The sequence below is a fragment of the Engystomops pustulosus genome, chromosome 2 (genome assembly GCF_040894005.1).
Source record: "Engystomops pustulosus chromosome 2, aEngPut4.maternal, whole genome shotgun sequence".
In the NCBI taxonomy this organism is placed as follows: domain Eukaryota; kingdom Metazoa; phylum Chordata; class Amphibia; order Anura; family Leptodactylidae; genus Engystomops; species Engystomops pustulosus.
The window spans coordinates 179,758,248-179,881,807 of NC_092412.1; the positions used below are offsets into that span (position 1 = coordinate 179,758,248).

Here is a 123,560-nt window from a genome sequence, read left to right on the forward strand (position 1 = left end):
TATAGCCTTTAACAGTGCTAATAGCCTCTGGGTGTTGTTGGCCATTTCTAAGCTGCGCTTCTGTTCTGATTTTGACAACAGCAATGATAATGGACCAACTGCATCTGACATTTTAAATTGTATATTGACTAGAATGGAATCCAGACTATTGACTATTGTGGTCCTGAAAGTAAGACTTGCAAAATCTCGGAGGATTATGCAATGGCCCAGCCCTGTTTGAATAATTTACCCTACTCTGGTCATTTGTATTTCGCTGTATTTACACCTCTCAGAAGACGCAAGTGACCTAGTGACTGTTTCTGTCTCCCAATCTGCTGGGAGTTCTCCCTCTGGAAACATATTTGGTAAAGTGAACACTTCATGGAACTTGAAGTTTGAATTTTTTATGGAGTGTGTTTTAACACCTCTGTCATTCCAATGAGACATGACACAGCTGCAAGTTGCCCTGTCTGACTTGAAGGGGTAAGAAACAAACACTTTTTTTTTGCCCCTTTTGGGTTTAACCACTTCTTCCGCTGATGTTGTAAATCTCTCTCAGCCTCTTTTTTTGTCGCTTGCAGCGAAAGAATCACCAAAACTGAGGCTGCCAGGGAGCAAGCGTCCTCCTCCATAGCCACAGCGGCTACAGAGGGCCATAGAGGTCACTTTCAGTGCGCTGATGGGCTTCACAGGAGGCAGCCACTGGCACCCATTAGATGGTGCTGGGTGGCTGCCTCCCGAAGAACAAAATCTGACACCACTAGAATGAAATGTGTAATACACAAAAAAATGATGGTGGGATAGCACTAGGATTTGTATAATTTTCAACTCAGTGTGCAACTTTCCTAAGGCGCAGATATTAGACTCTGGTTCCGCTTCTGGTAGGTTCATTTCATTTGGTAACATAAGGTCCTACAACAAACCTCCCAACTTTTGGGCTAAAGAAAGTGGACTCCACTTTTCCCTAAACCACAGCCACTACCCACCCCACCCACAAGCATAGTATAACATCCCCAAAAAGATAGCAAAGAAAACATTAGCTTGCCACGCAAAAATTTACACATCATACAGCTGCGTGCACCAAAACATAAGTGTTTTCAGCAGATAAACTTGTGGACAAACTGCACATTTGTTTGTGCAGGGATTAAACTAGATATGTTTCTGCATCAGTGTATCTACAGCAAATGACAAATGATAGGTTTCCTTCAGAAAACACTGTAAACATAGTATAGTATAAAAGCACCCTCTGCTGTTAGCTTTGTAGATTGCAATACCAGCAACTAAACAGCAGTATGTCCTCCTTCAACTTCTCTGTTGTTGAAGGACATACAGTGAAGGAAATAATTATCTGATCCCTTGTAAGTTTGCCCACTGACAAACACATGAACAGTCCATAATTTTTATCCCTTAACACCACTCTCCTTTTTAATTTTTGTGTTTCCATTTTTTGCCCCACCCCCCTTAAAAATCCATAACTTTTTTTATTTTTCCCTGTACAGAGCTGTATAAGAGCTTATTTTCTATGCAACCTAGTGACGGTGTTTAATATTCCATGCCGTGTACTGGAGAGCTGGAAAAAAATGCCAAATGTGGTGAAATTGGCAAAAAAACATATCTGCATCATTTTCTTGTGGGCTCTATCTTTAAGACTTTCACTGGGAGCTCCAAAAGACACCTCAGATATATTCTTTGGTTTGGTACGATCACAGTGATACCAAATTTATATAGGTTTTATTATGTTTTAATAGATTTTAAAAAATTAAACGCTTTTGTATAAAAAGATTTTAAAGTTTTCATTGCTTCCATTTTGGGAGTGTAGGACCTTTTTATCACTTTTTATTCATAATTTTACGTGATTAATTTTTTTTTTTTAGTTCTTAATTTGATTTCTTACAGTTTTTTTTAAACCCCTAGGTATAACACAATGCAACTATATAGCAGTGTATGGGGATTTTGCACTACATCTGTATTGGTCTGTTACTTACAGACCGTTAAAGACACACTCCCAGCTCTCTTAGCAATCAATTGTCGTGCTGATCGGAATCAAGATGCACTAGGCATCTATGCAGAGGGCCCGGCCGTCAGCAATCTCCATAGAGATGACTGGAGTAGAAGGGACATGCGTGCCCGTCTGTTCCACTTATTTCAGGGAGCAACGAAGGGTCTGATGGAGGTTTTCGTGATCTGTGGGTCTCATCACTAAAACCCCCACTGATCAGCAAGTTAGGCCCCACCCTGTGGATAGGGTCTAACTTGATTGCTGGGAAAACCCCTTTAAAGTAAAATCTTATAAAGCTTTACCAAAATATGTTAGAAATATGTACAGTGTCAATCCAACACAATTTTCCTGGTTCGGATAGAGGGTGCATGTACTTTTGTAAAGTTTTTTTTGCAGCTCCTTCTGCATTCTTCCTTCAGCCAACAGGGTGGAGGGTGCTCACTGCATACTGTCATATCTCTAGAGATATCCACTTTTAAAGTTAGTCAAGAATTGAGATCTGAAGTTGGAAAAAACAATTTAACTTTAACAATGTATACGGCTAAGTTTCGTTTCACCTAGAATCCTGATGTTATATTGTATCTTCTCTTTCATATGACAACAGATTTGTGTATCTGGACGACACGGTCCAGGATATATGACGGTTTAAAGTTTGAATCTTTTTTGGGGAACTATGATAGTGTTAAACTGTCTTTAAAGGGGTTTTCCCACCAAACAAGATAGGACCTTACTTGCTGATCGGTGGGGGTCTCAGTGATTAGACTCTAACAGATCAAGAGAAGGGGGCGCTGAAGTACCACCATCAGACCCCTTGTCACTCCCCGAGATGAGCGGGGCAGATGGCCAATCAGCGAGTAAATTCCTATCCTGTGGGCCTAAATTGTTTGGTGGGGAAACCCCTTTACGGTCTCCTGCCCCACTGGGGGACTAGACTGGGGTTGTGCCTAAATTTATACTATTTAGAACTACTATTTAGTCATGGTTGAGTCATAAATTTGCCACAAATTGACAAAAGCAAGATAACTGAGGTAAGTGTGATGATACATCCCCCATTGTAGTTATATGTTAATGACACAACACATATTTGATTAAATAGTGAGACTTTATTTATATAAGGGCAGAACCAACACACAAAGCAAAGTCACTGTCTTCTGTACTTATCAAAATGTATTCAAGGTAGAAGTCATTGTCAAGCAGTTATCAGTTAAAGCAGCACCTCAGAAAAAAAAATATCAGCATAGTATTATGTACTGTATATAATGTACAGTATTTTGTCCAAATGAAAACTGTAAACCAAACACTATGGTGCAAACAATGTAAAGTAGCAATGTACATCATAATGTGATCAAATGTAGCTGAAACCTCATAAAGTTCATTCACAGATTACATAGAGCATGTACATACATGTAATACAAGCAGATGAAAGACGTTTTCTCCTTGGATATTTAAGGCTATGCCATACAGACAGATTTATAGATGACATTCACTATATAATATAGGGATCGTGCGCCATCTGAAGGCATACATTTCAGGCATTTAGCAGGAACAATAAGCAGAGATGTTTCTTAGTTGATGAATTTTATTGGGGGAGAAAAGCACAGATAACCGATTTATTTTCATGACTACACAAAAAGGAAGAAGAATATAACTACAATTTCTTTATTCTACTCCAGCTTCTCTGTGGTGAGGTAAAGGATACCTGAACAATAGGATGTGTTGTTGTAATTCTATGCATTACTATTGACCATAATGTTGGGGAACAGGGGGAGGGGGCTATATCATGCCAAAAGTAAGGGAATTTTATTTAGGCTCCATTTACCCTTCCGTATTGGGAGCTGTGATCAATGTCGAGGTGTGGTGGGCACGGGAAAGATAGAGCAGCTTCTGTGGAAGCTTTAGGATTATTTTAGGTTAGGACTCACAGTCTCCCCCTCCCAGTTAGGACTCACAGTCTCCCCCCAAAAAACAGCACAACACCACACTTGTCCACATGCCGTATCTAGTATTGAACCATGCCTCTTTCCAATACAAGAAAGAACCAGGGTAGGGGATTTAAAGCAGTTTTCAAATTCCATAAAAACAATTGTGATGTAGAGATACCATTGCAGGAGTCTTGGTGACAGATCTTGGTGGTAGGAGAAAGTTAGTGTTATAAAATGATAGTATAGAAAGAACCAAAAAACTGGTAAAATATTGCTCCTTTGATATTTTAATTCATTGTCAGCTGTTTGCAAAATGTTTATAAGACTAGGAATCCCCTACTTGTCAATGCAATGATAAAAATAGGGAAAACAGCAATAGGAACAATAGGTTGCAACTGCCCTATTATTAGCCACGAGGGAACACAAGAATACAATAATACAAGATGTTACATATTGTAACTTAAATTTCAACATTTTAAATATTTTCTTACTACCCCAGTAGCCCTACACACTTCTCCTATGAAGCTGGAGCAGAACATCTCCGCTTTACCGTATATAAGGAGTACTGCCTACGGGCCAGGAGCAAGGTATACAGAGAAGAAAACACCCGATTTAATCTCAGTAAGAAACCACCAAAGGTATTGTTGACGCTTTAGTGTCCAAAAGTCACCCCATAGGTTCCCTTTTTAAAAGGGAGAAGATAAAAAAATAATTAACCCTGTATGGATTCTGCATGTCAAATGTGCACTTTACATCAGAAGTGTCTGAGGTAAAACTGTTCTAGTCGCCTATGGAAACCAATCACAGCTCAGCTTTAATTTTATAAACAGCTGTCCTCTGATGAAAGCTGACCTCTGATTGGCTCCCATGGGTAAGTAGAACACGTCTGATATTGGGGCAGATTTATGTCTGAAAAGTGTTCTAGCTTTCAAAAACCGTTTGCTTAGCTGCTGTGATGGTGTAGAATGGAATTAAGGGCCCTTGAGGGGTGGTACAGCCTCATCATTCAAAAAACATGGTTCAAGCCTATAGACTACAGACTATGACATGTCAGAAGAATATTTTTGGTTAGCTTTTAACATCAATTGATCAAATGGTCAATTTGGAAAAATGCTTTTGAGATGTATGTAACCAAAGGCAACGCAACCGATAAGGCTCACACACACACTGGCAACGCTACATTGAAAACTTGGCTTTTGGTTTGAGAAAACACAATTATATTCAAGTCAATAGGAGTTTTGATCCAAGTATATGCAAGCTATATCCAAACCATTGGACCAATCTACTTTTCTTTACTAAAGCATCAATGGATTGGTTATAGAAGAATAGGTTTAAAAAAAAAAAATCACAGCCACATGATAGAAGACTAAAGCAAATCAGCTCCATTTCATAACATCAGTGTTATATATACAGTGATACAATGTATTACACATATTTCAATAAATACAGCTTAAAACATAAAGCTTAAGTAAAATAATATAAAGACTTACAGCATTCTAAGTCAGGGTAACACACAAAGAAACATGCCTCCGCTCAAGTTTCTATTCTGCTGCCAACTTTGCCCATCCTTTTTTTTATTAAATGGAATGGACAACAGAAAATCCAGACCTGACTGATATGTTTGTTCTACATAGATTACCTTCCAGCACCTGGCAATGAGAGTTTTGTAGCTTATATCATGACTGTGTAGCAACTCACTGACTTTTATGGCCCCTTATAAATGGACAGTACCAGCATAGCCTGGTAAACTGCAAGCCCCGGGGAACCACCAAGCCAACATGTTCTGTATAATTTCCTAACAAGCAGTGGGAAGTGGGTCCATAAACATTACATCTAAACTGATATTTCATACTTGAACCAAAACCTAGCCAGTCTGATTTTACAATACATAACATAGCTTGTAATGTATTATGGAATATAATACTGAGGCGGGTTGAGAACTGTTCAAGCTGCCTTTGTTCCTTTGACACAAGTTGCAGATAAAGGTGTCTGGCAGCAGGTTACTCCCGTCTGTATGTGCTCACTAGGCCTCACAAAGTGTATATGCCTACGAGGGAATCACAGGGTGTAACTGAATCAACAGCTTCTGAAGGTATAAGGAAACTTTTCCGGAAGGAAATCCAAACAGGATAACAAATGATGGTTCATATAGTCCAAGATGAAGGATTTTAAAGGGAACTTTAACACCACAAAACTAATAGCACCATCAGGTAGAGCATGATAAATCCTTTCCAGAATCCATTCCCTAATTCCGAAACTCTGTCATTAATCTAAAACTATACATATGCAAATGAGCTGAAAAGAGACACTTTTTGCCTCAAGTGAGGCACTCAGAGACAGGAGGGGCAGTATTATTTCAGAAGTCTCCATCTTGGGCTCAATAGTAGCTAGTACCATGCTTTTGGTTCCATCTCATCTTTTACCTGCCCAATGTAAATATACAACATAGGTTAAGGCTAAATGGAGAAGGCTCATAAGGTTGTTCCCTCTCCATACAGGCCAGGTCTTTGCTCTATTATACAGGGGTTATATCAGGGGTTGCTGATTGCTTGCGGACAGATAAAATCGTAAACATGTCCGGTATCACCGAGTCCAAAAAATCTTGAACTATTAAAATATAAAAACAGTTATACCCAGCTATGAATCCAAATCTCATCACTTTTTCGCCATTTTACATAAATTTTTTTTATAAAAAGTGATCATAAAGTGGTACAGTCACTAAAGGTATGAAAAAGTTATTAGCGTCAGAGTAGGGCAAAAAAACCCACTTTTTTAAAATGTATTAAAACATAAGAAAAGTTATAAAATATTTGATAGCCCTATGATCGTACCAACCCAAAGTATACATAAGAGGTTTAATTTGGAGAGCACAATGAAAGCCGTAAAAAAAAAAGGGTACACAATGGAAATGGTGCTTTTTTTCTATAGTTTCAAATTACATTTGAACATTTTTTTCAGCTTCCCAATACAAGGCATTGATTGTGAAAGATGGGAAGTGAAATTAAAAATGCAAAATACGAAAATACCTGGTCCCTAGGCAGTTGTGTGTTGTTTGTACTATAGAGCTGTAGGTAAAGCCAGTTATTTAGGAATTGTATCAATTCTGCAACACATTTTTTCTGGTTTTATAGCAAAAACAACAGCAAACTAACAAGATACTCAGAAAGTGCCACCAGTGTGATACAAGAAAAAAAAAAGTGACTCTTTTCAGCTTATCTGCATATGACTTTAGAGTCCAGAGTTTAGAGACTTCTCTTTATAAAAGTGGAAATGCTCAAAGGATATTTCATACCCTACCTAAGTTTAGTAATGACAAGTTCCATCTAAGTTCACATTTACTGAACAGCCATTATTAGTGTGAGTGGGCATTCTAAGAGAAATATTAGTCAGCTTTTTCAACAGAAAAAAAGTATTCAAGTAACTTGATGACTTTTGTATGACACATTTAGCAAATGTCTACAATAAAACACAGTTAATACGCAAAACGGTGGTCCGTTTTTTCTTGTCCAGCAAAATAAAGTTATTATTAAGTATAGAATCCATATGAGTAAGGCAGTAAACTATGAATGGATACTTACCTCCTGGTAGGGACTGCTCAGCCAATCATTGGCGGAAACGAGTGTCGATTGCAGTGAATCCCGGAAACATCGGTAATAGATTCTTCATTCATCTGCAGTACTCCTCTACTTGCCCTACACATTATAGATTGTCATAGTTTCACGTGTTGACAGTTATTTTTCCTGTAAATTTTATTTTCTTAATTTGGCAGATACAAAGTTAAGTAATTAGATGCATAAAAGACTTCAGAATAGTTCAGTACTGTTCCCAAGTCGGCACTTCTTTCCAGCTAAATACTGTAATAATATTTGCAATATGTGTTCACAGTTTTCACAAATGTAAGTGGTGATATAAAAATTCATCTAGTGCAAATATTAAGATGTGTACAGCAGCTGCTTAGACCAAGCAAATGCACGTAGTAAAATAACAAGCAGTGCCCAGCATGGAATAGTAAAGAAAGTTTCCAGGTCCAGAACTATTTGGTGTATTCTAATGCTTAAGCACTTGCATGCAGCTGCCTTTTGCCAAGTGCTACATCAAGGTTGTACATTTTGTGAATCAAGTAATGGATGCTACGTACATAAAAGATGATTATAATTTAACATGCAATAAGGCAAAATAATAAATATGTAACATCTGCTCTTCTTGCAAATAGTAACTTCTAGGTAAAAAAGAAAAAGCTCAGGACTAGGACATGAAATACTAACCCTGGTCAGACCAATATGCCAGACTAGGGAATGCATTGGTAGGAGCCGACGATCACATCAGCATGATAAGGTAATCTGTGAAGACTGAATAGTTTTACTGCTTTCTGGCCCAAGAACAAAGGACAAATCTTATTCACAATTTTGCTTTACTGTAACCTGGGTTCAGACAGGTGAGGTAGCTTCCACCAATTCTACCAGAGGGGGATGTTACACCTCCCCAAAGTTGGTATGGCCCGTTTCCTTGGCATGATCCCTCGCTGCCGACTGTCCCGTTAAACCTTTTTGGCAAACCATACAGCGTAGGGCAAATCTGTTAACATCCGTGAACTGCCTCTTTCGCCTGGCATCATCTGCAAGCTCTAAAGCCTGCACCAATGCATCATCATCAGAGGTGGAGAAAATGGTCATGGGTGGCATGTCAGAATCCGGAAACTGACGCTGCAAGGGATCATAGTGAATACCATCATAGATCAACAATACTCTTCTACTGTATCCAGCATCTTCCCCAAAGCGGTCAATTCTCACCGTCTGAGTATCCACCACGCAAATTTCGCATTGATAGAATTTGGAAAGTATGGATACTTCTATGGCACCTCCCCAGGTGTCCTCTCTGCGAATCCAAGCACAATACTCATCATTGCTTTTACCCAGCACTGCTTCACTGTAATTTGTTGGATCACTGGCCACAATCTCCCCAATTAAACTGCGCATTTCTGGTGCACAGGCTGGGTCGTACACGCCGCCTTCCACCACATAGTAAACACTGGTGAAGAGACAAGAATTGTCAGCTGGCACTACCCTTCGGACAATCTGCGGACGCTTTGATATGGTTCGATCGTTGAAGCTGTGTATTGAGGCAGGTGTAGGTTTATTTTTATCCTCCTCCACAATAAGAGTGTCACCTATTGAAAAGACAGAAATCATGAAAAACAGAAGAAAAATACCTGCAACTTCAATCAGCACAGTTGTGGGTTCATTTCCATTGCTTAATTTTCATGCTGTGTGTGAATGAATAAAACACTGCTTATTTTCCGATAATAACATATCCCAAGGTGCCCCTTGCACCTTCAACAGCTATTGGTCTAGCACCGCAAACACATGGACTCCCAAGAGGCCCGTTTTATCAATGGGAAGAGAGCAGACACTTTGCTCAGTGGTTTCTCATAAAGGCTTTTCCTTTATGTGACTAAACCTGCCTAACATATAGATCAGATACATATAGATCAGATACATATAGATCAGATACATATAGATCAGATACATATAGATCAGATACATATAGATCTGATACATATAGATCTGATACATATAGATCTGATACATATAGATCTGATACTCCACAGCAGATGGGGCTCTTGGACTGGTCCTCTGGAGCTGCCAGCAGCTATTCAATGGACCTGCTGACTCACCTGCTGAGTAACAACTTTTTCTCATGGTGGGGGAACACAGAAAAACTCTTTGAGAATTAAAAAAATAAATAAATTATCAATGAAACCTTTGAAGCTGAACATTAAATAAATATAGCTAATATCAGAAAATACAGGGCTCATCCAACATGGAAAGCCCCACTCTTGTGGTAGCGCCAGAGTACAGAGTTATCACCCAGCGCCCACTGATGTCTATGAGCGACCATTACTCTGGGGTAGCCCCATCACTATGCCCGTACAATCATGGCTGGACATCCAGGTGACCTATGCCAGTTATACATAGATTGAGCACTGTGTAATCTCGCCTATAGAGCGATCACATAACACATTTCCACTATCAGCTCTGCTTACCGGATTTGATGGGCAGATCTCGCAGGGTGGCGCTGCCATCACTGAGGTCCAGGCTGGCCGGAGGATATCCCACCATAACTCTCTGAGTGGGCCCCGAGATCCCGGTCACCCCCGCTATCCTCTCCTGTAGCTCCTGGACACTGGAGACATCACTTAGACCCTGCAGCAGGTGCGTGCCCTCCCGTGTCTTACAGCGGAGCCGCATCATTACCGCACCTAGCAGCGTACCAGTAACACAGGATAACAACACAACAATGGTGGTGAGGCCGGCCGGGCCCGCTGACTCATGGAGTCTCGCGAGATTTCACTATGGCGCCGGAGAGCGGATCCTGGCAGTTTCTCGTGCTCTCTCATACGGCTGCACTCAGTGTGGGGGATGTGGGACCTAACCGGCGCCATGAGCGAGCGGTAACTGCAGTCTGTAACACTCCTCAGGAGGGTGCTGCCAGCTGTACACGCAGATACAGATACACTAGACCCAAGTCCAGACGTCCGCTGGCAGAAGTTCTTTTAGTTACTGGTTTACACCATTTATGCTTGGTTCACATCATTTTTATTGCATCCGCATGAGGTATACGTTTTCTGCAATGTGTATGTTTGAAGCTGGATTCAAACAACCGGTGCCCGCCGTACCGTAGCACGGCAGGCACACCGCAGCGCGCAGGGGGAGGGGGAGAGCGCTGCTCACCCCCACCCCTCTTCATAGGGATATATGGCTCACGGCGCCGTATGCCCTGAAAAAATACAACATGTCCTATTTTTTCACGGGGCACGGAGCAGTACGGTGCCGCACGTGTGCGGCTCCCGTAGGGCGCCGCGCGCCCATTGCCGTCTATGGGGGACGTATATCGGCTGTATATACATCCCCCTTGCGGTAGTGTGAATGCAGCCTTAAGATTGACAAAAACGGACGTATTCTTTATCATGTGTCTACTTTTTTTTTTTTAGGCATCTGTTTTTACACTTAAAAACTTATTTTTTTTTCCACTCCCGCTGCACATTCCCCAACATCATGGAGATCGCAGCGTCTCAGAAGCAGAGCCTGTGAGATGCTTACAGAAGGCCGGATGTATGTGGCAGGCGAGCATCTGCACAAACAGCTACTTAATCACCCGGCGATCGCCCCTCACCCACTGAGCATGAGGGTGCCAATCGTATTCACAGCAGACCTGGTGTTCACTAAGGGCTGCCTTCCGACATGCTGCTTTCGTTGCGTTTTAAAACCCATCCAAAACAAAAGTGGGAGGGGGGGGTCTGCCTGAAACACATGCGCTTCCAATGTAATGCATGCGTTTCATTGCAAACACATATGTGTTTTGGCCAAACCCCCTCCCACTTTCATTTTGGATGCTTATAAAAATGCGACGAAAACAGCACGTGGGAAGGCGCCCTGAAGGACCCCAGAGCTGCCTTACATCAGTATGGCAATGTATTAATTTGAACAAGTGATCAGATGGTCACATTTTTAAAGGAAATCTACCACCAGGATGAAGGATTGTGATCCAAGCACACTGACATACTGGTGTGTGCCTCCTCTGGCAGGATCTGCTCTTTTATGTTTTTATGTCCTGGTTTCTACAAAAATCCTGAAAATACAAAGTTAGGGGCCAAAGCAGGGGCTTTTTGGAAAAAGATTTTCACATAAACGACCCAATGTAAATTATTTCTATAAAACATCTGTGGTGGTAAAAAGCTCAATATAAACCTTGATACAGTGGTGTGGTTTCTAAAATCATTTGTAGGGGGGTTTACTGTTCCCGTAGCTCACTGTATGATGAGCATAACATTTAGAAATCACACATTTTTTTACATTTTCACCAAATTTCCATTTTTTTATATTGATAAGTTTCAAAAGATTTCAACTAAAATATAGCATTAATGTGAAGTACAACAAAGAAAAAACAGTGTTAAAATAAACTCAGCAATATAGAGCGTTCTAAAGTTATAACTGCATATCGTGACACAGGCAGATTTGGAAAATCCTAAAGTTGAAAATGAGCTGTGTCCTTAACGGGTTAAGATCCAAATATGGGCATGCAAACGGATGTCACAAATTGATAAGTATGCTGTAACACTTTATATGTCATCTATAACATCACTTTGTCCCACAAGGGGACATGAGATTGTTTGATGTTATATAACGCCCTGCACTGCTTATGAAGGGCAATGCATTATATCTCAGGAGGGCAATAGATCCATTATAGAAATGGATACAGAAGCACAGGACAACAAACAAACACTCTTTGGGCATCCGTCATGTCAGACTTGAATGGATATGCCATAGCACATATTTAGTTACAGCAGTATGCAAAACCAAGACTTGGTTGCTAGAGTAGTTAAAGGGGCTGGCCACTTTTCAATAAATCTGTTCAATTAGACAAGTCTCTGCATGTATATGTGCAACACCCCTGCCAATACATGGGCAAGGGAGTAGTTGCAAACAGCGCCCTCTCCAGGTTAGGAACTGACAGAGGGAGTCACAAACCCTCCAGGAAGGTTCCAGAACCTGAGCACTAGGTATTAGCAGCTGTAGATACTGCCTGAACAGGCAATGGTTAATGGTATGTGGTTCTAACCAATTGTATTCCACCATGTACACTGGAGTGTGATTGGAGAGTTAGCCACCACCTGACCAGGATAACAAAACCCCTGGGCAGGGAGGGGCTAGGTCTCTTCGGGTCTAGCTCTGTTGAAATCCAGAAACTGCTGAGAGCACATGCTCTTACCACAGGCCTTTTAGGCCCTAGCTCTCACTAGAGAGCACACCCTGTCACACAGACAGAGAAAGGAGAGAAACAGTGTCAGTCCGCCATCAGGACTGATACTCAGCTAAAACTGTAGCTACCACAACTGGACACAGGTCCATCCCAGCCTGCATTTGCTACCAGGCTGGTGAACCAATTCCTGAGGACCACTCTCCATGACCACTCCTGTGATCCGGAATCTGTTCCGAGACCGTTCTGGCCTGTTGTCTGCAGTTTTTCTAATAAAGAACCGTGAGTTACTTTGCACAACGTTGCCTCCGTCTGTTCTCTGGATAAAGCTGTACCACCATGGGCTTCCCCATCCATCACCCAGGGACATACCTTACAGACACTTAGGGGTTGCCCCAGGGAGAAATCAATACATCAGCCTCTCCCTCCATATTTCTTGCACACACCACCTGCTGGAGACCTGTCAGGCTGTAGGACAGCCCTCTGGACCCCATACCAAGAACTGTGACCACATCTAGGCCACAACTGCCAGCCACAGGCCCTGGTGGGGAATGTTGCTAGTGGCGTCACGAACAGTATATCTACTTCTGTGCCTTATACTGGTACTATAGATCGTCCTTCTCCCCCTGCGCATATTGCGCAAATCCTGCCTCTGTGGCGCAGGAGAAAATTCAGTCCGCCACAGCTCCTGGTAGGAAGGACTTAAGCCCTGCCCTCTGACGCGAAAGTTTCCCGCTCCACCTCAACGCTGGAAGAGAACCGCTTAGTGAAGACGCAGCCACCATCATAGCGAGACCAAGGACTTTACCCCTCAATGAGGAACCAGAGTTCCTCAAGGCCTTTGAGACTTTGATCAACGTGGCACTGCATCCCATGCAGAGGCCATTTGCTGCTCACCGGCTGCATGGAGGTATGACTCGGGCCTTCTTTGTGGACACTTAGCTCTGGCCTGGGACGGAGCGTGGCTCTCTACCCGCACCGAATTCCTAAGCTGCCGGACTTCTCTGTGCCAGGTCCAGAATGGTGGACCTTCCTCAGCAGACATCTTCTCCGGCTGGGACTCTGGTTCCACCCCTGCAGAGGACCCTCTCCACTATTAGTGTACTGGTTCCGTATGCTCCGGAGGGTTTTCGTTTTTGCTTGGGGAATCTGCCGCAGCCAGTCCAAGCTGCAGGGAAACCGTTATTCCCCTGGGCTCCTTCCACCCAGGAGGCTTTCTTAAAGGAGCCACTAGCCATCACTGACCAGCCTGCTGAGTACTCAGGACCACCTGCTAAGAGGCCCAGGAACTTCCTGCTATCTAGAGGTTGCCACCGCTGGTTCATAAGCGCCCCCAACAGCTGCAGGTTAGTCTGGGAATTACACTCTTCCAACTATCAGCCATGGAGAAAAATCTAAAGCTCCTGCAGTCATCATCATGCTCTCAACCCCCCCCCCCCCCCCAGCTACTGAAGGCTGGTCAGAGAACTGCCTGCCTACATTCTTCTCCGAGATGCCTACGGCTGCAGATGACCTTTCCACTGTTCCAGCTTCTGGGTGTCCCATGCCAGAACCCACCAGTGTTCCTGAGGTTCCTGTACATAATTCCTCCTCACAGTTAGCCATCTTTTTTGCCACCTTTCCTAATTCTATATATGCTGAAGAACCACGAGGAGTTGTCCCGTTCTCACCAAGTTTTTCATACCTCTGTACACTCCCCAACAGTCAAAAAAATGCAAAAAAAGAAAAAATATAGAGGTTGTAGAGGAGGACAAAACAAAAGAAAGAACCAAAAAGAGCAAAAACACAATGTAAATCCGCCCTCAAAAAACAATCAAGACACTAAGAATAAAACCTCTACTATAAAAATATTTAATTTATCAAAAAAAGAGCTATCAAAAAATGAAATTACATTATTATCCAAGGGTCTTAACTTTTGCCCAGAAAAAGCTACAGATGACTTTGAACTATTCCTAGATTTAAATAATTTTGTACGGAACCTATCAAGAAAATGATTTTTTTCCATTAAAAATTCCAATACTACAATTAACACCACTGCATCAGATTCTTTTCTACACCAACCAGTGAAGAAGAAATCTACATTCAACCCAGTTCAGTATCGGGGTCATCACGTAGAAACGTTCTATTCCTTAGTTGCAGAACAATTCAGGCATATAAAAACCCAACAAGTTCCCAAGAGTAACCTTACAAAGGCTGAAAAAACAGCCCTTAAGAAATTACAAGAGGATGCTGATATAACTATCCGAGCAGCTGACAAAGGGGGGGAGATTGTCATTCAGGATACCACAAAATACACTGAAGAAGCAGAAAATATTCTCACTGATGAAAAATACTATAGTGTATTACGTAAAGATCCTACTATTATATGGAAAAATTAATATAATAGTATGATTAATGAAGCATATGGTCAAAATGTCTTAAATAAATCAGAAAAAAACTTTTTATTAATGGATCAGCCTAATCTAGCGCTTTTCTACCACTTGCCGAAAGTGCATAAAAATGAAAAAAAAAACCCGGGTCGTCCGATTATATCGGGAATAGGCTGCCTCACGAGCCAATTGTCACATTATATTGATCTGTTCCTGCAACCCCTTGTGAAAAAATTACCCTCCTACCTAAGGGACTCAGGACACCTCATAAAGGACCTGGAAACAATCTGTTGGGAAATGGACTACACATTTGTCTCTATAGACGTTACATCTTTGTACTCTAATATATCCCATACTTTGGGGATTAGAGCTGCTGAATACTATCTAAATCAAGAAACAGAAATACAACCCGAACAAATAAAATTCATATTGCAGGGATTAGAGTTCATACTAACCCACAATTATTTCTCCTTCCAAGACAAAATATACCACCAGACGTTGGGAACAGCCATGGGGACTCGAGTGGCCCCAAGTTACGCCAACCTGTTCATGGGCCACTTCGAGTCCTCTATGGTGTACAAGTCGCAATTCTGGAAGACTAATATAGTCTATTACCGGCGATATATTGATGACATATTTATGATCATTAAAGGGACAATCCAAGATTCAGAAACATTTGTCAAAACATTAAACTGCAACAATTGGGGTATTGGCTTCACGGCAAATATTGATAAAGATAAAATGGTCTTTTTGGACCTAGAAATTACCCATACGTCCAATACCATCATTACTAAAAATCATTTTAAAAAAGTCGACAGCAATGGGTATTTGGATTATAGAAGTGCACACTATGGCAAATGGCTAAAGAACGTACCGTTCAGCCAATTTGCAAGAATCCGAAAAAACTGTTCCCTGAACGAAGATTACCATACGCAGGCAAAAGTTATTTCAAAAAAATTCTTGGAAAAAAACTTTCCAAAAGAACTGATACAGATGGCATATGAGCGGAATAAAGGAAAAAAGAAACCAACCTCTTTTAAAAAAACTGAAGACAGAAATAAATTCATATACAATTTTACCACCACTTTCGACAAAGGACATCATGCTATCAAAAAAATTCTCCAAGAAAACTGGCATATCTTATTACAAGATCCAATCCTTAAGAAAGAACTTCCCCTACAACCTAGGATCACATATAGGAGATCTAGATCCATTAAAAATATAATAGCACCAAGTAAATTAAAGAACAGACCGAAGGACTTAAACCAGTCCCTTCCTAAAAAAACATTAGGCTCCTTCAAATGTAACAAGACAAAGTGCCTTTGTTGCAATATAATGGAAAATGACAAAAAAAACTTTAAATCTTCCAGTACTGGAGAAACATTCCCCTGCAAGCATCACATCACTTGCGATTCATCATATGTGGTGTACCTAATTACCTGTAGTTGTGGACTACAATATGTAGGACGCACTATACAGTCACTACGGATGCGCATGAACGGACATAGGATAGGTTTCCTACAACAAAGCCTCTCTAAACACCTAACTGTATCGCATAATAGGAATTTTCATCAGATCAAGCTTATAGGGATCGAACAAATTCCAGTTAATGTTAATAACAGACATGAAAGATTAAATAAAAGAGAATCTTTTTGGATTTACAAGCTGAAATGCCTTCAACCTGATGGTCTCAATGAAATCATAGAACATGTATAAAAACAAAAGAAAAATTATAATTACTCATTTTACTATTGAATTAACTACATATATTCTGTTTTTCAATCAGAATGCACTCATCTACCACCTCTGTTAGTGACAACCAATTTTGTATGTGCATGTGTGTGTGTATACATGTGTATGTGTATATATTTATATGTGTGTGTGTGTGTATGTGTTCCTTCCCACACCTGCACATAATGGGTTAACAACACAGACAGTGAGCTACTTGTGGACACTCACCAGTCTCCTCCTGGATTGCTTCATATCTCATAATGCGATCTCCTTCACTATCTCCCTCTGCTGAACTCCTACTACTCCTGCTGACTCCTCTGGGTCACCTAGCAACTCACTCCACACTCTGACACAATGGGGGTCATTTACTAAGGGCCCGATTCGCGTTTTCCCGACGTGTTACCCGAATATTTCCGATTTGCGCCGCTTGTACATGAATTGCCCCGGGTTTTTGGCGCACGCGATCGGATTGTGGCGCATCGGGGCCGGCATGCGCGCGACAGAAATCGGGGGGGCGTGGCCGAACGAAAACCCGACGTATTCGGAAAAACCGCCGCATTTAAAAACCGAAAATGTGTCGCTTGGGGAGCGCTCACCTTCACCTTCTATGGGATGGTGCATTCCGGGGCGTTAAGATTATTTTCGGCGCTGCAGCGCCACCTGGTGGACGGCGGAGGAACTACCATCTTAAATCCCAGCCGGACCCGAATCCTGTGCAGAGAACGCGCCGCTGGATCGCGAATGGGCCGGGTAAGTAAATGTGCCCCAATGTGTCAATATGTTGCCTAGTAACTATCAACAAATTCCTCTGCACAAGGTCTCCGCTGAAAAGAAAAATCCCCGTTCTCTATCCTCCCGTAAAGACTCATAAATCATTGAATTTCAGGTTGTCAATACCCTGAGTATTTATATACATATATACATACATTACACTGCTCTTTCCCCTTTTTTTTCTCTTTCTTTTTTTGCTCACAATGTATCTTTATTAATACTCTTGACACGTCATATCCGATCCACGTCATAAATGTCGTAGAGTTTTTTATGTATAAAAATGTGCAATACACCCACAGAATTGTATGTAATTATCCACCTGACGAAGGCTCCAGCCCGGGGCCGAAACGCGTAGTGTTTTACCTTTTATTAAAACTGATTTTATGGATACACCATCCCAGTCTATTATCTGAGTGTGACAGCGCCTCCAGAACGGGACAACTCCTCGTGGTTCTTCAGCACACAGCCTAGTCCGTCAACTCTGGTTTGCCCGGACCTGAGTCCCGTCGGCAGCAGTCCCTCCATCTATTTTACGCTCTATCTTTCACTGAACCAGGTGAGAGACATTCTATTATATATATATTTCCTTATCAAACACTACACTTGAATCCTTTGCGCTTTCTGTCTCCCCCTCCTATTGGCCACGTTGATGCATACCTGTGGATCTCCACATTAACGCATCCAACACCAGCCCACTAATTCTATATATTTCATGTTTTCAAAAATTTTTATTCTATCTAGTCTCTTATGCCATTCTGCCATGGATGGTCTTTTAGGGGATATCCAAGTATGAATCTTTATATAGCGAGCCACCTGTAGTGCCATTCCCAACCATCTAACCTGATGTGAGGTACCAGCGATATCACACATATTTTCCAGCACAAAGACATCTGGTGTCTTAGGAACTATCAGTCCTGATACACGGCTTACCTCTATATGTATAGCCTCCCAGAATTCCAGTACCACAATACAGTTCCACATCATGTGGAGGAAATCTGCATTTTGTTCCTGGCACTTCGGGCATTTTACGTTCTTTGTTCTCTTAAACCGATTGATCATAGCCGGGGCGTAGTACAATCTATATATTATTTTGAACTGAATCAGACTGATTGCTTCTGAGCATACAATGTTCATATTTTGGAAGATGTTCGTCCAATGTTTATCCGATAGCACTCCAATATCTCTTTCCCATTTTCTTTTACTTATATGTGTGTCTGGTTCCCTTATATTGTTTATAATAAAATTATATATTTTAGATAATTTTTCCCCCCTCTAACTTTCCCCAAAAATTCTATTATATTGTGATTCCTTATCCTTAAACTCTGCTTATCCCTCAACTTCCTTATTCTATGTGCTAATTGAACATAATAAAAATAGTTTGTATTATCAATATTATATAATTCTTTCACTGTGTCAAAGGGAATTAATCTACCATCTACAAACATCTGTGAAATATATTGGATTCCTTTATGCTCCCAAAAAGTCCTCCCGTGAAAATTCTCTAATTCCTTTAATCTTACGTTCTGCCATAATGGTGAAAATTTTGTGCTATTATTTATTTCATATTTTTTTTAATGCATTCCCAAGTTTTTTGAAAACAACTACATATTGGTAAACTTCTAAGTGTAGATTGATTCAAACGGCCTGATTCTAATAAAACTATTCCAATCCTAGTGTCTATTCCCGCTACTCGTGCTATTTCCCCAATAACCAATTCATCAGCTCCACCCACCAAATATTGTAATATTGCCGATATAAAATACAAAAAAAAATTAGGCAGAGACCATCCGCCCCTTACCCTTTGGTTTGTAAAATACTTCAAGTTTAATTCTTATCCTCTTCCTTCCCCTTATAAGATCATTCATTAACCTCTCAATGATTTTGAAAAATTTACTCTTTGTCCAAATAGGAGTAACTAATAATATACAGCAACTGGGGAAGAATAATCATCTTTATCTCCAAAGGACTCTGTCCCTCATCTGAAGAGGAGACCCTTTGCTGCTGCACTTTTTCCCACATCAAAGGCTTCACCTAGAACACTGACTCTCACTAATAGAGCCTTCTGAGAGACTTTAGCCGGATACTAAAAGGAAAAATTTGCCATCCTTATGTTTTGCTATATATGCCTTTTTCTGTCAGGAAATGGACATTGTTATCTTGCTACCATAAGTAGCTATTTTATGCAACGTTATGTAACGTTCAAGTAATTTACCCATTGGGCTGTTAAAGCCAATGTGACTTTCATGTGTTGCACAACTACAGTAGTAATACTATTAGTAGGTTTGAATTTATCCCTTTATCAGTCTTTGCAGGAATGTAGCCATGGCTGCATCTGTAATAGTATGGCCTCTGTAAACTGCGGGTCCTTAGGTGACCGATGGTGTTCACATTGTAGCACCTAGACGCCATATACCAGGGTAAGTACAATGTATCCAACTAAAGAGAAAGAGAGCTATAAAGTCATCAATAACATTTCATAACATACTTTATTATAATGTCAGTATACACATATAAATAGTACATACCATATACTGGAAGGAAAACAAGTGGCCCCAGATGGAAAAATAGGACAACCAAGGAGTACATAAGCCACTCTCAGGGGAGCACAACAAGCAGACAATGTAAAGTATTATAAGATCACAAATTCTAGTCAGTATTAGTTTAGTAGTGCTGACGGGGGTGAAAAGACCTGATATACACTGTGTTTGGAGTAGAGACCGATCCCCTGATGACACTGGTGTTCCAGCGAAACATGTCAGGGGGGCTCGTGTTTGGTTTTTAGAGAATAATAGTTGTGGCTCTTAATGAGTAGGGTCGCTGCAGAGATCCACTATTCCAGACAATACGATTGAGTAGCTACTCATCCTGTGATACATGCATACGAAAAATAGCAGCCCAACATGTGAAATTTGAGTGTGATTATTTAATGATTTAATAAAAGTTAAGTTTTAGGCCTGACCAATAAGGCTTTTTTTCTGTCTTAGGACAGTTTTGAAAATAATGTATATGATGTTACCTTGGTAGTCCTAAAGGGATATCACTGGAGGAAATTGTTGTTAATCTGTGTTTCTCATACAGAATGAATGCAGGCACAGTACTTATATATACGTTATGATAAGATCTTATTTACGGCATCCTTTTTGGTTTCTGGGTGATACTGAGACGTATGTGGAGTGAATGCAGGTGCAGTACTTATATATACATTATGATAAGATCTTATTTACGGCATCCTTTTTGGTTGCTGGGTGATACTGAGACGTATGTGGAGTCCCCTAGGCCTAAATGAAGGCTTCACCTTTACACCCTTTATCTAATGCAACTCTATATAACTTTTGAAAAATCTCTCTAAGATATAGCTGTAAAATAACCTAAGAATATATATATCTCTTGATATAAGACACTCTTAACGGAATCGTCCCCTTCCACCTTCTAAAATCATATCTTAGGTCTCTAAAAAAAGAGACACAAAGATACTATGTCCAGCAATCGACTATCAAGTAGCCCATACGAGTAGTCAGTAAGTGGCCAGCAATCGATTAATAATTAACCCACATAGGTGGTTCCTAAAAATTTGTTCCTCTTAAATGCGGGCACCTATGTACATCTAAATATCCTGAGACAGCGACCCACTTACCTTCAATTACCCGAAGTCATTTCTAAGTTCACGCGCTTGCGCCAAAGAAGCGCAGTGAACTTTAAGGGTCACTATTACCCCGACACGCAGATTCTCCAATCAGAAGTGAGGAATCGCAGGTTGGGTGTTCCCACCCACCTGCCCCCTCCTCACTCGATGACGTACTTCATACTGATAGGTTGAACACTCCTCTCCTCCTACTCGGTGACGTATCGCCTACTGATAGGTGAATAGGACGCACACCCCTGATGACGTCACATCAAGAAGTGATAAGAATGGGACGAGCCGCTAGAGCTCATTATTTCAGCCCCGATACCCCCTGAGGACGCCATGTCAATGGCGAAACATGTCGGGGGGGCTGCCTGAGCCTATTTTTAATTGATGGCGATCTATGTGGAGACTCCTTTAGGACTGAGGGTCGCACTGCAGAGACCATTAGCCCAGTAATACATGCCAACGACTATCAATGTATGAATGTGCTGTGTGGATGGTGTGATTTAGCTTAAAATCAAGTATGCTATTGTTTGTGGTGTGAAAATATACTAGTCCCCAGAGGTGAATAGGTATATCCTATAGAGATAATTTGGTACACACCACCACAGTAAGGTATACAGCCGCTATCAGCAATCACTTTACAATTGACTATCCCGATAGTACATCGGTACAGTAGCACCCGTTAGCGAGTCATACTGCTCCACCAGCCTATCGTACTAGCATACAATAGTAATTGAGAATTTCCCCCACATTCGCCATATTCTTTTAAAGGGAACCTACCACCACAAATCTACCTATAACGGTAGATTGGGTGGTAGGTGGATCAATGGGACGTGAGGAGAGCCCTTTTAAGGGCTAATCCTCACGTCCCTGCACTTTTTTAATAACTTTAATTTGGTATTTATTCAAATTTACTTATGTGGCTACCGGGGCGTGGAGTAGCCGCATATGAGATTACACGAGGCGGCTACTCCACGCCCCGGTAGCCATTTTACCCCTCCTACTCACCCATCTTCGGCGCGCAGCTCCGTGTAGCTGCGCGCCCTCGTCCGGCGATCCTGCCGTCTGCGCATGCGCAGAAGAGCAGGCCCGCACCTGTTTCGGAGTTGTGACCGCGCAGGCGCGGGCCTGCTCTTCTGCGCATGCGCAGACGGCAGGATCTCCTGACGAGGGCGCGCAGCTACGCGGAGCTGCGCGCCGAAGATGGGTGAGTAGGAGGGGTAAAATGGCTACCGGGGCGTGGAGTAGCCGCCTCCTGTAATCTCATATGCGGCTACTCCACGCCCCGGTAGCCGCATAAGTAAATTTGAATAAATACCAAATTAAAGTTATTAAAAAAGTGCAGGGACGTGAGGATTAGCCCTTAAAAGGGCTCTCCTCACGTCCCATTGATCCACCTACCACCCAATCTACCTTTATAGGTAGATTTGTGGTGGTAGGTGCCCTTTAATGCGTCTCTCTATGTCAAGGCTCATATATATATGTTTATATTGTGATCCCCTTTTTTAAGGAATATTGAAGTAAAAGTTAAATTTTAACTGGTCACAAGGACCTCTTGTGTTGCTCCCTAAGCAACAATTGTAAATATATGAATTAAATCTACAGGTCCGACCATTAAGTGGTCCTAGGACTATCGAAAACTATAATTTTGGAGTGAATGCAGGCGCAGTTCTCGCATATATGATATGATACGATTTTACTTTCAGCATTCTTTTTTGTTTGCCGGGTGTTATAGACGCATGCCTGGAGTTTGACCTATTGAACTTACCTGGTATGATGTCACTTCCGGTACTACAATGAACACGTATAGTTTGAGCGTGCTTGCAAGCTATTGGGGGTAGGTAAACCACAGGGGAAATTAGTATGCAAGAGGGTAGAAACCTCTGATGCGACAAAAGGTGATCATGCATACCACATGCACAGGCTCTCCTTTACCTGGCGATGCATTGTCTTATGTGTATTGGCTTGGTGGGCTATATTGAATATTTAATACAGTTTACATGAGTAAATAATGACTTGCCCTCTTGTCCAAAATGTAGCATGTAGAGTGTTTTTTGTACATTTCCTGTGATGGATATGCTTTATTGTGTGACCTGAATTGTGACAATCTAATTCAATGTATTAACACACCATTGAACTTATGTATTTACTTGTTAATATACGTGCAACATCCCCCACCGGGGCCTAGCCTTTTCTTGGGGCCTGGAGTCAGCCGGGGCCCGCAGTACCTGAGTGGCTGGCGGTTGCGGCCTAGGCACGCTAGTGTCACGGTGCTTGGTATGGGGAACCAGAGGGCTGGCAGGTCTCCAGCAGGTTGGTGTTGGAAAGAAATGATGAGGAAGAGGCTGCGATAGCGGTTCTCCCTTGGGGCAACCCTTTGGGGTCTGGAGTATGAGTCCCAGTGTAGTGGATAGGGTGCCCGTGATGATGACAGCCGTAGTAGCAGGGACCAGACGGAGGCAGACGTTGAACAAAAATAACTTACAGTTCTTTATTGGAACCGACAGGAACAGTAGCAACGTGCCTTAACAGAATGGTGGAATGCTGGAGATGTAGTTGGAGGGAGCCACAGGATGGATCATCAGCCTGGATGCAAAGGGCAGGCTGGGAGATAGCTGTGTCCTAGTAGGATGCTTCAGCTTGTCCTGGGTTGCTTCAGATATCACCCTTGAAGGTAGGATGATATCTCTTTCCTCTCTCTGACTAACTCACTGCACTCAGGCAGGGAGCTTGGCTCACCTGCTCTGGTCTGGTGTGCTGGCTGCACAGACTCCTCTGAGTCTCTAATCTGATCTGTTCAGACTCCTTGGTCTGACTGACTTCTTCTTCTGACTTCTAGAAGTTTCTTGACCAGAGGTTTTGTTACTCCCACTGGTCAGGTGGTGGCTACTCCTCCAATTACATCTCAGCTCACAGAAACACGTGTGTAACACGTGTGATTGGTTGCTGGAATTACATCACAGAAAATACTTATCAGGCAGGATCTACCACTTGTCACAGTCTATGGGGAAATAGTCCCTTAGGACTAAGTAGTGGACTCCCTGGACCACCGCGGGAGATAACAACCTTAGCCGCACCCGGGAGCGGAGTCTAAGTGAACTCCTGGTCTTCACCAGAGCCCGCCGCAAAGCGGGATGGACTTGCTGCGGCGGGGAGTCACCAGGTCGCTCCACGGGTGCGACTAGGCCCACGGTGGCAGCCAAGGTAGGGACACGAGGACCACGGGAAGGCAGGCAGGACCACGGGAAGGCAGGCAGGCAGGACCACGGGAAGGCAGGCAGGCAGGACCACGGCAAGGCAGGCAGGCAGGACCACGGCAAGGCAGGCAGGCAGGACCACGGCAAGGCAGGCAGGCAGGACCACGGCAAGGCAGGCAGGCAGGACCACGGCAAGGCAGGCAGGCAGGACCACGGCAAGGCAGGCAGGCAGGACCACGGCAAGGCAGGCAGGCAGGACCACGGGAAGGCAGGCAGGCAGGACCACGGGAAGGCAGGCAGGCAGGCAGGACCTCTGAAGGACGGCTGGCAGGACCTCTGAAGGACGGCTGGCAGGACCTCTGAAGGACGGCTGGCAGGACCTCTGAAGGACGGCTGGCAGGACCTCTGAAGGACGGCTGGCAGGACCTCTGAAGGACGGCTGGCAGGACCTCTGAAGGACGGCTGGCAGGACCTCTGAAGGACGGCTGGCAGGACCTCTGAAGGACGGCTGGCAGGACCTCTGAAGGACGGCTGGCAGGACCGCCACAGGATTGCAGGACCGCCACAGGATTGCAGGACCGCCACAGGATTGCAGGACCGCCACAGGATTGCAGGACCGCCACAGGATTGCAGGACCGCCACAGGATTGCAGGACCGCCACAGGATTGCAGGACCGCCACAGGATTGCAGGACCGCCACAGGATTGCAGGACCGCCACAGGATTGCAGGACCGCCACAGGATTGCAGGACCGCCACAGGATTGCAGGACCGCCACAGGATTGCAGGACCGCCACAGGATTGCAGGACCGCCACAGGAATCTAGGACCGCCACAGGAATCTAGGACCGCCACAGGATTGCAGGACCGCCACAGGATTGCAGGACCGCCACAGGAATAACACAGGAAACCAGGAACACGGAAACAACACGGAACACGGAAATCACAGAGGCGTCTGGAAACGCTCGGGAACACAGAGGGCTTTCTCTTCAGTAATAGGACATGAAGATCCGGCAGGGGATGCTGGGAGTCGCCAGGCTATATAGCCGAGCCAGGAATGCAAGAGCCAATAAGGAGGACGCTGGCCCTTTAAGGCTGGGAGAAGTCTGGGCGCGCCCCCTCTAGTGGCAGGAGCACGCAACTGCATGGAAACAGCATGCGGCCTACACGCTGGGAGCAAGAGTGCAGGCCGGAGCCTGGAGGGGTAAGTGAGAGCTGGGGGAGCGGGGACCGCAGCAGCAGGCACGGGTACACCCTCAATCCGTACCGAGGATCGCGGGTGTAACCGTGACAGTACCCCCCCCCTTAGGGCCCCTCTTCTCTTCTTCTTCAGCCCGCTGTTCTTCTTTCTTCGCCTCCTCCAATTCTTCTTGGTGATGAGACACCTTAGGAGGAGAGAAGGCACCGGGAAGACTTGGGAAGCAGGCTGGGTCGGCTCTAAGCACACCGGAGCAGCCTCAGGGGAGGCCAGAGCAGCCGTGGCAAGCTGCGGAGTCTCTGCGGCAGCCGTGGCAAGCTGCGGAGACTGGGGCGCCACTGGAGCAGCCGTGGCAAGCTGCGGAGTCTGGGGCACCACTGGAGCAGCCGTGGCAAGCTGCGGAGTCTGGGGCACCACTGGAGCAGCCGTGGCAAGCTGCGGAGTCTGGGGCACCACTGGAGCAGCCGTGGCAAGCTGCGGAGTCTGGGGCACCACTGGAGCAGCCGTGGCAAGCTGCGGAGTCTGGGGCACCACTGGAGCAGCCGTGGCAAGCTGCGGAGTCTGGGGCACCACTGGAGCAGCCGTGGCAAGCTGCGGAGTCTGGGGCACCACTGGAGCAGCCGTGGCAAGCTGCGGAGTCTGGGGCACCACTGGAGCAGCTGCAGGAAGCTGCGGAGCCATGGGAGCAGCTGCGGGGAGCTGCGGAGGCTGGAGAGTCTCTTGAGCAGCTGCGGGGAGCTGCGGAGGCTGGAGAGTCTCTTGAGCAGCTGCGGGGAGCTGCGGAGGCTGGAGAGTCTCTTGAGCAGCTGCGGGGAGCTGCGGAGGCTGGAGAGTCTCTTGAGCAGCTGCGGGGAGCTGCGGAGGCTGGAGAGTCTCTTGAGCAGCTGCGGGGAGCTGCGGAGGCTGGAGAGTCTCTGGAGCAGCTGCGGGGAACTGCGGAGGCTGGAGAGTCTCTGGAGCAGCTGCGGGGAGCTGCGGAGGCTGGAGAGTCTCTGGAGCAGCTGCGGGGAGCTGCGGAGGCTGGAGAGTCTCTGGAGCAGCTGCGGGGAGCTGCGGAGCCACTGGAGCAGCTGCGGGGAGCTGCGGAGCCACTGGAGCAGCTGCGGGGAGCTGCGGAGCCACTGGAGCAGCTGCGGGGAGCTGCGGAGCCACTGGAGCAGCTGCGGGGAGCTGCGGAGCCACTGGAGCAGCTGCGGGGAGCTGCGGAGCCACTGGAGCAGCTGCGGGGAGCTGCGGAGCCACTGGAGCAGCTGCGGGGAGCTGCGGAGCCACTGGAGCAGCTGCGGGGAGCTGCGGAGCCACTGGAGCAGCTGCGGGGAGCTGCGGAGCCACTGGAGCAGCTGCGGGGAGCTGCGGAGCCACTGGAGCAGCTGCGGGGAGCTGCGGAGCCACGGGAGCAGCTGCGGGGAGCTGCGGAGCCACGGGAGCAGCTGCGGGGAGCTGCGGAGCCACGGGAGCAGCTGCGGGGAGCTGCGGAGCCACGGGAGCAGCTGCGGGGAGCTGCGGAGCCACGGGAGCAGCTGCGGGGAGCTGCGGAGCCACGGGAGCAGCTGCGGGGAGCTGCGGAGCCACGGGAGCAGCTGCGGGGAGCTGCGGAGCCACGGGAGCAGCCCTGGGAAGCTGCGGAGCCACGGGAGCAGCTCTGGGAAGCTGCGGAGCCACGGGTGCAGCTCTGGGAAGCTGCGGAGCCACGGGAGCAGCTCTGGGAAGCTGCGGAGCCACTGGAGACCCTGGAACCATGCAGGACAGATGAGGTGATCGAACTTGAGGTGGTTCAAATCTGGACTTGATTTTTGCCAGGAACTTGGTATGGGTAACCATGTCTGGGTCACCACTATCCCATAGAGGAGTAGCCCAGTTCAGCGCCTCACCAGTGAGCAAAGAAAAAACACATGCCAACTTAGTGCGTTCGGGGGTGGACTGGGAGGACGTCAGCTTGATGTACAACGAGCACTGGACGACAAAACTCCTGCAAAAATTGGGGTTGCCATCAAATTTGTTTGGCATCAAAATATCTGATCCAGAGTTTGCTACTGAAAAACATGGCTGGGGGACAGAAACAACAGGAGGAGTCACAGGAGCCTGCTGCTGGGAGGCAATAATCCGCAGGGTGGCAGCAAGTTTATCCAAGAGTTCTTTTTGCGCAGCAATCTCTTGGGCCTGCTGGGCAATCGTGCTGGGAAAGTCACCCAGAAGCTGGTACGGATCCTTGACACTGTTCATGGCTTTGGCAGAGATCATGACCTTGGCGGAGTCCATGGCCGGATCTTACTGTCACAGTCTATGGGGAAATAGTCCCTTAGGACTAAGTAGTGGACTCCCTGGACCACCGCGGGAGATAACAACCTTAGCCGCACCCGGGAGCGGAGTCTAAGTGAACTCCTGGTCTTCACCAGAGCCCGCCGCAAAGCGGGATGGACTTGCTGCGGCGGGGAGTCACCAGGTCGCTCCACGGGTGCGACTAGGCCCACGGTGGCAGCCAAGGTAGGGACACGAGGACCACGGGAAGGCAGGCAGGACCACGGGAAGGCAGGCAGGCAGGACCACGGGAAGGCAGGCAGGCAGGACCACGGCAAGGCAGGCAGGCAGGACCACGGCAAGGCAGGCAGGCAGGACCACGGCAAGGCAGGCAGGCAGGACCACGGCAAGGCAGGCAGGCAGGACCACGGCAAGGCAGGCAGGCAGGACCACGGCAAGGCAGGCAGGCAGGACCACGGCAAGGCAGGCAGGCAGGACCACGGGAAGGCAGGCAGGCAGGACCACGGGAAGGCAGGCAGGCAGGCAGGACCTCTGAAGGACGGCTGGCAGGACCTCTGAAGGACGGCTGGCAGGACCTCTGAAGGACGGCTGGCAGGACCTCTGAAGGACGGCTGGCAGGACCTCTGAAGGACGGCTGGCAGGACCTCTGAAGGACGGCTGGCAGGACCTCTGAAGGACGGCTGGCAGGACCTCTGAAGGACGGCTGGCAGGACCTCTGAAGGACGGCTGGCAGGACCTCTGAAGGACGGCTGGCAGGACCGCCACAGGATTGCAGGACCGCCACAGGATTGCAGGACCGCCACAGGATTGCAGGACCGCCACAGGATTGCAGGACCGCCACAGGATTGCAGGACCGCCACAGGATTGCAGGACCGCCACAGGATTGCAGGACCGCCACAGGATTGCAGGACCGCCACAGGATTGCAGGACCGCCACAGGATTGCAGGACCGCCACAGGATTGCAGGACCGCCACAGGATTGCAGGACCGCCACAGGATTGCAGGACCGCCACAGGATTGCAGGACCGCCACAGGAATCTAGGACCGCCACAGGAATCTAGGACCGCCACAGGATTGCAGGACCGCCACAGGATTGCAGGACCGCCACAGGAATAACACAGGAAACCAGGAACACGGAAACAACACGGAACACGGAAATCACAGAGGCGTCTGGAAACGCTCGGGAACACAGAGGGCTTTCTCTTCAGTAATAGGACATGAAGATCCGGCAGGGGATGCTGGGAGTCGCCAGGCTATATAGCCGAGCCAGGAATGCAAGAGCCAATAAGGAGGACGCTGGCCCTTTAAGGCTGGGAGAAGTCTGGGCGCGCCCCCTCTAGTGGCAGGAGCACGCAACTGCATGGAAACAGCATGCGGCCTACACGCTGGGAGCAAGAGTGCAGGCCGGAGCCTGGAGGGGTAAGTGAGAGCTGGGGGAGCGGGGACCGCAGCAGCAGGCACGGGTACACCCTCAATCCGTACCGAGGATCGCGGGTGTAACCGTGACACCACTGCAGTGCTCATCTGTGTTATGTAGTTGTTATGTAGTGACATGCTGTGGGGCTGATCAGACCCTTCACAGGCTGCAAGCTACATGATGGGACGTATTCGCAACCACCACTCTGCCTTGCATCGGCAAGGATGTTGCATATGTTTATGGGGAGAACTTACCATCTTGCTGTGCATGTTTGGTTATATATGGACACATTGACCTGGATTGTTGCCCATGTTTTCTTTTTTAGTATAAGTACCTTTTTAATTGTTTGTTGTCTGAATTCATTGATTAAATAAAATATTGAGTTTGAAGCCATTACACACAGCTCTTTGTTCTATGGTCTAACTAATCCAGAACATGGCTGCCATATTGGATCAAGTTTTCCAATGGAGATCAAAATTAGACAACACACAATTTTTTAAATGTTTTTGTGCAGCCATATATGAATATATCCAAACATTAAAAATTGCAGAATTTTAAGGTTATTTCATAAATTGTATATAGTCTAAAGCACAGAGTAAAAATGTAAATTAGATAATTGTGAAAGAACACTAATCAAAATTAGCGAGCACAGATTCCTGTGAGTTATTGGTGTATCTGGCTCCTGGTGCTAATTTCCTTAAAGGGAACCTACCACCACGAATCTACCTATAAAGGTAGATCGGGTGGTAGGTGGATGTAAGGGACGTGAGGATAGCTCTTTTTAGAGCTAATCCTCATGTCCCCGCTAACTTTTGGTACACTTTATTGACCTCGTAGCGCGCGCCCTCGTCCGTCATGATGGCGTTCTGCCATCATGACGGCTTGTCGAACGAGGGCGCGCAGCTACGAGGAGCTGCGCGCCACACACAACAGGGTAGGAGGAGTAATGTGGCTACTGGGGCGTGGAGTAGCCGCGCTGTGTAGCCTCGTGCCGGCTACTCCACGCCCCAGTAGCCACATAACGAAATTTACATATTAGGTCAATAAAGTGTACCAAAAGTTAGCGGGGACGTGAGGATTAGCTCTAAAAAGAGCTATCCTCAGGTCCCTTACATCCACCTACCACCCAATCTACCTTTATAGGTAGATTCGTGGTGGTAGGTTCTCTTTAATGAGCACCGTATTAACTTTCTATGGCAGTCATTAAGGGTACTAACTCTGATGTGACATTGGTTCCTGCTTGTGCTGGCCCTGAGCAGTGGTATCACAACCCAGCCTCGGCAAGAACACCCAGCTCCAATCCCTTACATACATAAGCAGTGCAGTGCATTATAGAAGAGATCAAACTATCTCATTTAACAGTCCCCTTGTGGGACAAAGTGAAATTAAAAAAAAAAAAAAGTAAAAAAAAAATGAAATTAAAACAAATTAAAAAAAAACCAAACAGACAAAAAACATGTGTTCCTTAACCCCATTAGGGACGCAGGGTTTTTTTGCTCATTTCTCGCTTTCCACCTTCAAAAATCCATAACTTTTTAATTTTTACGTGTACAGACCTGTGTGAGGGCTTATTTTGTGCGTAACAAATTTTACTTTCCCGTAATGTTATTTATTTTAACATGCCGTGTACTGCGAAGCTGAAAAAAAATTCCAAATGTAAAAAAATTGAAAAAAACGGCACGTGCGTCACGTTGTGGGCTCAGTTTTTACGACTTTCACTCTGCCCTCCAAATAACACCTCAGCTTTATTCTTTGGTTCGGTGCGATCACGGTGATACCAAATTTATATAGGTTTTATTGTGTTTTAATACATTTTCAAAAATTCAACGAATGTGTACAAAAAAGAAAAAACATTTTTTTGCCATCTTCTGAAGCTAATAACTTTTTCATACTTTGGCGCACGGAGCTGTGTGAGGTGTCATTTTTTGCAAAATGAGCCAACATTTTCATTGCTACCATTTTGAAGTCTGTGCGACATTTTGATAATTTTTTATTCCATTTTTATTGTGATGTAAAAAGGTATAAAAGTCGCATTTCGGACATTTGGGCGCCATTTCCCGTCTTGGAGGTCACCGCCGGCCGTAACCGTTTTTATATTTTGATATATCGGGCATTTTGGGACGCGGTGATACCTAATGTGTCTCTGATTTTTACGGTTTATTATGTTTTATATCAGTTCTAGCGAAAGGGGGGTGATTTGAATTTTTCATATTTTATTAATTTTTTTTATTTTTTAAACTTTTTTTTTCACTATATCTTAGACCATCTAGGGTACATTAACCCTAGATAGTCAGATCGTTCCTACCATATACTGCAATACTTCTGTATTGCAATATATGGCATTTTTGCAGCTTATTCATTACAATGAGCCACTGGCTCATTGTAACGAATCTGCAGAAGCCATTAAGCCTCGAGTCAAAGAAGACCCGAGGCTACCATGGCAACCGATCGCCGCCCCCCGATGACGTTCGGGGGCGCGACGATCATAATAAAGATGGCGTCGCCTGCGCGCCGCCGTCTTTTAAATGCCGCCGGTGACTTTGCCGGCGGCAAAGGACGGGTTGATAGCCGCGATCGGTGCAAGCACCAACCGCGGTTATTAGTGGTGGGGGTTTGCTGCAATATGCAACAACCCCCACCTCTGTGTGAAGAGGACTCAGCCCGTGAGTCCTCTTCATACATTCCCTATACCTCTGTGCCGTAGAGCTACGGCGCAGAGCGTAAAGGGGTTAAAGGGAACCTGTCACGAGGGACCTCATTTTCACTAAAGACAGGTTGCAAAAGCCCATCACATCTGCGGTGCAAATCTGCCTTTTGCATTTGCATTGCAATATATTTGTGTGTTATAACTCACTCTTGCATCCTGTCAAAATCCTGGGGTAGTCACAGGGGCCGGGCTTTGGTTTGGATGCATTTCAAAAAACAACATGTGACTTGTCTGAGCTACAGGTTGCCTCCACCTTAGTGAATTTGTCCTCATATTACTAGAATTCTCTCTCACATACAACTATTTTCTCTTCAATTACAGGTTGTTCTACCAGCTCAGGGGTATGGCTATGAGGAGCTCATGCTCCCCCAGTTATGCCAACTTGTTCCTGGGCTGCTGGGAGCATAACTGTGTGTGGTGAGAACAATGGACCAAAATGGATAGATCTGGCAAGTCTATGAGCCAGACATATTGATGACATCTTTATTGTCTGGGAAGGGAACATGGAGAATTTTAAAGAACTCATTAGTGACCTCAATCAGAATAGTTTGTGTTTACACTTTACATATGAGATTATGAAACTAGTCTCCCTTTCCTAGACGTTACACACTTCCATTAATAGGAAACCAACTGCCACCAACTCTCTCCTGCGCTTAGACTCCCAACACCCTCCTGAACTTAAAAGAGGTATTCCTTTTGGGCAGTACCTGCGAATGTGCAGAAACTGCTCCATGTAAGGAATACCAACATGCTATCACATTGGATCGTTCATCTCTGCCTATCCATAAGAACAAATTCCCTAAGAAGGCGCAAATTCATCTGACTTGCACTTTTGATGGAGGGTCTAATAAGATTAGAGACACCATTTTGAAGCACTGGCAAATTCTAAACATGGACCCTGCCATACTTATCCAAAACTAGCATCATATATAGATGAGGGCACAATATCCATGACCCGGTAGTACATAGTCATTACACCAAGCCCTCCCCTGCTACATCATGTATAAATAGAGAGATTCGTGGTTGTTTCCACTGTAGTGGATGCGTGGCATGTAAAATACATGTGCTAAGTCCTTAAGAAGCAGTGTGACAGGGAGAACATACATTATTCAGAGATTTATTAAATGTCTCCCTAAGGCTATATTCACACACACACACATATGAGGGATAAATATATGGCTGATGTATATATATGGCGTATATATATGTTCCGCATACATGGCAATGGGCACACGGCGTCTAATGGGAGCGGTACGCTGCCACCATATACGGAGAGGGACGGGGGTGAGCAGCGCCACTACGGTACAGCAGGCAACGTTTGTGTGAATATAACTTAAAGGTGTTATATACTTGACCTCCTATAACTGTGTTAAGGAATATGTTGGTAAAACATTCAGGGAATTTCAGCGTCATATAGGCGACCATCTAGGTCAGTGATGGTGAACCTTTTAGAGACCAAGTGTCCAAACTACAACCAAAATCCAGTCTTTTACCATGAAGTGCCAACATGGCATTTTAAGCAGTAACTTATGGCTACCTGTTCTTCCACATCTTTCAATCGTATCAACCCCCTGAGGCCACCAATACAGTTGAAAGAAGGAGGGAAAATTCAGACTCTCCTTGTTTCTTCTCTCCAGGGTCTCTCTGTAGAGGAAGAATGGTGTGTCCAGCAGGATTACCTCCAAAGCCTATGCATTTCTGTCATCACCTTCTCACTTTCCCCGCAGTTCCGAACATCCAATTAAGCATCACTTTAAAATAGCGCTGAGAGCAGAATCTCTTAAGTTGCCTGGGAATGCAGGAAGATTTGGTGGATTTGGTCCTATTTGGTGAACTCTGTCCTGAGGTGATGGTCTGAGTGCCCACAGTTATGGCTCTGAGTGCCACCTCTGGCACCCGTGCCATAGGTTCGCCACCACTGATCTAGGTGATATAAAACATAAGCTTGACAAACCACTAGACAGACATATCCATGATCAACACAACAGAGATGCCAGGGGTCTCAAGTGTCCACCCTCCAAAGAGATGGGGATTGGGACTGTTTTCTACTCCAAAAAGAGGCCCAGTAGATCCATCTTTAAAAAATAGTTGCCCACTGGGTCTCAATGAACAAATCAGTTTTGTATGTTTCATGTGAAGTCCTCTTCACCGGAGAGGTCCAGGGTTAACCCCCTAGTGTGTGGCCCAAAGTCAAACCAGTTAGCACAGTGGGTTCATAACTCTCTGCTTGTCACAGCTACCAAGTCTTGGTGTCAAGATCATAACCTTCTTATTCAATTTCAAGGGACGAATAAGGTGAAAAGGCTTTTAAGGAAACTATAGCTAGATGGCCTAAGAGAGCAATCTCAGAATGTTACATCCTTCAACATAAACTGGTAACCTCTAATACTAGAGTGCATTTAAACCGAGCCCTGCCTACCTCCAGGGCAGAAAAAAGAGAAGTAGTGCTTGACCAGATCTGCAGAGTTGCTATGTGCTCATCTGCATCTACATTTTCAAAACATAAATTGGACATTTCTAGATCAAAAGACATATGACTTGGGAGAAAAGTCCATCATGCTGTCATCCCTCCCAAATACTCATTGATAAATCTTCAAGTGGGCCGCCATGGAAGATGCAGTTAAAATTGAGAATTAGTATCTACCAGTCATTTAGTTTCCATTAGTCCTCCATGACAGCCTACATATTCCTTCTCTCTTATTATCGTTTTGTGATTATTTGGTGTGGGATTCTAAAACATGCTAAATAAAAAACATCTTTTTCCAGTATGGTTATTTGGTAGTCACTTTAACAGTTAATGTCTCTGGTACCCTGGCACCTAGAAACACAATCCTAGATTCATATGAAAGAGCAGATTCTAGGAGCCAAGAATCCAATGTTATAGCCCTTTGAGGTGTGCCCCACGTCCAGCTTCTTAGCTAGCAGGCAAAACATAGATATAGTAAATATTGACTTTATCTATAGCTAGATTTTGGATATGGATAACATGAACTAATGTTCATGTTATGAACCCCCTCCAACCCTCTCCTGCACACTTGCTTTCTGATATTCTGTCATATATTGAGTTTTTCCAATACGTCCCCCATGACGGCCCTCTTGGAGGATGCCCCTTGACCTCTGTAGGGACAGGAAGCAGAGAGGTTAAAAGCCTCCCATCCGCATCCTCCCGCCAGTGTCTTCCTGTCCCTACAGGGGATAAGTCAGAGAGGCTCTCCCTCTCCTCCAAAGTGGGGGGGGGACGTTTTTTCTGTTACCTGGGGTTACGCCGGTCTATTGCAGGCTGTAGTTCCCCTCCGGATGAGGTCCACGGCTGGGCCTCCCTCCCTGGTCCCTTGTGATCCGGAAGTTCGGTCCTCTCCAGCGGCTGTCGACGGCTTATGCGAGGACGCGCGACACATTTTGGGCGCTCCGTTCCCAGGAGTCCCTTGCGCCAATGACGACTTCCGGCTGCGACCGGAAGTGATGTCAGTGCATCCCGGAGCGCCGGAATAGGCGCACAACAGCCACCTGCTAGGGGGATGGGCTCCCCGATAAGGTACTTAAACTAGCACTATCATGGGGGCCAGTTGCGGTGTCTCGTACTGGTGCATGTACCGTTTCAGTGGCTTTGCCGTCCCAGACATTCCTGATATGACTGATGAGGCAGACTTGGGCATACTCCACCCTCCTGGTCATGTAAGTGGTGCTGTATAGCATGTTCTAGTAAGTAGTTACTATATACTTTAGAACCCCAAGTTATTCATTCCTCACCTTCTCCCTTAGGATAAAGATCAAGGGACTAAGGGGAAAGGAAAAGAGGACAGACCGGAAAGGTCTGAGAAGGCTAGCAAGCCTATGAAAAGCAGAAGTACTGCTAAAAAATGCAACATGTGTTTTCATACCATGCCTGAGGCATACTCAAAGCCCATCTCCAGAACTTGTATTTAAGAGTTCATGCGAGAAGAGAAAACTTCTTTTATGGATGAGTTAAAATCCTTTATTGAGGAAAAAGTAGTTGCTTCAGTAGCTTCGGCAGCACAGAAGGAACCCCCTCCTAAAAAAACGAGATTAGCGGACATCTCCTCCTCTGAGGAAGAGAACTATGATTCAGAAGTCCCATCCTGTTCTCAAGTCGATACGGAGGATCTTGATTCCCAGGATATAAGTCAAAAAGCTGATCCGCGTCACCTCTTCCAATTAGAAGAGTTAGATAACTTACTAAAGGCTATACGCGAAACTCTAAATATTGAAGAGGATGTTCCTTGCATGTCCCGAGAGGACGAGTTGATTGGAGGGCTGAAGGCGAAAAAACAATGCGTCTTTCCGGTTAATGATACCCTTTTAGGTTTAATTACAGAAGAATGGAAGGACCCAGAGAAGAAGATAACAACTTCCAAAGGGTTTAGGCGACGTCTCGCCTTTGATCAAGAGGTCTCAAGAGTCTGGGACTCTGTTCCAAAGATGGACGTACAAGTAACGAAGGTAGTCAAAAAAACAGACCTACCATTTGAAGACTCTGCACAACTTAAGGATCCGAAGGCCGCAAGGCAGATGCTCTTCTTAAGAGAGCTTGGAAAACATCCATGATCAGTCTAAAGTCCAACCTGTCGGCCACCTCAGTCGCCAGAACCCTCCTTTTCTGGATGAACCAACTAGAATCGCATATCAGAGAAGGCACTCCTAGAGCTTCTCTGTTGGAAAGTATTCCACTCCTGAAATCTGCTACTGCCTTCTTGGCTGATGCCGCAGCAGAAGGGGTCCGTTTTGCAGCTAAAGAAGGGGCCTTAGCAAATGCTACGAGAAGAGCCTTGTGGCTAAAACAATGGGGCGGTGATCAGGAGATTTCGTCTTCGGGCCAGAACTGGACGCCATTTTAGAAAGAGCCTCCGATAAAAAAAGGGGATTTCCAGAGAACAAAGCTCCTCCCAAAAAACCTTCCTTTTGTCCCTTCAGGAATACCAAGGAATCCTTTCGGGGCAAAGGTAAACAGGGACGTTGGAGTTATCTTAAAGGGGGCAGAGGCCGGGGGTTTCTATTCTCCAGTTCCCCTGACAACGCCGGAGGGAAGAAGCAGTGACGCCAGAGTGGGGGGGCGTCTGTTGGGGTTTGTCACTCAGTGGACTTCCATTACTTCAAACCCTTGGGTCCTGAATATTGTCAGCACAGGGTACAGGATAGAATTCAGTGCCCCCCCCCCCCCCGCCATCAAGATTCATGCCACCCTTATCTTCTACTTCTTCCTCTACCCATTATCTCATCTGGCAGGAAGTTTCATCTCTCATCCTCTCAGAAGTGGTCACCCGAGTTCCTCAAGATCAAGTAAAGACGGGCTTTTACTCCCCCCTCTTCCTGGTCAAAAAACCCAACGGGTCAAACCGGCTAATAATAAACTTAAAGGCCTTGAACAACTTCATCACCTACAGGCGTTTCCACATGGAATCGGTAAGATCTGCCACCCAACTTATTCACACCGATTACTGTATGTGCACAATAGATCTGCAAGACGCCTATTATCACATCCCAATTCACCCCTCATCCCAGAGATTTCTCAGGTTCTCTGTCTTCTCTCCAGAGGGTTCTATCCTCCACTTCCAGTTTCGGGCTCTTCCTTTTGGGATCTCCTCAGCTCCAAGAGTATTTACAAAGATCATGGTGGAGGTGGTGGCATTCCTAAGACTACAGGGAGTAGCTATCATCCCTTACTTAGACGATCTGCTGATTGTGGGGAAAGACAGGTCAGATCTTATTGCAGCAAGAGATCTTACTATAGAAAAACTATCAGATCTAGGATGGCTTATCAACACTCGGAAGTCAGACCTTTCTCCCTCTACTCACAAGAAATTCCTTGGTGTAATGTTAAATTCTATTCACCTAATGTCCTTTCTCCCTCAGGAAAAAGTGGAAGATCTGAGACATCAGGTTCACTCCTTCAGAAGGAAGATTTCCATCTCAATCCGAGGAGCAATGAAAGTGCTAGGTCTCCTTACCGCTTGCCTCCCATCGGTGGCCTGGAGCCAAAACCATTCCCGTATCCTGCAGAGTTGGATTCTCAGCAGTTGGAACAGAAGGTCCTCAGGGTTGGACAAGAGAGTCATCATTCCATCCTCAGTAAAAAGGGACTTACAGTGGTGGTTACGAAGGAAAAATTTGGAAAACGGGGTCCATTGGCACTGCCTTCCACGTCTTACGATTACGACGGACGCAAGCAGTGTTGGCTGGGGAGCGGTCTTCCCTTCCCACTACGCCCAGGGTCTATGGACACCCTCCCAATCCAGGAAACCATCCAATTACCGAGAGTTATGGGCTGTCTGGGAAGCCCTAAGATTAAATGCATCTCTCCTAAAAAATCAGCATGTACACATACTATCAGACAACACCACGGCGGTGTCTTATCTGAGAAGACAAGGAGGAACAAGGTCATCAACTCTCTCCTCCCTAACGTGCACCATCTTCTCCTGGGCAGAGGGAAATGTACTTTCCATCTCTGCAACTCACCTGAGAGGAACTCTGAACAGGGAGGCGGACTACCTCAGCAGGAGGGAAGTCTCCCCCAACGAGTGGAGCATCAATCAGGAAGTCTTCCTCCAATTGACGGACCTGTGGGGGGTTCCTCAGATCGATCTCTTCGCCACAAAAGAGAACTCAGTATGCCATCGATATTACTCTCTGGAAGCAGGGGAACCGAAGGATCGACTGGATGCCTTCAGCCATCAATGGATCAAACCTCTTTCCTATGCCTTCCCCCCTATTCCCTTGATTGCAAGGGTTCTCAGGAAAATTCTTTCAGACCAGGCAAGGGTAATACTCATCTGCCCAAATTGGCCAAAAAAGAATTGGTACTCCCTACTGACATCCTTGGCCCAGCAGCAACCGGTGATACTACCTTCACGGAGAGACATTCTACATCAGGGACCGATTCTTCATCCTGACCCAGGAAGGCTTCAGCTAGCAGCATGGATCCTGAGTCCGAGTTCCTGACATCGCGGGGGCTTTCCAGGGCTGTAGTAGCCACTCTTAAGGCAAGTAGGAAGAAAGTTACGTTTGCAATATATCACAAAATCTGGAAGAAATTTGTAACATTCTGTGGGGATAATCCCCCATCTCAACTTAACCCCAATATCTTACAGATTCTGGACTTCCTACAGAAAGGCCTGGAACAAGGCCTTTCCACCAGCACCTTGAAGGTCCAGGTGTTGGCCCTTGGCGCCTTCTTTGATTGTCCTCTGGCGGAGCACAGGTGGGTCACAAGGTTTATCCTAGCCTCCTCCAGAATCAGACCCCAGATTCTCAGGAGAGGACCTTAAACTGGTACTAGATGCACTTTCCAGACCACCGTTTGAACCTCTGGATAGCGCTACTATTAAGTACCTAACGCTAAAAACTACCCTTCTCATTGCTGTCACTACAGCTAGAAGATTGGGTGAGCTTCAGGCTATCTCAATCAAAGAGCCTTACATGTGTGTGCTGTCTGATCGTATAATCCTTACTCTAGATCCAGGCTTCATTCCCAAGGTAGCATCCAGATTCCACAGGAGTCAAGAGATCACCCTTCCATCTTTCTGCGAAAATCCCTCTTCTAGCAAGGAAGCTTCATGGCATCTTCTGGATGTAAGAAGAATTGTGCTAGCTTACCTACAGGCTACAGAACCCTGGCGCATAGACAATAATCTGTTTATTCAATTCCAGGGGAAGAATAAAGGAAAGAGGGCTTCAAAAACATCTATAGCAAGATGGTTAAAATTAGCTATCTCTACCTGCTATACGAAGCAAGGGAAGGAGGTTCCTACGAATCTGAAGGCTCACTCCACCAGGGCTATGTCCACGTCCTGGGCTGAGAAAAGAGGTGCTTCTCTAGAGCAGATCTGCAAGGCCGCTACCTGGTCCTCACCATCCACGTTTATAAAACACTACCGACTGGACTTACCTTGTTCTCAGGATCTTTCCTTTGGCAGGAAGGTTCTTCAAGCAGTCATCCTACCCTAGAGTTTCTACTTATTTGGTAGATCTCCAAGTGGGCCGTCATGGGGGACGTATTGGAAATGTAGAATTAGACTCACCGGTAATTCAGTTTCCATCTAGTCCTCCATGACGGCCTATATATTTTCCCTCCCTAGGTTAATTCTGAATTGTATGTGAATACTTAACATACAAAATAAAATTTTGTTGTACCTTCCACCGATGTAGTTATTTGGTAGACACTGGCGGGAGGATGCGGGTGGGAGGCTTTTAACCTCTCTGCTTCCTGTCCCTACAGAGGTCAAGGGGCATCCTCCAAGTGGGCCGTCATGGAGGACTAGATGGAAACTGAATTACCGGTGAGTCTAATTCTACATTTTTTTTACATAATGAAGGCACCACAACCCCGAACTTGTCCAGAAGCATGTTTGCTATCCTGCAAAAAATTTTTATTTCATACCATCCCTCCATTATTTATCACGGAAAGGCTTTGTTATTTTGCTGCCAATAAAATGGTGCACATTAGCTTCATTATCTCATTAGCTTGGTTAAGGAATATATAGTTTTTATTTTAGATAAAAATATGTACCATGCACTGCTTACTGTTTTTTATTGGGTAAGTAAAATGAAATCTTGCTTTGTACAGTCATGTCAATAAGTTTTGAGAATGACACAAATATTATATTTTCACATGATCTGTTGTTTGTCAGATGTTTTTATCACATACAGAAATACAAGTGCTGCCACAATGACCAATGCAGGTAATTCATAACCTATAACGATATTACCCAACTGGAATAACCACAAGTGACCTAAGAGACAATTGCTAAGCTGTGTGAAACAATCTATCGGAGATAGCAAATATATTGTTTACCAATGATTGGAAGTACTGTAGTAACATGTCCCATATCCTGGTCTGGATCTCAGTTATTCAGTGACTACTTTTGTTTTGTGCATGCACAGTTTCATCTTTTTGGTTTTATTTGGTGACACCAACTGTTTATGTACTGCGCTATTTAATGTTCACACACTGCGATATATAGCACTAGTAGCGGTGCAGGTTGCAACCAGGCACTCTGCCAAAGGTGCCATTTGACTTCCATACCATAATACAAAATCTCATATTACTTACCCAATACTATCTATGGTGATGTCCCACTGATATTATATACAACAATACGATTTTATGTTTAATTTTATGGTTCATTTTATGCAGAACAATTGTTAGTGATGTGCTATTTTATTCAATAAACATATGTTGAGTAAAAACAGTAAGTAGTGCATGGTACACATTTTTACCTAGCTCTTTTACATTTACCGAGGGGCACACGGTATTACCAGAGCACACTTTCCGCCAGAGGTTTGTCCAATAGGTTGTGAGTGCGGTCTAGAGATTCATTACACAGTTTTTTTTTGGTTACCATTGTACAGTCATGGCCATAAGTTTTGAGAATGACACAAATATTATATTTTCACATTATCTGTTGACCTCTGGTTTTTATGTGTGTTTGTCAGATGTTTTTATCACATACAGAAATACAAGTGTAATCATATTATGAGTAACAAAAGCTTTTATTGACAGTTAGAATGAGTTAATGCAGCAAGTCAATATTTGCAGTGTTGACCCTTCTTCTTCAGGACCTCTGCAATTCTCCCTGGCATCTCTCAATCAACTTCTGGACCAAATCCTGACTGATAGCAGTCCATTCTTGCACAATCAATGCTTGCATTTTGTCACAATTTGTTGGTTTTTGTGTGTCCACCCGTCTCTTGATGATTGACCACAAGTTCTCAATGGGAATAAGATCTGGGGAGTTCCCAGGCCATAGACCCCAAATCTCTATGTTTTGTTCCCTGAGCCATTTAGTTATCACCTTTGCATTATGGCAAGGTGCTCTATCATGCTGGAAAAGGCATTGTTGATCACCAAACTGCTCTTGGACGGTTGGGAGAAGTTGCTCTTGGAGGACATTCTGGTACCATTCTTTATTCATGGATGTGTTTTTAGGCAAGACTGTGAGAGAGCCGATTCCCTTGGCTGAGAAGCAACCCCACACATGAATGGTTGCAGGATGCTTTACAGTTGGCATGAGAGAAGACTGGTGGTATCGCTCACCTTGTCTTCTCCGAACAAGTTGTTTTCCAGATGTTCCAAACAATCAGAAAGGGGATTCATGAAAATGACTTTACCTCAGTCCTCAGCAGTCCACTCCCTGTACCTTTTGCAGACTATCAGTCTGTCCCTGATGTTTTTTCTGGAGAGAAGTAGCTTCTTTGCTGCCCTCTTTGACACCAGGCCTTGCTCCAAGAGTCTCCGCCTCACAGTGCGTGCAGATGCACTCACACCTGCCTGCTGCCATTCCTGAGCAAGCTCTGCACTGCTGGTAGCCCAATCTCAAAGCTGAAACACTTTAAAGAGACGGTCTTGGCGCTTGCTGGTCCTGACTGATTGTTGACTGAGGTGCAATCTTTCTAGCTGCGATACTCTTCCCTGTTAGGCCAGTTTTGTGCATTACAATGATGACTGCACATGTTTCTTTACAGAAAACCATGGTTAACAGAAGAGAAGCAATGATGCCAAGCACCAGCCTCCTTTTAAAGTGTCCAGTGGTGTGATTCTTACTTAATCATGACAGATTGATCTCCAGCCCTGTCCTCATCAACACCCACACCTGTGTTAATGGAGCAATCACTGAAACGATATTAGCTGCTCCTTTTAAGGCAGGTCTGCAATGAAGTTGAAATGTGATTTGGGGAAAAAGTCTATTTTCTAGGCAAATATTGACTTTGCAATTAATTGCTGTTAAGCTGATTACTCTTTATAACATTTTGGAGTATATGCAAATTGCTATTATAAAACCTGATGCAGTAGACTTTGTAAAAATTATTTAAAACATTTTTATCATTCTCAAAACTTATGGCCATGACTATATGAGTGTAAAATAATATATATGTGTGAAGCTCAGTGCAATTTTAAGCAAAAAATAGTTTGCCACACCCCCCGGATTTAATGTTTCCTTTGCTGCATATTTTGGTGAATATACATATGTAGGGTATGTATGAACTCCTAACATCTTACTGTTCTAAGGAAAGTACCTTCCCAAATATAAACCAAGGCACCTAATTTTACCACAAGAAGTGGAAAAACTTATTGATTTGAATATAAGCCTGGGGTGTGAAATGCACCAGCTACTGGTAAATTTCTAAAATAAAAATAGATATCAATAAAACCTAGTACCTAAATTTACATATTGGGACCCCTTGCATTAAAATATTAGGCACCTTTAATTGATAGCCACTCTGCATGATGACATGGAGGCTGATCTTTTCTGCTCAAATCTACGAGTGTGAATAATAAAATGATCCAGCTTCATGTCATACATCAAAGCTACCTCACTGTGCTGTGCTTATGTAAGATGCATCATATCCCTGCCCCTGACTGTCACAGGTGCCGACATGCCTCTGCTGCATTTTGGCACATAATATTGGTCAGAGGTAGTTGATTTATTCTCTTCAGTGCTTCATCAAGCAGTCCTTTTACAGCCTGAGGTAAAAGCCTTTTTTGCGTTAGGGTGAGGAAACATTGCCTAAATATGTCAAGACCTTCATAACGTCCATCCTTTTCCTGGCTAGAAAGGCTATAGTTCTTAGACGGATGGATCACAGACTTCTATGGCTAACTATGTGGAAAGGCCTAGTTAATAACATAATTCCATATGAAAAAGTGGTGTATAAAAACAAGAAGCATCCAGAAATGTTCCACAAGGTCTGGGATTGGTGGTGCGCATCTAATTAACTGCCTATGCCTCAAACGACCTGTCCCAGCAGAGCTGGAAGGTTGTTGGAGATAGCTGGTCTGCTGGATCTAGGCAGTGGCCCTGTGGCACCTGGTATGCAGACAATGGCTCTCCTTTGCTTACTGGGGCTCTATAGGAACACTGGCTGTATATGTGAAAATGTGGTGACAGGTTCCCTTTAAGTGCCACTGGCAGTATTTGAACAGTTAATGCTTGCATTAGTGTGGGTGTGTTGAACTGGATCTAAACCCACAAAGTTTGGCATAGACCCATCTTTGCTGGCTGACCTGTCAGGTATTGTGACATGGCCTATCCATTCTTACTGTTGTAGATATGGACAATATATGTCAGTCATTCTTAATCACATAGTCACGTCACTTCCCTCCTCCCGTTTGTGCTAAAACTGCCTCAAAGATAAATAATGATAAATAACCCCCAGTCTGTACATGTGAATCTACTTTCAGGCTTTCCTTTGTCACATTATTTGATGACCAGCGTTCAGAGTGATTTGCACATTACTACAAGAGCAATCGTGCAGAGATACAGCATACATGTGCACTTTGGTCCGGATTTAGCAGAAGTCGTGCAGTTTGCCTCAGGTATGTGTAAGGTGCAGCAGATTATTGAATACTGGCACACAGTGGGCAATCATCTGGCGCACCCTGCACTGCTCGGGGAGGGTGCACCATTGTGTATGTGATGCACCTGCAACACCCTCGCCGATGCAATGGCGAGGTAGTGCTTGCGAATACGTCCCACCTGTAGGTAACACCACATTACACTACATGGTCCTTATAGGATCAAGGGGAAATTGCAGTGGTTAATCCTGCCTGGCAAGGCAGATGTTAATGTATGATGTAATTATGTCAACCAATGTCTGTGTTACATCCTGTGCTCTGTAGCTGAGATGTGATTGGAGGAGCAGCCACCACCTGACCAACGGGAGGTAATAAAACCTCTGGCCCAGAATGTTCTGGAGACTAGTTCTTTCAGCAAGGATTCTAGTTGAGAGAGATCTTGTAGACTTAGTGAGTGAGTGAGTGCGTATCTCAGTCTGGCCCATACCAGAGCAGGAAGAGCCTAGCCCCTGCCTCTGAAGAGTGGAGCTAATAGATTAGAGTTAGTGTAGTGAGGAAAAGGGGTATCATCTTACCTTTGAAGGTGATACCTGAAGCCCTACAGGACAAGCTGAAGCTTCCTACCAGGACACAGCTGCCTCCCAGCCTGCCCTCTACTTCCAGGCTGGTGAACTATCTCCTGAGGCTCCCTCCAACTCACATCTCGGCACCCTACCTACCTGTTAAAGGCACGTTTGCTGCGGTTCCTGCGGTTCAAATAAAGAACTGTAAGTTGTTTTCTTCAACTTCTGTCTCCGTCTGGTCCCTGCTAATACGGCTGCCTTCATCACCGGCACCCTGTCCATCACCCAGAGACTCACACTCGGGACATTAAGGGGTTGCCCCAGGGAGATCCGCTATAGCAGCCTCTCCCTCATCTTTTCTTGCCAACACCACCCTGCTGGAGACCTGCCAGGCTGTAGGATAGCCCTCCGGTTCCCCCGTACCAAGCACCGTGACAATAGCGTGCTTAGGCCGCAACCGCCAGCCACTCCGGTACCGTGGGCCCCGGCTGTCTCCAGGCCGCACCTCAAAGGGCTAGGCCCCGGTGGGGGATGTTGCAAGTGGCGTCACGAACAGGATTGATACTTCTGTGCCTTAGTACGGCATTAAAGACTTTCCTTTATTAAAAAGACTGTGCTGCCTAACCCTGCTGCCATCCGGGTTTAGGCCTAAGGACTTGTGTGTTTCTGAACTGTGTTATACTGCTGCCACGTGCTGCCGAGCGTTGCTCCAGCGCTCCGGAGGTTAATCCTGGCAAGAACTGTACCAGCTCTGCTACATCCGGCGCTGCCGCGCCTGAAGATTTTTACCTCAGAAACTGTGGCGCAGCAAATAATTCAAGCCCGCCAAAACCTTCACTGGCGGGAAATCCAGATGACACACCAAGCTCCACCCACGCGCGAATGGCGCGAACCCCGCCTCCTGTGGCGCAGGAAAAATTAGAGCCCGCCACAGCTCTTGGCGGGAAGGACTCAGACTCCGCCCCCTGGCCCGAGGCGGACGTCCTGCCCTGCCTCAGAGAAGCGCCAGATCTCAAGTGGATGTTGAGCAGAGAGGACTACATCATGTGGGGTCCTCCGCTCTTCCCTCCTGTGGAGCGTCCTGAGTTTTATGAAGTCCTAGAGACGATGGTGGTAGTCTCCGCGCAGCCCGTCCGAAGACCTTCCGCGGGACATCGGCTGCACCGAGGAATTACTCGGGCTTTCGTCACCCGGACCTGCTACCACACGGTGACGCAGTACCCGATTCCACCCGGGCGGATCCTCGTCCCTATCCCGGCTGCCATTCCGGTAGCGCGGGCCCACGTGGAGGCGCCACGTGGAGAGGCCCCGACTCCTGCGGAGCCAACGCCTGGGCCTGGTATGGCCGTCCCACCTGCTCCGAGGCCTACCCCTCCGGCTACGCGGCCTGCTAGCCCCGCTATGGTGGTTCCTGACCCTCCGGTGGTTCCTGCTCCTGTTCCGGCACCTACCTGTCGCCCAAGGAGATCCGAACCCGAACCGGAGCCTCGAGCCCCAGCACCGGAACCTCCGCAGCCTCAAGGCCGAGGTGAGGCCACCCGCCGGCGACTCCGAGACGCTGTCTCGGAGCAGCGACGCCGAGAGAAGGAGGCCCAGCGGTATATGGCCGGCAGATCCACAGCGGGAGCTTGGGTCGAGAAGAACCGCACCACCGGCATGGTCAGGTTCTTCGACAAGCGGAAGGGCTATGGCTTCGCTACCCAGGACTATACCGGACGGGAAGTATTTATACCCCGCCGGTCCGTCAAGAGGCCTGATCTGCCGGAGAGCCAGCACAACCTCAAGCCAGGCGAGTGCATCGAGTTCTCCCTGCAGGAAGGACCGCGAGGACCCTGGGCGGCTGGAGTGATCCGGATCCCCGACTCCGATGAGGACCGCTACTACCCGCAGGACGACTGGTATGAGGACGACGAGTGGCCGGAGTCTCCGAACACCTCTTCCTCCTCGGCTGCAAGTCCCCGGGCGGTGACCCATGTGAATGCCCCATCCACGGTAATCGTGAGTACGGGTCCCATTGCCATCCATGGGCCGGGCATGATACAGGGCGCCACCCCCACCGGTTCCCCTGCTGGGAGCATTGCCAGGTCCCGCGGCTCTTCCGTGGGTGAGGACATCCCGGCTGGTGAGCCTTGTCCGGAGGCTTCCACTAGGCCCTCTTCTCCAATTGTCACCTACCAGTGGGGTGATGACCCGGCCCCAGAAGAACCGGAGCCGGAAGGAGCCGCGGCGCTGCCGCAGGTTCCCATTTATTTCTTCATGGACCCCTCTGTGGTCCCTGGCTCAGTTGAGCCCCCGGCTGGAACAGCCGACACCCCGGGCGACAGTGCTCCTCCCCCTGAAGGTCCGGAGGATGTTGCTGCACCTGCAGTACCCACTACTGCCACCGGGTGTCCCCAGCCGGCACCTACTCCCGCTGAGGAAGCACAGGATTCCTTATTGACTCTGGATCCTGTCCCTGTGGAACCCAGCGAAGATGCGGAGTAATCCCTGAAGGGCTGTCGCCCTCTACAGGTACTATGTCCATTGTAAATATTGTGTATATCTCCATTTTCCCCAAAGAGCCAGAGACATTCCTGAGACTCTTACCCTTATTTATCTCAGTCAAGAGATTATGTGCTATGATAGCACCCTTCCTCTGTCGCAGCAGAGATTTCTTCAAAGGACTCTGTCCCTCTCCAAATAGAGGAGACCCTTTGTTTCTTCATTGCACTTTTCCCCACATCAAGGGCTGTACCCAGAAGATGGACTTTGTTACTAGAGACCTTCTGAGAGACTTTCGCCAACCTCCAGGAAAAGTTGCAATGTAATCTATTATCATTTTGCACTTAATGCCTTCCTTTCTAGGTATGGACATTCTGCTTGCACTTTTTTATGCCTTTCCTTTTTAGGTAAAGAGACATTTGCTACCGTGCTACCCTGAGTAGCCTATCTATCTGTAACGTTTGTAATGTTATAAGATATGTACCCATTGGGCTCCTAAGCCAATGTGATTTTGCCAAATATTTGCACACTGTCATATCTGCCAGTAGTCTGCATTAACCCTTTCATAGGCTTTTCAGGTTGTAGTGTGGCTGTGTCGGACCGTCTTTTTGTGTAAAACACTGACCGCTACCTGATCCCTCAAACTGAGGTTTGCACATGGGGGTAGTCCGTAAACTGCGGGTCTTTAGGGGACCGGGGGTGTTACACAGATAGCACCTGGATGCCACTCATACATGGGTAAGGATGCCAGTCAGGAGGTACTCGTGTCGCATATGCTAACGCAATGCAGATAGACACCTTATATAATTGCCGCCAGGGAAGAAGCGTTGATCAAACAAATATACAGGCCTTGGTGCAAGGAGTGGATTACAGGACATGACACCACACCTTTCCTACTGTACAGTTCGGTTTAACGGCGTCAGCGACCAACTGTCATACAGCTACATATATTTTTGTCTTAGTCCGACACCAACCCAGGTGCCTGTTTCCAGGACCATGGGCGGTTTGTCCCTACACCTCACATAGCCTGCACTTCCCAGAAGTGTCCTTGGCCCCCTCTGTGCCCCAAAACATCTATAGTCGAGCCGAGGGCGGCTCTTTCAATTGCCCCCGGGGTATGCAACACCCTCGCCGATGCAATGGCGAGGTAGTGCTTGCGAATACGTCCCACCTGTAGGTAACACCACATTACACTACATGGTCCTTATAGGATCAAGGGGAAATTGCAGTGGTTAATCCTGCCTGGCAAGGCAGATGTTAATGTATGATGTAATTATGTCAACCAATGTCTGTGTTACATCCTGTGCTCTGTAGCTGAGATGTGATTGGAGGAGCAGCCACCACCTGACCAACGGGAGGTAATAAAACCTCTGGCCCAGAATGTTCTGGAGACTAGTTCTTTCAGCAAGGATTCTAGTTGAGAGAGATCTTGTAGACTTAGTGAGTGAGTGAGTGCGTATCTCAGTCTGGCCCATACCAGAGCAGGAAGAGCCTAGCCCCTGCCTCTGAAGAGTGGAGCTAATAGATTAGAGTTAGTGTAGTGAGGAAAAGGGGTATCATCTTACCTTTGAAGGTGATACCTGAAGCCCTACAGGACAAGCTGAAGCTTCCTACCAGGACACAGCTGCCTCCCAGCCTGCCCTCTACTTCCAGGCTGGTGAACTATCTCCTGAGGCTCCCTCCAACTCACATCTCGGCACCCTACCTACCTGTTAAAGGCACGTTTGCTGCGGTTCCTGCGGTTCAAATAAAGAACTGTAAGTTGTTTTCTTCAACTTCTGTCTCCGTCTGGTCCCTGCTAATACGGCTGCCTTCATCACCGGCACCCTGTCCATCACCCAGAGACTCACACTCGGGACATTAAGGGGTTGCCCCAGGGAGATCCGCTATAGCAGCCTCTCCCTCATCTTTTCTTGCCAACACCACCCTGCTGGAGACCTGCCAGGCTGTAGGATAGCCCTCCGGTTCCCCCGTACCAAGCACCGTGACAATAGCGTGCTTAGGCCGCAACCGCCAGCCACTCCGGTACCGTGGGCCCCGGCTGTCTCCAGGCCGCACCTCAAAGGGCTAGGCCCCGGTGGGGGATGTTGCACACCTTTAACATACAGTGAGCAACACAATTCTTTGGAGGCGCTGTATTAAATGTGTCGCAGACTCGGACTTAACACTAAAATGCCCCTTTTGGTGCACATTTTTTCTTTCTAGAGACAGTGCAGCGGCGGCACTAAGCTGGCGCAGACACTCTATAAATACATGTGCAAGCTGCGAAGACGTTCTTTCTAACGCAAAGTCAGACAGAAAACTGGCGAAGCCAAAGTCATAGATCTAACCCTCTTTATTATGATTTAGCTTATTTTGTGAATTAAAATGCAACATGTGAACGGAGCCTTGAAAATCCTCATGTATACCGCATTGTCCTAGACACACAGTGGGACATATATCACATGTGAAGCCGGCGTTACCGCACCCGGTTGCCATAGCACCGCTGTCTTATTGCTGTAAGTACACCTAAGCAATCCGCCAATTGGCTGCTGTGAACACGCCTCTCTAGCAACACCACCTGAGCGAACCAATCAGAGGGGAGAGGCGTGCCGAATTTCATAAGCGCAAACTTAATAAGAGGCGTTCTTGAGACGTTAGACGTTATGGGGCGGACATGTTTCTTGTGGGCAATGTCTGATTCTTCCGCTATGGTGTGCAATCACTGTAACTGCAATCATCACTCGGAATGTAATAAAACCTCCCGAAACCACGCATGTATTTGTATAATGATTGTATGTAAATGGAGAAGTCATTAGGTAATAGCTGGTAGAGGTCGCGGTGATGCGCTGCAGGCCGGGAAGGAAGCTCATACCCGGGGCAGTGCTCATGTATATACAGTACACGCGGCTATGCACGTCTGGCAGGGAGAAGACTTCCCTTATTAAACAGGGAGTCCCTGCAGTCACTTCCCGCCCTCGGTGACGTCAGGGCACAGCCGGTGCCGCGTCCTTCTCCTTCAGCACAGCCCCCACCTGTGTGACCGGCAGCTGTGTGACCGACAGCGTGAGGTGACCGCCGGTGAGAGACCTCTTATGTGCCCGGCTGTATCCGGTATATAGCGCCTGCGGGATGTGACGTGTGTGCCGGTACCGGCTAGTGGCTGCGTGCAGTCATTGTTATGGCTTTCCTATTGTGGATGTCCTTGAGCGGGTGTAATGTCTCCTATCCACATACTGCTCACTGCAGTTCTGTCTGTCATGTAGTAGCCATGTGTGTGTCCCCTGGTGAGGAGGTTGTGATGAGGTAGATATGGTATAGAATATGTATATCATACAAGGGATTTATCCAAAAGGATACATGTAATCTCTGTCCTGTCCCTTTGTTTTAAAACGATTCGTTAGAGCTTCCCATAGGAATGATTCATCCTGGGCATCTCACCTTTGAGCAGATGTGAATGTGTCCTGGCAAGTGATGAGGAGAAGTTCCTCCTTACTTTAGAAGTACACCCCTATTCACACTGGGACAGATTTATTATTAAGTTATATACTACTTCACATTTATCACAGTATCCAATGCCAACAAATAAGACCGATTTTAATGGACTATTGGTGCACAGGTTGTAAATGTGCTCTGAAATCTGTCTTAAACTTGGTAAATGTGGCGCAATGCCCTTTACGCCTGGTATCCAGGAGTGGGTTCAAGACTTCCCAGAGAGATTTCCTGTACCAAACTTCTAATCTCTGGACTCAACTATGTGATAGGAAGTTTGCGGGTAAGCGTCCTAAGATGGGTTTTTTTCACAATTTATGACAACTAAGGGCATTTTCTTTTATTAACCAAAGCCTGAAATGAGATGTACAACTACTTCCTTTCCAATTTCCTTTGAATGCACTTCTGACTGGATATTTCTGGTCCAGGTACAGTCATGTGTTCAGGAAACACATACAGGTAGGGAGAGCCCGGGAGGGTTCTTGCTGGACTGGAATATTCAAGTTTATATTTGTGCTTCATTTTTGCAGCGTGTGCATCTTGGTTAGTAGCAGAGTACTTCTCTCTGAATAATTTCCTGGCAGTCGCTGACATGTCAGAGGGGAAAAATCAGGACCCCGGACAGTTCAATGGTGGTGGAGGCAAAGTGCCAGCTAGAAGCACAGAGAAAAAATGCTGTAAGTATTGCCTTTACTCTGGGGCTGGGGCTTGTGGGAAATTCTGTAACAATTGTGGATTTCTATGAAGCAGAGATTGTACATTCATTGTACCACTAGCCTGGGCTGCTTCCATTATTGTGCACACTTCTGGTTATCTGTATTTCCGCTTATCTCTGCTATCCAACATCTATGACTATATTCAGGTCTTGTGGACCACAAAGGATTCTGAATGTGTTTTATACCCACATATCATGAACCATGTTCCCATTTTAAAGTCCCTATGTATTCATTGGATTTCACTGTAAATGTAAACTTTATATTTATTCCACAGCCTGGGCATCCTATATGACAAACTCTCCAACCTTGATTGTTATGATTGGATTGCCTGCAAGAGGCAAGACCTACATGTCTAAGAAGTTAACCCGATACCTCAATTGGATAGGTGTGCCCACAAAAGGTAGGGCACACAATCGTACAATGAGCCATTGTTTGCTTTCAGGAATGGATGATGCTACTTGAAACAAGTCTGGGGGCGGCACGGTGGCTGAGTGAGTAGCACTTCTGCCTTGCAGCACTGGGGTCCTGGGTTCAAATCCCACTCAGGTCAACATCTGCAAAGAGTTTGTATGTTCTCTTCGTGTTTGTGTGGGTTTCCTCCGGGTACTCTGGTTTCCTCCCACACTCCAAAACATAATGTTAGGTTGTTTAGATTGTGAGCCCCATGGGGACAGGGACCAATTTGACATGCTTTGTGCAGCGATGCGTAATCTGTGTGCGCTAATAATAAAGAATTTTTATTATTATTAACCTGTTAAAATCATCTGCTATAGCTTAATATTAAGTTATGATGGATTCATTTGGAACATTGAAAGTATCTGTTTTCCTATCATGCACTTCAGGTAATCGTCAGTTGATAAACTAATTTAGGGAATTAGAAACAGTTTACTTTGTGTTATCTATTTTGCATTCCTTATTATTTAATCATTTATACAAAGATCAAAGATTTTGGATGCATTCACACATGGTGTTTTGGTTGCATCAGAATGCATGCATTTTCAAATGTTACTATGCATTTGGCTACTTTTGAAAAAACATTTTTCTTTATTGCTGGAAGTGTAAGCAGCTAGTGTTTGTTATAAATGACCTGCCAGCGAACCTGTGGCACATATGCCAGACAGGGCACGTAGAGCCCTCTGTTGGCACGCGCCGCATCACCCCCGCCAGGTCTCTCTCCTCACTGGAGCTCTGGCCAGGCCACAAGATGCTGGTGCGTGTTTGGAGCTCCAGTGATTCACTGGACATCAGTTCAATTAAAAGTGGCAGTGCAAAGAACTTTAAACCAGTTTTAATAGCTTTAAATTGGATTAAAAGTCATATGAAAGTGAGGTGAGAAGAGTCACTTTCACTTGCCTGAAATTAACCACTTCTAGGGACTGGAAGAGAAGATTCACTTCAGATGTCCGCTTATGAGCTCAGTAGTAGCCTGGTAACTTAGTAACCATGGTTCTGGTGTCATAAAAAAATTACCTTTTTCCTGTCATAAACATATATGGGAAGACCCAATTGTATATTCTGTGATGCATACCCAGAATGAGAGAACTTTATAAAGCACCTGGAAGGGGTTGGCCACTTTTCTTCTTGTTTTATGTAATGTGGGTGTGAGGGAAAACTATAAGGTGCCATAAGTCACTAATATACGCTCTCTCCACATGCGGCTTCATCCGCCATTCCTCAATACCCACGCTACTCATTGCTATAAGCAATCTTCTTATGTGTCTCTTCATTTGCAAACTGAGTCTGAAGAAGGTCGATTGTCTGAGCGAAACGTTACCTTTTTGTTTACTATGAATTCTCAATAAAATTCCACAATTTACTAAAATACATCTGTGAGTGCTGCACTGCTCTTTTGATAGGTAAAGTGCCTTTTACCTCATCAACCAGCCTTTACACCTTTAGTAATGCTGAGGGGTTTCCCTTGCGAGAATCTATGATTTGTTAATAATCCTTTCCTGCTGATTTTTAATAACAAGTGCATATATTTGTTTTTGTATATTTCATCTTTGTTGTTTTTGTTTGTAATTGTTGAGTTAAAGCCTGCAAATGTCCTCATTGTTAGATTATTTAATTATTATAATTAATTATAATTATTAAATTTGTTTCCTTTTTCTAGTGTTTAACCTTGGAGCATATCGCCGTGAAGTAGTCAGATCATACAAGTCTTATGAGTTTTTCCGTCATGACAATGCAGAGGCCATGAGAATTCGAAAGTAAGTTACAAAACTTTAGATTTTTTTTTTCCAGACCCCAGTTTTTAAAATTTGCAGAGGTTTGGCTAATATACATGTGATCGTGGGTAAAACCTAAGATCTTTAACTTGTCAGACTTTATACAAATTTAAAACTGGTTTCCACATCTATATACGTTTAAACCCCAAACACACACCAGGACGTTCTATTACGTCCTGGTGCTGTGGGGGGGTGTATGGAGAGAGTTCACAGGAAGAGCTTTTTCCATAAACAGCAGGTGTCGGCTGTATAATATAGCTGACACACGCCTGTTACTGCTGGCAGTTAACCTGTTATTTTTTCCAGCTTTCCAGTACATTGCATGGAATATTAAATGGCACCACTAAAATGTACAATTTGTCCCGCAGATAACAGGCCCTCTCTGTAAACTTAAAAATAAAAAGTTATCACTTCTGGAATGAGGGGAATAAAAAACAGAAACGCAAACCATGAATATCAGGCATGATAAACCAGGGGTTTATCATGCCTGCTTCATAGAAGCTTCATAGAAGCAGGCTCTGTGTCTGTGGTAACCATGTCCTATCTGTTATCAATGGCCTCCTTCCTTCTCATTCATTCCTTATGAAATATAAGAAGTTATACAGGAGGCAAACAACTGTCTTGTGTGTCATTGATGGTGAGTTCCGATGACATTTGAAAACGACTGCCTGGGACTCATGATGAGATAGGACCTGCTCTGTCTTTTGTGTCTCGGTTAGTGGGCTCTTGCATGTACATGAGCCCATGGAAGTGAATGAAGTGCTAGCTGTAGAAACAATGGCTAGCAAACATTCTAAATTCCTTGTCGTTTGTAAGAGTTTTAAAGCTGTAAAATCTTTTCTTTTTAGGCAGTGTGCCTTGATCGCCTTGGAAGATGTGAAGCTTTATCTAACAGAGGAAGGAGGCCAGATCGCGGTAAGCAAATGTGAAAAGCACATGCCTTGACATGATGCTCCGAGAATACTAAATGCATATTAAACGTAGAACACAGCGACTCAGTAGGTTATAACATGTATACTTTTAAAACTGAATGGAACTAAGAATGTTGATTATAAAAGCAGACAGGTAATTAGTATAAAAGGCCTATGGGAATCTGTCATTAGGCTAAAATATGAAATACTGATACGTTCGTTTTAAGTTATGTAGTATACAAAACTATATGAATATAAATGTAGCTTTTTTATCTGTACACAGGTGTTTGATGCTACAAATACTACTCGGGAAAGAAGAGACCTTCTTTTAGACTTTGCCAAAGAATATGCTTTCAAGGTAATCCAGATATGTCTACACTGGATCATGCACTTGCTGTAGAATGTAACATCATAGGTCTCATTCACACAGGTATTTCTCATTAGCTTAATAAAAAATAAGTGTTCTCTCTAGGAATTTGATATTTTGGATATCATCCGTGTATTTGAACAGTGGAGTCCTTATTGTGATTTACTACATGCTAAATGATGAAAGTCTAGTCTTTATACTTTGCTATCACTTCTGTCATATTGTTTAAAGAATTATGTTCTATAAATATCATATTTTTTTTATTACTGTTAAGGTTTTTTTTGTGGAGTCTGAATGTGATGATCCAGAAGTAATTGCTGCTAACATCATGGTAAGTGTTGAATATGGAAAAGAAATGGCTCCTTAGTTCAGTGATGATTTTCATGGTTTTGGCACAAACTGGTCCCTGAAGGTCACCTTTCATGAAATAGATGAGGAATTCTAAAACAAAGTAGCAGACGCCAGCACTAACTAGTTTCTAGTGTTAATAAGATACAAAAAAATACCTAAAAGCACTCCTAAGGACCTGCTAATATTATTGGATTATTTCCTTTACGGGAAAGAGATTGTAGGTATTAAGGTGAGGAATTTATTAATCTATACTGCTAATTGTAGATGTCATTTTTATTTTAGTTTAAATACTTGCTTATTTGTGATATTGTGACATCAACGTACTGGCTGCCAGAAAGGGTGTATGTGTGTTCTGTATACACATGGTATCCTCCACCTGCCTCCAGGTGCTTCAGCAGTCTTGTGACATTTGACTACATGAGCATGTAGTGTTTTACTCTTCATGCCCATCATAGTCCAAAGTTCATACAATGGATGTAGACACAAGTAAACATTTGTCAATAGGGTCCACCGCGCGCTCTTGGGATCCATAGTACAATTCATAATAACTTCCACATAAACAGAATATACAGATGTAATCAGGTGTTGGGCCTGAGTGAGGAAACAAGCTTTTTACAATTGTTTGGTACATGGGTAAATCAAACATATTAGTGGTCATTTACTAAGGGCCGATTCGCGTTTTCCCGACGTGTTACCCGAATATTTCCGATTTGCGCTGATTTCCCCTGAATTGCCCTGGGATTTTGGCGCATGCGATCGGATTGTGGCGCATCGGCGCTGGCATGCACGTGATGGAAATCGGAGGCGTGGTCGAACGAAAAACCGCCACATTTAAAAAATAATAATAATCTGTCGCGGAGCTTGCACTTACCTTCACTCAGCCCGGCTCGGTGAACTCCAGTGCGTTCCGATGCTTTTCAGGGCAGCAGCGCCACCTGGTGGACGGCGGAGGAACTACCTTAATGAAACCCGGCCGGACCCGAATCCAGCGCAGAGAACAGGCCGCTGGATCGCGAATGGACCGGGTAAGTAAATCTGCCCTATTATGCCACAAAATATAATCGGCACATCCTGATCTTTCTAGGAGAGCAAAAAAGGTTAGAATTACACATGCAGTTTAAGAGATATTTTTCCTGGGTTGAATACTTGAAAGAAATATTTAGTCATTTTTATTCACTTTATTTACTCCTGGTTTTGGATTTGAAATTTGACACATATATTGTATATTTGATTCTATCCTCAAGATTATCCCTAATCTCCTATTCTCTTTTTTTTCCTTATAATCAAAATTAAAATGCTTAAAGAAAATCTACCATTTGTTTTCAAGCATTATGAACCAAACATACCTTGAGAATGTTGTAGCTACACTGACATAGAATCATATCTTGTTTAATCCCTGTACTGAGTGGTTTTGCTGAAGAAACAATTCTAAAATTCAGAACCTTGGGAAAGCTGGATGCACATTACACACAAGCTTTCTGAACAGCCAAGACACGACTAATCAACCTTAGGTCACTCATACACAGCAGCTGGGGAATGGTGCAGCAATTGATTATTCTGCCTGGCAGAGAACGGTGATTACATTATCCTCTGGTGCAGTGCATAACTAATGTGAAAGGAAAAGTGCCAAGCCCAGGCACAAAAGAGACAGAGCTTCATTATCATAATTTTATCATTGTTTTTTCATCAAAACCACTCAGCACAGGGATTAAACAAGATATGATCCCGCATGAGTGTAGCTACAGCTTTCTCAAGGTATATTTGCTTCATAATGCGTCAAATCAAATGGTAGGTTTCCTTTAAGCCATTTTAAAAATAGTCATTCACATATGAAACCAGAAGTTTACATACACAATATGAAAATACAAATATGCATGTTATTCTCACTGACTTGAAAGGAGAATAAATCTTTGTTTAGGTCAATTGGCATCACCAAATTTGATTTGTATTTGCCAAACGCCATAATAATGAGAGATTTTTTTTTATTACTTTCTGCAAATTCAAAAGTTTACTTACACCAAGATTACTATGTCGTTAAACAATTTGGGACAGTCCATATGATGATGTCATATCTTTTGAAGATTTTGATGGTTTATTGGCACTGACTTAGATTTTCATCTCTGGATGTATTTGAAGATGCACCTGAAAAACACTGCTTCTTTGTGTTACATCATGGGAAAGTGTAAAGAATTTAGACAAGATATCAAAAAGAGAATTGTGGAATTGCATAAGTCTGGTTCATTCTTGGGTGTAATTTTTAGATGCCCCTGTACAAAAAATATGTCCAGCCATCATACTGCTCAGGAAGGAGACAAACAAAAGCAGTTCTCTTTTTAACATTGGCTGAAAGGTCACTCTGCCAGGAAGAAGGAATTAATACCTAGTGAAACACAAAAAAGCTAGATTATGTGGCAATACTTATGTGGCAACATCTCAAGACATCAGCCAGGAAGCTAAAGTTTGGGTGCAAATGGGTTTTCCAAATGGGCAATGGTCTGAAACATGCTGTCAATCTGGTTACTAAGTGGTTTAAAAATAACAATGCCAATATTTTGGAATGGCCACCACAAAGCCAATATTATAAATGTTTGGGTAAAGATGAGTGAGTGAGGAGTGAGCCTAATTTCCTACCAATTGTTGTGGGAAGATTGTGAAAGGATATCCAAAACCTTGCACCTAAGTTATTTAGTTTAAGTGCAATGGTACCAAATACTAATGAAAAGTATTCAAACTATTGACAAGGCAGAAAGTAATAATGCCTTAAAAGTGTATCTTTCATTATTTTTGGCAAATATAAATAATTTTGGTAATCTTATTTGAGCTAAAACAGGAAAGGTCTAATCTGATTTCATGTCACTTTGGTGCACTGTTTTAATAATATGTAATGGATTTTGAACCAATTGTTTGTTCTCTAGTATACTGAATACAGAATATTTGAAATGTTCATTTCAGGAGGTGAAAGTGTCTAGTCCCGATTACCCTGAAAGAGATCGAGAAAATGTCATGGATGACTTCCTAAAGAGAATTGAATGCTATAAGGTTACCTATGAGCCACTGGATCCAGATGCTTATGACAAGTAAGAGGAATACATATTTTATTCAATAGATCACTTTTAATAAAATTTTAAAATTTTACATTAGAAATTACATTTGGTATGAAACTACAGTGGGTGAAATAAGTATTGAACACATCACCAATTTTCTACTAGTGCTTTTACAGTCCCACAGCTTTCTATTGGGCAGGTTCACTGTCTGATACACCAGCTTTTTCTCGTCTTTTTCAATTGATACCGGCAAGATGAAAGGAGCTCACCTGCTGATCTCATACAGGCTGCAAACAATGGCAACTATCCCATTGTTTGAAGCCCACACTTTTACACGGTCCTATGCAAGAGGCCTAATAATGGGACATTACACAGGAAAAAAGTATTGAACGCCTGAAGAAAGTTCCAAAAAGCCAAAGAAAGTCATGATGTCAGCTTAACCAGTGAGCTGTCTTAAGATCTTCTCAACCATATTATGGCAGAACATACTGATGGCATTGATTACAGAAGAATATCTAAACTACTGAATGTTCTAGGGAGCACTTTTGGGTCAATAAACTGGAGGGTGAAAGAACATAATTTTGCCATAAATCAGCCTCATGATTTCCGAGAGCAGAGTGAAAAGAAATATCAGAAGAGTTGTGTATGAGGAAATGACTATGTGTGGAGAACTTCAGAACAACCTGGAATCAACTGATACAATAGAGAATAGCAATGCAGTCAACCACCATGGGCTGTAGGCATGCTCAACAAACAAGACTGTGAAATACTGGGAGAACAAAGTCTGGTTACATGAGACCAAAATTCAACTTGTCATCATATGGATATCACCTCAAAGATACCGTACCCACAATAAATGGGGCAACATCATGGTGTTAGGCTTTATTTAAGCGCTGACATTTCATTAGCCCCATCCACATAACTGTCAGGAAAACGGATATCCGGCCCCAAATTTGTGGCCCTTTATACGTCCCCTATAGACGGCTATGGCACCTGGGGTCAGTGTGGTAAACACAACGAGTAAGAACAGCGGTTCGGCTCTATTCTCTTTGGAGACAGGAGTGCTCACCCCTCCTCGTCACCAGCGCGCCTCCCGTCTGCCCACCTTCATTTGTACAAATTCACACTAAGACTAAAGAAGGATGAATAGATGGCTGTGTAGAATAACATTCTGCTTCCAGCGTCGTAATCTCCAACGGAGCTTTTTGTATCTAGCAGTACATAAATAAATTTCAGTAAGTGTGCACAATGCTTTTTTCCATTTCAATATTGCACAAGTTATGGACATTTATTTGTTTTCTTTGCCAGTGCGGATTGGCTGGGTTGTTACCGACATCTGGAGACCTTTTAATGTTAATAGCATCATTAGTAATATTGTTACTTGGTGAGAATGGGGATGCACCCTCTGTAATGCACTTCAGAGTAAATGAACTACCAAGTTCTAAGCTATGAAAAGCAGAAAGGCCTCTGTCCTTACAACATCATAACTCACAGGTTGCCTAGAAACAGGTACAAGGGTAATAGAAGGTTAAATATTAGTATAAAGATAGAAATGCTGAACCTGTGATCTTTTGCAGTATGCATTGACAGGATCTGCCTCTATGAATGTTTCTTCCAGCACGTTTGCAGTGTGTTTAGTGTTCAACTCTTGGCCTCTCAATTATCAACAGTTCCCACTGAAATATTACCTGGCCCAGCGCTATACACCTTGTAGTGTTTGTGCCTGGTACTGCAACCCTATTCTGTTTACTGTAATGAAACTGATGTGCTGTTCCAAGCACATCCTCTACAAAGTGTCTGGTGCCTGGAGTCTGACGTGCATGATCTGACATCAATGACGTAAAGATGGGGGCTTTAGATTTTAGCTCCTTCCTGCTCTGCACTTATGTGACAGAATAGAAGTTAGAGCTCTATTAGAGTAACTGCATAAGTGTGGAACAGCTTCTGAATTTACTCTAGCAGTAATACTACTTCCATTCTGCTTGTATGAGAAACCAGCTTCAATATGCTTGTTTCTGATGCACGTTATGCATCTGCATCCACAGGACTAACTGACATGTCACTTATTTGCAGTGGATAAAAAATATGTAGATTTATTTTCTGTAATGTGTGTATGGAAGAGTCATCAACCTACACTGTGCAAGAGTGTGACTCTACTAGGAAATAGTTTGTAAATAAATACATACTTGACGCTGAGTTTCATATTTTGCTTTTTTTATATCATGATGATTTGAATGATGTAAAGCAGTGAGTATATGGGTCAACATCTAGCATTTTTGGAATATTTAGTGAAAGTTTTAAAGTAGCTAATACTACTACTGAGTCTACCATCTTGTGTTGTAAGTGTTTTAATCTTCTGGCAACATGTGGTTGTAAAGAAATATACTTGTTTCTGTAAGTTATACAGTTTCTGAGAAATCCTGTTTTAGTAAGTAAGCTAATAAGGCAGATGGTGCAACTGCGACTGGCTCTTAAAGGGAACCTGTCACCACATTTGCACATATACAGCCAGTGACAGGTTCCTATAGAGCCCTATAAACTGACTGACACCCTTCTTTTAGCTAAAAATAATTTTGCTTACATCCAGAGAAATCACCTTTATCTTCTACTACTTGGCATCACAGGGGGGGGGGGGGGGGGGGGTCCAGCTCAACCAGCCCCTCCCATCTACTCCTCCCCATGGCTTATGTCTCCTTACTGGGCACAGTTCATGTCATGTGATCAGAGTGACATCATCTCAGGTCCTATAGCTGCTTAATAATAGCAAACTGTACCCCATGCATGTATCCATGGACTTCTACTCCTCTCCATCCTCCATGGAGGCTGCTGTGATCCCATGTAGTCACATACATGGTGTACAGCTTGCTATTCTTGGAAGTCTGAAGCACCTGCGATGATGTCACTAGTCGCATGTCCTGAATGTAATACAAGGCACTGTGTAAAAAGATTGACACAATATTTACCATCTGTACATAGAACTTTATATGTCTGTAACTGAATATTAGCAGACAGTCCCTAAGTACAAGGAGGTAGAGCAGGGATTTGAAGAGGCACAGAGCTGTTAGTCACAATAATAATAGGTGATATGGGGAGGACTTGTAACTCTATCAGCAGGCATTGTTAGTTAAGGGGGGGGGGGGGCAAAATTTGGTGACAGGTCCTTTTTAACACCTCTCCTCCCAGTGTTGCTCTTTTTTCACAGGACACTCTTGTGTCTGCATTGTTGGCATACAGATTAAAGTGGGAATTGGTTGGAAATGCATAAGGGGCTAAAAGAAATAAAGGTATCTATTGGTAATATCATGTATTTCTGTCAACAGATTATAACATATATGGGAAGTGGTAGACTCAGTTGAAGGGAATCTGTCAGCAATTTTGATACAGATATAAAGCAGTCAATGTTTGATGGTGGCCAGGGAGAATCTGTGTAACCATACATTTTGGGGTGTAGTTATTAGCAACAGGATTGTGCCCGGACTTGGTGCACAGGTGTTTGAGATCTCTTCCCTGTAAACGGCACAGCCCCTCTCACCTAGCAGGCTTCTAAAAAGCTCACACACCTGTATACCCAAGTGCTCCAAGTCCAGATACAATTCAGGAATACAAATGCGTGCTTCCACAAATGTATGGTTACAGAGGTCTAATACCTAACACTGTCTGCTTCTGAAAGTTTCCCTTTTTGTGTGTGTCTCAGTAGAAACCTGTTAGACTCCTACCCTGTTGTATTCTGAGCTGGCCTGTAAAATTCTGTTGTCTGTTTAAAAAAACAAAACAAAAAAAAAAACAACTTTTTACTGATTTTATTGCTTTCCTCTATAGGGATCATTCACTTATAAAAGTTATAAATGTTGGCCAGAGATTTCTTGTAAACAAGGTACAGGATTATATACAGAGTAAGATTGTCTACTACCTCATGAACATTCATGTCCAGCCTCGCACCATCTACCTTTGCCGACATGGAGAAAGTGAATGTAATCTAGCTGGGAGGATTGGAGGAGACTCTGGTCTCTCAGTACGAGGAAAACAAGTAAGTTCTCTTACTGTTTTTATTTTGGTTACATGAGAAATAAAAATGCTACCAGTGAATTCTAATCAGCAAATAACAATTTACTGAAGGAACTGAGAGTTGGATGCATTGCAAAGTAGATTGCTATTGTATTATAATTATACTCTCTGTTTACATCTTACAAAGATATCTTGTATCCATGTAGTTTGCCCAAGAGCTCAGGAAGTTTATTGAAGAACAGGAAATTGTTGATCTCAAGGTTTGGACCAGTCAGCTGAAGAGAACAATTCAGACTGCAGAGGCTCTCGGTGTGGCCTACGAACAGTGGAAAATTCTCAATGAGATTGATGCTGTAAGTCGGTTGCTAGATTACTTACTATGTGGTTTTGGCACTCTATTGTGAGCGTTGGTTATGTGTCCCCATTAATTTCTATTTTACTGTATATAAAAACCTAATATTTCAAATGTTTTTGCCAAAGCATTCAATCTAAAAATTTGTGGATTCTGCATTCGATTCTGTGTAATATTATTATCAGGGCTGTGGAGTCGGTGAGCCAAACTTCCAACTCTGACTTCTCATTTTCCCAAACATCAACTCCAGCTCCACCAAAATGGTCACCGACTCCACAACTCTGACTCCACAGCTCTGTTTTCCTGGTCACTCTAGCAGTGCTTGAGATAAATTCGGGCATTTCTTCCCAGCACCTTATTCCTCTGATCTATAGCAGAGTAGCTTCACCACTGTGCATGTACATAAAGCGCAGCCGCATTCATCTCAACTAAAAGTGGAATCCGTGCACAAGCCGCTCCAATAGGCCACAAGCAGCCTATCAAGCCATCCATGATTTACTGACTGCCAGAGTTTCATGAGCACTTCCATGCTGTATCCTGACACTTCTGGCCCAGTTTTGATCCGGGTCTTGATCCCCCTGCATACATTCAGCAGGGGACACAGAGCAGCACATGGAGGAGAGAAGAAGCTGCAATGTGTTGCGGGGAGGAGAAGAAGAGCCAAGGAAGTAGAGGATTTTTTTTTTGTCTGCTATGGGGTCTCCACTATTAATTTTATGCTCTGGGGGTCTCTTGTATTGTCGTCTTCTTCTATGGGGTCTCCAGTATTGTTAGTCTGCTCTGGGGGTCTCCCAGTATTGTTGTTTGTTCTGAATGTAGTATTTGGTTGCTGGGGTGGTATTTATTGCTCTACTGTGGTATTTATAATTTCTGGGTTGGCATTTGTGGTTGGTGCATCAACTTAAAGTTTTATAATTTATTGTACGTTTGTGGAGTCAGTCCATTTTTATCACAAAAAATAAATAGATATTTGGCTGCACAAAAAATGATGTAAAATGAAAATATAAAGGTGTCAGAATTGTCCACTGGCCACTTGAAAAATTGTTATAACAAGTTATCAAAAGGTATTATTTTATTTTGGCTGCAATAAAAATTGCAGGTCTTTCTGCAAAAAAAAGTCCTTGTATAATCATGTGGACTAAAAAAAAGCTGAACTTAACCTATAAATCTTGGAAAGAAATGCAAAAACATTTTTTTACTAAGAGGAAAAAAAATGTTCATTTTTAAAAATGATAAAAACAAAATAAAATTTTATATATTTAGGATTGCAGCAAATCATAAACTATCAATTTATAGACAATATATGTTATGCTATTTAGGAAGGACAGTGCTAGATTTATAGTGTAAAATACATAACTGGATTGCTTGAAGTGTTTTACTTTTTGTGAAATTGCATTATTCTGGTAGGATACTTGACTTTGCTTCTATGTTAGGGAGTTTGCGAGGAGATGACTTACAAAGAGATTGAAGAAAAGTACCCTGAAGAGTTTTCACTGAGAGATCAGGATAAATATCTCTACCGCTACCCTGGTGGAGAGGTGAGTTTTTAAAAAAATATATTTTTTTCATTTTATCTTACCGTATATACTCGAGTATAAACCGACCCGAGTATAAGCCGAGACCCCTAATTTTACCATCAAAAATTGGGAAAACCTATTGACTCGAGTATAAGCCGGGGTAGGGAAATGCATTGGTCACAGACCCCCCCAGTATGTAGCCAGCCTGCCCCCAGTAGTATACAGCACAGCCCCCAGTAGTATACAGCACTGCCCCCAGTAGTATACAGCACTGCCCCCAGTAGTATACAGCACTGCCCAGTCTGCCCCCAGTAGTATACAGCTTGCCCAGCGTAAAAAACAAAAAACTTATATACTCACCCTCCGGTGGCCCCGACGTGCAGTGCTGCTCCCCCGATGTCCGCGCGGCTCCTCTTCTGGCTTCCGCGGCCGTCTTCTTGCTTCTCTAACTTCGTGCCGGGCGCCGCCATTGCTCTCCCGCGGACGGCGCCTAGTATGACGCGCCGCTGCTGACGTCATATTAGGCGCCACCTGGAAGAAAAACGCGGCGGCGCCCGGCATGAAGTTAGAGAAGCAAGAAGAGGCGGGCGGAAGCCAGAAGAGGAGCCGCGCGGACATTGGGGGAGCAGCGCTGCACGTCGGGGCCACCGGTGGGTGAGTATATAAGTTTATTAATTTTTAAATATTTTTTAAGTATATATATTAAGTATTGACTCGTGTATAAGCCGAGGGGACGTTTTTCAACACATTTTTTATGCTGAAAAACTCGGCTTATACACGAGTATATACGGTAATTCTTTATCCCTTGCCGATTTTGCTGTTTTGATTCAGATTTAAAACGGAATCGAAGCACACTGGGGTGGATCACAGGTGAACACATATGCAATCAGCACCGGGTGCTGATTGCTGATCACCCATGGCCTGCCCGTGCACTTTGAGTCAGTTTCAAAACAGGATCAAAACACTAACGTCTGACAGCATGTGTGGCAGCTGTATTTTTTTCAGTGGCTAACACAAGGCCTAATTACATTCATGGGCTCATGCCCACAAGTGTGAATTCATGGCCCCTTGTATGACTGCCCGGATTGCAAACTCAAAATCACATTTTAAATTTGTAATTTAATGGCTTAATGAAAATAGTAAGGTTTGGTTTTTCCACTTTTCATTCACACAAATGTAATGGGGACCAATATGTGGATGCACCAGTTGCGGCCGCATATCAGTCTTCATTGACGTCTATGGCACCCAGTCACTGTGTGGTGAGCACAAGTTGTATCACAGCACAGTGACTTTGCACTGCGCTGCTCTTGTAAAGAGATAACTAAGAGGGTATGAGACCATGTATTAACAAAAGTCTTGCAGGCCCCAAAAAATAAAGAGCCACTATACGTGTTGATTTGCTTACTAACCAATTGTGATATTGTGTCATTATGTCTAGTCTTATCAAGATCTTGTGCAACGCCTGGAACCTGTCATAATGGAGCTGGAAAGACAGGGAAACATTCTAGTTATCTGTCACCAAGCTGTCATGAGGTGCCTCTTGGCTTACTTCCTGGATAAAAGTGCAGGTAACTGGCAATACTTGTATTGTAAATGTATCTGTTTAGCTTACAAGTAACAGCCTGTAGACATTAAACAAAATGTGTAAAAGTACCTTGCAGATTGTGGGGGACATCTATAAGTGCTGCTATGTCTGACCTAACATAGTTTTGTTAAGGGTGCGTGGCGTTTACCATACCCCATCAATAAATTTTCCCCTGTATTTGTAACTACAGGCTTGCATTTTCATACTAACCATGTATTACAAATATTTACTATTTACATAGCTTTTAGCTGTTAGAAATGGAGTTGGTACCATCACTGAACCTATACCAGTGATGGCAAAACTTTTAGAGACCAAGTGCCCAAACTACGACCAAACCCATTTATTTAAATTCAAAGTGGCAATTTAAGCAGTAACATTTTGCTATCTGTTTTGTCACAGCTTTTAATTGTATCTGCGTCCTGAGGACAATAATACAGTTAAAAGAAAAAGGAGAAATTCAGATTATCATTGTAGATTCCTTCCAGGGGCCCAGAGCAGGAGCTCAAATAATAACACAGCCTTGTCTGCACCTCCTTACTCCTCCTGTAGTTCCAGGCATCTAAGGATGTGTAACTTTAAAATGGCACTGAACAACGCTCATCCTGGGTGGCCTGGAACTGCAGGAGTAAGTTTTTAAGTCCTGTCTGGAAACTCTGTGCTGGGGTGATGGCCTGGGTGCCCACAGAGAGTGCTCCGAGTGCCACCTCTGGCACCCATGCCATAGGTTCGCCACCACTGCCCTATACTACTCTTCCCAGAGTGTTCTTGTAAATAAGATACAATTTATTTCTAGGACAGCATCTTTAGGAGATTAAAAGTTTTGCCCAAAAACATGACTAGTTCTTTCCTCTAAAAAGAGCAACAGGCTTTCTTTCTTAGGCACTGTGACTATGGTAATCTTCTTATATTTGTTATCTATGGTTTTCTTCCTTCTAAAATCAACACAAATTATGCTAATGAGCCTGAGGGGCTCGGGGGGGGGGGGGCATTACCAGAGCCCCTCGGTGCTGTAGCTTTAAAGACTATAACACTGGGATAAAAAGCCTTTGAGATAAAAAAAAAATATGTATGGCTGTGAGGGCTTAAAATATAATAAACTATTCATACTCTCCTCCTCCAGCACTCCTTTTTTTTTTTTTTTTTTTTTTACTGAGCCGGCCAGCCATGCATCAATTTTTTTTTTTTAATCCCCAGCTAATTGGAGAAATTGGTTATCAATCTTTGTGAAGTCTTTTTTTTTATTTGTTCCATTGCAAATGTTTAATTTTCCACCCAAAATTAATGTATTGTCCAAAAATAAAACAGGGTTAACAAGTCTTTCTTTTATTTAGTCCTCTCACATTCAATTGAAAGTTGAGCAGGTCCCTATTAATATAGGTTTTGGTGATTTTCCAAAAAATGTGAAAAATGGCCCCCAAATTCTAAGCCTCATAACATTCTAGTGAAATATGTGGAATCTTAAAAAACATGCCAACATAAAGCAGACATTTGGGAAATGTATGAATTTATCTGGGTGCTATGACTATCTGCATCAAAAGTAGAGAATGTAGAACTTTTGGAAATTTGGCAAAAATGTTATAAAATCTTTATTTTCATTTAATAACTAAACACAAAACATATTAATCAAATTTTTAAAATAATTAGAAGTACAATGTGTCACTAGAAAACAATCCCCTGGATGTTAAAGTGTTCCAAAGCTATAACCACTTATAGTGACACTGGACAGATTAGAAAAATGGGGCCGCGTCCTAGAGGCCAAAATGGGATGAGTCCTGCAGTGGTTTATTGTCAACAGAAGCTCTGTAGTTGGTTTTCTAAAATCTTTAGTGGAAATATAGAATATGCTTTGCTGGATGAAATTTTAGTTAGAATCCTATTTCAACAGCCCTAAAATTTACTCTATTATTCCAGATGATTTGCCGTACCTTCGTTGTCCACTGCACACTGTACTAAAGCTGACACCGGTGGCTTATGGTGAGTAGCAACTCATTAAATCTCTTTTATGAGGCATGTTATGTGGTTTGCTATTGCTATTTTGATGACATCCATTATATGCTAAAGTTTAACTTAAACTGCAAAGGCTGCAGAACCATCCACAATCCATGGGGTAGTCTTTTCCCATTACAAACAGACCAGGACCATAAAGGGTTGGCCCTTTACCTCATGTGTTTGTAATGTTTGTGTAAGTGTTGGGAACAGGGTATTAGGTAATTTACCAATATACATCGATTAAAAGTTCTTTACCTCTTTCATGATATGTAAAGTGAAGCCTCCTGTCCTTAACCTCATCAGCCAGACATTCCAGTCCTTAAACGCTGTCCATGAGCAATCGCCTTGCCAGGACCTTATGATGGCACTCATGAATATACAATAAAGATCCTGGCAGAGAAATTGCTCATAAACAGTAAGGGATCACATGACTCTTCATCTTGCATTGAGGGTATTTGTTCTTGTTATTAACTACAGTCAGTTCCACTTGCATCAAATTATCACAGGGTTATTTTTTCATTGCACCCGTTTTAATAATTGGTTGTAAATTGGTATCAGCACCTTCTGCAAGTTATGTTATCTATATCTATTGGTTTTCTTTTTCATCAAGGCTGTAAAGTTGAAATGCTCAAGCTAAACGTGGATGCTGTGGACACACATCGAAAGAAGCCAGCAGTAAGTTGCAACGTTTGATCAGGTTAATGGTTAGACAATGCTTTGTTTCTCTAATTATATTTTTCATAGAACTAAACTGGAGCTTCTTTTGCATGTGTGATGTTGAAGTATTCTGGAACTTTTCTGATATTTGTTGTGTGTGTATTTTATACTTTTCAATATCCTTTCAGGGCATTTTTGATATAAACCAGACACCTATGCGAATGAGGCGAAACAGTTTTACTCCTCTGTCCAGTTCTGACACAGTCAGGCGACCTCGAAACTACAGTGTTGGGAGCCGCCCTCTTGATCCAGTAGGTTCAGAAAGATTTCGAATGGCTCCAGATGGATCTGATCGCCCCCTGAAACAAGTCAGTGTCCTTTCTTTCATTACCTTATAGCTAAATAATATAAATTTTAAAAAAATCAATATGTCCACTAATTGTAAAATTGTTTTGTGCTAAAGAAGCACTCTAGCAACTCCATCACCCACTCTGGACGGTCAGAGAGTTATATACTGTGATTATTGGTAATGAATTGGGGAACCCACGCATCACAGGATTGATAGAGAGGTCAGTGACACATACTCCCTGCCATATAATGTGCCATTTCCAGCAGCTCTCAGTCCAAAATGCCCCCTTTCCTGCAGCTGCCCCCTTTTCTGTAGCCCCTCCTGATAGTGTTCCTTTTTCTGTTGTTTGTCTATAAAAGAAGGGTCTACAGAGAAGGAGACACTATAATACCCCTATTTCTATAGCCCCAAACATCAATAAGGGCCCCTGGTCTTTGGCCTCTTCACCATGAGGAAAAAAATTATACATATTGTATATACCTACTACTATACATACTGTATATACATACTACTATAAATGCTGTATATATGGGCCGAGGCGCCTTATTATACCGAAAAAAAAATGGCAAAACTTATTGACTGGCGTATAAGCCTAGGGAAGGAAATACTACCGCTACTCATTTATGAAATGTCCTCAGCGACCCCTTTAATGAAATGTCCACTGGCGAGTTCCCCCCTTTAATGTCCACTGCCGAGTCCCTCCACCCCCCCCCCCCGCCTTTTAATGTAATGTCCATAGCAGGGCCCCTTAAAAAAAAAAAACTTAATATCCTCACCTTCGGCTTCTTCTTCCCGCGAAACTAGTCAGTCTGCAGGGTGCACAGTCATTTCCTTCATTACAGCTGTGTTACAGGAGCCCATTTTATCATTGTCCAAACTGTGGTAGAAATTTGTGTCTACCCTGGGGGGGGGGGAGATCCAGGGATCTTTGTCATACAAGAACCCTGGTGCTGGAAGTTGTGACCAACCCCACTATCCTCTTGAGGATACCAGAACAGCATGTTATTCACAAGCACTCATTATGTGGTCACTTGAATCAACTAAAAAGAGTATCCTAGATATAATTTCTAGATACAAAGGGTCATCAAAATAATGTAACAATATGCAGTAGTGAAATGTGGATTTAAAAAATGACTGGACTTTTTTTTAACCTTTTTATTGAAGCTTTCTATACATATACGACATATGGTTATTATGCTGCATTACATAGAAGTCTAACAATTTCTTCATGTTTCTTGAGTGAATACACTGCACATATTTATAACTTTCTCATGGATGTTAGAGCCTTTAGTGACAAACCTCACCATCATTCTTCCATAAGGCATTAAGTACATTTAACTATATAGACTGTACATGTGATTTTTATTTTTTTTTCTTTCAATACAGCGTTCTCTGGAAACTCCTTGCATGTAAGTATTATCTTTATAGTTCAATATTTTGATTTCCAAGTTGTCCATAATTCAAAACTATGGTATAGTTTCTTCAGATTTCGATTTGATGAACAGGCACAATAAACCTTGCTCACTATCCCCCTCCCCTTACAACGTAGGCATCCATTAACTCTGCCTCTTCCCACCAGTAAAATTTTTCCCCAATTTTTTTTTCTGCCTTTGTCTATGTTGGCCCTGCCCACTGTTGTGTGGCTCCACCCACCGCCACTTGTGTGAACTGATGAGACTCATGTCTTTTCATTTGCATATCAGAAAAATGTCTGTGCCTTGGTGGCAAATAATTTTAGATTGTATAAGGAGGACTTTTACCTTTTATCAGTAGGTATCACTGGTGTGAGAGGTAAAATTCTGGTGACTTCTTTAAACTAACATGGTATGGAATAAAGTTTTTCCCTCTTCTATTTTAAAAATCGACAATTTACCCCCACCCCCCAAAAAATTTTCCAATTGCAATTTACACCCAAATCATATGCAAATGGGCTGAAGAGTAATATGTTGGTGGAGAGTGCATCTGAAGTGTCCCTTTCCATAAAGCCTCTGTTGTCTGAGGAGATGATTCGGCTTGTGGGACACTTCTCGGCGTATTTGCTTAAACAAGCAATTTTTAACATAAAACAATAAAGCTAAATAGGATATTTAATATCTTACCTGAGAATGCTGTGGGTTTTTTTTTTTTTTTTTTTGCTGCATAGTGTTACATATACACCCTTGAAGGTGTGTAAACTACACTTTTGGAAAATCTTTGTAAATTTAGTGTTAATGTAGTAATCTGTTTTTTTTTTTTTTTTTCTTTCTCCACAGGGTGACAGCTGAGGGTTGTGATGCCTTTCATTCTCTCTCTGCTGCTGTTTAAATGAATGTTCCTCTGTTTAGTTGTTCCATGGTTCATGACTGCTGCACATATCTCTTCCCATGGAAAATGATTTTCAGCGCACACAGCTTTTCTCTTGTAGCTTACAAGGGATCTTATAGTTTTCGCTCTCTGGTAGTCTCCCAGCAGTGTGGAACGACTTGTGAAGGATGTTCTTGGATATGAAATGTATCAAATTTCTGCAGGGACCAGCTGTTACTATGTGGGACTCCCTATGTTATGTTTTAGTCTGTTATGTCTTTCAGAGTAATATAAATACTAGCACAGTAGCTTCATAAGGAACCTGTCAGCAGTTTTGACAATACAGAGTGTCAGCAAGCAAGATTGAAATATATTTCTTTCAAAGAAATTATAATAGTATAACCACCCACATGTTCAGCTCTGGGAACCATCGTTTTGCAGGGTCAGAACTGCTGACAATCTTCCTTCACCCAGGAACAAAACTCTTAGTGCCAACTGGTGTTATGTCTATACATTTTACTTAGAAAATCTTGAATTCACTATTGTAATGCTGGCTGCCTGGCAGGAATGTCTTCTGTAACAAGGAATACTGTTGTGCATATCTAATAGAAATTTGCAGCTAATACTGCCTGTAATGTGTAGCAATGGCTAATAACCTAAGAGAAATTCCCATCTAAATTCAAGTGCTATTCAATACAAATCCTCAGTTAAATATTTAGTAAAAAGTTCAGAGGCATTTACAAAAAGTATCAAAACAATGAAAAATAAGGATTAAACTCATATTTACAGACAGCTAGGGATTATTAGGATTAGTCTGGATTTTCCAAAGTTTATTATGGAATTTGTTGGCCACTGATTTTTGGGTTTATTTTTTCTTTTTGGCCATAGCATGGCGAAGGGTCTACTACATCAATGTAGATTTAGGTGAAAGATCAGAGTGTATTTGCATCGCCTAGTTTTCTTTTCTATTCATTCCACCAGCAACCTTTGAATTTTCTTTTCTTGTTCATATTGCTTACCTTGGAAATATCATACAAAAATGGAATGTTTTTTTTTTCTTTGTGCCATGTATGTAGCTGATTCCTGCAGATTTGATTTATGGATATTGTTTTGTACTGTCATTTGCCCACATTCTTTATATATCTGAATGTTTATGTGTGTGGCCTTTATTCAAGATGTGCCAAACAGACTGTTTTGTATGTATTCTTTCATTTTAAACAGTGGCAGATGTTATTGAACTGGTAACAAAGATTTACAACCTCATCATATCAAAAGTTTTAATCGTTGTATACAGTTAATACATATACGCACATTTTAATGAATGCTATAAACACTAGAACATAAATTAATTTGGCAACTCTGCTGTCTTTCTAGTTTCCCCGGTACCTATTTGACCTGGACCAGTGGCATGTGAATCCTGTTTGGTTTGTGTATTTAAGATGATTAAAAGTTTGTATGTATGAATCTATGGTTGTTGGTGAAATTCAAGTACGGATGTTTAATGTATAGTTGGGTATTTATAATGTATTTTTACTAAATATCATCTTGCCCCTGGTCTTAAGATTTTTTTTGATCGTTATATATGTTATAAACTGTATTTGTTGTATTTAATGCCGAGTTGCACTTGTTTCCACTCGGTTGTCTACAAACTCTAATGGAAAAAAGCTACTTGTTGGACATTAGGCCAATACTTTTAAAGATACATTCTGAAATATACTGTATAACAATTGTCACTTTAAGAACAGTTTGAAGAAAAAAAATGACTTGTTTATTGTTAGTAATTGTCCTAGAATTTGCTGCTTTCATGTTAAAGGAACAAATGGCAGTAGCGTATATTTCTTATTCTATAGATGTAAGAATACGACAGCAAGTGGCACCATTCATTGCAATAAACAGAAAATAAAAAGTTTAACTGTATTGACCCAAACAAGTTTTTGTTGTTTTTATGTTTGGTAAAATACAAAAAACAGTGGTTGGGACGGCGTGGCCTAGCAATAGCAGTGAGCAGATGGGTGTGAAAGCAGCTCCACTCTGACCCCATGGCTGTAACACCATATGCATGTGTCCCTCACTATACACACAGGCTGTATACACCATATGCATGGGTCCCTCTCTACTATGACACAAAGTATGATGTCCCTCAAGCTCCATATGTCAGGATGACAGGCAGGGGGCAGGTACCTTCCATCCAGTAGATGCACTGAGCTGTAGGGTCCCTGGGGAGAATGCACCCACTGCTCAGCCCAGCTTCTGCAGCTCCAGGCAGTGCTGTCACTCTATACACAAGTGCGGGGCACCTGCACAGGCAGCAACAAGCCCTCAGCCCTGACCTCTGCTCCCCTCTGCCGGTTCTTTCTCTCCCTCATGAATATTCGGCAGCCGTGGAATAAACACAGGTCCGAGCACTGCTACAGGTAGGTGGCAGGCGGGAGCAGGCTTGTCCTCGGCGGTGGAGGAGGGACATCGGGCATAGTGGGACATTCTCTCAACCTCCCTGGACGGCTGCATCACTATTGGTATAGGGACCGACAGATAAAGCAGAGGTGTTGGTGTCATATATATGGAGTATGTATGACTGGTCGGTAAGAAAGGGTCACAGTGGGTCTCACCTTATAGTAACCCTCGATGAACAGTGGCCCCAATAAACCCTATTATCACACAGCTCTGTACATGGAAAAATTAAAAAGTTACAGATTTTTAAAGGTGGGGAGTGAAAAATGAAAACGCAAAAACGAAAAAGGGCCTCGGCGGGAAGGGGTTAAGACTGGCTTTTTTTGGCACATGGACTATTTCTCGACAGGCCACCGCTCTTTCCCCAAAAACCACGCCCCTTTGCAAGAAAAGGGTGGGAAATGGTCTAAAAGTCTATAAATCTGTCGTAATGCAAACTCGTGGAGGATTTGAACCTTCTCTGAGTTATGTGGCTTGGGTAGTCAGCTCATACACAGATCTGTGGAAACCACAGCCATTTGGACGAGCCCATAGAAATACAAGGGGTGTGCTAGCACCAAACAATTTTATGTACTTGAGCCCTAATGTTGATTTTTAAATGAAAAATGAAATCTCCCAAATTTTTCTTTTTCTTGCATGTAACAATTTTACAGTTAAATTGGTATGAAAACACCTGCTCTCCCTTTTGCTCTTTGTGAGTCCACCTAGCTCCTGCTTGACATTGTTATCCCTGAAGTAGGTTAGTACTTGAAGAACTTGGAAAAACCTCCAGCAGTTGAGCAAGGTTGTAGAAGACAAACTCTTCTTTAGTTGGATATAAGATTTAAGCCATGAGCACAGTCAGGTAGGAACATGATGACCGACATTTTTCGGCATAACCTTACAAGCCTTAATCATTGTATTTTTTTTTTTGTTTGTCTGAATGTAGCCTTATAATAAGTGCATTTTATAGTAGCCACCATCTACTCCTAATGATAATGGGGTGGGATGTGGTTAACACATAAATCACATGAATTGCACCATTGCAAAAGTCAGTTTACACCATTGAACGGATAAGGCTCTACCTTATAGTAATACTACTACTACTAATAATCCTTTATTTGTATAGCGTCTACAGATTACGTACCTTCTTGTTTCCTCCACAGACTTTGCAATACATCCCAATCCAGACAGTGTGGAATTTGAAGAACTCCTTATTCATTGGATCAGGAAAGGTGCCCCTGCCCCAAAGATAAGTCCATACATCCACCAAACTGAAGAATCGGATCAGCAAATTGCTACTTTCAATCCTGGAATTTTATTAGTGATTAAAAGCCGATACACAGGAACGCCGTGGCTCTTGAGGTAACAGTCTGTTTTGCGCGTATAAAGGCTTGAGAAAGCGCTATACGTGTGAAACAAACTGTTACCTTGAGAGCCACAGCTAATAAAATTCCAGGATCAAAAGTAGCCGCGATAATATGCACAACTTACCACACATTCATTGGTTCCCTGCCTCATTATTAGTTGACCCCTGACCGGGAAGACGCCACCCCCAGACGAAGACTCAATCCGAGCCGAAAAGCGCGTTGGGGGACGGGGTCTTCCCGGACAGTGGAGAGTTACCACCTGCAGTGACTAGGTAAGAGCTGGCATTCACTATTGAAGGATCACTTTGCATTACCCATTATAAGGTGATCTTCTACCTGTCTATAGGGATATAAGCAACCAGACAGTATTTACGAGGCTGCAATGCCGGCATTTGTCCAGCCATTCCATTCAGATTTCCATATCATTACTTCCTCTCTCCACTTTTTCTGGGTATAGACCACCTTTGTTCTGTGTTCCACCATTCGGTTTTTACTGCATTTTATGGACAATTCCAGTAGTGTGCCATTACAAGTGGGCATTTTCTGTAATTATGTACATTTTTTTACATGTTAATAATAAAGGTTACATTTAATGCTCAGAATTTTAGTCTTGTCCTCTCTCCCTCTGTTGAGGGGCATCATTGGTTTTCATTAAGCTGCTATGGGCTAAGAGACTAGGTGCGATATGTTAAAGGGTTGGCTATTGGATATGTAGCAGGAATGGTTTCTGATGTATGAATAATTATGAAATTTATGCCATACTGTACTCACCCCCTACCTGTATCCAACTTCCTGGTTGGAAGAGGAGGGGGCACATGAAGCAGAGATGAGGTTGCCCTGGTGTTATTATACACAAATGTTCTAACACCAAATGACAGAACCAGAGGTGTGTCCCTGATATCATAAGCATGTGAGGTATTCCCATGTCCCATATCTTATACAGTGAACATTGTAAAAGAAAAAAATGTCTGAAACGTTCTACAGTCCCTTGTATCATTAAAATAAATTGTCAGCTTGTCCCACAAAAAATGACACCTCACACGGGTCTGTATATGAAAGTATGAAATAGATATGGATGTCAGAAAGTAGTGCTACACCAAACATATTTTTTCAAAAGATTTTAATTTTGTTATTTATGTATTAAAATAAAGCATACATATTTATTTATTTGACAGAAACAACCCAAAGAATAAAGGAGAAGTGATAGCTGTTAACACAAAACATGAGAAAAACAGTGGGAATGCATTTTTAAATATACAAAAAAAAGAGTGGTGGACATATGGCCTTCTCGTTCGGCTTTAGTCCTTACAAGCCTACATACCTACAGCCATTCACAAAACTTGGAAGATTCTATAGTTAGATGACCAATTGTCCGAAGTGACTAAACATAAGCCGCTAATCACAGCTAGATGTAGTCCGTCCATTAGAACTCATTTGGTCTCTAGCCTCTTCTCTACCATCAACCCTAGTTCACTTCAAAAATGCATTCCCACTGGTAATTTTAAATGTGGGTCCTGTAATTTTTGTCGTTATAATTTGCAGACTAGTTTGATTAAGCTGGGGGGCACGCAACACGCTGTAAAATCTACTTTTGTAGTCCATGTAATCTTGTGCCCATGTGAGAACTTTTACATTGGCAAAACTGTTAGGAACCATTTTACTAGATTCCGTGAGCTCTACAATTCGATTTATAGAGGAAAAGGATGTCCTCACCTCATCAATCATGTCAGGGAGAGCCATGGGGGGAACCCAGAGGTGCTTAGGTTTGCGGGTCTCGATAAAGTTGAAGTGGACCCTCACAGTGGTGATCGCCTTAAGACCCTGCTTCACCTTGATGCAAGACTCATTCTGAAATATAATGCCTTAGGCATGATGGGTTGAATGATAGGAATGATTTAAGTGTCTTCCTATGATATATGTATTTTATGCATTAAATTACCATTACTAGTTGTACAATAATTTCCCACGATATGCATCCATATATTGTACACTAAGCTTTGTGAATTCATTCCTCAAATTCTGCATCCTTCCTCGCGTTCTTTTTCTCCTTGTCCTTTTTTTGGTCTGCTACTACTGTCACTCCATATCTTCCCCTATCTTCTTTTTTATTTGCACGGCATGGTATGTGGCTTGCTGCCTTTACCGCACTCATGCTGCAACATGCTGTGATTTATTTTGTTGCCAATCTCAGTTCCTGATTCAGTGTCTTATTTTAAAAGTAATCTATCATGTTTTGATTAATTATTGTGACTTACCATTGATATGCTGCCTGTTGGCATTAATGATACATTGTACTTTTTTATGTATGTAGTGTCTTGTTGCCAGGACTAAGCGCCCAGGGCAGGTATATTACCTGTGCTCCGAGGTCTCGCGATGTCCGAGGCTTGAGAAAACGCGTTCATGCAAAACTGCCTGTTGCCTTTCCGTGGCTTGCATCACCCCTGCCCTGTTGTCCTCCTTACAATAAAGTGTTTCTGTACCCGATCACGGTGAGTGCCATTTTACTTGCTGATTCTGGACTGATGATCGCTGTCAAGCTTCTACGTGCACCTCGTAGCTGGACTTGTTGTGTTTCGGTTTGTGTGTGCAGCTGCTGCCGCTGGACTTGTGCTTTGTTGTCTGCCCGTGTATTGGGTAGTGCCAGTCGTTCTGCTTCTATTCCTCCAATGAGAAAATGGAGCAATTGCGTGTTGTGATTTCTGATGTATCTTGAATTGTTTTCCAGCTCCCTCATAAATTCCATTTAATATTAATTGGTGGCATTACAGAGAATAAACTGTCCTGCAGATAACATACCTCATACAACTCTGTAAATGGAAAAAAAGGGTTTTGAGATTGGAGGAGTAAAAACAGTTAAGGTGTTCGAGGGGTTGATCATTCATAATGAGTTCTCCCCTATCCACAAGCTACCTTTTCAAGGTAGTGCTAATTAGGTGGTGCACATTCTTCATTAATCTGCTCTGGAAGTGTGCACCAATTTTTTTTCCTGCATTTTGTTTAAGCTGCAGAATAGTGGAGCACAAAACTGCCGCTTTACTGCAAGTGGTTTGTACTTTATTTCTAGTGCAAAGCCAGACAGAATACTGGTGCAAACACTTTAATAGCCATGGCTGTGTGATTTGTCCAACATCAATGTAACCTCACAAACATTTCTCTAGATGTATGTGCTAAAATTCCCCCTCCTAAGGACACCAACGCAGTTAAAAGGTGGAGGGCAAATTTGTCTATCAATGTAGGAAGATTCTTTGAGTCATGTCTGGTGAACTTCATGCTGGGGTGATGGCCTGGGTGCCCACAGAGAGGGCTCCGAGTGCCGCCTCTGGCACCAGTGCCATAGGTTCGCCACCACTGCCCTAGAGACACTGCAAAGTGTTGTAGAAAGTTTTTGCAAAGATGGTTACAAAAGGTGGGAAACCCCATTATAATGTCTGAAGGCACAAATGGGATGCCATAAAAGCCTCTTTAAGTTTACTAGTCCCAATACTTTGACATATACATTTTTTTAAATGCATAATGATATTTAGGTTGCTTCAAACAAAACAATATACTCTTTGTCATGGTATATATTTTGAAAAAAAAATTACCTTGTAGAATAGTTTTATGTAATGTTTTTTTTTTAATTTACACAAAATGTCTTTTATATTAAAAGTTACTTTACACATTCAAATAATCAAAAGGTTCCATGAGAAAATCTCACCTTTCACAGGTTGGGAGTGCAGGCGACCACATGTATTTAAATATGAATTCACACTTGCTGTTACTGCTGCTTCCAACCAGTTTGAAGCCATCATCACACTCTATATGTATTGTGTCTGATCTTGAAAAAGTATGCCCATGTATGTTTGGGGAATACTTAATATCATTTTTAAGTTCAACTCGCCCATTTAAAATTTTGGGAGAACTGCATCCAAACTCTAGAAAGAATATACAAGGCAAATTTATAACTTAAGCTCACATTTCATAGAAAGAGCCTTGGAACTTATACTCGAGTATATATGGTATATAATGCACCCCCTAATTAATTACTGTAGAGAACCCTCAAAAATTATAGTTTACCCATTAATATACACCACCTCATTATAAACCTACAGCCTCCCCCTCATTGCCTGGGCTCCCTTTTTCCACCACACCTTATCTGGTAATATTTTGTCTTCAGTTTGCATTTACTCGGGTCATTGGCTACATTTGTGTATGTAGTGTTTTCACACTTTCAATTGTTTCCTGATCTTTGAGGGTTATTGCATCCATTATTTGCCCTTCGGGTATTATGTGGATTCGGAACACACTTCTGTCCTTCTCCTCAGAATCCTATATTTGCAGTTCATTTATACTCTGTAGCTGCAGCACATATGACAGTTACCTGCTATGTTTGGTTGTTTGAATGCAGTTGATCTGTATTCTCTCTTTTTAATTGTTTTTATAATTTCTGTCCATTTGATTTTCCTGTTTTTTGTATGAACTTTAATAAAGGATTGTTGAACTTTAATAAAGGATTGTTACTATTGTTTGCTACTTAACACATGTTGTGCTTGCTTCTCTCATGTATTTTTCATGTGTGTAACGCTATTTTTGATTTCCCTCTAGGGATGGGATCCATTCTCTTATATTAATTAAACTTACTGGACTTGAATAGGAATGGCCCATACCTGTCTATATCAGACTTCACAGCTCACAGTGCATATCAGAGCACATGAGAATCATGAGGTCTAAAGAACTGCCCAACGAGCTCAGGGACGGAAATGTGGCAAGGCAAAGATCTGGCCAAAGTTATAAAGAACTGTCTACAGCACTCAACAACAAATACAACTCTTCATAGACCTGTCCGCCCAGCCAAACTAAGCAACAGGAGAAGAGACTTAATGAGGGATGTAAACAAGAACCTCAAGATCACTGTGGCTTAGCTCCAGAGATGCAGTAGAGAGATGGGAGAAAGTATAACTGAAGACCGCCATCAGTCAGGGCTTTATGACATTATGAGGCTTATTTACTGAGGGTCCCGCGGCTGAATTTCCGTCGGGTTTTTTTACCGACTTTTCGGGGATTGCGTCGGGGATTGTGTCATATTGTCTCATACTGAGGGGCCCAGTTTGTTTCCAGTTTCTTGCGTTCCTTGTGCAACCAACTTCAAGTAAAGCTGGACTTTTCCTCTGCCTATCATCCGCAGTCTAATGGGCGAGGGGAGAGAGTCAATCAGACTATTTGTTGCTATCTATGACACTTTGTTTCTGCCCAACAGGATGACAGGTCTACCCTGTTACATTGGGCGGAATTCTCCTATAATTCTTTGGACTCAAAATCTGCCACTCTCTTCTTCATTCGCTATAGACAACATCCACGCCCACCTTTTCCTCTTTCCATGCCTTCTGATGTCTCTGCCAGGGATGAGTTGGTTCAAGACCCTAAGTCCATCTGGGAACAGACTTGTCATTCGGGCGTTCACCTGCACCAAAACCCAGGCCAACAAGAAATGCAGGTCTCCTCAGGTCTTCTCTCTGGATGATAAAGTGTGCCTTTCCTCCAGATACTGTATGTCATTCTGAACTGCTTCACCTGGCAAGTCGCTCCTCCTGCTCCTGAGGCTGATTCCACCAATGTCTTCGAAGTAAAAGAGATCTTGGACATGAAGTCGGTTAGACAGAAGCAGTTCTTTTGAATAGTTTGGAAGGGGTTTGGGCCAGAGAGAAAGATCTTGGGAGCACAAAGATAACATCCTGGACCGCAGTGTTCTTTAAAGGTTCCTTCAGGCCAAGAAGAAGTGGAGGCCGAAGAGGGTACTGTCATGGGTGCTCCTGTGACCCATGTCTCGAATCAAAGGCACACCCACGTGCCTCCATGTACCCCACCATGCTAGCTGCAGCCTCACTCACCTGTCCTCACACCAGCAATGGCTCCGAGCTCCAGCAATTAACCAGCATACCGCTAATTGACACTGGCCGGCCACTACCTTAATATATTTCCTGCATCTTCCTGTGACCAATGCCAGATCTTTGTGCCTATATAGCCTTAGAGAAAGCTGTCTACTGCGATTCCTGTGTATAATCTGTTGTAACCTCCTGCTACGTTCAGTTACATCACCAACTCTGATAATGTGCCACTTGTCCTGACCTCCTACCTGTCCATGACTCTGATCCTGCCTGCCGATTCTGTACCTTGCCTTGGCCACTACCACAAGCAAAGTCGCGCCTGTGGAGCGACCTGGTGGTATCTAAGTGGCACCCGGTATTCCCCAGGTGAATACCATGTGCCACTTAGACTCCACTCCCAGGTGACGGCTTACGTCATCGGTTGCGGTGGTTCAGTAAGTCCACCACCTTCAACCCTTACAGTAGGCATCATTCCCTTTGTTATTAAAGGGGGAATCACATATAATAATTTGATTATAGGCTTTAATGGCGTTTAGGGCAAACTGTATGCACTGGATAAACCATAAATATCTGCATTGTTCGGATTGTCAGTCTCTATTTGGATCTATGGAACCAACTAAACCTATCCTGGGTTTCCAGAGATGGGAAAATCATATATAAACATTTAGACAAATTGCATATCCTGTTGATAAGCAATGAGGGGAAAATTGACAAGCAGCAAATTTCTTGCAGACATTTTTGCATGTTCTTCTGTATAGCATTAGTTTCAGCAGTATCGTATACATTCAGATGAATGAGACAGTCACAGACTTATTTGCAATAAATCAGCTATGTGAAAATATACATTGTGTGAATAACCTTACACCTATGGGAACAGAACTTGCCTGGGCAACGTTGGGCAACAACAACATTTTCTTAACATTTTGTTAACTGTGAGTGTTTACCTATAGAAACTGCTCAGAACTACTTCTTTTAAAACAGGCTTTCTTTTTTTGTGTCCAAGCGCAAATTCAGTGGGACTGGCCAAATAATGTGCATAGTGGCTGTGAAGGAAACCATAACATTTCGGACCCTTGAAGGTTATGCAAGGTCACTTAATTATCCTTTTTAGATACTCCCAGAACGCATGGGTTCTGAGAGGCGCAGAAAGTGATTTAAAGTTGTCCACACAACTTTCGGATATGGCACAACAATAAATCACAAACCAGAATGGCTATAAGACCCCATTCACTAGCATGTATATAAACAAGACACGGTTTGTGGATCGAGATAAAAGAGCAGCACAGGTTAAATTTTACATTTCTTCAGAGCACATATATATGATATATATATATATATATCAGTTAACAGAGTACAAATACACAGGTAGAACTACAAGTATCAGCAATGCAGTAGTTACCTTGTGTGTGGGCCTAATGGAACTTGATAGTCCACATCTTAATATCTTCCGCTGCACTTAATGATAAATGGGTTCCCAAACAAAAGACAAGGGGCATCAGAGGTGACTGATTATATTAGGTGCAGACACACCTGCCCACCCCCAGGAGGGGTCATGGGTCCCTCTTGGTATTACGTCCAGAACCTTGGAGAAGTCATAGCTTCTCAAGGGGGAGTCGTAGGGTCAGGGTTTTGGTGAATCCCTGGATCGCATTGATGCCAAACCTGACCCGTTTGCTATGGTCCTATGCAGAGATATTTATATCTCTGTACCCAAGGATGCTATCCAAAAATGTAGTTCCCCTCAGGATGAGATAGATCATAACTCCATAACCAACATATTGGTCCGAAAGTTTTATGACTCATTGTCTCCTGTATAAAAATTGAAGGGAGGTCTCTGAGAGTCGCCATGACTGGGGAAATGCTTTGAAGCTCAGCCCCCTACAGAACCAGATTTCCTCTGTAGCCTTTGTAGTGTTAGATAACACTTTCGCTAGCTCCATTATGCTAATTGGGATGAGGCTAGAGGGGAGTGGGGGATTTTAGTAGTATCAGGCCCCCTCCGCCTGCCCATATTTATCACAGTGGCCAATGGAAAGTACATGCCTCTGGGCCAGAACCCTTTTTTTCTTTGGTAACCAAAATGCACACGTAATGATTCTTTTATTAACTTTTAATTCCACTACTGAAAGGTTGTCTCCTTGGTGTAGTCTGTATACACTTCTTTGACATTCTTTGATTAATTGTATATAGTTATAATATATAGTCACTTACTTTTCTCACAAATTGGAATTTTGGGATACCAGGTTAAATCTTCTTGACAGGTTATGGTGCTTTTACCTATTAAATTAAGATAAAAAGAATTGCAGTCCAGTTCAACTGAATAATTAATCGGAAATCCTTTTTCATTGTTGAAATTTTGGGCTTCTCCTTTTTTGATCTTTAAATGTATTGATGTAGGTGGGTGACAGAAATTTCCTTAAAACAAGAGCACACAAAACAAATATTTAATGTGTAATATGAAAAAGTAATGCATTGAATGTACATTTTTACAAAATTTTCTCATTGTGGTGATCTTAATCCCCAATATTGGTGGACCACTGTGTTCTAGGCCACAGATTACATCTTGTTACATCTTAAAGAAGTGAATATTTGCCTCCTTGAAGGAGACGGCCCTGACGTGGGATCAGATCGAGAGCGCTTGATGCTGATGGCCCTCCTCTCAACAGTGCCTGGATATTTTATATTCCTGCTAGGTTATTGGCCACAAGTAGATTCTCTATGGTTCAAACATCCCAAATGGAATTTGTGTCTTCTCTCAGATATTGTCTAAGATGTGTCTTTTTGCTATGGTGGATGACTTTCTAGTCAGGGTAGGCTGTGGGGATGGGATGTAAGGGTACACAATTTTACAATAAAGTAAAAATGAAAATGTTAAAATTAAATAAACATTTTTGAAATAAACATGTTTAAATAAACAGTCCAAATGCTGACATATACAGTACATTCTTCTCCTGTATAGTTGGTTAAGGTAAAATCCTATTAGACAAAATGGTATGGTGGTGCTCTTAATAGCTATAGTATTTCTAATGCCACTCCCATTTAATTAATGTGTGGTTCAAATGTTCTTATTCATATGCTTGATCTTGATTCACAAACAAAGCGCAGGTGACATGATTCATGTATTTGTTCCTATTTACACTCTTACCCCATCCTTCTAAAGTTGTGCTGCAGGCTGGCTCAGGTGTGCAGCGGTTTTGCCCTGTCCTCTGATGCCATATTTTTCTGCAGCATCGCTAAACAGTGACAGCGATGGTGGAAACAAGTTACCTTTCAAATTACCTTTTTCAATCTAGTAATTCTGGTGACCTGGAGTAGCTCTTGCACATGTGCACGTGTGCGGCACCGTACCGCTACCGTACGTCGCCGTGAGCCCACAGAAGAGTATGGGGGACGTATATATGCCGTATATACGTCGGCCGTATATACGTCCCTCATACCTTGGTGTCAATGTAGCCTTATAATTGTTTGTGCTGCGCTCCAATACAATCCACTAAAAAGTATACAAAGATGAACAAACTCAACACACAGGTACAAAGAGGAGATATACACATGATTGTAACATGCAAGGTATAAAATATCAGTTCAGATTAAAAAAAGGTGACAATCCACCCCCTTACATGGATATTGCATGTAACATCCATTGAGCCATTCATGATGTAGCCTTCAAAAAATTCTTACCATGGAATTTAGTGAATATGGTCCATGAATTACTTTTCTTGCAGCAGGGACATCAGGATATTAGTAGCTAATATATTTGTAAATCTGACTTTTTTAATTATCTAAATAGTGCATGGCTCTCAAGGTCTAGTTTTGAATAGCAGTCTCAGGAAAGTTATAATACAGGACTCAGACACAACATGCATGAGAATATACTAAATGTGGTAAGGCATAAACCAAACATAAATCATACGACAGAAAAATGCAATGTAATATACTACACAGAAGAGAAGTAGAAGCAAATATGGGTGTAACATAGGTTGCTAAAAATCATAGCAACTTGTAGATCACAACTCAACTGCATTTTCTTTCATTACATGTGATGAAGCAAACAATCTGAATCAATTCAAAATTAGAGTGTAGATAAACATATTAAACTATTTTTGAAAATACCATGTAAGAATGCATTTTTAATTATCAATTCTTTGTTCCTCCTACACCCAGATATTGGTACCTATAACTGTTCAGAAAGTCTTCACTAACTTATAAAAGACACAATGAAGTATTAAGAAGAGTATCCCCCTGCTATACATAAAATATTGTGGGTATGTCACTCTATAAATATTATACTTCTATGTGTTTTGACTGTATAGTTTTCTGTTTCATGTTTCCTACAATGTTTCTGCAGCATATTGTACAAGGCAAAGGAGGCTTGCAAGCCATAGTACTCTTTGCCACTTTGGTACTATTTATTAGATTAGGCTCTCACATTTGAGTGACTAGGTCTGTACTAGGTATAGCGAGTCAAGAACATGAGTGGGGTGTACTCGAAGATATGTTATAATGGAAAGATTTGCACCTGTTCTGTGTTTTCAACTTGATATAGGTTTGATTAGCTGACATAACTTTCTTGTATTTACTTTGTACTTACGGTTGCACGTAGGTAATGAGGGCTCCCACTCACTGTGAACATTGCATGTAACATCACTTGAGCCATTCATGATGAAGCCCTCAAAACATTGAAATCTAACCATGGAATTTAGTGAATATGGACCAGCAATTCCTAAGACTTTTCTTGCAGCAGGGACATAAGGAGAAGGGCAGCCCAATTCTATTAAATAAATAGAATTCCAATCAGTAGATAATAGATTTGTGATCCTGATCTGTTAATTATCTGAATATTCCATGGCTATAAAGTTCTAGTGTTGAATAGTAGTCTTCAACAAATCAATTTCACAAATATTTGTTTATAACGTTCAATAAAATTCCATTCAATAAAGTTAATTGAACAGCTTCAAAAATATAAGCCCCCAACAGAAATATAAAACTAAGCAGGGCTGGAAACATAGGGAGAGAAAAACAGAAATGAAAAAAGCAAAAATGAAAAAGACAAAACTGAATAGGCTTTATACATTCATTTACCTATAAGTTTACAATTACAAAGTTTCAAGAAATCAAAGTCTGATTGATTTCTCGTGACCATCATGTTGTGGTTGTTGTAACGCAACTGTATTAATTTACAATGCAGGTAGCATACACATTGCAATCTTTCACCATGTAATTAGTGCCACGGCCAGAGTTACCCTATAGCAGTGGTGGCGAACCTATGGCATGGGTGCCAGAGATGGCACTCAGAGCCCTATCAGTGGGCACTCAGGCTGTTGCACCAAAGCAGAGCTCGCCAGACAGGGATCCTCCTGCAGTCTCAGGACTTGCCATGTTTAGCAAAATTGCAATAAGTTACTGCTTGAATTGCTGTTTTGGCACTTTGCTAAATATATGCAGGTTTTGGGTTGCAGTTTGGGCACTCAACCTCTAAGAGGTTCGCCATCACTGCCCTATAGCCTTAGACAATGAATGTAGTCACTCATAAGTTCCCCAAAAGTAGCATGCTATTCAGTAATTTCTGGAAAAAAAAATAACACAAACACATGTTCAAAAGCTCAGCTTTCACTTAACCATGCTCATAAATATTTTAAAGGGGAGCAGTAATTGGTTGGGCATCTAAGAACATTATTACTGTAAGGCAGCTTGATAAATCTCCCCTATAGACTATTGTTTAAAAGGAACTGTGAAAGCCCGAATGCTACACTGAAGCAAATCGGCTCGATGTTTACTTTTCACAGCCAATTTTTCCCACATTCTTGACCAGGGAGCGTTAGTTGGAGCACAGTGAACCAAATGGCTCTTGAATGAAACAACAACTAGAATGTATCCTGCAAGTGGAGAGTGGCACATATTCTGTTGAAAGTTACGGTTTATCAGGTCCATGCATTTTTGGCAGCTTCTGCTCTTAATTTTGCTCATTGAGCTTCTTATGCCCTCGTTTGAATAAAATGTTTTTAAAATTATACAAATGAAGTGTGAACAAAGTTTTTTAAAAGCTATCATGCACCAACATATATAATTGGTGCAGCCATGATGCCAGTTCAGATTATTACCAGAGCTGAGCAGGCATCAGAAACAGCAGGGTGTTGGCTACTTCTAACAACTGATACTCTCTGTAATACCCGTAGTTGGAGCAAACTCCAATTGGGGACTTAAAGGGATTCCCTAATGTATTTTAGTTATTCCCTATCCTGTGGATAGCAAGGTGATCAGTGTGACTGTTTTGACTACCAATGAGAATGAAAACAGGGATCCTGTTTCAACCAATGGGTATATCAACAGGAAGAGCATGCGACCATTCTGTTGTATGGGAATGATGGAAATATCCAGGGAATAGACAATGAATGTAGTCACTCATAAGTTCCCCAAAAGTAGCATGCTATTCAGTAATTTCTGGAAAAAAAAATAACACAAACACATGTTCAAATTGCTCTGTATATGTGGGCGTACATTATTAAGAATAGCAGCAAAAAGGGAATAAAACCGGCCCAAAGAGGTTCACTAGCAGCCCCCAAGATATCACACCCATTACCCAGAAATGGGGCACAGCAAGTGTTTCAACTTGTTTCATGGCAGGTTCGCCCTTGCTGTCACCTAAGAAATACATAAGTGCTTGGTCATTGGTGGACATCTATCTTTATTTCTGCGTGTTTTATTCTTTCTTTTTGCAATTTTTTGCTTTTTTTCCGACTTTTCATTGCAACTTTTGCTGTTGTTTCTCAAGTAACTGCACCTTGTGCAGTGTACCTTATGTATCTTTATTTTCCAGATGTTCTGTGTGACTTTTCCCTTATGTATCTTTTTAGGCGCAAATCTGCACCTGGTCCAGGTCAGGTGCAGAGGAAGGATTTTTTAATGGACCCTGTTTTAAAATGTAAAATGTAATTATTTCACAGGCTTTAAATGTTTACAATTATGCAAATAAACCTGCTGGGCATTGAAAGTTTTGGCAGCTTTTGTTTTAACAAAATTGAAATTTATTGGTTACTTGTAAGACTGTTTAGATTTAGATTTTTAAACGCACTGCAGAAATGCATGCATTTCTGTGATGCTTTAAAAACGCATCACAAATGTCACATGTGACCGCACCCTCACATGTTGTCCTCTTCCTTAGGTTGTTACTGGTGGTTAGTGGTTAAAAATGCTGACCACAGCCTCAAATCTAAAATTTACAGTAGTGTCCACTTCTGTACATAACCCCCTCACATGGTTTGTTTTCATGTGGATTTGAGACATTTGCAACAAAAAGTCTCAAAAGAAAAGTTGCACCTACTAGGAAAGATAAAACTAAACAAGAAAAAAAACATAATCATACATAAGACGCAAAATAGACCTACCAAAAGACAAAAGACTTGGTTTCTCACATCTTTCTGTTCAGTAGCAATTTCTAATTTCCTTTGTGAACCAAGTTCAGAAAAGTATTACAGCTGCAGTGTAAGTACACTGAGTTTTAGTAACCTGATACAAATTTCTTGTATTTAGTCTGTACTTACTCTTGCATGTAGGTAATGAGGGCTCCCACTGACTGTGGATATCGCATGTAACATCCCTTGAGCCATTCATGATGTAGCCTTCAAAACATTCAAATCTAACCATGGAATTTACTGAATATGGTCCATGAATTCCTAGCACTTTTCTTGCAGCAGGGACATTAGGAGAAGGGCAGTCCACTTCTATTAAACATATAAAATTCCTTTTAGTAGATAATACATTGATGAACCAGATTTTTTTTCAATATCTGAATATTGTTTGGCTCTGAAGGGCTTTGAAGGTCTAGTTATGACAGTCTCAACTCTGGGCCTTTTAGTGAATTTGGATGCAAACTCTGCCAGTTCTGACTTTAGACCAGATCGGTGCTTTCAACTATAGTCTCCGCTGGTAAATGAGACGGGCTTTCTGTCCACCACGCTTCCCACCCACTCTCCTCCATAGTGGTGTGTGGGTCAGAGAATGCCCAAAACTGGAGGGATATTCATGTGGTTTCTCTGTCAGGAAACTGGCAGAGAAACCATAATGAATTTCCCCTAATTGGTCTCACTGCCAAAATTACCCTGTAATCTTATATTAAATAAATAAAAAAAACATGCAATACCTTGTAACAAATGATGTTAAAGAAATATTTAAGGCATCAAATATCATCGACCATGAGATACCTCATACAGCCAAAAAGGCAGTGTCATCTACTGATGGTTGCGGCAACAGGAGAACCATGCGTCCATTCAATTGTATGGGAATGACCAAACAAAGCATCTCCAAACGCTCCCAAAGACAGTGAGTGGAGCGGTTACTCATAAGTCCCCCAAACACTTGGATATACATTTAAGCAGAACAATACAGCACCTCTGAAAAGTCTATAATACAAGTACTCTATTGCACTGTGTTTTACTGTGATCTACACTGATTTTACACCTTTTGGATTTGGTAAGTTGGGTTGGTTAAAGTGTTTTCATAACACATACTGTTAGGGAAACTAAGCCTCAAAACTGATTGTTTCCTGACAGGATAAGATACTTGTGTCATTGTGGGCCTACGAATAGCTGATGTTTATATCAGTTTAAGCATTGAAATAGAAAATCACAGTAAAAAATGTTTTCAGTGGCGGGCAGAGGTGAGTCCATATAGAGACAGGGTTTGGCACCAGAGAAGAAGGGTATTTGGTGAGATTGTTTGAGTATGACTGTGTGCGTGCTAGTGGTTTGGAAGGTGAAGCAAGTGACAGTGACCCTATGAGGACCTTTAGAAGTTTACAAACCAAGAGCAAAAAGAAACCCAGCTCACTCCAAACTTATTGCAGCTATTTACCATCCAGGGCTTGGAACCACCTTGCTGAGCGGTGTAACTTCTAGAAGAATAAAAAATTAGCATCAGGCTCAATTGAGGTATTCAACACCTTTATTTCAAATCAATGTGGCATCCAAAGTGTATTACAGATATCTGGGTGGCAATCAACGCATTTTAAGCAACAAGTGTGCTCTTACTCATGATTGATTCAGTATGGGAAGGCTGGCGTGTAATATATACTCCCATAAGCTTTGGAAAATATCAAATATTGTATATTAAAAACACATAAAACCAGTCTATACTTAATGAGGACAAGGAATAGAGTAAAAAACATAATAATAAAAAAAAAATAATAATAATAATAATCAAACAATAATCATAAAACTATTCACAATTATGAGAAATTCAAATTGAGACAAAACAATTGCCATGGTATCAATTGTATAAAAAAACATAAAAAAATATGTTAGCAAATAATGACACATTAATAAACAGGAAGGGTGAACAGAAGGCACTATAAAACGTAACTTTTAATAAATAATAGCTATAAAATTGTTTACAAAGCAGAACCATACTCCATCTCAAAAGAGCACATAGATGGAGAAAATTACCTCATAACAATGCACAGTATACAATATGGAGGATCACATCAACAATAATACAAATGAAAAAAGGAATGATCTCACCCATATAGAAGAGCAGGAGCCCGTATGGTAGGCTGGTAGACAGGTGTAACTGCCACAGGAGGTCCCAGACCAGGAGTAGATGGAAGCACTGCATCTAAGCTCTCCCTATAGCTATTCTTTCCCTGTTCCCCAGAAAAACTCCCGTCCTGACAAGGACAGTACCTAATAAACTGAAGTCCCTATAAACTGAGACAACCCTACAACTGCCTACAATAGTCTTCTACGTATTAGTTTTTTTTTTTTTTTGGCTATTCTAGTTGTTGAGGGGTACCATATGAATCAGTTTATGGTTTGAAATAGGAATGGTTTGGGAGAATGGTCATTTTTGTGCAATTAATTCTACCTAACCAGGAGATCTTTTTGGAACCCCATTTTGTAAGGTTTGTTTGGAGGAAGTTTTTATGATTGTGAAGGTTTATGGTCTCTGATTTCGCTGGTATTTGGACTCCAAGGTAAGTGAAGGCGTCCTTCTTCGATGTGAATGTGTATTTATTTTATAGAGTATTAATTAAAGATTCATTAAGCCTTATTCCCATAGCTGTGGATTTAGTCCAGTTGATTTTGTGGTTGCTGAACCTTCCAAATGTTTGTAGTGTGTCCATGAGATATGGGAGGGATTTGAAAGGGAGTAGATGTTTTATTTGCATGGTGGATGAGTGAGAAGGTCTTTAAAGTGTTTTCTCTAGCTTCTCTGTTTGGTATAAATCCTACTTGGTCCGGGTGGAATAGGGACAATCTTCTAGCTAGGAGTTTGGCGAATATTTTCGTGTCTGTATTTATAAGTGAGATGGGTCTATAGCTTTGGCTTTTTTTCATCTTTTTTTGATGTTGTGAACTGGTTTTGGTCGACTGTTTGGACTTCCAGATCGACTTCTTGTGTCTCAAATAGTGACACACATCAACAATGAATTATTTTAAGGATTTTTCATACAGGCTATAACTTACTAAATTGAATTTCAATGCCATCAGGGCAACATGGTTATTTGATTTCCCAAAGATTTGGGTTGATTATATGACATGGGCATATCTAGTTGGCTTATGGGCGTATATATTACACGCCAGCCTTCCCATACTGAATCAATCATGAGTAAGTGCACACTTATTGTTTGAAACATGATCGCCGCCTGGATACCTGTAATATGCTTTGGATGCCATGTTAAACTGAAATAAAAGCTTTGAATTCCTCCATTGAGCCAGATCTGAATTTTTTATTCTTCTGAAGTTTATACAGAAAAGCCAGAATGTGAAAGAGGAAGCCTTCCAGGACTCACATTGCCTCTGGGAGGGGGAGGGGGGAGTGAAAGTAAGCTGTCAATTCTAGCACAACCTGATGCTGGAAAAATGTGTGAAGGTTCAACTTTCCTGATTGTAGGAGACATCGCAGTAGTTAGGTTTTGGCATATATTGCAGCTGAGCTCTTACGTGCCGATTGTTATTTGCATAGGCCCATTTTCTAGAAAAATGCAGTTGGTCTGGGAAAAATATATCTATATACCTAATATGCAAAAAAAATATGCATTTAATATTAACAATTTTTGTGTAACAGTCAAAAACTAACAAAAAATTGCAGAAAATTCTAAGTCTTCTAAGTGTGGAGAAAAAGAGTAAAATACACACAGTTTATTCTAAAATGGAACTATGTAAGAAATAGTGTATAGAAATATTCAGGACTTATAAAGTATTCTAGATTCTACCTATGCATTTTGGAGAGTTAGAACTCCATGTTCCATTTTCTGTGCAGGTAGCAAAAGCTTCCCCATATATGGAGGATTTTGGGTTGTTACAGCGATATTGAACAACATCCAAGAAGCTATATTCATTCTTTTTTGGATAAAATGTCCCATTAGGAATTGAAGCAGGATCAGGGCAATTTACAACTAAAAGAAATAAACAAAAAGCATCAATAATGTTTTATAAAATAGAAGGTATAATTAGAAACAACATATTATTCAAATACTGTAATCGTTATTAAAGAAATCTTAGCTTAGGTTGCCCGTACACTATCCGTGATCAGTCCTGCATCACATTGCTGAACATGGGATTCGTAGCACCAACAGCAGCGCTGACACAATGCTGAATAAAGTACTAATTATTTTTAAAAGGTAAAATTACCTTCACATTCAGGAACACCATTGCTCCAAGTCCCATCCGCTTGACAAAATCTGTAATTTCTCCTCGATATCATATTGTATCTTAAAAGAATAATCAGATTGCATATTTACACAGTTTCTTTCATCTTACAGCTTTACTAATTAACCTCTAGTGGTGGAATCAGATAACACAAAGAACATATCTGGAAGAACAGCTCCACTCTCTGTGTAGTGGTCATCCTTGACAACAGCAAATCTGATCTTATTAAAGTAAGCACAGTAACAAGTAACAGAGCTCAGTCACTACTCATAGAACATAGTTGTTATTCCAATTCCACCCTTAGTGCTGATTGGGGCACCAGAGTCATGCTGCTACTTCTGCTTTTTATTCCTCAGATACCCTGGACCTCCCAACAATCTTAAATTGCTGACCTATCCTATGTGTAGATCATTAATATATTAAATCTGAAAATTCTTTTAAGAAACTACAATCTTTTGCCCCCGTATTAGCAAAATTTTGGGAAGGTTTTGTAGGACAATAATGTGGAGGCTAAAGCCTTAGTATTTGTGAGGGCTCAAGACACAGGGTCTGTGCAATCACCATTTTGGTATCTGATAACAACTTAGGTCCTTCTACACTTGCGTATTCCACGCATGTGTTCTGCGCATGCATTTGACGCGCAGAACTTGCATTGCACTCTGACCCATAGTAATCAATGGGCTTTTTCAGACTTGCATTTTTTTTCACGCAGTCTTTTTAAGGCGCGTTTAAATCTCAGCATGCTCTACTTTTGAAAGTCACGCGTGTGAAAAACGCACCATACAAGTCTATGGAGACACATGCAAGTGCAATGCGATTTTCACGCATCAATTGCCATAGAAAAGATAGAGCTTAGTCCTGAGTCCTTTTCACGTGCATTATCACCCATTGAAAACGCGGGTGAAAAACTGAGACACTGAACAAACTCTGATTGAAAACTGATTGAACTCTGATGCAAAATGTCAGTTTTTCACTGACCAAACCCTGATCTCGCACCCTGATCAGACTCTGACGTGATCTGCAACGCAAGTGTGGAAGCCGCCTTACATGGGTTGTCCACAGTCAACAAGTAATTTATATTTTGTGTAAAATGAAAAGTTACACAATCCTCCAATATACTATCTGTATCGAATCCACGGTATTATTCACACTTGGACAGGGCTCATTATAACACACTTTTCTAATAACTCTCTGTGAAATACAGTAATTAGATGTGCACCTGTGTGACATCACATGACCATGATTGCAGGAAGTAAACAATGAAGCTTCTTGTTGAAAGGGGTCCTTCAGTGGACCTCAGCCTGCCAGGAAACACCATTGGCACCCTTCATTTGCAGGGTCCTGATGGGTGACACAGGGAGTTAACTCCTCTGCAGCTCCTTAGGCAGCACAGTCTGGACGATGTCCAAGTGTTTTAAAAAAAAGTTCAGATCCTGAGTGTTAGTGCCAGGACTGGGCTGTGTTAACACAGGACCCAATGTCCTGCAGTCTTTTACTAATGTTTTTTCTTATGTTTTTCAATATTGTCTGCTTTCAATGCTTTTGGTATAGTTCCCTTGTTTAAAAATAAAACATGCATATTTTTTTTAATTAAAACTCGCTGAAAAGAATGTTATTTTAACTTTATAGTCTATAGTGGAATAGAAGCCAATGTAGCACCACTTATCCTCCCCACAACACTACATTTCCTGAGTGTAAATTATTATATGGATGCTCACACAATGTACAGACCTTGCAAAAGCTATTGGAATTTACAGAACTGTATTTGTGTATTTAAAGGAAATATACCATTTGCTTTTATGCATTGTGAACCAAACATAATGCTGAGAATGCTGTAGCTACACTGATGCAGAAACATATCTTGTTTTATCCCTGAACTGAGTGGTTTTGCACAAAAAACAATTATAAAATTCAGGACATTGGGAAAGCTCCTGGCTGCTGTACATTAACACATTACTTCCACATACACAGTTGCTGCCTGAACTATCCTGACAGGACTAATCAACCTGAGCTGAATGACTCATACACAGCAGCTGGAGGATGGTGCAGGGATTGATTACTTCTGCCTGTCAGGGCTAACAAATTGATCATGCATTCTTGGCTTATGCTGGGCAGGACAATTTTGGAGCGGTACATAATTAGGGTGATAAGAGTGCCGAGGCAGCCACAGGAGTGACAGAGCCTCATTATCATAATTTTATGATTGTTTCTTTTTAGCAAAACCACTTAAATCCAGTTCAGGGATTAAACAAGATATGTTTCTGCAACCGTATATTTACAGCATTCTCAAGGTATTTTTTGCATCATAATGCAAAAAAACAACTGGTAGATTTCCTTTAGGACACAGATATAATAGAGTATAAGAATGTTGCATGCAGAGATAACTCTTCCTGTATCCTCCTTTTACAAAGTCAGCATGATGACAGCATCTCATTACTTGCATCCCTCCACAGATGCTCCTGGGATCCAGGAGGACAGCAGTGCCAAACTAAAACTTTTATTGTTTTAGTATTGCAACAGTTTAGGAGTATATAGAAAATAGGCACAATTGGGGGAGGTGCTTAATTAATTAATTATATTTGATTAAATAAATTAGAAGGAATGCTGTATTGTGGCCTGTTTATTAATAATTATATTTAGAGGCTGTATACAGCTGAAACTAGAAGTTTACATACACTAAACATTAAAATTTACAGATGCATGTTTTTCTCCCACTATCTGACATGAATTCAGTATAAACCTTGTCTGTTTTAGGTAAATTAGGATTAACAAAATTATTTACATTTGCCAAATGCCAGAATAGGGAGAGAGAACATTTTAAGGCATTTTTATTACTTTCTGCAGAGTCAAAAGTTTACATACACTAAGATTACTAAGCCTTTACACAATTGGGTACAGCCCATTTGATGTCAATGCTTTGGAAGCTTATATTAGGTTCATTGGCAACATCTGCGTTAATTACAGTCACACCTGTGTTACATTATGGAAAAGTGTAAAGAAATCTGCAAATATGTCTGAAAGAGAATTGTGGACAATTCAGGTTGCACAGTTCTGGATTATCGTCGGGTGCAATTTCCAGAAATCTGAAGGTACCTTATACAAAGAATTATAAGCAAGTACAAATAAGATGGGGATATCCATCCATCACACTGCTCAGGAGACAGATCCGCGGACCCTTAGTAAATGAGCCCCAATGTTTTAGTTTGCTTTTCCTCAAAATTCATGTGTGTATGAGCTAGCTGCTCTGATGGATTTTATACACTGCTGGGTGAAGCTGGTAAGTGAAGCATGTATTGTATCAATAGGCCACTCTGCCAGGAAAAAGTCATTACTCCAAAAGAAACATAAAAAAGGCAGATTTATGTTTGCAAATGCAACAACAGTGGTGGTAGTATCATTTTGTGGGGTTATTTGGCTGCAGGAGAAACTGGTGCACTACAAAGAATAGATGGCATCACATTGTGTGGTAATACTGAAGCAACATCTGAAAACATCAGCCAGGAAGTTAAATCTTGGGTGCAAATGGGTTTTTTAAATGGACAATGAACTGAAGCATACTGCCAAACTGTTACAAAGTGGCTCAAGGATAACAGCATAATCAATGTTTTGGGGTGGCCATCACAGAGCCCTAATATCAATCCCATTGAAAATATATGGGCAAAGTTGAAAAGGCAGATGAGAGCAAGGCAAACTACAAACATGGCTCAGTTACACAAGTTGCGTCACGGAAAATGGGCCCAAATTTCTTTGAAAAATATCAATAACTTTGGCAATCCTAATTGGGCTAAAACAGGAAAGGTCTATTCCTAATTCAAGTTAGTGCGAAAAACATACATATGTGTCTTTTATATAGTGTGTGTAAACTTCTGGTTTTAGCTGTAATGTTTATTACATAAATAATAAATACATTACTTTGCACTTTACTTTGCATTTATATCTGTTTTACACTTTTCTACACAGACTTCAAGCTCCTGCTGATTAGAAAACATTTGATGATATTTCCCCCCGAAAATGTCTTATTTTAAAATAGAAAGAATCAGTTAGTAGAACACTGTGCAATGTTTGTCTTTGCTGGTTTGCACAATTATTCTCCTTTAGCTCCACAGGGTGCAAAGGTGGAATTTCAGTGTTGTGAATGTTTTGAATGTGTTTTGATGTTTTTTAGCTGTTTGTCTTAGCTACTTAAGTATTGCTGTACTTTTATCTACATTTTATGTGTATGTAGTAACACAAGGGAAAATATCAAATGTTTGCTAAATTAATACAAAATGTACACTTTTCATCTCATACTTACCCTTCATTACAATAATATGTTACTTTAGCACCAAATAAGACATTAGTTGCCTTAAAATATCCATTGTCTGTTTCACCAGGATATCCACATGATCTCACTGTGAACAAAAGATATAAATGACATAAAATAATATATATATTTATATATATATATATATATATATATATATATATATATGCTTGTTTTTCTTACAATTACAGTTAAAACCAGAATTTTACATGCGCAAGCTGACACACTCTTCACCCGACGATGATGAATCGTCAATTTGCGTTTCCCTGTCACTGCTATTCTTCTCAACGGTGTCAGTATGCACAGCCTGCCTACTGCACGAAGCAGCAGATGTCTGCCCCACCTCTTCACTGCCAAGCAGCTGCTGACTGTCCTCAAACACTTCGTCCTCGCTGTATAGTGGCGCTTAGCCCAGACCACCTAGTAGCTCTCTGGCCAAGGGAAATGAACAGGATAGAGGCTGGTTGAGGATAGGTGAGGGCCGTTGACCTGCTTCTGGGCCATGCTAACTAATTGTTGTATCTGACGAACCCAGGGACTCTTGGCTGGGGTTGTCAGATGTTACATTTGAGTACACACTGCCGCTAGATGACAACTGCAGGGCTGGCCTCACAGATTCACCCCTTCGTATTCGTATCGAATTCCACTTCGTTCCAATCAATCGCCCATCTCTAATGGTAACTTTTCCCTGGACTGTTCGATAGGCCCTTGTCAGCCCCCCTTTTTTCTGCTAGGCATCTTCCTTTTTTGTTCCCTGGGAAATAATAGCTACTTCACTTATGCCATGTGAAACACTGGAATTCTAAATAAATTCCATTTATCTCTGTAGCATTGGATGGTTATCATACTTGTTACATGTATGTGTTTAAACTTTGAGGTAATTCTTTTTTATTTTAGAAATTAATAGAGCAGGTGATAATAGTGGTTTCTATCTGCTTCTCCTTCAGCAGCGTGCAGCGTAATGCCACATGTGCTTTTAAGAAATTAATGCAGAACATCTGTTGCACAGTGAAAGAGGCTCCTATTATTAGGGACAGGTGTAACTCTGAAATAATTGCTCTTATTAGGGCACTATGAAGAATTCCAACAGTGCAGTGATGTTCTTACTGACTATACATGATTCTACAGCAATACTTGCAATGACCAAGTATTGCTGATCATTGCTGATTATTAGCTTGTACTGAATCATCCAGAGATCCTGTCTCTGTCTAGTGTTCAGCCACATAAAAATCATCATCCATCATACCTAGTTTGCAAAGTTGTTCCTGTCAGAAAATATTACGCTTTTATACCTAGCTCATAAAAGTCCTGTTGTCAGAGAATATTGCGCTTTTATACCTTGTTCTGAAATGTGTGGTCAGTGAGAATAGTGCACAAATCTGAGGATCAGAAAAGTGCGGTCACTGAGAATAGTGTATACTCCAGAACACGTCCCGGCGGGGTATCTATATTTATTTAGAAAATGTCTTAGGCAAGCTAGAAAAAGCCCATATCTGGACTTTTAATTAAAACTTAACATTTATTTGTACCAACTATATTAAAGGAATGCAGTGATTTTTTTTATGTGCAATAAAGTGAAGACCAATCAGCTATGAGACGAGACAAGGAAATCATAGCTGATTGGTCAGGATACCGGTATGTTTACATCAAACAGAGCATGTGCGAATCAACGCAACTGATAGGCTAAGAACATACATACCCACAATGATGTATGAGATGAGGTGGCCTCAGCTGATTGGTCAGGATGCCGTTACAGCTGTTTCCATAGGGAGCATGAGCAAACTACCACAGCTGATAGGGCGAAAGGATACCTCCCATGGAAACAAGTCCGATGACTTCATCGGACTGTGGCAAGGAAGCACACAGCCCATTGGACCTAATACTGGCATCGTTGACATAGATACATTATAATTTGCCACCATAAGTGTTGATCACCTACTAAGACAAACCCCATCCATATCTTTGATAGGATTGGCTCTAATTCTAGTGGGGAGCAATTAGGAGATTATATAACACCAAACAAATGAAGTGGCCATTACTATTAGCCCTGATCCCCTGACGAAGACGGCCTGTCTGGCGAAACATGTTGGGCGGCTTGTAGAATAGAGTTTTAAAATCAAGAGTCTGGATCGATCTAGGGAGTTTGGTAGTGCAGACTGAACAAGCTCTAATGGTCTACAGCAGTGATGGCAAACCTTTTAGAGACTAAATGCCAAAACTTCAACCATAAGCCACATAGAGTTTCCCTCTAAGGTCCCCGTAACAGGATGAATCACAGGTCCAAAAAAGGGTCTACAATCATAATCCAGCTCTGTCCACAGCTCTTTGCTCCTCCTGCACTTTAAGTCACTTTTAAATAACACTGAACGTGGAATGTCCTGGGCTGCCTGTGACTGCAGGAGGAGGTCTTGAGTCCTGAATGGTGAACTTTGTGCTGGGTGATGGCCTGGGTGCCATATGTTCACCATCACTGGTATACAGGAACTATCTGTAATAATATTGACCAGAGCAAGAATAGCATATAACATCTAGCTGCTAGATATCTAGCCGTTGACCTCACAACAGGAAACTCAGGTGTGAGACACCAATCCCGAGTAGAGGGATTGGGAGATTGCCTAGGTGTATGGGTCAGATTGATGGATGCATGTATGGTATATCTGATATTTCAATTCCAAAATTTCAATTCCAGATTAATGAAACTTCAAATTCAATTCTTTTTACATTCCTTTTAATGAAACTTCAAATTGTTCAATTCTGGATTAATGGAAGTTCAAATTCAATTTTTTTTACATTCCTGTTAATGGAAATTAAAATTAAAATTCTGGATTAATGGAACCAAATTTTCTCGTCAAACATGAATTTTGACCAACCCTGTCATCTCTAGCAGTGAAAGACCACCATTCACATTTATTTGATCATTTGCACTGCAGTGGCAATAGAAGCACTAAAATATAAAAAAAACGAATTAAACCCAGAGAAAAGGCCTATGTTTCCAAACTTTATTTCTCAAGGTGAGTCAACTATGTCTCTTCCCTGCTGTGCGACCAAATGGCAATTTATGTCCACATGTATGACATTTAATGGGTTATTCCTGCTACAAAACATGTGGGGATAAACTGAGGACCAACAGCAGGATCTAACAAGCAGTAACTGAGGGCAGCTGGGTTTACCATAGCTACGGTCAATTCTCCTGTAGGGGCCGCAGGGTGGAGGGTTGGTTGCTTATTGTGGGGGAGAACCTTTTAAAAAATGTTAGAAGAGCCAAAAACCATGATCTGAGCTTTCTCTGACCGAGAAAAGGCGTTCCAAACATTTGAAAAATACAAAGCTAGTATTTCTTTATGCTTACTTGTGCAGAATGTGTCATGCTTTGTCCACTTAGAATTGCCCAGGCAAGTGACGGTATTTCTAGTTCCCAGAATACGAATAAACCCAAGCTGGCAACTGTACTGCACAGTATCTCCTGTTTTAAATGTTTCTTTATTGGCAAATTCTTCTTTTAAAACTCCATATGAGATTAATGGAGGGACATCACAATCGCCTTAAAAAATGGGAAAAAAATACATATACAGTTTATCAGATTGGAATATCACATAACATCATGCGAAGAGAGATACAGGGTGTAAAGCAATGGCTAAGGATTAATATTAGCCTTTTATAGTACAACTCAGTCACTTTACCTGTATAAAGGGAACCTGTCACCTGGAACTAAAGACAGGTAACAAAAGCCCATTACAGCTGCATTGCAAATATGCCCTCTGCTTTTTCTAAGCATTTGCATTACAATATAATTGTGTATTATAACTTAGCTTGCACCCTGACAGAATACGCTGTGTAGTCCCAGGGGTTGGGCTTTGGTTTGGATGCATTTCGAAAAACAACACATGCCTTGTATGTGCTGCAGACTGCTCAGCTCCTTTGTGTTCTTCTACAGCTCCTTCCTCCTGTTCGTTCACAGAAGTCACAGCCTGGTGAGATGACATCGGTGAGAGAGGGAGGAGCAAATGCTTAGAGAAAGTAGAAAAGGTATTTGCAATGAAGGTGTGATGGGCTGCTGCTACCTGTCTTTAGTGAAAATTAGGTCACTGGTGACAGCTTCCCTTTAAGTGACTATCTGACCTGACAATTAGGAGATCAGATCAGATTTAGAAGAGACCTCTGCAAATAATATATTAAGAATTCATTTTCTGTGTGTATTGCCTCTGCCTAACTATGTGTATCTCCATGTATGAGAAGATAGAGGATTGATCCTCAGCATAAATATAAAAAATTATATTGTGAGAATTTTGCTGGAAATGTGTTTTTAATTTATCATTGTAAAACGTATCCCTATTTACTGTTCATTACTGTAATTGTACCAATTATATTGGTAACTAATAACAGTTATATTTTAATAATACTAGATATAGCAAATTAATTTTGCCTATTAGCAAAGATTTATAAATTAAGATCCACCTTTTCTATTTGTGTGTCAGGAATAATTATTATCATCATTCAACTATATTATATACCTTTTGGCAATGCAACTACATACACTATTACAACCAGGGCCGATTAATTTTTTTTTGCTGCCTGATGCGAAAATTGAAAAAGTTGCCCCCCCTACCCACTGGTGATGATCTTACCTCACACACTAGTAGTCAGTGAGTGACACAGGCATTAGAAGTATCTTGTATAACAGATGATGATCTGCTCCAAGGAAGAAGACTGCTTTATGATCTCTCCTCGACGTGGTTTATCTGAATTCACAGTCAAGTGTCTTCAGCTCTATACAGCTCCAGTCACTTACAGTATAGTGGATCGTGTTCCTATATATGATAAGTTAAAAATAGGAAAGGAGATGTGTATGGATGACACAAAATAAGCTTTATTGGTATAACATTTAAAACAAACTTAAAAACCCAAAAGCTGGGTGCATATCACAAAAAACTTCCCAAGATAACCACATAAAATAATAGATGACAAAATAGGCCACAGTGGATAATATCAAAGTAAGTAGTCGTCTTAGAAGATGTACAGAAATATCTAGGACCAAGGGTCAAAAAGGTTTCTTACATGGAGGGTATACATAATAAATAAAAGGTCCAATGCAAATAAAGTATATACAAATAAAGTGCAAAACTACATTACCATATGAAGCCGGTATACAGATATTTCTGTACATCTTCTAAGACGACTACTTTGATATTATTCACTGTGGCCTATTTTGTCATCTATTTTTTTATGTGGTTATCTTGGGGAGTTTTTTGTGATATGCACCCAGCTTTTGGGTTTTTAAGTGTGTTTTAAATGTTATACCAATAAAGCTTATTTTGTGTCATCCATACTCACCTATTTTTAACTTATCAGTATTCTTTAGATGTGTGACGAATTTATCATCCCACATTGTTACACCATTTTTCTGTAAGGTGTTCCTATATATATATAATCTTCACAATCTTCACATCCTTTATATCGTCACCAAATAAATTATAGTATACTGTATACAGCACCCATTATTTATTAAGTATACCAGGCTCCCTGAACTGATTTATTTATAACAGCCCCCAAATACATACTCCTAATTTAAATTATATATAGTACACCAGATAAGACAGCTCAGTTTAATTAAAATCCAGCCCCTATATACAGATCCCCCATAGGCAGTTTATAGAGCTACTGCACACACAGTAGACAGGGCCTCCCCTCAGTATATGCACAGCCTCCCCCATAGTATATGCACAGCCCCCCCCAGTATTATGCACAGCCTCCCCCCGAGTATTATGCACAGCCTCCCCCACACAGTATTATGCACAGCCTCCCACACAGTATTATGCACGGCCTCACCCATACAGTATTATGCACAGCCTCCCTTATAGGATATACACAGCCTCCCCTATAAGATATATACAGCCCCCCAAAAATAATAAACCTAGTACTTACCTCCAGAAACCGGCGATCCCCCAGAGCTCCTTGTCCTCTTCTGTTTGTAGTGATAATGACGTCTATAATGACGTCATCACATGCGCTGGCCAGTGTCCTGCAGAGTGGTGCGCACTGCTCTCCCTATGAACTACATTGGCGGCAGGAATTGGCAAGTCCGTACTATTGGCGGCAAAATGCCGCCTCTTAAAGGGTCCGCAATCTGCCACCTGAGGCGGGGACTTCACCCTGATTATTTCACATTGGCCCTGATTGCAACTAGCGCAAGACAATCAAAAGGCCAGAAGATAAATTGAACAATATCCCAGAAGTGGTGTTTGCGCAGTGGATTCATCACACAACATGCATTCTTCACTAGGTGCCTGGGCAGAATAGGAAGCCCAAGGATTGCTTGCAGGTTTGTAATAATTTTATTATTTTTTTATTTTTTTTACCATGAGCTAAATAATAATAATGGGACGTTGCTATGCTTCATTTTAATTAATAAGGGGGAACTGCTGTTACATATTATTTAATAAGGGGGTACTGCTGTACTACATATAAAATGGGGGGAGGGGGTGCTGCTCTTAATACTAAATAATAATGAGGTAGGGTTGCTGACCTGACACTAAAGAATGGAGGTATGTGTGCAATAATATATATATATAATATATATTATGCTGCATACTTTTGTCAAACTGTGCACTGTTTTCGGGCCTAAAATAACTTCCACAGGTATTTTGGAAGTGTGTGTGCTGGGATTGTGGCGCACACAACCCTTTTTGTGGTGCAGCTTCACAGGCTTCCATGCGACACAAATTAGGGGGCATTCCATCGGACAGTCCGACTGATTTGGGCAGAGCAAGATATTTAACTTTTCATTTGTAAGTCGTAAGCCCAAGCACAAAGATGCACCACTAAAATATGTTGAACTCTGACCTGAGCGGGGGAAGCAACACATGCATGATTTCGGGCACATAATCTTATTAAATCGATGCATGGTGCGTTATAGTCAGACAATGAGACAATGGGGCTCATTTACTTACCCGGTCCTGTTGCGATCCCGCGGCGCGTTATCCGACGTGGATTCGGGTTCTGCTGGGATTCACTAAAGTCGTGCGCCCGATATCCAGTAGGTGTCCCTGCTGCGCCGAGGTCCGCCGGAGTTCATCTGCTTCTTCCCGGTGCATGTAAGTGCTTGATCTAGCGAAAATTTTGTTTTTTAAATTCTGTGGTTTTTCCGAATCCGTTGGGTTGTCCGACGGCCACGCCCCCAATTTCTGTCACGTGAAAGCCGACGCGAATGCGCCAAAATCCCGGCGGAAAAAAACGGGAAACCTGACAAAAGTGCGTCCGCGGAGCTCTTAGTAAATGAGCCCCATTGAGTTCTGTGAACTCCGGTGACCCTGTTAGTAAATATGACCCAGTGTCTTATATTACTTTTTGCTTTTAAAGAGGCACACTGGGGCTTATTTACTAAGGTTCAGCGGATCGCATTTCCGTCAGACTTCACGACATTTTCAGGATTTGCACGGCTAGAACAGGTATTTAGAAGGGGATTGTGTCACACGTGATCGGATTTTGGCACAGCGCCGCCGGCTTTCATGTGACAGAAATCGGGGGGCAGGCCGTCGGACAACCTGACTGATTCGGACTGAGCATGGGATTTAACATTCAATCTGTGTTGCAAGACAATGCACTTAGTTGCGCCTGGAAGAAGAAGGTGAACTCCTGAGCGAGGAAGCCACAGATGCAGGATATCGGGCGCACAATCTTTGTGGACAGGAACGACCTGGTCACGGCTAACATCACCACATTCCTCGAATTCAGGTCCATCTTTGAGGAACCAGCCCAGCTCTTACTCTTTGTGGATGCTGCCCTGGTCTCTCTGTATCACTTTCCTGTGGTTCGCCTTGAAAAGCCGATGGTTATCTCGTCCGTCAGTGGGAAGAACCTCTGTAATCTGGTCCATTACCACACCAAGCTTCTATCTCTGCATGTTGTGGCGTTGCACAAAGAGAGACTATCATTTTATGTGCTCCCCTGATCCACGTCTTCCGTGTTATTAGGCCTCCCATGGTTGCAGCGCCATGCACCTGTGCTCAACTGGCAGACTGGGGACCAGAATGCCAGTCTCGCTGTCTAATGGCACTTCATCCTGTGGCTTTTGTGCCTTCTTCAGTCTCCTCTAAGCCTATGGTGGGTCTCTCCGCTTCTTATATGGACTTTGCTGATGTGTTCTTGGAGAAGCAAGCAGAGACTCTGCCACCTCACCGTCCCTACAAGAGCTGTTGCCAGGCACTTCCCCTCCACGAGGTCGGTCGTACCCACTGTCTGTGTCTGAAACCGCATTAATGTCAGTCTATGTGAAGGGGAACCTGCAGAAGGAATTCATATGCAGTGCTCTTCCCCTGCCAGTTCTGGGTTCTTCTTTATGGCAAAGAAGGATGGTTCACTCAGTCTGTCCATAGACTATTGCGGCCTAAACAAAATTACCGTTAAGAACCACTACGCACTGCCTCTGATCACAGAACTCTTCAATCGCCTACGTGGAGCCACAGTCTTCACCAAATTAGACCTATGTGAGGCATTTAACCTCATCTGCGAAGCGGTTGAGTGGAAGACCACCTTTAATACTCGTGATGGACACTTCAAGTATCTCATCATGCCATTTGGACTCTGTAACGCACCAGCCATATTCCAGGAGTTTGGTAATGACATTTTAAGAGACTTGCTATATACCTGTGTTGTGGTCTACCATCCACAGTCCAATTGACATGTAGAGAAAATTAACTAGACACTGGGCTATTATCTCCGTTATTTTGTCTCTACCCATCAGGATAACTGGTCTACAGAATTTTCTTCCTCTTCTTCCTCTTTCTGTGCCATCAGATGTTCCTGTCATGGAAGAGTTGGTCCAAGATCTTAAGCCTATCTGGGAGCAGACTCGTCTCTCCTTGCTATGCCGACAAAAAACACAGGCCTCCTTTGTTCTTCTCTCCAAGTGAGGCTGTCCTCCAGGTATGTCCGGCTGAAGATCCCCAGCTACAAACTTGGTCCACGTTTCCTGAGGTGCTGGAGTGCATAATCCCTGTGGCGTATAAGCTTCACTTTCCTCCCACTATACACATTCCAGACTCTTTCAATGTCTCTCTTCTGAAGTCCGTCATCCTGAACCGCTTCTCCCGGCAGGTGCCTCCTCTGGGTCCTGTGGCTGACTCCACTTATGTCTTCGAGGCTAAGGAGGTCCTGGATATGAAGATGGTTAGAGGTTAGCAGTTCATCCTTGATGACTGGAAGGGGTTTGGGCTTGAGGAGAGATCATGGGAGCCTGAGGATAACATCCTGAACTGTACTCTCCTGCAGAGGTTCCTTTAGACCAAGAAGAAGGGGAGGCCAAAGGGAGAGGGGTACTGTCAGGGGTGCTCCTGCGTCCCATGTCCTCCTCCATCTGCCTCCCTGTTCCCCCTATTGCCTGTAGTAGCCCTACTTACATGTCCATGCTCCACCGGCAGTCTTCCCGCTCCGGCATGCACTTAACGGTGTTCTGAGATTTAAAGGGCCGCCATCCGCATTTCTGGTTAAATTCCCAGCCTCTTTGTGTGCCCCTTGCTGGATCTTTGAGCTTTGTGCCTTAGGAAAAGCTGGTTCCCTATGTCCTTTGTGTTTATAGTGATTTTCCGTTGTGATCTTGACTCTGTTCCTGACTTCGCTCCCGTGCTGCCTGTCCTAACCTACTGCCTGTCCACGACCTCCGTCTTTGCTTCACGATTCTGCACCTTACCTTGGCCACCACCACGGACCAAATCGTGCCCTGGTGTCGGCTTACATCATCCGCGGGTGGGTCCACTACCTCTGAATTCTGACATTTTTCTTTTTTTTCTTTTTTTTTTAAAGGTGCAAGATGCTTCTTTATTCAAATTGTCACTTTAATACATTGGATACATCAGATGTGGAAAAGCCAAGATGTTTCTGGTGAACCATACACCCTTCATTATGGTTATGACACCACAAATACGGTTGGTTTAACATTTTAATCTATTTACTTTTTTGTAAGGGGTATTGTATTGATCCCTTAGAAGTCGGACAGTTTTTTATTGTATTTCTTTTTTTTAATTTATAATACATTGACAGTACAACAAAACAAAAAAGAAAAAGAAAAAAAAGGAACAAACAACACATATAATTTATACATTTACAGACATAATACAAATGTCTTGCCCCATCTTCTTAAATTAAATCCAATTATTCTTATATCCTTTTTCCAAATTATAACAAATATACCTGGTTCCTATTTATCTATCACTAATGCTGGTCATTCTAATTATATCTTTTAGGCGTTCCCACTTTTCCTTTAACAATGAGGTAATTTACATAAAACATTTAGAGAGTACTTGTTCATATATATGATAGGTCAGTAATCTTTTTGTGATATCTTGTCCATATTGTCCATATTTAATAATGCCAGGTCTGGGCTAGGGTTCATTTTACTGCCGACAATCTTAGATATGATATCAAAGATTTGTTAAAGATAGGCATGTCAAACATACATGGTAAATATTGGCCACTAAGCCACATCCTCTCCAACATAGATCGCTATATGAGAGGTTGATTTAAGCTCATTTAGAAGGCGCAAGATACCAGCCTAGTTGAAGTTTCTTTAGTGTCTCTACATGGTTAATACAAATACCGTATTTTTCGGACTATAAGGCGCACTGGGTTATAAAGGGCACCATCAATAAATGCCTGCTAAACATCTAGGTTCATATATAAGGCGCACCGGATAATAAGGCGCACCTGATTATAAGTATGAATGACCAGCAGGTGGCAGACCTGTGCACAGTTCAAGGCAGCTTTTGTCTGTAAGTACGGTTCATATATAATGCGCACTGGACTATAAGGCGCACCTATGATTTCTGAAAAAATCAACTTTATAAATTCCCTCAGCTGGAGATATAGAAAACTAAAACTATATGGGATGTTATATTGGGTTTGTAAAGTCAAAATTTCTAAATCCTACCCCTTTCAGACAGTTCTTTTAGGGAGTTTATACCAAAATCTGCCCATGGAAGAAGTTTGCAATCACCAAACTTATATATTCAAGATGAAAATCTTCATAGTCTATTTTTATTCCCTTGTTTTCTATTATAAATTTCTTCCATGCTAAAATAATGGTATTAGTAACCTCACTAAGGATGTTCATTGTTTAAGTTTAAATAGGCTATTAATTAAAAGAGTTTTAGTTGGTATACCATCATGTATTAGTTTTTTTAAGTAGTCCCAGTTTCTTGGTTTATTTGTTGTCCAAGGTTCTTTAATAGAATCTACTACTATGGTTGCCAGTCCGTAATGAGTATAGGATGGGAAAATTCTGCAAGTGTTTAATTATCTTTGTATTAAAATGAAACGGTATACATCTCAGAATAATATTGTCAGTAAGATATTCATTTTTACTAGATTTATTTGTGCAATCCAGGATAGGTTAAGGTCTTCAATTTCCTGAGGATCCAGTCTTATTCTTCTCAGTAAAACTTTGGTGTTGTGATCATGAGTTTTCCTTAAGTTACAAGCAACATATGTACCTAAATAAGTAAAGCCCTTTTTCATCCATGTAAATGGAAATTATTTTAATAAGCCTAACCTTAGTTTTTCATTACCTTTGATTAACATTTAGTAATATTTAGTTTAAAATAAGATATTGAGGAATATTTTTCAATAATCTCCATTAGGTTTATTAATGATATTTGAGGATCCGAGCAGGTTATCACAATGTCGTCGGCATATAAGCTCCCCCCAGTCCCCTAATCTCTCTATTCATTCTTATTGCTTGTGCCAATGGTTCGACAAATAGGTTAAATATATAGGGGGATATGGGTCAGCCTTGTCTAGTACCATTACTCATTCCAAGAGGTTTTGAAAAAAATCTTCATTAGCTATTCGGGCCAACGGATTGCTGTATAGTTTAAGGGCTGCCTGTAAAAAACTAATTTAACTAATGTTCCCTCTAAGAACCCCCAATGCACCACATCAAAGGCCTTTTCGGCATCTTATGAGAGGACTGCAGTGGGGGACCCAGAGTCATGTGCTATTTGAAGAAGATCTAATAGTCGTCTTGTTGCATCTTTTACTTGTAATCTTGGCATAAAACCCATTTGATCATACAGGATTAAATAATTAATTAATTTTTTCATTCTGCCAAAAAATTTTATGTCAGTATTTAAAAGAGAAAATTGGGCGGTAGTTACTAGGTAATGATGATGATCTTTATTCTTTTAGGAATAATTATTTGTGCTTCCAGCATTTCCTTTGGTATTTCTGTGTTATTCCAAAACTCATTAAATAATTTTAATAAAAGTGGGGTCAATATTTGGGCAAATTCTTTATAGTATTAATTTATTAATACTTTTTAAGGTTTGGGTTGCTCGATAAATTTTCTGAGCTTTGATTGGTTTGTTCAGGCTTAGATTTTGATCATGGGATAAAGCCGGTAGTTTTAAGTTAAACCAAAAAAGGCCCCATGTGCAATCTAAACCGCCTTCCAAAATATAAACCAAAGACCAAAAACAAGAGAGCTTAGTAAACATAAAATATCTATTTTATTCAAAAACAACACATATAATACATATGAACCACTTTCAAGAGGGATTCCTGAAAGTCGAAAGACGTGCTCCGGTTTTAGTCCTATGAGGACGACGAGAATCCGCCTGAAGATCCTCCACACAGGGACTTCTTATGGACAATTGCGTTCCGTCATATTATGGGAGTTGACCATTTGTGGATACTAGTATTCTATTACATTATGGGAGTTTATCTTACGGCACAGCGACATGTTCTTATTTATTTTCTCACTTTTTTACGATGGTGGTTTTTATTCACACTCTGTAATATGTTACACTGTTTTATCAGTGTATTTTAACCAATATCACAGTGGTTCTTTGCACAGTTGTATTGAATATTATGAAATTTTTTATTATATTTCATGCACTTGCACTTTACAGTGTTTTATTATCATCACTTAGTCTATGCACTTTTTGTCACGGCTAATGGCATATAGCTAATGTATTGTAGAACTGTATAGATAGAGATTTCTCTTCTGTCACATTGAATATGTAATTTAATATGTATTCTAGGGTTATTTATGCACATTATATTATTGTATATGAATAGGTTAGAATTATTAATGTGTTAGGTCTAGTATGTATTTGATATTTTTCATACTATGTATATGCACTATGCATTTGATATGCACTTTTAAACTGATGCATTTTACACACGGTGGCACTTTATATATTGCTTCTATCATTTGATGATGGGTAGCCAAATTTGTCTGCTGTTAAATTTACTCCCCAGTGTATGTAATACACCGACTTTCATTTGTCCTGCGATGCATATTTTAGGTTATGTATTTTTGCATCTGTTCCATCTAGACCATGTTCAGACCCTGGTGGTCGATTTTATGTGGTAAGATTACTGATAATTGTTACTATGTAGACACTTCCTTTTTACATTTACTTACCTCTCCGGCGTTCTGTTGACTCGCCCAGGCGCATGCGCCGCGTCATCTTCTGGGGGAGTGCACATCTCTGCGAGGCGTCTCCATGGCAACGCCGGCCCGATCATGTGATCGGGCTGAGCATGTCATGGTGACGTACTTCCGGTGCGCGACCTCATGAAGCCGGCGCGTCACGTGATGGGCGCGTCTTCAAGCAGATACGCCGTCTGAGCATATTTAAAGGTAAGCACAACATCTAGACGTCACCTCCTGATGAAGCATCAGTGCAAAATGCGCGTCGGGGTGTTCCTGCTGGCCCTCCATCTGATTGCCTCGGTGCCCTTACCCGATGCCTTTGGGTAAGTGCGGCCTGCTTTTTTGACCTTTTCACTAGTGCCGGATGGTACCTCCGGTGACTGTACTGTATCGTCTTATAGCATATGGGTCCACTGTCTCCCAATATTTGTCTAATTTTCGGACATAATACATTATTGATATGTCTTTTTGGCACATTTTTTGAGGCATAAATAGGATAGGGGGGCCATAAGTTCTCTGTGTCTGTCCCATATCCATCTTGGGACTTTGTCTGTTCCCTCACACTTTTGACTTTCAGGAATCCCTCTTGAAAGTGGTTCATATGTATTATATGTGTTATTTTTGAATAAAATAGATATTTTATGTTTACTAAGCTCTCTTGTTTTTGGTCTTTGTTAGTTTTAAGTTAAATCCAAAAAATTGTTTGGTTTGTACAAGCTTAGAAATATGTCAGGGTTTTTTGAATCCTGACATATTTCCAAGCTTGAACAAAATTGTACTAGGTCTTATTTTCAGGGATGTCTTATTTTAGGGGAAACAGGGTATGTAAATGATGTATGTGTATATGGTATGTTTATACTGTATGTGTGTATGTATGCTGTATAGCTGTATATGGCACTGTATGTGTGTGTATATGTAATATGTATATGTTCTGTATGTGCAGGGGCGCACCTGCCATGAGGCGTGTTGAGCATCTCGCCTCAGGCGGCAAACCTCCTGCGCGACGAGGGGGCGGCACCGTGCCCCCACTCCCTGCCGGCTGGCATCGAGTTCCCCGCCGGTGCAGGCACCGTGCATCCAACCCCCGCCTGCATCGAACTCCCACCCGCCGAACGGGACTGTTACAGCCCTCCGTGTGGCACCATGCTCCCAGCCGGCACCGTGCTTCCGGTCCACCAGCACTCCAGAGCTCCGTCCAGCACCTGGTTCCGGCCACCGGCCGACACTCCCGCCCTCCGCATACCTCAGCTCACTTCCGCTCCCCCCACCCCGCCGCTCTCCGCTCCAAAAGTTGTCGGCGCCGACCCCTCCCCCTCCTGCCCCCGCCGTCCCAGCTCTCCCCCCTCAACCCTCACTCCCAACTCCGAACACTGAAACGCCGACATCCTCCCCCCCCGACTCCGACCCCGGCGCTCGGCTCCCGGCTCCGACCCCCCCCCCCTTCAGGCCGCCCAACAAACCCGTCCGCGGCCTGCCTCAACGATTATGGTAAGTGTGAAGCTACTATATATTTAGATGCATCTATGTATTTATGTATATTCTGTACAGTGAATGTGTGTGTATGTATACTGTATGACTGTATATAAGTGTGTGTACACTGTGTGAGTGTGGGTATATGCATGCTATATGAGTGTATATGCTGTATATATGTGTATCTGCTGTATGAGTGTGTATACTGTATATATATATATATATATATTTAATATACAATACACACAGCGTGTCGCCATATACCATATTATACATACAGCATGCCTCCATTTAGTATATAATACACACGGCTTGCCTCCATATAGTATATTTTACATGGCGGCACGCTGTATGTATTATATGGTATATGGCGGCACGCTGTATGTATTATATGGTATATGGCGGCACGCTGTATGTATTATATGGTATATGGCGGCACACTGTATGTAATATATGGTATATGGTGGCATGCTGTATGTATTATATGGTATATGGCGCCACGCTGTATGTATTATATGGTATATGGCGGCAGGCTGTATGTAATATATGGTATATGGTGGCACACTGTATGTATTATATGGTATATGGCGGCACACTGTATGTATTATATGGTATATGGCGGCACACTGTATGTATTATATGGTATATGGCGGCACGCTGTATGTATTATATGGTATATGGCAGCACGCTGTATGTATTATATGGTATATGGCGCCACGCTGTATGTATTATATGGTATATGGCGGCAGGCTGTATGTAATATATGGTATATGGCGGCACGCTGTATGTATTATATGGTATATGGCGGCACACTGTATGTATTATATGGTATATGGCGGCACGCTGTATATATTATATGGTATATGGCAGAACGCTGTATGTATTATATGGTATATGGCGGCACGCTGTATGTATTATATGGTATATGGCGGCACGCTGTAATATTACATGGTATATGGCAGCACACTGTATGTATTATATGGTATATGGCGGCACACTGTATGTATTATATGGTATATGGCGGCACGCTGTATGTATTATATGGTATATGGCGGCACGCTGTATGTATTATATGGTATATGGCGGCACACTGTATGTAATATATGGTATATGGCGGCACACTGTATGTATTATATGGTATATGGCGGCACGCTGTATGTATTATATGGTATATGGCGGCACGCTGTATGTATTATATGGTATATGGCGGCACACTGTATGTAATATATGGTATATGGTGGCATGCTGTATGTATTATATGGTATATGGCGCCACGCTGTATGTATTATATGGTATATGGCGGCAGGCTGTATGTAATATATGGTATATGGCGGCACACTGTATGTATTATATGGTATATGGCGGCACACTGTATGTATTATATGGTATATGGCGGAACACTGTATGTATTATATGGTATATGGCGGCACGCTGTATGTATTATATGGTATATGGCAGCACGCTGTATGTATTATATGGTATATGGTGCCACGCTGTATGTATTATATGGTATATGGCGGCAGGCTGTATATAATATATGGTATATGGCGGCACGCTGTATGTATTATATGGTATATGGCGGCACACTGTATGTATTATGTGGTATATGGCGGCACGCTGTATATATTATATGGTATATGGCAGCACGCTGTATGTATTATATGGTATATGGCGCCACGCTGTATGTATTATATGGTATTTGGCGGCAGGCTGTATGTAATATATGGTATATGGCGCCACGCTGTATGTATTATACGGTATATGGCGGCACACTGTATGTAATATACGGTATATGGCGGCACACTGTATGTATTATATGGTATATGGCGGCACACTGTATGTATTATATGGTATATGGCGGCACGCTGTAATATTACATGGTATATGGCAGCACACTGTATGTATTACATGGTATATGGCGGCACACTGTATGTATTATATGGTATATGGCGGCACGCTGTATGTATTATATGGTATATGGCGGCACGCTGTATGTAATATATGGTATATGGCGGCACGCTGTATGTATTATATGGTATATGGCGGCACGCTGTATGTATTATATGGTATATGGCGGCACACTGTATGTATTATATGGTATATGGCGGCACGCTGTATGTATTATATGGTATATGGCGGCACGCTGTATGTATTATGTGGTATATGGCGGCACTCTGTATGTATTATGTGGTATATGGCGGCACGCTGTATGTATTATGTGGTATATGGCGGCACGCTGTATGTATTATATGGTATATGGCGGCACGCTGTATGTATTATATGGTATATGGGGGCACGCTGTATGTATTATATGGTATATGGGGGCACGCTGTATGTATTATATGGTATATGGGGTCACACTGTATGTATTATATGGTATATAGCAGCACACTGTATGTATTATATGGTATATGGCGGCACGCTGTATGTATTATATGGTATATGGCGGCACGCTGTATGTATTATATGGTATATGGTGGCACGCTGTATGTATTATATGGTATATGGGGGCACGCTGTATGTATTATATGGTATATGGCGGCACGCTGTATGCATTATATGGTATATGGCGGCACGCTGTATGTATTATATGGTATATGGCGGCACGCTGTATGTATTATATGATATATGGCATATAGCGTCAGGCTGTATGTATTATATGGTATATGGCGGCACACTGGACCTATTATATATTACATGGGGAGCGCCGGATGCATTTTATAATATATGGTGGCATGATGGATTGATTTTATATTATATGGCGGATTGTTGTATGTATTTTGTTCTTTGTGGTAGCTCGCTGTGATTATTATATAGTACACGGTGGGATGCTCTATGTATTTTGCATTGCTTTATTTTCAAATTAAACCAATGTGATTGTGTCTGGTCTTGAAACTCCTTGATATATTAGATATATGGGGGGGGGGGGGCGTCTTTTTATAGCTCGCCTCAGGCAGCAGAAAGGCTAGGTTCACCCCTGTGTATGTGGGACTATATAGATGTGTGTGTGAGTGTATGTGCATATACATTTATACTATATAAATGTGTGTGCTTGAGTGAAGAACTGTAGGTTTATTTATATAGATATACTAGCTGTAGCTCTCGGCTTGCTTTAACTAAATAGAATGGGTTAACAAAAAATATTTTAGATGTATCTATCTCTCTCTCTGACTGACTTTCTCTCTGTCTTTGACTTTCTCTCTAACAGTCTCTATCTCTGTATATTAATTGCTGGTATATTTGCATTATAGTTTCTGCTGGTACATATTTCTTTGTTCCTATTATGTACTGCTAGTAAGTTATTTTTTATAAAGGCTAAATTGTTTATGGTTCAATAGTACAGGATGTGGACAGCGGTGGAGGTTTAGGCATATGGGCCCCCACTAAAATTTTCCCGCGGAGGTCCATTGAAGTCTTATTATGCCACTGGTTTTTTGCAAATCATATCAATGCAGTTCATGTAGATTATGGTAATAACTCACAGTAAGCTGATGTAACAAAGCAGGACATTGAAGCCATCACTAGGTAGGGAATAGACATCACATGGTCCATCATATAGGCAAATTTATGGTATTCTGATTGTGGTCAATTCAAAACTGAAAGAAATTAAGAGATATTTTAAATTTTTTAACATTTTTTTCTAATTTCGGCATCTATTTGTACTTTATTTGGAAGATTTATATGTTAAATTAGACTAGACTGTGTTATGCATTACCAGATCTATCAAAGTGTCTAATGCTGAATTAAAAAGTTAGTTTAACTCTGCCCCACCTTTTAATTTGGCTTAGTTTACACCAGAAAAATGCACCAACATTCTGATTTTCCTGATTTTTGATGCATGTCCCTTTTCCCATGAAGCAATGCCGCCTTCCAGAGGTCATACCCTTTTATTTTAATATTCATTGAAATAGTACCTGTCACCCGAATATTGGTTCTAGAAGCTTCTTACTAAAGTAAGATAGCAGTGTTAAGATAGCTTTATCGGAACATACCGATAAAGCTAGCAAACACTGCACTGCCATAGCCCTCAGAACGCTTGACCAAGCAGCCTTCCGGCATATTCATGAGGGGGCGGTCCATCATTGTCAGAGATATCTGGAGACCCTAGGGAGAAGGGAGATGCAGTTTATTACCACTTGTCCTCTTCCCGCTCCTCACATCATTGCGCAGAAGTAGAGCAGTGCATAGAGGAGGAGAGCCAGGATTTCTATATAAGGCTCTATAGACTTCGCAGTCATGTGAAAGGGGTCATGTGAAAGGCCTAAAGGGGTTAATCAGAGCTAATGGGGCACATTTACTTACCCGGTCCGGCGCAATTCACCAACATCAAGCGCCCGAGATCCTGCATCTGTCGCTTCCCCGCCGGAGTTCACCACCTTCTTCCCGGTGTTTGTGAGTGCATGTCTTGTGACACAGTTTGCAATGTTAAATCTAGCGCGTTGTCCAAATCCATCGGATCGACCGACGGCCTGCCCCCCCCCGATTTGTGCCCCAAAAACCCCTGTTAAATGAGGTGCAACATGGAAATCTGCAGGAAACCTGATGAAAATGCGGTCCACTGACCCTTAGTAAATGAGCCCCACTGGGTCTAATCAGAACAGTACAGCTCTGATTAAAAAAAGCCCTTATAGATGCCCCAGTTACAGGGGAAAACTTGTAAAAGAAAAAAAAACTGTGAAAATGTCCACCAGGGGTCTTTCATGACCTCATGGGCTGAGGTAAAGTAAAAACACACATACAAAAAATATAAAGAAATATTCATAAAAATACATTCGCCTTTCCCCATATTAAAAAAAATCCTTCACTTCAATACAAAAAACATTGCCATAGTCGCCCTGTTTGATATTATATATCAAAACAAACAAAACAAAATAGGGAATTCATTAATAATGTTCATTTTGAGTTAATTTAAAATAAAAAAAAAAATATGTATTATAAATTACAAAAAAAGCTTTTTTCCAATTTTAAATGAAAAAAATATATAACTTTCATGTATAATTAGCTCTATGGGTCCCAAAAAAAAAACAACAAAAATTTTTTTAAGGTAGCACGTAAAAAAAAAAGTTATGGCCCTTAAATCACTGCTTATGAAAATTAAGAAACAGAGCTCTTGGTGAAGATAAGTGTATCTCAACAAAGTGTGTCTCAACAAAGCTTTACTCACATGCATAACTTCGTACAACTAAAACATGCTCGAATAACATTAAAGACAGCTAAGCATACACTTTTCTAATGCAGCGTGCCCATTTTGTGTGTATTTCCTACTTAGCTCCTGTTCTCCCTCCCTCCGTAGATATATTTTTAGATACTTCCAATAGATACATGAGACATTTTCTATTATGACAAAGCGTCAGGTTTATGTGAAAATAACCTGATGTGGTTTTCACTACATTCTTTGCAAAATAATTCTTCATAAACGAAATGCGGTTCTGAAGCCTGTCCCCGTTCCATAACATTTGTAATTATAAATTGCCTTTTAAAAAATATTTAGAAAATGCCTTACATCAAACTAATTAGACCTACATCATTGTATCTTACTTGAATTATACATGACAATGCTGTATGACAACATCTGCAACAGGAAGCATATATGTTTCAGGCTTTAAACAAAACTTAAACAAATCTAACAAACATCTTACCTTTTCAGCAAGTTGTGTATCAAGAGACCCTTGGAGTCGTAATAATAGTTTAATGTCTTAATTTGTTGCTGCATAAAAAGGGATGTGAATAGTTAAATCCACACACTGGTATATCAGACCTTTCAGTTTAATTATTAGCAAACTGCTTACACACCAAATATCATGGATTTGATGACACATTCCAGTTGCACTCAACAGTACTGGGAAATTTTCTAATAAATCAATACAACTAATAGAGCTACAAAGCTACAAATGCTGCCACCACCATGTTTCATGGTTGGGATTGTATTTGGCAGGTGATGAGCAGTGTCTGGATTTCCCCACACATACCGCTTAGAGTTAACACCAAAAAGTTAAATCTTTGTCTTATCAGACCAGAGAATTTTATTTCTCATAGTCCTGCATGTTTTTCTTTGCAAAGTGAATGCAGGCTATTATATGTCTTACACTGAAGAGAGGCTTCCATTGGTACACTCTGACATAAAGCCCCGACCGGTGGAAGGCTTTCAATCATATTCCTATTGGATCTCTGGAGCCACAGTGATCTTGGGGTTCTTTCTTTACCTCTCTCACCAAGGCTTCTCTCCCACAATTGCTTAGTTTGGCTGGACAGCAAAGTGGCGAAACAGTTGTTGTCATCCCAAACTTCTTCCATTTAAGGATCATGGAGGCAACTGTGCTGCAGATATTTTTTGGTAACCGTGGCCATATCTGTGCCTTGTCACAATTTTGTCTCTGAGCTCCTTGGGCAGGTCCCTAGACCTCATGATTCTCCTCATGATATGTGTTAAATGTGGATGTGAGTTTCCAAGCAAAGGGTCTGAACACTTATGACCATGTGATATTTCAGTTTTTCTTGTTTAATAAATTAGAAAAAATATCTACATTTCTGTAAATGAGAATATCTACATTTTTCTCTGGCAAGTAGAGTGTACATTAATGAGCAAAAAAAAAAAAAAAGAACTTTGTTTGATCTTACCAATTGGCAGCAATGAAATAAAGAGTAAAAATTTTAAAGGGGTCTAATCACTTTCCGTACCCACTGTATAATTTCTAGATATATGTTGAAATAATAGTTGCTAAGTTAATTTATTTGGTACGACCATAGAATTCTAGGATGATAAATACACCTCTATTGCACACTTTAACTTTAACCTTTTTATATCACAATCATTTTCTGTTTTTGTGTTTCCTTTTGTTTGCTTCACACCTTTGAAAAGTCATACCTCTTTTATCTTTCCATTTACAGAGCTGTTTGACAGCTTGTTTATTGTTACTATATTTGCTACTGTGAGGGTGCTGTGAATATGTACTGCTCCATGGGGACTATGATTAAATAAGCTACTGTGGGGTATTGCTACATTGCATACTGGGGGATGCACTGTTACTATTATGGATTTTGTGAGCGCCAATATTGACCTCTAGGGGAGAAAGAGAATAGTAATGTTTGAATTAAGGTAGAGGAGATGATTGTTTACTGGGTAATGTTGAATGTATCTTGGCACTTCTGTATGTCCTTCCATTCTCTTCCTTTGAGTTAATCAACTTTATTGGAGGTAAACATTGTAACAAAATGTTGGTTATGGGAGACCAAAATACAGTGTTTGATATAAAACTTTATTTTTTTAAACCTTTATGGAGAACGAAAATCCTCCAGTAATAAGGGGTAAAGATTTTACCAATCTCTGTGATGATGTTTGGTTATGTGATCTTTGGAGAGCAAAGTATGCAGAAAGAAAGGCTTCTTCTTGTCATAGCAAAACACAAGATACATTATCAAGGATATATCATGGTCTAGCTAACCGAGATTTGTTAGGAGTAGAGATGAGCGAACATACTCGTCCGAGCTTGATGATCGTCCGTTTTACTTTTTGGCGGCCAGAAACAGAGCCAATCACAAGCCAAGAGACTCTGCACTCCACCCAGCATGACGTGGTACCCTTACACGTCGATAGCAGTGGTTAGCTGGCCAGATCAGGTGACCCTGGAATAGACTAGCCCCTGCCCGCGCTGCTCGGATCATTCTGTGTCTGGATGCCGCTAGGGAGAGAGCTGCTGCTGGTCAGGGAAAGCGTTAGGGTGTTCTATTAGAATAGTGTTAGGCAGGAGTGATTCTACAATAACCCAACAGCCCTTCTTAGGGCTACAATAACGTTATACTTTTTTTTTTTTATTTGCTTGTGGCTGGGCTTGCTGGCACTAGTAGTGCAGCTAGTACCATATTGTGAGGAATTTGCAGGGGGACTTGCTACCGTTGTGTTTAGCTCTTAGTGACACACATATCCTCCTCAAACACCAAAGTGGGACAATTTATTAGGGGTTTGATTAGAATTAGGCAGAGTCTGCTGATTTATTTTTTTTTTACCTTTATTTCATTTTATAGCTCAAACTCATCTTGCAAAGCAGTGTGCTCTCATTGTAGGCTACAAAATAGCCATAGGAGAACCCCAACGGCTTACTTAGGCCTACAATAGCGTTATATTTTCCTTTTTTTTGTTTGCTTGTGGCTGGGCTTGCTGGCACTAGTAGTGCAGCTAGTACCATACTGTGAGGAATTTGCTGGGAGACTTGCAACCGTTGTGTTTAGCTCTTAGTGACACGCATATCCACCTCAAACACCGAAGTGGGACATTTTATTAGGGGTTTGATTAGAATTAGGCAGAGTCTGCTGATTTAATATTTTTTTTTTATCTTTATGTCATTTTAAACTCAAACTCATCTTGCAAAGCAGTGTGCTTTCAGTGTTGGCTACAAAATAGCCATAGGAGAACCCCAACGGCTTACTTAGGCCTACAATAGCGTTATATTTTCCTTTTTTTTGTTTGCTTGTGGCTGGGCTTGCTGGCACTAGTAGTGCAGCTAGTACCATACTGTGAGGAATTTGCTGGGAGACCTGCAACCGTTGTGTTTAGCTCTTAGTGACACGCATATCCACCTCAAACACCGAAGTGGGACAATTTATTAGGGGTTTGAGTAGAATTAGGCAGAAACTGCTGATTTTTTTTTTTTTTAGCTGTATTTCATTTTATAGCTCAAACTCATCTTGCAAAGCAGTGTGCTCTCACTGTAGGCTACAAAATAGCCATAGGAGAACCCCAACGGCTTACTTAGGCCTACAATAGCGTTATATTTTCCTTTTTATTGTTTGCTTGTGGCTGGGCTTGCTTGCACTAGTAGTGCAGCTAGTACCATACTGTGAGAAATTTGCTGGGAGACCTGCGACCGTTGTGTTTAGCTCTTAGTGACACGCATATCCACCTCAAACACCAAAGTGGGACAATTTATTAGGGGTTTGAGTAGAATTAGGCAGAGTCTGCTGATTTTTTTTTTTTTTTAGCTGTATTTCATTTTATAGCTCAAACTCATCTTGCAAAGCAGTGTGCTCTCATTGTAGGCTACAAAATAGCCATAGGAGAACCCCAACGGCTTACTTAGGCCTACAATAGCGTTATATTTTCCTTTTTTTTGTTTGCTTGTGGCTGGGCTTGCTGGCACTAGTAGTGCAGCTAGTACCATACTGTGAGGAATTTGCTGGGAGACTTGCAACCGTTGTGTTTAGCTCTTAGTGACACGCATATCCACCTCAAACACCGAAGTGGGACATTTTATTAGGGGTTTGATTAGAATTAGGCAGAGTCTGCTGATTTAATATTTTTTTTTTATCTTTATGTCATTTTAAACTCAAACTCATCTTGCAAAGCAGTGTGCTTTCAGTGTCGGCTACAAAATAGCCATAGGAGAACCCCAACGGCTTACTTAGGCCTACAATAGCGTTATATTTTCCTTTTTATTGTTTGCTTGTGGCTGGGCTTGCTTGCACTAGTAGTGCAGCTAGTACCATACTGTGAGGAATTTGCTGGGAGACCTGCGACCGTTGTGTTTAGCTCTTAGTGACACGCATATCCACCTCAAACACCAAAGTGGGACAATTTATTAGGGGTTTGATTTGAATTAGGCAGTGTCTGCTGATTTTTTTTTTTTTTTAGCTGTATTTCATTTTATAGCTCAAACTCATCTTGCAAAGCAGTGTGCTCTCATTGTAGGCTACAAAATAGCCATAGGAGAACCCCAACGGCTTACTTAGGCCTACAATAGTGTTATATTTTCCTTTTTTTTGTTTGCTTGTGGCTGGGCTTGCTGGCACTAGTAGTGCAGCTAGTACCGTACTGTGAGGAATTTGCTGGGAGACCTGCGACCGTTGTGTTTAGCTCTTAGTGACACGCATATCCACCTCAAACACCGAAGTGGGACATTTTATTAGGGGTTTGATTAGAATTAGGCAGAGTCTGCTGATTTAGAATTTTTTTTTTATCTTTATGTCATTTTAAACTCAAACTCATCTTGCAAAGCAGTGTGCTTTCAGTGTCGGCTACAAAATAGCCATAGGAGAACCCCAACGGCTTACTTAGGCCTACAATAGCGTTATATTTTCCTTTTTTTTGTTTGCTTGTGGCTGGGCTTGCTGGCACTAGTAGTGCAGCTAGTACCATACTGTGAGGAATTTGCTGGGAGACCTGCAACCGTTGTGTTTAGCTCTTAGTGACACGCATATCCACCTCAAACACCGAAGTGGGACAATTTATTAGGGGTTTGAGTAGAATTAGGCAGAAACTGCTGATTTTTTTTTTTTTAGCTGTATTTCATTTTATAGCTCAAACTCATCTTGCAAAGCAGTGTGCTTTCAGTGTCGGCTACAAAATAGCCATAGGAGAACCCCAACGGCTTACTTAGGCCTACAATAGTGTTATATTTTCCTTTTTTTTGTTTGCTTGTGGCTGGGCTTGCTGGCACTAGTAGTGCAGCTAGTACCGTACTGTGAGGAATTTGCTGGGAGACCTGCGACCGTTGTGTTTAGCTCTTAGTGACACGCATATCCACCTCAAACACCGTAGTGGGACAATTTATTAGGGGTTTGATTAGAATTAGGCAGAGTCTGCTGATTTAATATTTTTTTTTTTATCTTTATTTCATTTTAAACTCAAACTCATCTTGCAAAGCACAAAATCCAGTTGTGTGCTGTCAGTGTAGGTTAGAAACTAGCCATAACAATAGGATAGCATCGTTTTGTTAAAAACAATAAAAAACTAAAAAAAAATATACACAAATTTTTTTTTTTTTCAAATTTACACTTTAATTTGGAAAATGTTTAACCCGAGGGCTAGGGGTAGAGGACGAGGGCGTGGACGTGGGCGTCCAACTACTGCAGGGGTCAGAGGCCGTGGTCCTGGGCGGGGTGAGACACCACCTGCTGATGGGAGAGCAGGGGAACGCCGCAGAGGTACACTCCCTAGGTTCATCATGTCTCAAGTTACTGGGACTCGTGGTAGAGCACTATTGAGGCCAGAACAGTGCGAAGAGGTGATGTCGTGAATTGCAGACAATGCTTCTAGCCATTTGTCCACCAGTCAGTCTTCCACGCAGTCCACCCATGTCACCGAAATCGGCACTCCTCCGGCTCCTCCACCTCAGCCTCCTTCCCCCCAGTCTGCCCCCTCCCACCAAAATTTGGCATTTGAACCGGCATACTCTGAGGAACTGTTTTCTGGACCCTTCCCACAGTCACAAACCACTTGTCCTGCTGCTGCTGAGCTATTTTCCGATGCCCAGGTTTTCCACCAGTCGCAGTCTGTGGGTGATGATGACATTATTCACGTAGTGGAAGAAGTGTGTAAAGAGGTGTCGGACGATGAGGAGACACAGTTGTCAGACAGTGGTGAAGTTGTTGTCAGGGCAGGAAGTCCGAGGGGGGAGCAGACTGAGGGATCGGAGGATGATGAGGTGACAGACCCAAGCTGGGTTGAAAGGCCGGGTGAACACAGTGCTTCTGAGACGGAGGCGAGTCCTATAGCAGAACAGGTTGGAAGAGGCAGTGGTGGGGCCAGATGGAGAGGCAGGGCCAGAGCTGGTGCATCAGCGCCAAATGTTGCCCGTAGTCAAGCTCCCGTGGCGAGGGCTATATTTTCAGAAGTCTGGAGGTTCTTTAAAGAAACACCGGATGACCGACGGACTGTGGTGTGCAACCTTTGCCAAACCAGGATCAGCAGGGGTTCCACCACTACTAGCTTAACTACCACCAGTATGCGCAGGCATCTGAATGCTAAACACCCCACTCAATGGCACCAAGCCCGTTCACCTCTGGCCGGGCAGACCACTGCTCCTTCCCCTGTGTCATCTGCTAGTCAGCCCCCTGCCCAGGACCCCGGCCCAAACACCTCCCATGCGAAAACCCCATCTTCGCCTCCACGATCCTCCACAGCATCCACCAGTGTTCAGCTCTCCATACCCCAGACGCTGGAGCGCAAAAG

At 42.3% G+C, this 123,560-nt stretch overlaps 3 protein-coding genes across 11 annotated transcripts; 1 reads left to right on the forward strand and 2 right to left on the reverse strand.

Annotated features, from left to right (window-relative positions):
- Positions 1-7,631: 7,631 nt before the first annotated feature.
- Positions 7,632-10,358, reverse strand: YOD1 (YOD1 deubiquitinase). Its single transcript, XM_072137447.1, has 2 exons — positions 9,944-10,358; positions 7,632-9,067 (listed from the first exon to the last, which is right to left on the reverse strand). Exons 1-2 carry the CDS (start codon positions 10,149-10,151, stop codon positions 8,373-8,375), a joined length of 903 nt encoding a protein of 300 aa, XP_071993548.1. The 5' UTR covers positions 10,152-10,358; the 3' UTR covers positions 7,632-8,372.
- Positions 10,359-49,911: 39,553 nt separating this feature from the next.
- On the forward strand, positions 49,912-73,050 carry PFKFB2 (6-phosphofructo-2-kinase/fructose-2,6-biphosphatase 2). 9 transcript variants are annotated; one of them, XM_072137452.1, is made up of 17 exons: positions 49,912-50,013; positions 51,285-51,431; positions 51,745-51,870; positions 53,584-53,680; positions 54,547-54,613; positions 54,893-54,967; positions 55,251-55,307; positions 58,280-58,404; positions 62,191-62,398; positions 62,583-62,729; positions 64,162-64,266; positions 65,684-65,813; positions 67,742-67,804; positions 68,430-68,494; positions 68,665-68,844; positions 70,212-70,234; positions 71,078-73,049. In XM_072137452.1, the coding sequence occupies exons 1-17, from the start codon at positions 49,929-49,931 to the stop codon at positions 71,127-71,129; spliced, it is 1,752 nt and encodes a 583-aa protein (XP_071993553.1). In that variant the 5' UTR covers positions 49,912-49,928; the 3' UTR covers positions 71,130-73,049. The 9 variants fall into 9 exon arrangements, with proteins under 9 accessions (XP_071993553.1, XP_071993558.1, XP_071993555.1 ...); XM_072137457.1 differs by having other exon boundaries at positions 49,954-49,976; XM_072137454.1 differs by lacking the exon at positions 49,912-50,013 and adding an exon at positions 50,154-50,376.
- A 2,982-nt stretch (positions 73,051-76,032) lies between these two features.
- LOC140118961 (complement component receptor 1-like protein) lies at positions 76,033-117,372 on the reverse strand. The gene is made up of 11 exons (XM_072137458.1): positions 117,256-117,372; positions 115,099-115,212; positions 100,067-100,258; positions 96,709-96,805; positions 92,397-92,476; positions 91,979-92,161; positions 88,311-88,490; positions 85,361-85,540; positions 82,984-83,187; positions 78,606-78,822; positions 76,033-77,715 (listed from the first exon to the last, which is right to left on the reverse strand). The coding sequence occupies exons 2-11, from the start codon at positions 115,169-115,171 to the stop codon at positions 77,706-77,708; spliced, it is 1,416 nt and encodes a 471-aa protein (XP_071993559.1). The 5' UTR covers positions 115,172-115,212; positions 117,256-117,372; the 3' UTR covers positions 76,033-77,705.
- Positions 117,373-123,560: the final 6,188 nt, after the last annotated feature.

Excerpts from the sequence above, each read along its gene's own strand:
- YOD1 (XM_072137447.1), bottom strand. The coding sequence starts at position 10,151 with ATGATGCGGCTCCGCTGTAAGACACGGGAGGGCACGCACCTGCTGCAG. Across the intron at positions 9,068-9,943 it reads AGATCTGCCCATCAAATCCG|GTGACACTCTTATTGTGGAG; the intron begins GTAAGCAGAGCT and ends TCTTTTCAATAG.
- PFKFB2 (XM_072137448.1), top strand. The coding sequence starts at position 50,863 with ATGGACTATTGGTGCACAGGTTGTAAATGTGCTCTGAAATCTGTCTTA. Across the intron at positions 51,432-51,744 it reads AAGCACAGAGAAAAAATGCT|CCTGGGCATCCTATATGACA; the intron begins GTAAGTATTGCC and ends TTTATTCCACAG. Across the intron at positions 70,235-71,077 it reads TCTCTGGAAACTCCTTGCAT|GGTGACAGCTGAGGGTTGTG; the intron begins GTAAGTATTATC and ends CTTTCTCCACAG.
- LOC140118961 (XM_072137458.1), bottom strand. The coding sequence starts at position 115,171 with ATGATGGACCATGTGATGTCTATTCCCTACCTAGTGATGGCTTCAATG. Across the intron at positions 88,491-91,978 it reads TAACTCTCCAAAATGCATAG|AAGTGGACTGCCCTTCTCCT; the intron begins GTAGAATCTAGA and ends TATGTTTAATAG. Across the intron at positions 85,541-88,310 it reads CTCATTACCTACATGCAAGA|AATTGGGCTGCCCTTCTCCT; the intron begins GTAAGTACAGAC and ends TTTATTTAATAG.